Here is a 120,543-nt window from a genome sequence, read left to right as displayed (position 1 = left end):
TGTCCAAGGGCTGAAGAGACGTGTATCCAAGGGAATCATTCACCCCTCTAATCAGCCTGAAATGTCCCAGCTCGATCCTGGCAGAGTCACACCAGCCTCTGGCCCTCAGAGACCCATCACAGTTACTTTCACAGAGCGAAGGATAAGTCACACACTCCCCAGAAAGAGCTACAGCTCACACCCGCTGCTTCCTTTCGTCTAGATTTTAGAAGACTAAGAAGGGAGGAATTCAGACAATACACTTACATTTCATGGAAACTACTTAATTATATTGCTTATTTTCCAAGAGCAGATGACAACGCAAAAAAACACAAAAGGCAGCCTTTCTCTTAACCGCTTGATCTACTCTCGGGCTGAGTAGCCTCCCCTCCCAGACCCCCGTCGGGATTGGCCCAGGGGGCATTCATACCCAAGCCCAGAGCTCCTTCGTGGTGGCCCCTCGCACTGCTCTGGATGCCTTGTCCTGGACTCAGGGGCAGGAAGCAGGGCCTTCCTGAGGTTCATCCCCTACCCCAGCTCTTCCACAGCCAAGGTCACCAAGAGTGCCAGGCCAGACCCAATGCCACAGTGCCATCCCTTCGAGGGAACACACACATCACATCGTGGTCAGTGGTGCGGGGATCAGGTAGCAGGACACGGGAAAGGTGTGCAGCAGGGAGGGCAGGGGCCCTTTAGATGAGAGCCGGTGACACCCTGTGTGGGGGGGGGAGGGGCGTCCAGTGCACTGCAGGATGCTGAGTGGCATCCCCAGCTCCCACCCACTGGAGGCCAGCAGAACGTCCCCCTCCCAGTTGTGACAACGAGAAATGTTTCCAAACATCACCAAATGTCCCCTAAGGGTCAAAATCACCCCTGCCTGAGAACCACCGGATTAGACAGAAAACAGGAATCTCCAATAAGGTGGTATTGAAAGGGCAACCTGATGGGGAGGGGCCGTCCTGGCAGAGGGGACCCCGAGGAGGGGCGTGACTAGGGAGCAGCACAGAGCCCAGAGGGGCTGCAGCAGGGCAGGGAGGGTGGAAGTCAGGGGGGGTGCCTGACTCTGGGTGGGGGTCACAGGGGTTCTGGGCAGAGCAACAAGATCAGAATTTAAAAGATGATTCCAGCTGCTGTGTTGAGACCAGCCTGGGGTGAGTGCGGGGCAAGGGCAGAAGGTGGGAGACCAGTTAAGGGGCTCCTGCAATAACCCAGGGAGATGATGGTGCCTGGGAACGTGGGAAGCATCAGAAAGGGTCATCTCCCAGAAACGCTTTTTTACTACTTATTATTTTAAACTTCAGTAACAGGGACTTCCATGGCAGTCCAGTGGTTAAGACTTCACACTTCCACTACAGGGGGCATAGGTTTGATCCCTAATCAGGGAATTAAGATCCCACATGCTGCACAGCATGGCCAAAAAGAAAAAAAAAATTAAATTGCAGTAACATACATAATAAGATAAAATCTGCATTTTAACCACTTTTCTTTTTTTTTTTTTTTTGCGGTACGTGGGCCTCTCACTGTTGTGGCCTCTCCCGTTGCGGAGCACAGGCTCCGGACGTGCAGGCTCAGCGGCCATGGCTCACGGGCCCAGCCGCTCCGCGGCATGTGGGATCTTCCCGGACTGGGGCATCAACCCGCATCCCCTGCATCGGCAGGCGGACTCTCAACCACTGCGCCACCAGGGAAGCCCGCCCTTAGCTACTTTTAAGCGTACAGTTCTGTGGCATCAAGTACATTCACAATCTTATACAGCCATCACCACCATCCACCTCTAGGACTTTTTTCTTGCAAAACTGAAACTCTGTCCCCATCACACAGTAACTCTCCATCCCCTCTCCTCCCTACCCCTGGCAACCACCCTTCTCCTTTCTGTCTCAAGGAATTAGGCCGCTCTCAGCACCTCATGTAAGTGGAATCATACAGTATTTGTCCTTTTGTGTTGGGCTGATGTCACTCAGCACATTGTCCTCAAGGTTCACCCATGTTGTAGCCGGTGTCAGAATTCCCTTCCTGGTGAAGGCTGAGTCATACATGTACCTACCACATCTTGCCATCCATCCATCCAGCGATGGCCACTTGGAATAACGTGGCTGTGAAATGCTGCAGGGCATGCCTACCGGGTCTGCTGCTGGCAGGGACAGATGGCGAGAAACCAGGAGAGTCAGGCCTGAGCCCCACGTGAGCAGAGATGGGAAGGATGGGGGGAGGACCGGCAGGCAGGGAGCAGCCTCATTTCCAGGAGGTGTGACGGAGGTGCTGAGTGGGCAGCAGAGTCAGGGAGGCCAACTCCCAGCAGAGATCAGGGCTGGAGATATATGTGTGAGTGAGGTTGGGCACTGAGGGCTTACAGCTGGACGCTTCACGGGTTGCCTGACACGCAAGGGGAGGAGCAGCCAGTGAGACAAGACGCAAACCAGGAGAGCAGGGTCCTACACGCCGGGGGAGAAGTGCTAGGGAGGTGAGGACAGCAGCAGTCTACAGGTTCTCAGTGGTCGGAGTCAGGTCTTCTGCTGGACCTTATGCAGGAAGGGCGGTGACCCAACTGGTGTTCAGACATAGGAGAGGTCATGGCAGGGGTCACCTCTAGGGGGTGACCTAGAAGACTGGGGGAGACCAGGACAGGACAGGCCACAACCCTGAACAGGCAAAGGGGGTGACCATCCAGTGCACAAGGTGCGGGGGAGATTCAGTGTTGGGGCGGGGAGATCCAGTGTACAAGGGGAGGTGTGAGATCCAGTGTACAAGGGGGGGCGAGATCCAGTGTACAGGGGGTGGGGTGAGACCCATTGTACAAGGGTGTGTGTGAGATCCACTGTACAAGGGGGAGTGAGATCCAGTTACAAGGGGGGTGAGATCCAGTGTACAAGGTGGGGTGAGATCCAGTGTACAAGGGGGGGTGAGATCCACTCTACAAGGGGGTGTGTGAGATCCAGTGTACAAGGGGCGGTGAGATCCAGTGGGCGGGGGAGGCAGACTGCCTACAAAGATGCACCTGGACCCCCACCTCCCCTGTGGCCAGGCCTCTCCTCCCACTGAAGTGGGGTCTCTTTCCCTCCTTGGACCTGGGCTGGTCCGTGACCTGCCTAGGCTGAGGGAACGCAGCCAGCGCCCCTTGTGAGCACTCAGGGCTCTCCTGCACCATGTCCCTCTCTTGGACCACTGGCCCTGGCATAGACGGAAGCCCAGCGCCGGTGCTGAAAGGTGGATGGCCCCATGGAGACAGAGGCCTGGCGATCCCAGCACAGGGAACTCAGAGACCGTCCCCAGATGACCCTGCCTCCCTTACGGGGGGAGTGAAATCACTCAACAACTGTAACGTCAACCCCCGCCCCCCCAGCCAAGAGAGAAGACCACAGACCTGGCAGCTTAAATACAGACATTTATTTCTCACAGTCTGGAAGCTGGACGTCCAGGGTCAAGGTGCCCGGGTGGCCATTCCCGCAAGGCCTCCCCCTCACCATGTGCTTCCCACAGAGACGGTGCTCCTCAAGCAGGAGTCAGACGGGATCAGGGCCCCTCCCTATGACCGCATTTATCCTTCATTACCTCCTAATCTCCAAACACAGTCACGCTGGGGTCAGGGCTTCATGTGAGTTCAGGGGACACATTCAGTCCATGGCACACCCGACCATGGTCCCACCGCTGAACGGACATTCTAGAAGCTCGTTTTGTTCCGCTTTGTAAGTCCCCACAAACTCCTATGGCAGGGTCAGGGGCCCTCGTGGTCATCCTTAGTTAAACACCCTTTTTTTTTTTTAATAGAAAGTTTAAACTGATCTATAATGACAGCAAGCAGACCAGCATCAGCCTGGGGGTGGAGGCGGACGGGATGCAGAGGGGCCAGGGAGCATCTGGGGGGATAGTTATGCCCGCTGTCTTCATTGTGGTGACGGTTTCACAGGTGTCAAATCCTAACCTGTCCACTTGAAATATGTGCCGTTTATTGTACATCAATTATACCTCAATGAATTTGTTGAAAGGTTATTTTTATTAAATGTTTTACTTTTAGGTAGTTGTAGATTTACATGCAGTCGTAAGAAACAGCACAGAGGGGTCCTGTGCACCTTCGCCCGCTCGTTCCCCTTGACGGTGACATCTGGCAAAACTGCAGAACCGTATTGTAACCAGGACATTGACAGAGGCAGGAGCCGCCCATCTCAGCCAACCTCCCGTCTGCTCCGCGCACCGCACTGTGTGTATGATGAGTGCCGTGCAACCGTATCCCACGGGCAGGTCCCTGGATCCACACCACAACCAAGACACAGAACTGCTCCATCGCCCCATCAGCATTTTAAAAAAATACTAATTGTGGTAAAATGCACATAACATAAAATTTACCATCCTAACCTTTTTTAGGAGTAGAGTTTATCGGCATTAAGTGCATTGTGCCTCAATAACGCCATTTAAAAGGTTGGTTTTTTTTTTTAAAAAAGAAAGTTTTAAAAAACCTGGACTTGGTGAGCAGGCTCTGTTTCACAGGTCCTGAGTCACGGCCCCTTTTCCAGCCCCATGGGATGGAGGAGACTCCTGCTGGCTCCCATCTGTTGTGCCCTCAGTCCCTTCTGTGTCGATGACTGTCACCCCCAAGACCCCCTGCTGGTCAGCATCCCATCCAGAGAGGCAGCTTCCCAGGGTCAGTGTCCCCTGAAGAAAGACCCCGGGATGTCACACCTGCAGGGTGACTGCACAGGGTCGTGTGCAGGGGGGCGCGAGGTCCCGGCGTCTCAGACACTCCGAGTTCCACACGTGGACCCATTTGTTCCATGAAGGCCCTCAGCCCCAAGCCTCTGCAGGGCGGCTTCAGGAAGCCCATCTCCCAGACCGGAAGGCCTTGTTCTGTGCGTCCTGCAGGCCTGGGAGCCAGAAAACATGCCTGGGGGATGCTCTTGGTGATTTCCAACCTCCTGGGAGATGAAGCTGTCGTGTGGGCAAGCCAGGATCCCACAGGCTCACAGGGAGGTGTCCCTGCAGCTTTCGGGTCACTCAACTCTCCCCCCACCACACCCGTGACCATGCTGCCCTCTGAAACCGCTACTTTGGCCACTCGCTCCGGGCACCCAGCTTTATCCCCCATGAGAAAGTCCCATGTGAGGCCAGGGCCTCTGCTGCCTTGGTCTCTGCCAAAGTCCCAGCCCAGTGCCTGGAGCAAAGTACCTACCCAAGTACTGCCTGTTGAATGAATAAACGATTACCTTAACTGCCAGTCCTGAGATGAGTAGGAGGGGCTCAAGGCTTCCTTTCATCACACCACACTTACAGGGAACATCACACTTACAGGGAACAGCCACAAGGAAACCGCCCCCCTCCCTCCCTCTCTCTCCACAGTGAGACTCCACCCCACGTGCACATCTGCGTAGGGTCCTCTCCCCCTGTCCCTGGCACTGTCCCTTACCCGGAGGAGATCTCAGAGCAGGGCCAGGCAGTTGTCTGGAGCCCAACCCAGCTGGACGTGAGCCACGCCAGCTCGTGCCCACAGTCACCGGGCCACATGGAGCTGGGTTCTCCATCACGCATATCAAAGCTTCTTCAGCACAGGGCGGAGAGAAGCAGGCCAGGCCTGCACCCACTAAGACGCACCATCACCTGCATCCTCCCCAGAAAGAGCCCGAGGGAAACGCTCACCGGGCACAGCTGGGCAGGCACGCCCTGCAGCGCACAGGGCTCCACTTCGGCGCTAGTCGTCTACGCAGGGCCCTTCCCCGCGGAGGTGGCCAGAGCCTTTGGGTTTTTTGGCCACTCCACACAAGCTTGCCGGCTCCTCAGGATGGGCACGCAGCCCTGACCCTCCCTGGTTCCAGAGTTTCAGTGACATCAAGAACCTCCCAAAGGCCTCGGAGAACCACAGGTAGGGTGGACACGCTTTTTTTTAACTTGATTGCACTTCATTCATCTATGTGAAGGTCCTTGTGGCTAGTGTTTTTATGTGTTGTTGGTTCATCACAGAACATGTGGCAACATCAAATGACAGGAGATGACTTCCGTTTACATAAAACACGCACACAAAGTTAATCTCTTCGCGCTTCTCAGTTTGGCCGTTAAAGCACAGGTGTTTGAGCAGCAGTGACTCTAAGCAACCAGGTGTCCCAAACTGCCTCGGATGAGGGTCCCAGAGGTCACCAGCCACTCTGGGCTTTACGGGAGGGAGCAAGACCGGAGCAGCAGGTCAAAGCTACTCACTTCGATCGACTGATGCCCTGCTTTGTCCACAAAAGACCAGGGGTGGCTGCTGTCACACGTGGCCTGAGAACGGGGCCAAAGACAGCACAGCAAGCACAGACAGAAGTGGAAATGCCACCTCGGTAAGTAGGCCAGGCACAGCCCAGGTGTGACTCATCTGGGGAAGCAGGTATGCAGTCACACGACCCCTCCCAGCACCCCAGTGAATCCTGAGCTCCGAATTCTAAGAGGGACTTTTCACACGGGGTTTAGTGGGGAATCCCGCGAGGAACAGACAACAGGAGGTGAAGGCATTAACCACCCCCTGGGGAGCCACCACCATTGGGCAAGGCTGCAGGGGCCACGGAAGCTCTCATGGGTGTAGGCTGCATGGCCCACCCATGGCGCCAGCCGAGGGCTCAGGTGATGCTCAGCAAATGTTCCCTGAAGATGCCAGTTCAGCTCATTCAGCCCCAAACCACCTCCCCTCAGATCCTGCCTGGGTGCTCCTGGTGAGGGGTGCCAGCAGGGCTGGGGGCGGGAGCCTGTGGACCCCAGAGTTCCCAGGCTTGAGGCAGTGGGGAGGCCCGAGGCCAAAGATGCACCAAACCTCAGGGCCATGGAAGCAGCTGGAATGTGCGGGAATTCCTGACGCACAGCTGAGTCCACCAGCCCAGAGCTCGGCCACCTCTCCGGGTCGGTTCTGTGCAATCTCGCCATCAGGGTTCCGCTATTCACTCAGGCTGCCAGACCAGGTACACAGACGTAGATTCTCATAGTTCTGAGGCTCTGAGGAGACTCTGTCCCTCTCTCCCCCGCAGCTTCTGGGGGTGCTGGCAATCTTGGTGTTCTTTGGCTTGTAGAAGCATCACTCCACCTCTGCCTCTGTCTGCACATGGCCTCCTCCCTATGTGCATCTGTGCTCTAATGTCCCCTTTTCATAGGGACCCCAGTTCTGTTGGCTCGGGGCCCACCCTGACGACGATATTTTAACTAGACCCTTTCTCCGAATAAGGTCACATTGTTGGGTACAGGGGTTAGGGCTTGAACTGTCTTTTGGGGGATACAGTCCAACCTATTAACAGCTGGTCACGCAGATCCTAAAGTGTCTGGGTGGTGCCCATGTCCCCCAAACTCAGTGGACTGTAATCTTGCTCTCAGGACCAATCTGAGCTTCAAGCCTGGCCTTTCGTGCCCAAGCCTGCCAGCCGCAGTCCCCCTCCTGCCCAGGCATCCTCTCTGGCTGTCAGAACCTCCTGCCTGCCCCTGACCACACCACGCTGCCCCTGCCCAGCGTGCCCGTGGCCCCATTCTCCATCCTCCTGAGGACAGGTCACCATGTCTGGCTCCTCTTCAGAGCCCCCCACACCTGGTTTGCACGGGCACTTGTGACGGCACAGAGCTCTTTTCTAAAAGGTACATCACCCACCTGCAGCCCCGGTACCTGCACCTGCTGCAGGGCCAAAGCCTCTGCCTGAGTGGACAGCCCGTTCTGGCTGGAACCCAGATGCAGAGCGAGGACTCTGTCCCTCACCAGGGCCCAAAGTGTCCCAGTGTCCGAGAACCACCAGAGACAGCCACTGCCCGCAGCAACAGCTCAAGGGCAGCCCCACTCTCTGCTCAGCTGTGACCAGCTCCTGGGACCCAAGACAGACAAAGAACGCCACCACCCCCATCCAGGGGACCTCACCACTGCGCCCGGCGGGGGGTGTGGGGATGCTGTGTGAGAAAGGCCCAGTCATGCAGAGGAGTGTTGGCACACGCTACTTTAGTCCTCGGAGGACTCCTGGAGCATGGGCACGGCTCCCCATGGGCCTGGGGGTGTTGCAGGAGAGGGCACAGCCCATTTCGGAGGACCACCGGACTGCGATCTCAAGGAGTCTGTCTTGGTTGATGAGCACTGAGAAGTGGGGATCCCATCGGGACACCTGCTCACCAGGGTTGGGGCGGCCCAAAGGCCAGAGCACACAGGCCTGGCAGCCATCAGTCCCCCGTCTGGAAGCCTTGTGGCTCTCACAGGCCCTGCCCCCCTCCTCCACCACTCATCCTGCATTTGTCAAGAACCACAACGGGGAAAGAGTGTAGAAGTTCCTCACAGTGTTAGGCACAGACTGCTCCTGGGTACCTGCCCAGGAGAATGAAAACATACGTCTACATGAAAACCTGTACATGAAGGTTCACGGCAGCCTTACTCACAAGGGCCAAAAGGTGGAAACAGCCCAATGTCTATGGATGGATGAATGGACAGATAAAGGGCGGCCTATCCGTACAATGGAATATGACTCATCCTTACAAAGGAAAGTCCTACACGTGCTACAACGTGGATGAAACACACGTGAAGAAAGTCAGACACAAAAGGCCCCATACTGTGGGGCTCCTTTTATACAAAATGTTCAGGAGAAGCAAATCCACAGAGACAGAAAGCAGACTGGAGGTTACCGGGGCTAGGGGAGGGGAGAGTGGGGAGAAATTACATCAGGGATACAGGGCACTTCTGCGGCTGGTGGAAAAGTTTGTAAACCGGGGGAGACTGCACTGAATGCGCACTCTGACATGGTTCACTCTACGTCATGTGAATGTCACCTAGTTCTTTTAAAAAACAAGATACATAACAAAAAACAAAAAAATGACAACAGGCCTCATCAACAAGCCGGATCTGTGCCCCAAAGCACATCCTTGGGAAAGCGCTGAGGGGAGCCCCAGACAGCAGGGCACGGGTACCGGTCCACCCGCACGGGGTCTGAGTCTTTGGAGCAGAAGCCACGATTCCCCGGCCCCTCACAGGCCGTGCTGCACAGGGAAAACATGTGACGTGTCACATGTGACACTGCCATTTGCCTTTCTGGTTTTGTCCCCATGGGGAGGCAGGGCGTCCACTCAACAGTCCTTGACTCTACAATAATCTGGAGCACGTCTGCATAGACCAGTCAGACCTCCCCAGGGCCCCAGCGCCCGTTAGAGGCCACACGCCGACCATGTCCCTTGGCCCACAGTGGGGCACTGGGGGCAGAGGTGGGGAGCGGGCCAGGCACGAGGCTGTGGTCTTGGTCAGAGGGAAGGTGCCGTTGGTGCCGGGAGGGTAAGGAGGGGCAACCAGGCGGTGCCGCCACGTGACAATGGAGCCCAGCATCGTGCATTCGAGTCACCGTCACTCAAGTGGGCCCCTTGGTTCTCTCAAAGCAGTTTCCAAACACCCACCAGACAGGCTGCCAGTGATCTAGGGTTCCACCGTGATGGGCCCGCGCGGTGGGATGGGGCGCCGGGGAGGCCTCGGATGCTTGGCTGCCCCCGCACTGTCCCTTCTGGGTGTCCCCGACTGTGAAGAGCTGGTTGGTGTCCTCACGGTCCCGGAGAGCCCCAGCCTGATTGCCCCAGCTGGCCCAGCGCCGGCCAGACACGGGCACGCTGCAGGCACTCAGGTGGACGATGCCCGGGGCACCGGCGTGGCTGATGCCGAGGAAACGGCCCACCATGAGCGCCTCGTCCGGCACCTCGAGTGTCCCTGACCAGCAACATGAGCAGCGGGCGTCCGGGCGGGGTCCTCTCTGCCAGCCCTGCACTACCGGGTCCCCGGGAGCCGGGTCATGGGGCCGCGGGGTGGGCGGCCAGTCCTGGGGGCTTCCGAGGGCCTCCCGTTCGGCCAAAGCACAGAGCCCGTCAACACAGGGAGCGCATCTGTCACCCCCTCAGGTGAGGAGACCAGAGCTGAGCCGGGGTCCTGAGCCCATGTCCTGGGCTTGTGTCCACTCACCATCCATGTGAGCAAAGCCACCGCCGGGCCTGGGTGTGGGGTGGGGGACAGACGCCTCCTAACAGCCTGCAGGCTCCTGGCGCAGGGGGCGCAGGCTGCTCCTCATGCCTCTCCACATGTAGACAAGAGCCTCTCAGCCAGCAAGACACACAAGAATGCGAGAGACACCCAACGGGGTAGAAGGTCCCGGGCTGAGATGCCCTCCAAGTTCAAGGGTCCTGTCCAGGGGCAGCAGCCCCCGGGATCACGTGTGACCACCTCCTCCTCTGACACACAGGGACACCTGCGCACGACCTCAAACGCGGGGAGAAAATGGCCCTGCATGGACCTCCAGTTACACAGCGCTGGCCAGTCAACCCAACAGACACAGCCCTTCTGCATGAGGCTCTCGGTCTGACCCGGAAGAGGTAAGGGATGGAAGCGAGGAGAGGGGATGCCGCGTCCCTGACCCAGACGCACCCCAGGACTGAGGGGCCCACCCCCCAGCCCCCAGGACGGCCCTTGGCTGAGAAGGGCCCTCCCCGGGCAGCCCCATCCATCACCCGTCCAGAGTGGTGGGAAGGCCGCCCTGAAGGGCCAGCCCGTCAAGGCCCAGCCTCCTCCCCCCCCAAACCCCGTCCCTCCCAAAAGGCCTCACAACACCCCACCTGCAGGCAAATCCCCTGGAGCCTGCTTCCCTGGCTCCCGCCAACCCACTTCTCGGTGGGGTGGGTGGGTTACCTTGGCCTTGCTTACAGGGCAGGGTTAGAGACCCCTCCCCGGGGTTGCCCCTCCTTCAAGCTGCCCTGGGGCACCACCTGGCAGGCTTGCTCCATCTGCATTTCTGAGAATACCGACACATTTGCCACGATTCCTAAAGCTTTATTTCTTGCTTTTTATTTACTGTGCTTTGGCTTTGCTGCCTTCTTGCTCTCCTTTCCTGCTTCGACTGCATTGGTTACATCTTTATTCTTTTTTCCCTCTCCTGGTCTGGAACTCACCCTTCTGTAGCTATTATCCTAGGGTTCGCCTGAGTTAATTCACACACTCAGCTCAGGGTCTGAAGCCGGCCAACACCTCCGGCCTCATCCTGAACCAGCGGAGGCCGTCCCGGCGTTACAGGCGTTACCGTCCAGGGCTTCCATCCTGAACCAGTGGAGGCCATCCTTACGGGCGTTACCATCCAGGGCTTCCATCCCGGCTGTTATGGGCGTTACCGTCCAGGGCTTCCATCCCGGCTCTCGAGGCTCCTTGTCGCCAGAATCTCTGCTCCCGGGATCTGCCCCCACACTCACTTCTGACTGCTTCTCGCCTCCCACTCCCTCCTTCTGACTTTGACTTTGCTTTTGGAGAACATTGCCCAGTTCTCTTCAGCAAGGATTTGGGGGCGGTTACTTTTTTGTCTTCGTGTAAAACTGTCTTCATCTGACTCTCCTCTGCGGATGGCAGCCCAGCCCCACCGGGGACTCTGCGTGGAGCCAGGTGCCTCCTCCCAGCAAGATCCCTCGGCCCCCAGAGTCTCCAGGCCTAGCCCGGCCCACTGTCCTCCCTCGAAGTCCCGACACGCCATGCATCCAACGTGCCCATCTACTTAGTACAGTTTACTCCGTTTAGGACTTGGGCTTCACTGAACCTGAACATCCAGCAACACAACTGACAAAAGCGTCCGCTTCTCTCTGGCCTCTCATCCTGGAAGCCCTGTCAGATGCACCTTGAACCTCTCATCCTGTCCTCCATGTCCCCCCCACCCACCCCCTGACCCTCTCAGGTTGCCTTTCACCACCCTGGCCACCTGCTGGGTGATCTCCACAACCACCTTCCAGGTCAGCGACCCCCTCCAACGTTTAACCCATTCCTCGGGCTGTGTTCCAGTTTTGAGTTTTTAAACCCAGTGACTGTCTTTTTCATTCTGGGAGCTCCATTTGGCCTTTGTTTAAAAGAGGCTCAGTGTTGCCTTGTGGTTTCCTTCCCCCCCGCGTCTTGGACTGTTCTAAACGGCAGTTCCCTTAGCCTTTGCTGTTTCTGATTCCTGCTCAGGGAGAACCACTTTCTCAGGAGTTTTATAACTTTTTACTGTGAATTCCACCTCAGAGGTGCTGCAGGAGGGCCCTTCTGGGATGGTTTTGCATTTTATTCCGCCAGGCACCCAGGTGACTCTCAGCACCAAAAGTGGGGGGTGGGGAGAGTTTCTCAAGCTCCCTGCCGCTAAGGGCGGGGCTCCCAGCCGTCACTCAATGTCTGACCCAGCAGGACTCTGTCCACTCATCCCTCTTCAGGGAGCACTCGCCAGGCTGCACAACCCCACCCCTACACCACCAGGAGGGAGAGTTGGCAGCCCCTCCCCGAGATGGGGCGCTGGCCCTGTGGGAACCAGGAAGCAGCTGGGCCTCTGAACACCAAGCTCCTCAAGAGATGTGGCCCTGAGCATCTTTTCACTCAGTTGCAAAACATCTTTTCCCTTGTTTATCTCAAAAAACACTACAATTCGCAAAAAAAAAAAAAACCTCTCCAAAAATGCTGAAATTCTTTTTTTTCAATTGAAGTGAAATTCACATAATGTACAAGTAACCATTTTAAAGTGTGCAATCCAGTGCCGTTTAGTGCACTTGCAATGTTGTCCACTCTCCAGTTTTAAAACTTTCTCATTGCCCTCGCCAAAAGAAACCCCATACGTTTTTGCTATCATTCCTCATTCCACCCCCCTACCCCCGCAGCAACCACTGATCCACTTCCTGTCTCTGTGGATTTGCCTTTCCTGGACATTTCACATAAATGGAATCACACACTATTTGTCCTTTTGTGTCTGGCTTCTTTACACGTAGCATCAGGTTGTCAAGGCTCATCCACGTTGCACTAGGTACTTCATTCCTTTTCGTGGCTGAATAGTATTCCATTGTGTGTATATACCCCATTTTATCAATATTTACCTGTTCACTGTTGATGGACATTTGGGCTGTTTTCACCTGGCTATTCATGTTACTGTGAGCATGGGTGTACAATTTTTAAATGTATCTAACATCTAGGTGGTTGATTCTGCTTTTAGACTCTTTTATACCTACAATATCCCTAAAAACAATTGGAAACATTTTCAAAACCTGAAAATGCAAGAAAAGAATTACTGTTCTAAAGACATCATCCCTACAATGGGTATGCTAACCCATTTTCCCCAAGAACCCAGCCAGTGTACCCCCATGGTTGGAGGGTGGTTTGTCAAGGGGAAGGCATTAGCTGCAGCAAACCCCACCACAGCAGAGACTTACAGAGCCCCTCATGCAGAGCTCAAAGGACCCCTTCAGCCATGCAGGGAGCCCCATGTGAAGTGCCCCCAACATTCCCCTGTCCCCAGCCAGCATGAAAACAATGAGAAAATGGAAGGGCTTCAAAATACTTACTGCAAGAAGGAAAAAAACATTCCATTCATCTTAACCAACTACTCTACATAAATTACCATAACATGAAATGTTCTATTCTACTTTTGCTTAATCTATTCAGATCAGTGGGAAAAAATCCATTCATTTTTGTCTTCCTCCTTCAAACACTTGAATTGCCCATCAATATCTAAGTTTATTGCAATCCAACTGTAAAAAGTACAAAAGTAATTGTTTCACCAAATGGAACTCATGTAAAAACTGATGGCAGCGACAGTTTATTCCTGCAGGATGTGCACAGCTCAGGATGGGCTGCTTACGGATTCCAGCTGTGGGGTCAGACAGACCTGAGTTCAATCCCAATCCTGCCTCCCCCTGCCTGTGAAGGCTCCAGCAAATTCACTTCATTTGTAAGACAGGGTGCATTAGGATAATCAAAATGTTAGCAAGCACCCCCAAAGCCTCAGTGCCTTAAGCAACAGAGATCTATCCTAAGTTGTCACTCACTCCCAGCCCCTTCCCCAGCTCCTTCACTCCCCCATGGCCCTGGGGTCCTCTACTGGATCCTGAGCCTCCTGCCAAGGAACCAGGGACGCAGACCACATCCACAGGAGGACAGCTCAAGAGGTCTGGTGGTGGGCCTGACATGGTGGACCCCACTGCTGCCCACACTGGCTGAAACTCAGTCCCAGGACTTTCACTTGGGAGAGGGTACCCAGATGGTAGGCAGCCAGGACTTTCACTTGGGAGAGGGTACCCAGATGGTAGGCAGCGTCTCTGCCACCGGGGAGGGAGCAGGTAACCGGACCCCCGGGACGCCGGAGTGCCCTGAGTCAGGGTCTGCTCCCAGCAAATGAGCATGAAAAGAAGTCAGGGCGGGGGCACCCATTGAGACACTTCATTCTCACAATGACCCAGTAGGAGTAGCCGGCAGCCACGATGGCCTCTGGGACTCCAAAAAGTCCTCCACGCGCGGTTCTGTTTCAACCCCCACCTCCGACCCACCTGCACGTTCCACTCATAGTGACAGAGGTCATTTCTTGAGCCATCACTGTGACTCTTTGACAGACATGGTCCCCTCAAATTCCAGGCAACGGGTCCCCTCACCCCCGCCTGGCAGACAGGGCTGCGGGAGGGGCAGTCAGGGTTCCCGCCCAGGCCCTGCTGCCCTGTCTGTGGCTTCAACACCATCAAAACACATAAGCCCCGTGGGCCGCAAAGACTTAGGGCAATAAACACGGGAGAAATGCTGACAACCCACAACATTCTAGACATTTATTTGTCTTTGAACTGGAATCAACTCCCCTTTGTCCACCTTTGTGTGGGCACACGGCACACACTTAAGGGCTGTGGCTACTCGATGCTATCAACTCCAACAAGACTCTGCCTTCAAAACCAGCAGATGACCGTTCAGTCACTTAGGGGCTCTCAGATGTGCATTTTCACACTTATAAAACAAGCATATCTGGTGTTCTGGGAACGTCTGGCAGCCTGAAGGAGAGGCGCTAAAGCCTCTCGACATCACCCACCTCAGAATGGAGGGTCAAATGAAGTCGCCCAACACACTTCCCATTCAGAGGGGGGCAGTACACCGAGGGTTCCTTCCCCGCCACCCCACGGCCTGCTGGATGCCAAGGCCAGATATCAATTAGGCGAAGCTTAAGCCTCCCTGCCTATGACTCACCCATTTAACAGAAACCGTATCATACATTTCCCATAAATACAATGCAATGATGGTAAAGCACAGAACCCTAAGTGATGACATCAGAGTTGGCACAGAGTTGGCACAGAAATTGATGCTCTCAGCCTGTCTGCAGCTCAGCCTCTCCCCTCCCGGCCAGTGCCAGTGGCACAGGCTGGGCGTGTGCAGCCCCACAAGCTCCCGCAGCCCCAGACAGAAGTACAGCAAAGCCTGGGAAAGGAGGCAAGAGCTGCCCCTGAGTCTACCTAGCAGACCCAGCATGGGTGCTACAAGTCTCCTTGACAAGTGGACTCTCGGGCCCTCCCATCTGCCCAGGCCTGACGATGCTTGTGTGTCGTAAGGAAGGCTCTCTGGGGGAGGTGGGGTGACCAGACCCGGCAGCAGGGAGGGGGGCCCAGCGCCTTCTGAATTCAGGGACAAAAAACAGGTGCTCTAGGCCAGCCAAGCCCACTCTGACTCAGCACAGCGGAGCATCCTTCCTGGGGCTTCCGAGCCGCACTCTGGGCCAGGCACCCGCTGGCAGAGGGAGCTCGGCGCTGGCACAGCATGTGCACTAGGCGTCCACACCACTGGCTTTCCTGCAGCTCACCTTGGAGACAAACGTGCAACTCCAAGGACAGCCTCAGCCGCAGCTGGGCACTCAGAATTTATCGGCTGCAAAAGAACTAGTTAGCAGCCTGGCTAGAAATTAACACTAAAATCCCCAGACCCTGGAGCAGTGTCTGTGCCCAGCGAGGGCTGCACTCAGTGCTCTGAGGACAGCAGCTCGTTTCCCACTCGAGCGAGCGGGGAGAGTAAGGTCCGTGCTGGTGCTGTCACGTCCCAGTCACGGTCATGCTCAGGCTCCCGTGCAGAGCCCAGGGCAGCAGGACCAGGTCGTGGGAAGACCACCGTCTCACTCGCCTCCACCACGACCCCTCCCGCCATGCTCTGAATCAGGGGCTTTGCTGACCGTGTGGCTGAGTTTCTCTGGGTCCCCGTCATCCGTGTCATCCCCGCTCACCCTCGGCCACCGTGGGGGAGCCCTGTAAGGACAAGTGGCCTGCTCATCGTCTGTGTGTGCCGGGGGCCGTGCAGACACAAGCCCAGGCCTTTCCCCAGCCCTGGGGCCCGCTCATTTAACACCTGAAGGGCTCCCAACTGCCACTGCACTTCCAGGGTGTGGCCCCCTCCACCTGGTGGTCAACCTGCAGAGTGCCAGCCACCAACGGGCAGCTCCATGCCCACTGCCCACGGCCGGGTGGACCAGGACTCTGGAAACAGGGAGGGGCCCTGGGTGTGGCTCTGGATGCCCAGCTGCTGACTGAGGCTGGGTTAAATCAACAGCCACGGTGGGAAGCTCCCCCACCCCCAGCCCACAGCAGGCAGAACTTAACTCTGCAAAGATCAAAGGGCTCTTCGTTCAAGAAGTGCACACACCCAGCAGGTTATTCGGCTTCTCTTTGAGAAGGAAGGCCATTTCATCCCTAATCTGAACCCAGAATACTGACAAAGTTTCCAGATAAACATTACTTGGTATAGCACTGTATTTACAAGGAATGCTTCCCCACAAAGAAGGGAGACAAGGAAAATTAATGACCCACATCCCAGAAGTGGTTTGGGGGTGCAGACAAGAGAGTTCTTCATGAGGTGCACACAAAGCGTGGTAATTACCATAGTAATTACCATAAGCGTGGTAATCGCCATCCATCTGGACAATGCCACCTACCCGCCGATCAATTCTTCCTCAAAGATGGAAAACACAAGTTCATCCTGTACCATTACTAACATGCTCTTTGATGGTGGCCAAGAAGACCTGGTGGGGTCCGGTCTGGGTCCTCCAACCCCCGCACCAGCATTTCACCCCTTGGCACAGTCAGCAGGGATCAACGAGAAAATTATAACCCAGCATGAAACACAAGTATTGAGACTTTTGTTCCAAATGAAGACCTCGGTATTCCAAAATGTTTCCCCTTCTGAACGTTAACTCTTTTTTGGAAAGCCGTTCCCTAAACAAAAGCAAAGACACTTAGAAATCCTGAACACTTTCCATGGAAAAAAATCATAATAGTGTTTAAAAGACTGCCTTAAAGAAAATAAATGGAAATATGAGAGTCTGCAAAGAACTACTGAACACATCAGGTTGGTTGGTTAGTTACTCAACTTCGGTAGTTGTTAATGATTCAGATATCAAAAATTCTAAGTGTCATATACGAATGTTTTAAAGCATTTCCAAACGCTTTTTAGAACTACAAGAACGATGAATATTTTTGGTTTCAGAATGTTTTCCACTGCACTGTAATGAACAAGAAGCTCAGTGTTCAGTTTTAAACCAAAGCAGGGATTAAATCAAGAATTCAGTTTGAATTGTATATCTATCTAAATACAACAGTGGAAAAAATCCTAACTACAGGCAACAATCTCTCTCAGACACATCCTCCCACAGCTAACATTTAACACTTCAACTCTTCCAGGCCCGGAAACCTCCCAGAACTGACTCCTGTTCACTTGTGCCATAATGTGTTAAATTAGACAGGAAGGGGAAGCATAAAATTCAATTCATAACCTGAGGCCAAAATATGAGCTTTGATTTGAAAAATGAAAAGCTACTGGGGTGACCTAACCCACTCCAACCCTTCAAATAGTTAAGACATTTAACCCCAAAGACAGATGTCCAACAAGGAACTACCACGCTCAGACTGACCGCAGGGCAAACACAAAGATCTCAGACGGAGATGTGTCTTGAGTCCAGGGGTCAGACAGCAGGCCAAGACACCACAGTGAAGGAAAGGAGAGGACCAGATGAAACGCTATCCCCTCCCTTCTCCTAAGGCGCACAGCTCTGGGCTGAGTCGCTGGGATTGGCTGACTCACCAGCTCTCCACCTTGCCCTGGTCAGCCTGGGGGCTGGCTTTGGAAGGGCAGCTGCCTGCTGAGAGGGAAAATTAGGAACACGACTCTCAATTCTGGGGCACAGTCTCATGGGTAGTATCATTTTCCACTTTTAAAGACTTTTCCCTAAACTGAAACAGGCAGGGCCACTGAAATTATTCAGCTGTAGATGAAACAGAGATTCCACGTTGCTTTTCCGTCCCTTCCAACAACGTATTACAGTTAGGCAATCCTAGAAACAAGTCCTCTTCCACAGCCATGTCTGGAAAAAGGCATGTGGAGCCCTAGGACCCTCAGCAAATGTGTTTTCAGAGACACCAGAACGTTACTATGATACGCTTCTCTGCTGGCCCTTGCCGTTTATCACTGAAAAACTGCTGCTGCTGCTAGCCCTCACAACGGCCTTCTGACAAGTCCCCTTGGCCTTTCCTTAACTGGTGACAGAAGTCACACAAACAAAAAGCCGCCCCTTGTACACACATTGCGTGCACAGGCTGCCGCCCTCCCCTGGCACCCTACCCAGCACCAGCAGGTAGGATCAGAGCCACCTCAGGGGGACTGCAGCAAGGAGAGGGCTGGGCAGGAGGCTGCCAAGGGCAGGGAGGCCCCAAACCACAGGCAGCTCCGGGAAGCACCAGGGTCACACCAAAACACCACTAATAAGCAGCTGCTACAAAGACAGGGAGGTGCGCAGGGGGAGCAGGGCTGCGCAGCTGCACCAAGCAAGAAAGAACCAGTATCCCCTCTGGGTCAGGCCAAGGCCGAGCAAGGGGTGGTCCCAGTCACCCTAAGCCCTCGACCCAACACTGGGAGAACTCTCCGACCCCAAAGGCGATGAAGTACGAGCCCTTCCCGTCCCTGAATTCGCCCCAGGACCTCGGGTGCCCATCCTCCAAAGGACCCGCTGCAGGAGAGCACAGATTTCGGAAACACCTCCCCCCACCCCCAGCCCACCCTGGGAGATCACCCACGGTGGGAGGGGGGAGCAGAAAAGCCAGACCCAGAGAAGTGATCAGCCCTGGGCGGGGGGCGGGGCGGGGGCAGTGTTCCTTGGGTCGCTCAGGCACACTGTGGATGTCCGAGGCGCCTAGACGTGACCACTGGCCCCACCCAGGCCAAGACTCCCCCCCCCAGCCAAGACCCTAGCGCCCCAGCCCTACCAAGGTGCCAGCCCCCAGGGTCCGACCCCCGGACGCCTAGGATGCTCCCAGGACTCTGCGCCCGGCTCCTGGGCACCGCCGCACCCAGACTTGGACTAGCTCTGGCCGCAGCGGACACAAGCCCTGGGCGGGCGGCAGGGACGCAGCGCCCGCAGTGCGACTGGCGCAGCTGCCGAGGAGCAGTGCGCGCTGCCCAGACCCCGACCCCACGGCCGGGGAGGGGCGCAGCGCCGGGAGGACCGCACCTCCGACCCCGCTGAGCCTGCGGCCCCGGGCGCGCTCACCCCGCCGCCGCCGGGCAGGGGACTGCCCTGCATTTGACAGCACGCGGGGTGGGCACGGGAGAAAGATGGCACGGGACAAGGATGGGGACGCGAACTGGGCCGAGGCGCGGATCGGTCCTGGTTCGGGAAGGCAGGGCCGGGACAGTGGGATGGGGACCCGCTCTGCACACAAGGAAGAAGGGGTCCGTCCGAGACCCGGGAGAGGGACATGGGGGCCCCCTCCAGAACCTGGGGTAAGTGGGGAGAGGGTCTGTTCCGGATTGCGGAGAGGGAGGTTAGGAGGTACATTCCGGGTCCAGGATAATGGGTGGTGGTGCGGGGGCAGAAGAGGAATGGGAGAGTCATCCCTGGTGTAGGGAGGGAGGATGGAAAGGTTTTTCCGGGACCCAGGAGAAGTAGGAGGGGGTCTGCTCGGGTGACCACGAGGTGTGAGCAGGGCACCACGCAGGACCGCAATGAGAAGGGAGAGGGGCCCATCTGGCAGCGGGCAGGCGTGGGGAGGGAGTGAACCCCGGCCCGAGGGTAAGAGCAAGAGGGGCGGTTTGGGACCGGGCCGTGGGGGGGGGAACCCGTGGAAGGGGGAGGGCGACGGTGTGAGCAAGTCGCGGAGTGGAGGGTAGGGTGTCGGCGGCACCACGGAGAGGCCGGTCCCGGCCGGAAAAGGGGGTCTGCCTCGGCAGCGAGGGACGGGTCCGCTCACCTTGGGTTTGTACAGCCACTTTCGGAACCTGTTCATCATCGCCGCGCCGGCCCGGCCCGGCCCCGGCGGCCCTCACCTCCGCAGCGCTGCTCCTGGGCCCGGCTGCGGCGCGGGGCGGGCGGACGCGGGGCAGCGCCGGGCCGGGGTCCCGAGCGGACCCGGGGCGCCGGGCGGGCGGCGTCAGGTGCGCGGAGCAGGTGCGCCGCCGGGAGATGCTCGGAGAGCTGCGCGCGGTACTGACCCGCAGACCGCGGTGGGCAGGCGGACGCGCGGACTGACCAGACACGGGGGCGCCGGCTCCTCTGGGCTCACTGACACCAGGTGCCTTGGCCGGCCACCGCCGCCCGAGCCACACATGCGCCGACGCGCCGCGAGCCCCAGGCCAGCCGCAAGCCACCGAAGCTGCCCAATCCGGTCGCCGCGCCGCGCCGCGCCGCGCCCCGCCCGAGGCGCGCTCCCCCGCAGGCGACCCGGAGCGCCCGGAGGGGCCGAGAACTACAAGTCCCGACGGGCATTGCGGGGAAGGAGGGGCCCTGGATGCGGCCACCTTTCTGGGCTGCGGGCGCTGTGCATTCTGGGGGTTGTAGTCTTCCCGCGGACGGCTCCGGAGCGTACAGAGGTTGCTAGGTGACAACGCCCAAACTGCGCCCCAGCACCGCCCCTGCCCTGAGGGTTGCCGGGGTTCCGGAAGAGCAGAAGTGGAAGGGGAGATCCACTGCTATTCCCCAGTCCCCTCGCGCTTGCCAGCCCTGCAATTGCCGTGCGGCGGGCGGTGGCGAGAAGGGAGGTTCCGGAGCGCCCGCGGAGCCCACTGACAGGTACGGGGGGAAGGGAAGCAGGCGAGACCCGAAAGGGGCGAGGCGCGTCCCCTCAGCACCAGCACCACCCACGTGTAACTTCCCTAGATCTGCGGGCCAGTTCTCGTCTTTCTTGTTTCCCATCTTCTTGCTTTCGCTCACCACCTTTTTGGTCTTCTTCCCAGCTCCTTGACTAAAGTTAACGGTGCTTTTTTTTTTTTAATCGCCACAATAAACGATGCTTTTTAAAAAGATATTCTCCCGTATTCACTACTTCCCCTAGCCATGCCCTAATTTGGATCCATAAAAACAATCAACAAAATCTGAGAATCTAAGTGCTAAGCAGAAAGCTAAAAACAAGTGTGTGGTCTCACTTGAAACTCCCTCTGGCACCTGAAGGATCAGGCACAGAGAGGCTGCTGCGCTCTGGCTGGAGGAGGAGACTCTCCCCCAACCGCCTCGCGCTTTCCCCTGCCCCCACCCAGCACCACTTCGGGTACGTGCAGATTTAGGGTACACAAGAGGGAGGTAACTCTCTCTTGATAGAGAATTTATGCTCTGCTGCTCATGTTATCACTGGCCCAGCGTCCAGGTGCGCAGATGGGCTGGACTCCCTGGCCCCTCTATTCCATTAGAGTCAGTGTGAGTCTAGGCACAGGCAGAGATTTCTGAGATTTCCCTGAGTGCTGGCAGTGCTCCGTGTTCGTTTTTGAGTACCTGATTGATCCTCCCCACTCCCCTCCAGCTACCACCCAGTCACTGCTCCCCTAAAGAGCAAAACCCCTCCGGAGTTGCGTCTTATCTCCAATTCATTTCCACCTTTTCTCTCTTGATACTGCTCCAATCAGATTTTCACCCAGCCCCTCCTCCCAGGCTCTTTATCTAAGTCATACTTGACCTCCATGTTGCTAAATCCAACTATGAGAGCTCAACCCCGCCTCTTCCAGGAACAAGTGTCCCAGCTGAGTACTCCCCTCCTGGACACACTGTCCTTACTTGGCTGGAACACACCTCACTCTCTGCCTCTCCTCCTGTGGCTGCTCCTCCTCAGTCTCCTTGGCTTGCATCTCCTTGCTCCTCAACATCCTGACACTAGAGGCCCAGGACTCGGTCCTTGGAAGCCCCTCTATCCACCCTCTCCCTGGATGATTTCCTGCGGTCACATGGTTCAATAAACAACTATTTTCTCCTGACTTTCCCGAACCTGCATCTCCAGCCTGAACCTTGCCCTGGGACTTTAGACCCCTTTCCTTGTTCTTTGCCAGTTGGATGTCTACCAAATTCCCCCAAATAAAACGTGTCCACCTGCACTCCCAGTCATCCCCCATAAATCCTACTCTTCCCCCAGCCACTGTTTCCAGTCTGAGAACTTGGGTAGACACTCTGTGGGTGTGCCGTTGGCCTACTCCAAGTCTGGGACTGTTGCTGCTCAGAGCCTCCCTTCCTATGCTTCCCAGTTTGAAACTGTGCTCAGGATGAAGGCTGACCTCAGGGAAATGGGTGTATAGTTAGGATTAGATTCAGCTTTATGCAACGAAAAATTTCAACATCATAGTGACCCAAACAAGATAACTGGTGTGTCCATAAAATAGGTCCATGGAGAGGCAATCTTGGGAGATATGACACCCCCAAAAGTCATCAGGGATCTGGGCTCCTCTAGCTTGCTCTTCTGCAATCTTTGTATGTTTCCTCATGGTCCAGAATTGCTGCCTAAGTTCCTCCCATCACCTCCAGAGTCCAGGCAGCAGGATGGAAAAGAGAAGAAGTGTATGCTCCTCCCTTTCAAGGAGACTTTCCCGAAGTCTCAAACTCTTCCACTTCTTGGCATACCCAGATGTCAGGAAGGCTGTCCTCCGTGCTCTGGGGCCCTTGGCCTGCCACCTGCTGTCACCTTCCTGGAAAATCTCTGGCTTCCCAGTCCCAAGCCTGCCCCTTTCTGGGCTCCCTCTCCGGGCCGGGTGCAGGGCCCCCCCATCCACAGAGCCATCATTCTTCCTGGTTGGAGATGAGTTCCCTGAACACTGGTGCCCAGAGTTACCACCGGGGAACCCGAGGCTACCCTGCACCCCTCCTGTCCCTTCCTACACGACCTGCTTCAGGGCGCTCAGGAACCCTGTCCATCAATTCTGGGATATTCCCTTGCATTATGTCTCTCCCATTTTTCTGGAACTCCTGTTAATTGGAATTCAGATCTTTTGGAGTGGTTCCCCGATTTTCTTGGTGCTTTTCTCCTACTTCCTACATCTTCATCTTTTTCTGCTCTCTGGGAGATTTCCTCAGCTTTATCTTCTGCCTCTTCTATTTATATCTTCAGTTCTGCTGTCATATTTTAATTTCCAAGAACTCTTTCTTTTCCTGCAGATGTTTCTTGGATACCGTGTTTTTCTCCATCTCTCAGAGGTGGTATAGTTGTTTGTTTCCAGGTTTTTCCTGCTGTGTATGTTGTCTGCTTTCTCCTACTTCCTTTTTTGCTGGTTTCTGTTTCCATGTTTGGTGTCAGAGGCTCTTTGCAGTGTCTGGTGGCATTTGCCCTTCATTCTCTTTCAAGTGATGGTGGGGGGGACTTACCCAGTGGACCGTGATTGTCAGGGATTGGCCATCTCATTGGTGACCCCCAGTGTCAGTGTATGTGGCTTTTGTTTTTTCACTCAGTCGCCATCCTGGAGTGCCTTAGTCTGGGTGCTGCCATCCAGAGCCATTCCAGCTTGTTGGGTGGAGAAGAGGTGCCCCTGGTGTCCCCAGGGTGCTAGCAGCCTGGCTTTGCCAATAGCTGGGGCCCAAGAAGCCAGTGGCATGGTGACCCAGGGAAGCTACTCAATCAGCGTGGAACAAGGTGGGGATGAGAGAGGAGCTCCTGGGGGGCTTGGCCACCCTGCTCTGAGGACAATTTGGGGGTCACCTGTTAGAACCACTTCTTGGGGTCCCATTCCTACCCCAAGCGGCTTCTCCAGGGTCTGCCAAAGAAGGGCTCTGAGCAAGCCAGTCTCCTGGAGCTTGTCTGTTTCTGGAACGCTCAGGCCTGGCCATTGACTGGCTCTGCATCCCCTCTGGGTGCTGGTTACCTCATCTTTAAAATGGGGGTATTGAACGTGGTGACCCGAGGATTCTTCTTGCCCCACACTTTTGTGTTTAGGTCCCCCTCTCCCTCCGAGCAGGGCCTGCTGAGTCATCTACCACCAAACCCAAGTTGGGCTGAGGGCCGCTCAGGCTGACTCACAAGGTGCCTCCACTCTCTGGCCTGGCCTCTCCCAGGGGTCATCCCCACCCGTGCACAGCTGGAGGGCTTGGGGGCACGTGGGGCAGCCAGGGAGCCTCCAGGGGCAGGGCAGAGAGGGTTGCCGGGGCTATGGGTGAGTGGGAGCCTGTGGGCGGGCTCCCCAAGGCCTGCAGGGACACAGTCCAGGAAGTGGGCCTGGGGTTACCCCTGCTGGGGTCCCCACTTCCCTCCAACACTCCTTGCCCCACGAGGTCCCAGGCTCCCTGGTGGATCTCCTGTCAGTTTGGTGAAGATCCTTCACCACCTGCCGAGCTGACAGCCCAGGGTGCATGGAGGGCATGACCTGTCACGGTTTGCTTTTAGGGTCCCACCTGGGAAGATGGCATACTATGGAAAATGCATTGAAACTGTGATTAAGCTACTGGACCAATTTAAACCTGAGAAGGACAGTCCCGAGCAGTTCCTGGAGGCTGCGGCCACCTCCCTGCAGGTAGGGTCTGAGTGGTGGCTCAGGGCTCACAGGGAGGCCATAGCAGTGATACCTGTCAGGAGCTGGGTTTTTTTTTGTTTTTTTTTTTTAATTTATTTTACTCATTTATTTTTGGCTGCGTTGGGTTTTCGTTGCTGCGCGCGGGCTTTCTCTAGTTGCAGCGAGCGGGGGCTACTCTTTGTTGCAGTGTGTGGGCTTCTCATTGTGTGGCTTCTCTTGTTGCGGAGCACAGGCTCTAGGCACGCAGGCTTCAGTAGTCGTGGCTCGCGGGCTCTAGAGCGCAGGCTTAGTTGTTGTGGCTCACAGGCTTAGTTGCTCCGCAGCATGTGGGATCTTCCTGGATCAGGGAACGAACTTGTGTCCCCTGCATTGGCAGGAGGATTCTTAATCACTGCACCACCCGGGAAGCCCTGTCAGGAGTTTTTTAGTCTCATTCCTGACAGCCGCTTTCCTTCCTTCACGAGGAGAGGCCCAAGGCGAGATTCCCAGCTAGCCAAAGGCTTACATCAGCTCTCACTCTGAATCTTGGATGCCCTTCAGGGATGGGACCCCCTCTTTGCTTCAGGAGGCATTCCTAGCTCCCAGAATGTGCATCAGACTACTCTCGTGACAAGGGAACATGGGTGCCATAACTCGGGTTGCATCTGTGGGGTCGTCCCATCCTCAGCTGAAGGTGGACGGGAGTCAGCCTCGCAGGCACCTTGGCTCAGCACCCTCCACTGGGGGACATCTTCGTCCCCCAGGGCAGGGATGTGCGTGGGGCAGAGGGGCCACACCTGGAAGAGCTACTCGGCTCTTGTTCCCATGCCCTGGGGGTCCCTGTCCTACCACAGCCCACCCCACTTCAAGCATATGCAGAGAGACCCTGGGCTGAAGTCTCTGGGCCCAGGTCTGTCCTCGCTCTAGCACCTCGGAGGCCTCCCTGTGACTTGACCCCGCATCCGTCCGTCCATCAAGGACAGGTGCCAGGAGCAGGGGTACACGTTGCAGGGGTGCCACCTTCAGGACTCCGGGCCATGGACTCCGTTGGAAGGGGCATCCAGAGGAGACTAGTCCACCCAGGGAAGCGCTCGGGGATTACCACTCGGCCTGCTGCCCCCATCCCCCTCGCCTGCGTCCCCTGGAAGGAGGAGCAAATGGGGTCTTATGGGATGTTCCCAGTGAATCACCAGCTGCAGCCTTCCCTTACTGTGCTTAACAAGGCCTGTGAGCTGCTTTGCTGGCCCTGGGATGTGACTGTGGCCAGGCCCCACCCCCATACACCTGCAGGGGTGTGGTCTCTGCTGTTCCGAAGACAGACCCACCTTCCCTTTCTCCATCAGCCACCTTGTGGTGGAGCAGCTGGAAAACCTGGTTGGGAGGATGAGGGGTAGGGCCCCAGCAGTGCACGCAGAGCTGGGGAGTCTGGAAACCAAAGCCTCTCTCACAAGAGAAAGCTTGGGAGTGCTGCCCCAATCCCTGCTCCCCTGTGTCATTCAGCAAAGGATGTCTCTGCCAGCTGGAGCCTGGCAGTCAGCACGGACTGGGGCGTGGGCTGCACCTCCTCAAACTCTCCCCCGAGACCCTAAGCATTTTGGGGGAATGATGAAAACAGCCAAGACCAGGCCCATCCACAATCCTTCTCTTTCCCAGTCTGAGCTGGCCTTGCACAGCTCAGCACAGCCCCACCTGCAGGCCCGGCCCCTTTGGCTACTCCTTCTGTCTGTCCGGCCTCACTCCCCTCAGTGCGTCTTTCCCATCACCCACAGCTGCTATGCATTCCCTCATCCTAAAAAAAAGACCTCTCTACTCCAATTCCCTGTGTCACCCACATTTCTCACCCTCCATTTCCAACAACACTCCTCGGTGTTCTGCTCTCTGTCCCCAACCCTGGCCCCCCAGACCCTGCAGGGCATCCCTTACCACTCAGCAAAAACGGTAAAGTTAATGTCCTTATTTCTCCAGAATAATTACTGAAAGTGGGTTTGTTACAACAAATAGTTTGGGATGGGAATTCCCTGGTGGTCCAGTGGTTAGGACTCTGAGCTTCCACTGCAGGGGGCACAGGTTTGATTCCTGGTCAGGGAACTAAGATCCCACAAGCTGCGCAGCACAGCCAAAAAAAAAAAAAAAAAAAGTAGTTTGGGGATTTTTTCCCCACATCCGATGGATTATTAATAGTAAATGAGTCCTAGTTGTCACCGGTGAGCCATGGCATGATGACAGACATGTGCAAGGCCGTGGGGAGGGAGGCACCACACCAGCTCGGGCCCCAACCCAGCGGCGCCCTGAGTCTTCCATCGGGGCCATCTGCGTCTTTGAGATGTGCCTATGCTGGACGGACAGAGAAGCAGCTTCTTTTACAGATGCACCTGTCTTTTACATCCTTTCAGAAAGCCATCCTAAGTCCAAGTGGAATGGTACACTGGAAACTGGCACAGTTTGGACAACGTACCTTTACTTCCAGCTGTCAGAAAATTGGTGCAGTACACTGCTCTTGTTAGGCCAGGGCTCAAGACTGCCACCTGGCAGAGAATTACACAGCACATAGACCCACTGGCAGAGAGTCCGGGGAAGGGCAAGGCTGTGGATTCAGCTGGGTCCCCCAAAAAGAAATGTTGACGTCCTCACCCCGGTTACCTATGAATGTGACTTTATTTTGAGATACCGTCTTTGCAGATATAATTAATAATCTCAAGATAGGGAAAAGTCCAAGGATTTGCAGATTGAGGGCAAGGTGTGGTGACTCTCCCTCTCTAGACTGAAGCCTGGGAACCCGTCCCGTGACACACACACACACACACACACACACACACACACACACACACACACACACACACACACACACACACACACACACACACAGAGCAGCCTCCCAGCCCTCTGACGGGGGTTCCCTCGGGCATGGTCCCGATGGCATTTCTGCACAGAGAACATATGTCAGTGGGAGAAGATTTGGTCTAAGATCAGAAAGGGATCCATTTACCATTGAGAGAAATTTCTCCCTCAGAAGCACCGTGCACGAGGGGGGCTAAGGCGTGGGGAGCAGCCTCTCCAGATGCCAGTCTGCGGAGTGGTTGTAGAAACAGAAGTGGCCTGACGTCTGGGAACAGCACTGAAGACCCAGCTGGGGGCCTGGAGCTGGAGAAAGGACGGAGTGCAGGAGGGGGTGGCACCAGCAACAAGGCACTGCTGCCGGCCAGTGCCCGGCCCTCAGTGGGGAACAGGAAAGAGGAGGTGCTTCCCACCCTGCCTCTCCTGTCCCAGGCTTTGCCCACCCCCACTGGTTAATATCTCTTTGGAACAAGTGTCATTTCATTCGTGCACCACCTATAAGGGGGATGGAGCCTGGTGGGTGTCACTCCTCCGGGCTCCCCAGCACCACGGCTCGGGCACCAGGACCACCAGGTTGGGTGTAGGAATGTCCAGAGAACTGCCTGGGCCTGCAGGACAGAGGTGGGGTGTGATAGGCACAGCAGGCAGCTTGGGGTACCCAGAAAGCCCATGAGGTCTGAGTAGCCCTCACAGAAGGGTCTGGCTTTGAGAGAGATTCCCTGGGGGTGGGAGGAGGGGGGGAGAAGGAGATCCGGCCACTCAGCAAACAGTGGGCAAGAGGGCAGGTGAGCTCTGAGCAGGGGAACGAAAGGCTCAGCCCTGGGCTGGCAGGAGAGGTGCCCGGCAGCTGGTCAGTCAGACAGTCTGGGGGTGAGGCAGTGGGGGGAAAATGCCGGTTTGTCAGCCCGCGGGAAAGGGGTGGGGGGGAGGGTGGGCGGGGAAACCGGAATGGGCTTGTGCAAGAGGTTGGGGGAAAAGCAGGAGTGGGTGGAACCTGACAACACCAGCCCAGGTCCCTGCGGGAAGGCCCAGGGTGGCAGCGTGGCAGGGTGGCAGTGGCCAAGTCCCAGAAAGCCTTGTTTCACTTTCTAGTCCGTAGTGTCAGAGAAAACCTGGGCTCAGGAAATATTTTTTATTTTAATAATTTTTTAAAATACTTGATACATTGACATCAAAGATCCAAAACCCAAAAGGTTCAAAATGATATCCAGCAGGGGTCTCACTCCCACACCGGCCCTCCCAGGAGACCAGTGACCTGTGGTTCCTTCCAGAGACGGTCCAGGCCTGTCTTGCATAGATAATAGATCTGGAAAAATTTTGTTTAAACTCTAAATTTTATGTTTAAAAGTTATATATAATTATATATGTATTTTTAAAATCTTTTTCAAAACGGTAGTGCATTGTAACATGGTCCTGCCTTTGCTTTTTTCACTTAACGAGATATCCTGGGGACTGTTCCACGTTCTTATCGTGAAGCCATAAGCATCCTTCTGTCTGGCTGTGCCAGAGCCATCGCAGCTGTCCCCCATGGACGGGATCATGGCTGTTTCCAGACCTTTACTGTTACAAATCGCCGTGGGACTGACTGGCCCACTTGTCCCGCTGCACCTGGCCAGATGTGCCCAGGGTCAAGTCCCAGAAAACACACATGCGAGAGTATTGGCCCTCATGATTTCAAAAGATCTTTCCAGTTGACCCTCCACAGAGACCTCCATGTTGACACTCTACCTGGCAAGTGGGGAGTGCTTGTTCCCCCATAGCTTGCTTATGTAGCGTGCTAGCAAATGTTATCTTTGCCAACTAAATAGGTGGCAAAAGGCAGTTGGTATAGTTATAATCAGCATTTTTCCTGTTTTATATATATATATATATATATATATATATATATATATATATATATATATATAAAAGACAAAACCCATACTTTTATTACAGTTTATTTATTTATTTATTTAATTTATTTATTTTTGGCTGCGTTGGGTCTTCATTGCTGCATGCAGGTTTTCTCTAGTTGGGTCAAGTGGGGGCTACTCTTTGTTGCGGTGCGCGGGCTTCTCATTGCGGTGGCTTCTCTTGTTGCGGAGCACGGGCTGTAGGCGCATGGGCTTCAGTAGCTGTGGTTTGCGGGCTTCAGTAGTTGTGACTTGCAGGCTCTAGAGCACAGGCTCAGTAGTTGTGGCACATGGGCTTAGCTGCTCCGCGGCATGTGGGATCTTCCCGGACCAGGGCTCAAACCCGTGTCGCCTGCATTGGCAGGCGATTCTTAACCACTGCGCCATGAGGGTAGTCCCTCTCCTGTTATATTTTCATGAGTATTTCTTTTTCTGAACTATCGCTTGGACCTGTGTCTGTTAGGAAACAGTGTTTGGCTATAACAACACCAGGAAAGCAGTGGCTTAAAGAAATTAGAGGTATCTTTGCTCACATAAGAAGCAGTCTGCACATAGGCAGTCCAGGATGGGTTCAGCAGCTCTGTGGTGCCATTAGGAACTCATTCTCCTTCCTGTCTGCTTATCCATCCTTAGAATGTACCCTTTGCCTTGTAGTCACAAAATGGCTGCCCTACTCCAGCATTGCATCCATATCCCAGAGAGAAGAGGAGAAAGGCAAACAGTATAAGGCAGGCACCAGCTGAATCTCCCTAACTTTCAAGGAGCTTTCTTGGAGGCCACACCTAGCAATTTGCCATCAGATCTCATTGACTGGAGCCATGTGCCACATCAGCTAGGGTCCTGGAAAAGTTTTAGCTGGGCACACTGCCTCTCCCAACAAGACAGCTTTCTCCTGTTAGGCAGGAAGAAAGGGAGAAGGGCTTGTGTGGGCATCCGGCAGCCTCAATTTCCACTGCCTACTTTTCTGACTTCGGTCTTTGCATCACTGATTAGCAGGAGGCCCTGTGTATTGGTGATATGAATTTCAAACCCTGGGTTGCAGTAAAAGCGGCGTCCTGGCCCCAGCCCCTGATCTAGCTCTGTCCTTTCCCTGTGGCTCCAGCAGACAAGCTGGGCCTGTAAACTCTGAGGATCTCTTGTAGGAGGCACTACAGATTGTGAAGAGCCGGCAGGCTGTGGGACTCTGCTTTCCCTGCCCACAGCCCAGCCCCTCCCCAGGACTGCCCATGAGACACTTGTCGGAGCACTTGCCGCTCTCCCTGGAACCTGCCCTGGTCCCCAGACTCAGGAGCGCTGAACTTGACCAAGGCCCAAGAGTGTATCAGGAACTCAGATGCCCTTGGGTGGTAGCCCTCTGGCCTCAGTGACTAAGGCTGGCCCAGGATTCGGGGCCGGCTCCGTACTGGGGCCTTCTCAGTGGGGTCCAGGCCTCACCCTGCCTTCTGTGCTAGCCTGGCCAGGAGGACCTGGTCTAGGGCTCAGTGCCTTCTGACCTGCGTGTCACCTCTGGGCCTCAGTCTCCTCTCTGTGACCTGCTGGCCTGACCTTCCTGGCGGAGAAGACCTGGCCTATGGGCCAGAGTGTCAGGTCCTGCCTGGCTCCTCACCTTCCCAGACCCCTGGGCCAATGCAGACCTGCCTGACCCCCTCACCGTGGGCAGGTGGCATCCTGTAGCCGCAGGCTCAAGGCTCTGGCCTTATTAAAAATACACATTCACACCCCCAAACACAGACGTTCAAGTGAACTAGAAGTGGAGCTGCTGTTGTCTGAGCCTGGGAGGCCGGGGAGGCTGTAGGCAGGCATCCCACAATGTCATGCAGCCTCAGCACGGGCAGCGCTGACTCAGGGCATCCTCCGTGCCAGCCCTGCTGACGCACTGCTTTCCGAGCTGCCTGTTCCGTGCCCCCCTGACTTCCTTTGACCAGTGCAGTAAGTTAAAAGCGGGGACTGGGGCCCAGCTGGGGCTCGTGCCCTCTGGTGTGGGCACAGCCCAGGGGTTAGAGGAGCCTGAGAGGGAAAATGAGGCAGGATCCTGGTTGCTGAGACCAGAGCTGACCCCGAGGCAAGAGCCCCCCATCTCCCCCTCCTAGTTGTGCTCCGTGGGGAGGAGCCTTCACTCTGTGCCCGACCTGCACTGGGACATCACGGGGTCCCCACAGCCTCCCACGGAGGCAGGGTGCTCCACTCCCTCCCTTTGAGCGCCCAGATGACATTCCAGCAGGGAAGGGGCAATAAACCTGGTGTGCACTGCCAGCTGAGGGAGCCAGGCTGTGTCTGACCCTGAGGGTTGGTTAGGGATGCCTCCCAGGTCAGGTGACATCTGAGCAAAGACCTGATGGGAGTTGGGGAGCAAGTGTGCAGGGAAGAGCACTGCAGGCAGAGGGAACAACCAGTGCGGAGGCCCTGAGGAGACATCCCGCGTGTTGGAGAAAAAGAGGGCAGCCAGTGTGGCTGGAGTGGAGCCAGGATGGGGCGGAGGTGGGGGGGTGGGGGGACTCAGAGGGAGCTGGGCCTTGCTGGCCCTTTTAAGGACACTTTCTGGAGGGTTCTCAGGAAGGACAGACACAATCTGACTTTCATTTTACAAAGAATTGCTTGGTGGCTGGCGGGTTGAAAATACACTGAGGAGGAGAAGTGGGAGAGCAGCTGGGACCCCATAGCCGGAGCTGATGCATGGGATGGTGGGGTGGGTATCAAGGGCTTGGTCTGAACGGTGGAGCAAGGCATTGTGTTTACAGAGCCTGGAAGGCGGGGGAGGGCAGGTCTGAGCAAAGCCCATGGGGTCAGACACCCAAGCAGGGAGGTGGAACGGGAGCAGAGAGCACTTTCCGAAGTCCAGGGAGAGCCGGCCAGGCTGGCGCACATTTGAAATCAGCACGTGTCAACCTTGACAGCCGGTGAGTTCACCCAGGGGACAAGTACAGATAATGGAGAAGAGAAAGAGGAGCCCAGGAGTGGAGGTCAGAGGTCGGAGGTCAGGTCATAGGAGGACGTCATTACCCCGGATCAGATGGGGTCCCCGCAGGAGCCCAGAAGCCACTCGGGGCACTGGAAGGGCGGCTGAGTCAATGTCGGGGCCCGGCCCCTGCCAAGGGAGGAGGGGAAAGTCACCCCGCTCGCCTCCCATCTCTCCTGCAAGTACGTCTCACCAGCAGAACCCAGCTGTGCCCAGAACCCCCCCCAGAAGCGGCTGGAGAAGGCGGCTCTCAGACCTTCAGCCCCTGAGGTGTGGAGACCGGGAGGGAGTGAGAATGATGCCGTCTGCCCACCGTCTGCATCCAGCCACCCAGCTCACACGCGTGGGGTCCGGGGCTCCCTGAGGTCCTGGGCTCGTCCAAGACCCCTCAGGTGATCTCATTACTCTGTTGTTTTCTTAGCGTAAAGACAAGGGAAGAAATCACAGAGGAAAAGGTAGATTTGACCTCAAAACAAAGTAAAAACGGGACTTCCCTGGTGGTCCAGTGGTTAAGACTCTGTGCTCCCAATACAGAGGGCACAGGTTTGACCCCTGGTTGGGGAACTAAAATCCCACATGCCACATGGCGCAGCCCAAAAGAAAGAAAACAAAGTAAAAACCTCTACGCTCTACATGCTAAAAAATGTTTTATGCAAAGTTAAAAGGAAAATTACAAGCTTATGACAAATAACTATCACACTAATGACCATGTTAATTCCCTCAATATGCAAAGAGCTCCTAAAAAATATTATCCAGGGCTTCCCTGGTGGCGCAGTGGTTGAGAGTCTGCCTGCTGATGCAGGGGACACGGGTTCGTGCCCCGGTCCGGGAAGATCCCACATACTGCGGAGCAGCTGAGCCCGTGAGCCATGGCCGCTGAGCCTGCGCGTCCGGAGCCTGTGCTCCGCAACGGGAGAGGCCACAGCAGTGAGAGGCCCGCGTACCACACAAAAAAAAAAATTATCCAAATAAAAAAGGTTAGGCAAGGATATAAATTGATAATTCACAGAAGAGAAATACAAATAAATGTCCAGTAAATGTATGAAAATTTCATTGATAATAAAAAATTCAAAATAAAGCAAGGGAATGCCAAAATTTATCTAATAGGTTGTCCCAAAAAATGTGGGGGGAGGAGGGGGAATGATACTGCTAGCGAGGGTTTATTTTGATGTGTTTTACATCTGTTGGGATCCTGGTCTACATTTTCAGTTTTACACGGTATTAAGTATTTTGTCATCTTACTATAAGTTTTCCAGAAACATCATTGTAATGGCTGCGTCCTACTCACCCACAACATGGAGAGATCGTATCTGATTCCCTGTGTTGACATTTAGGCTGTTAATAGTTTCAACCACTGCATGTACCGTTGCCCTGAGCTGCTTGTACATGGATATTTTCTGCTTTTTGTCTGGTTTCCTTAGATTCCCAGAAGTGTGGTTACTGGATTAAAGTGTATGGAAAATACAAGGCTCTTAAAACATATTTCCAGATTGCTTTCCGGAAAGACTCACCAGCACCATCCCACCAGCCCTTCTCGTTGCTGCATTGGCAACATTAGACGTTCTTTTTTTCTTATTGTCAAAAACTTAACTGGTTTTTTGAATAGGTAACACGTGACACACACAGGTCACAAACCCCACAATATTCCAAAGAGTAAGTGGAAAAAAGTCAGTCTCTGCAAACACTGATTGCCTCCCCCAGAGATTTTCCTTGCTTGTTTTTTTTTTTTTATTGTGGTAAAATACACATGACATAAAATTTACCATCTTGACTGTTCTTAAGTGTGCAATTCAATGGCATTAAGTACATTCACGGGTGACCATCACCACCGTGCGTCTCCAGAACCTTCTCACCTTCACAAGCTGAAACTCTGTCCACATTAAACAACAGCTCCCCACTCTCTCCCCCTCCCCCCGGCGCCCCCCCTTCTACTTTCTGTCCTGGGAATTTGAATCCTCTAGGGGCCTCACGTGACCAGAGTCACACAGGACTTTTCCTTCGGGGTCATTTTCCTTGTTTATTTCCGTCTTTGCCCCACCGCACTGTCACCGCCCAGGAGAGCCGGCGGGACCGAGTCCTGGGGGAGGACCTGCAGGGTCCGAGGGTCAGTGTTCCTGGCGGCTGGGGTGCTGCCCACTGCTCCGGGGGGGCACTGGGGACCCCCACATCGGGAGGCGGCTGCCCTCTCCCCTGGCTTGGCCGGCAGCCCCCTCCCGAGCTGTTTCTCCTCCAGACCCTGAGCCCCCAGGAGCAGGCGTTCATCATGGAAGTTCTGTCCGGGTGCCTCGAGTACCGGAAGCTGCTGACTATCGTGGTAGACGCCTTCTATGTGCGGGACGGCCGGCTCTGCCTGTGGGCCGATTACAGCCTCTTTGAGGGTAGGTCCCCGTGGCCAGCCACGGTGGGGGGCCCATGGGTCCCTGCAGGCCAGGCCCTGGTCTCCTTGTTGGCCGCAGGCCCTCGACGGCGACGGCGCACCACCCCCCACCCCCGTATGAGACGACGTCATTTGTACTGTTGTATCAGGTTATCATTTTCACGTGGGCCCAGATGGCACGCTTGCCTCTGGTCACACGCCCTGCTGGAGGCAGGCACCTTCAGCTCAGTTCGCTGCACCTGCAGTGCACCTGTTGGGCCCTTAGCCTCTGGCTGACTCCCCCAGGGTCAAACGCTGGGGGCCCAGGGCGGGGACCCCCATGTGCTCCTCCCCGCTCTTGTACCCTCTCTCCTTAGTGATCTGCTACCTGGCCACTTTCCAGCTGGAGGAGCTCGGCTTTCAGCTCTTCTGTAGCATCGTGAAGTCCCAACCCATCCACAAGGTGTGCAAGGTGAGCCCCACCTGCCCCAAGTTCTATTCTTAAACCCAAGGTCAAAGGTCTGCCCCATCTGGCGCTGACCTCTTACCTTTCTGGCTCACTTTAATGAAAGAAACTGCTGGGTTTGTTCTGTGTTTAAAATGAACCCATACCCTCTCTTTGCTGCGAACGTGCTCTTTTTGTGCCTGGGGAATTTGGTTTCCGTTCCTCATGGTCTGGTGGGTGGTAGCTGCTGGACGCTAGCTGTTAGTCACGACACGGAGTCCTTGCCTGTTCGGTCCGGGCCTCTGGAACCTTCTCGGGCTCCTCTGACTTGTGACCAAGCTCCAGGCCCAGGGCAGCCTCTCCTTCCTCCAAGAGGGGCTGTGCGGCTTTGCAGGGCCGAGGGAGCATTCCTGAGCGGGTCTGAGGATTGGTACCCTTCGAGAGGGAGCCTGCAGGAGCCCACCCCCCTGTCCTGCTCGGGACCACTCCTGTGGCTGCCTGTTTCCTGTGCAGAAAGCCTGGGACTCCTGGGCCTTGGGGCCAGCAGGACCACGAATGAACCTGAGGGTCCTGCCCTCTGCCGGCTACTCCCACAAAGCATTTGCTGTGGGCCCGGCTTCCTCCACAAGCAGCTCTTGCTTCACCCTCACAATGACCGGGTAAGGTCACTCCTACAGGCACTCATCCCACAGTTGAAGGAACTGAGGCACAGAGAGGTTCGGTAACTTGCCCAAGATCACACAGCACATGAGTGGCAGAGCCAGTTCTTGGACCAGGCTTTCAACTGTTGGCTTGCTCCTCCTTACTTAGCTTGGTTGTGGGGGGGGGGGGGGGGGCGGACACACACACACAGTCACCAGACCAGGACAGGGACTTCCTGGAGAAGAGTGGGGAGAGCTCAGGCCCCAGGAGTGCTTTGGGGCCTCTCTGGAAGGAGGCTGCAAGCTCTGCAGGGGCAGCTCAGGCAGGGTGGGGTAGAAGCCTTCCCACTGCCCCCGCCTGGGGAAGGGGAGACCTGGAGCAGTGACACTTGCCAGGACCACAGGCCCCAGAGATCTGTACCCTCCCCCAGCAGGTAACCTGAGGCAGCATGTTATTTTTAATGACTCGTTTTCCTATCTACACATAAAGATAAGCAATTCACAGTGGGTAAATATTTGCATAGTTATCTTAAGCAAGGGCTTCATTTTTTGTTTTTTATAAATTTATTTATTTATGTATGTACTTATTTATTTTTGTCTGCCTTGGATCTTCTTTGCTGCACGCAGGCTTTCTCTAGTTGCTGCGAGCAGAGCAGGAGCTACTCTTCGTTGCTGTGTGCAGTCTTCTCATTGTGGTGGCTTCTCTTGTTGAGGAGCACGCGCTCTAGGCGCATGGGCTTCAGTAGTTGTGGCACTCGGGCTCAATAGTCGTGGCACGTGGGCTCTAGAGTGCAGGCTCAGTAGTTGTGGCGCACGGGCTTAGCTGCTCCATGGCATGTGGGATCTTCCCGGACCAGGGCTCGAACCCGTGTCCCCTGCATTGGCAGGCGGATTCTTAACCACTGTGCCACCAGGGAAGTCCCAAGGGCTTTATTTTTATGACAGCACTTTCTGAGAGATCTTTGGAGACTGCCCAGGGCCAGCGTACTGGCTGGAGCGCCTGCACTTGGTTCATGCTGTGCTGTCAGAGTTTTGAAATTCTTAATAACTGTTGAGCAAGGGGCCCACGTATCAATTTGCAGTGGTGGAGCCAGCCCTGCCCCACCTTGGCCTGCAGAGCCTGCAGAGCCTGCAGAGCCTGGAGAGCCCATGGAGAGCAGCTCTTGGCCAGCGCAGCGCCTCTGGTGCAGGTTCCTGGGCATTTATCTCCCTGGAGAGTTTCTGGGGGAAGATTCATGGAAACGGCCCATTCACACTCCCAAAGAGCTGGGAGCTGCAGGAGGTGGTGTGGCGCCCCATCAGGGCCCTCTTCCTCGGCCCACACCTCATGCCCCAATCCCCACAATGCCAGTCCCGTTAGGGTCCACCCGCCTTGGGTTCAAAGACAGGGAGCAAGCTGTTGGGGACAGGACGGCTGCCCAGGGAACCCCCCAGACCACACCCGGGTGCTGTCACCACTGTGGTCAGATGAGCTGGTGCTTGGGCAGCCTTGGCCGTGGTCTCCTTGGGAGACAGTACTGTATGTGGGCATTCTAGGGGGACTGGCCCTGGGACGACACCTGGAGGGGTGCTGGCAATCCTGCTCCCTCCAAGGACGCTCACACTCACATGCTGGAATCCTCTGGACGGCCAGGGAACCCACCCGGCAGCCCACCCCATTCCAGCCCGTTCCCTGGGGGGGCTGCCTCCACCGCACCCCCAGAGAGAAGGAGGCCCCCTTTAGGAGGGCCCTAGCTCCAGGGCGGGAGGCAGTAAGTATGTCCCCAGGTGGGGGTCAACAGACCAGCTGCACTGTGTGGGAGGAGGGGGCTTGGGAATGGAGGAGTGGGCTGGGAGGGGGAGTGCAGAGACCCCAGGGCACAGCTACCGGGGGCTGACTGCCTCCTTCTGACAGGAAGTGGGAGCAGGGCTGAAAGATTGGGTGGGAGAGAGGCGGGGGGACTGAGCCGGGTAGGGCAGGGAAGCTGAGGAGAGGCCCCTGGGGTGGGGTGGGGTGAGCAGGGGCCAGGCTGCCAAGTGGGAAGCTGTGGAAGGCTCTAGAAGGACACCTGGCTGCTGCTCTGTGAAGAAGGGCGGGGAGGCCTGAGGGGAGGTAGGAGGTGAGCACGTGGCTTCGGGGCAGCGGCCGCCCTGGGGAGGCAGCCGTGGGGACCAGAGACCCTGCCCTTGCCCACCGCTACCCACTGGCTCAGCCGCTCGAGTTCACCATGGCTGCAGGGGCGCCTGCTCAGCCCATTGGGCCCCACGTGTGGCCTTTACTGCCCCAGCAGCCGCTCAACCAGAGAGGAGAGGACAGGCTTCTCCAGCCCTCCGGGAGTCGGCCCAGGTCCACAGAGGGTGCAAGGGGTTGGAGCCTGGGGGCCCACGGCAGGCAGGGACCCACTGGCTCAGGCGGGAGCCCCGGCGAGTGAGGGGCAGCTCCCCCAGCCCAGCAGGAGGGGGCGAGCGGGATGGGGCGCCCTGCCTGCTGTGGGCCGCGGTCCCCTCGTGGGGCGATGGCCACACCTGTCCCCTCGGCCCCGACTCTCCCTGTGGAGGCACCTGGCCCCCACGGCTCCCTCTTCCCTCAGTTCCTTGGGTTCCTCTTCAACCCCTTGAACCTGGGCTCATGGATCAAGGATGAGTGGAGCCTCATCTACGAGACCACCCACGTGAAGGAGCACTGGATCGACCCCCTGATGAGGTGGGCAGCGCAGGGCCCCGACCCGGTGCAGGGTGGGTGGGGCGTCCACGCGGGCAGCCAGCCAATGGCCAGCAGGGCCTGACGGCCAGTGGCTTTAGGACCAGCTGGATCAGGGGGGCGGGAGCTGGCCCCTTCTGCCCTGGAGCCCACTGGCTGAGGAGGGTGCTGTGCCGATGCCACCTTGCTGCAGGGACCCTGCTGGTCCGGCCCTGGTCCGGGGATGCAGGGGCGGACGTGGGGCGGGGAGCTGAGGCAGCAACAGCCTCCGATGGGCTCTGGCCCACACCTCTTCCCCAGCTGCCCCCAGGGTGCCACTCCTGGGCCTGGCACCCCAGAGCTGCCCTCTGCCTTGCCCTGCCTCTCCCATGGCAGGCTCCGGCCCACGCTGGTTTTGCTGGTACAGGCCAGGACCCCCAGGCAGAGGGCCAGCTCAGTGGTCTCTGGGGAGAGGCCTGCTAGGGCCAGGGTGCAGCTGCCTCCTCCAGTTTTTTCCCTTCTGACGGGGCTGGTGGAGCCACCTTATCTTGCTGGGGACAGGTAGACAGAGGGTTCTGGCACAAGCAGACCCCTGAGGTGCCAGCTATGTGTGGGAGGCCCGGGGCCCCGGGAAGGTGGGAGCCCCTCGTGTGGGAGAGGAGGCCCTGGCCCTGGGCAGCGGGGTGTCCCCCAAAGCTGCCCCTTCATCAGGGAGACGTCCTTGTCTCCGCCAGGCTGGACTCGCTGCCTCTCCGCAGCACTGCCACCAGTCACCTGGGCCTGCGGGGCCCTGCGTCCCTGTCCTCCATCCCATATGCAGCCTTCCCCACTCGCTCTGTGACCAGCCCCATCACAGACCTGTCCCTTCCCCCACTGCCCCTCCCGAGACCCCACTCCCTGTTGGCCCTCAGATATACCCTTCCTCCCCTTGGTGACCTTGGTCCTCAGGCTGGGGCAGGAGCAGTTCAAACCAAGCTGTCTCCCCAGGGGAGCCCTGCAGGAGGGGACACCAGCCAGGTGGGCAATGGTGGGCTGTGCCCACCCAGGGAGTGGAGGCACAGAGGGAGCCCAGACTTTGGGGCAGCCCAGTAGGGCCCTTCCCAAACCCCTGCTCAGGGGCCCCCCACCTCGAGACTGAGACTCTCCCCCTGCCCTGTCCGCTCCCAAAGCCCAGCTCCCCCTGTCGCTGGCACAGCTCCAGGGACCTTCCTTTTGAACCACCAGCCTGCTCCCTGCTCCTGGCTTCCTCCCCCTGTGCCACGTGCTGGGGACCAGATTAGCTCCACGTCCCAGCCGCCACTGGGCGGTCCTCAGAGCCCCTGGATTCCTGCAGCGGGGACCTGCCCTGTCCCCATCCTCCCGCCCCCCACCCCCACCTAGGACGAGGATGCTGCTGGGCCTCAGTCTCCTCCTCCGTGCTAGGGGAGTGCTGGTGCGTGTGGCTCTGGGGTGTGGGGAGCTGGCACCTGTGAGTGAAGAGCGGCTACCCGCCCCCAGGCAGACCTAAGCTCCTGGAGGTCCTTCAGGTCCCGAGGGGCTGTTCCCTTGTTGGCGTGCTTAGGAAGTCACCCTAAGTTGCCGCTCCCACCTTTGCCTTCAAGATGGCAGCCGGAGGTCCAGGAGCTGATCAACCAGCTGCAGGGGGCGTTGACCCATCAACCCCCTCTTCCAAAGACCAAGGCCAAGGTCACAGAGCCCAAGGAGTTCAACCTGACGGCCCCCAGGCCCCGCGCCATCCCAGTGCCTGAGCCAGTCCCCGTGGTGGCCAAGACCAGACCAGTAAGTGTGGCTGATCGCAGGGGGCTTAGGGTGTCCAGGCAGGGAGAGTGGATCATGTGGGCCAGTGGGGCTGGGCTTTTCCAGGGCTGAGGGTGCCTGGACCAGACCAGGAGCATTTGATCACCCTCCCCAGCCCCATCTCACCCCACAGAGAGGGAAGCCCAGCTGACCCAGAGCCTGCCCAGTGGAGTGGGTTCCTGTGCTCCATCTACTGAGGTCTGGTCAGTAGGCGTGGAGTGGAGCTGTTGGCTGTGGGGCACAGGCCCATCTGCACTTGGCATTTGGAGCCCACTTTTATTTAACCCTGTGGCGGTGTACCACTCCCTCCCCACTGTGTACATGCATGTGTAGCTCGCGGTCTCTACTCCTCGGGCTGCAGGGGTGACCCTATCCGCGCCTCAGGGCCTCTGCCTGTCTATCCCATCTGCCTAGGCCCTCTTCCTCTACCTCTCCCTCCCCTGCCTTGCTGACTTCTGTTGGTCAGGATGCTTTGTATTACAAGTAACAGAAAAAAGCAGCTCAGTCTGGCTTAGACAATAGAGAACCAGCTGACTCTCATGGCTGAAATAGGATAGGCTTCAGGCATAGTTTGATCAAGGTTCTAGAGCTGCTTCTCTGTGACTCTCTTCACCTAGTCCCCTCCAAGGGTCAACTTTATCTTTGGGCTAACTTCCCTCATTGTAGCAAAACATCGAGGCCTCACACCCACACTACATCATCCAGGGCATGAGAGGACATCTAGGACCCAGAATTCTGTGAAAGTATGATTAGACCAACTTAGGTTGCATGTCTACCCTTGAACTGACCACCATGACTGGGAATGTAACGTTCTGACCGGTCATGGGCTCTACGCTGAGCATCTGTGATGGACTCAGCTTCCCAGAGCCTATCTGGTTCCCCAAAAGAACTAAGCACTACATAGAGGGTAAGGGGATAGTGCTGGGAGGTCCCAAGGTCCCAGACCACTCCCACCACCTGTCAGGTCTCGTTACAATCTCTGCCCAGAGAGACCTTCCATGAACCCCTCGCCTATCAGGTCTCTCTTAATTTCCTTCTCATTGACCCAGATCCTTTTCTTCATGGCAGCAATTAGATTTTAGAGTTGTTTAGTAATTTGTGGGTCTATTTATTATCTGTCTCTTTTATCAGACCTCATCCATCTTATTTTTCCCATATTCCCAATGCCGAGCACAGTCCTGGCTCAGAGCAGACTCTTGGAAAATATCTGTCGGATGGATGGATGGATGGATGTGTGGATGGGTGGGTGGGTGGGAGAATGGATGAGTGGATGGGTGGACAAATGGATGGATGAGTGGTTGACGGACGGATGAATAGATGGATGTGTAGATTGGTTTATGGATGGACGGTGGATGGGTGGATGGTTGGGTGAGTAGGTGGGTGGATGATGGATGGATGGTGGGTAGGTGAGTGGATGGATGATCACATGGATGGACAGATGGGCAGATGGACAGAAGGATGATGGATGGGCCTTGTTGCTGAGCAACCCCACAGTCACCCAATCTGTAGGAGCCTCAGCGTTTCTGACCTCAGCTCCTCTGGTCTAAGTGTGTTTATCTCATGTCTTTTTACCACCTGCATCTCTCTCCCTCTCTGCCTGGCCCCTTCCCATCCCCTGCCCTGCTCCTTAGCTGCATGAGCTGTGAGATATTGGTGGACCATCTCCTTCCGTGGGGTCCACAGATGGCTGTGCTGGAACCATAAGCTCATTCCCTCCACACTCCCTGTCCTGCCCCATGCCCAGGACCCTCTACGCCTCCTAGGTTGAGGGCTCATTCCAGGTCACTCATTCAACAAACGTGTATAGAATGCCCAGTATGTGCCAGGCACTATGCCTTCATGGAGCATGTGTTCCAGTGAAAAAACAGGATAAGTAAATTGTAAGGTGTGTTGGTGAAAAATGCTGAGGAGAAAAAATACTTCAGGGAAAGGAGATAAGAAGTGTTGGAGGGGCTGCATGGAGTTCTGGATGGCACGGCCAGGAAAGCCCTCCTGAGAAGCACCATGGGGTAAAGAACAAGAAGTGAGCAAATGAGCCATGGGTTTGTCTGGGGGAAGAACATATCAGACAGAGCAAAGCCTGTGCAAAGGCCCTGGGGCAGTGCCATCCCTCCCCCAAGGGTCAGGGGGCAGCCAGGAAGGGAAGGAGGGGATGGGAGGGGAGGTGTTCAGGGAGGCAGAGAGACAGGATATGGGCTCACAGGGTCCCCTCTGGCTGTGGTGGCCGAGGAAGGAGGTGAGGGGTGACCTTGAAGCAGGTGGGCAGTTTTTGAGGTGGACGTGGCTGTGAGAGACCGAGAGGGGTTGAGGAGGGCATCGAGGAGGACCCCAAGGCCTCGATGTGGGCCAGGGATGGATAGCAGTCAGGGTCAGCAAGGCTTGGGGAGGGAAGGGTTTGGGGGCAGAGAGGGTTTCAGGTTTGGACATGAGTTTCCTACGAACATTAGATGTGCAGGGGAGGGTACACGGAGTTAGAAGTCTGGAGTTCAGGGGTTTCCAGCGGGCTCTGCCCACCCATGCTATGGACACTGCTCCCCTCCAGGAGCCACCCTGCTGTCTCAGTGATACTGCTGCAGCCCCTCCTGCTCACTTTTCTGGGGTCAGTGACACTCTCCCAGCCCTACCTGTCCCTCCAGCGTCTGCTAGGCCTGGGCCCTGTGCTTGGCCACCTTCCTTCCTGCTGCTGGCGTGACGTCCCCCCCTCTCCTCCGCGGGTGACCACCAGCACCCAGCGGGTCCCAGTCAGAGCTCAGTGGCTTCCCTTCCAGCCCTGCTCCTCCTGGCAGGGGCACCACCGTCCACCCTCCTGGCCCTGGCACCTTCCTTCACCCACATCTAGTGGGCACTTCTCACCCCTCCAAAGTGCCGCGGCTCACCACGGGCTCTTCCTTCCACCGCGCCACCAGGTCCCCAGGAGCACCTACCGGCCGCCCGAGGAGCAGCGGCTCCTGGAGATGACCAAGAGATACAATCGCCGCAAGGCTGAGGTGGGCCCCCTGTACCCGGAGACCCCCGTGCGGGCGTCAGGGCCAAAAGGCAGCTGGGGAGGAGGGGAGGAGCGGGTAGCTGGCCCGGGGCACCCGCGGTGGCCGGCGGGCTGGAGCGGCCTGTCTCTGTGCAGGAGCTGCTTCTGCGGGCCAGCATCGAGGAGATGCGGTGCGCGGGGCCCAGGCCCCGTGGGGAGCCCCCGGTGGAGGTAATGCCAGCACGCCCACAGCCCGGCCGGCCTTCCCAGCGACCTCCTCTCACATCATAGACACGTCCCTCCCCGTGCCACGGCAGCGGCCACACTGCGAGGGCCATAGAGGGCGGGTCTCAGCGCCGCCAGGCTGAGGGCGGCCCGAGCGGACAGGTGCATCGTCTCCTTCCCTGGGTGTCTCCAGATTTTCCATACTGAGCCCTTAGTGTTTCTGTGAGGAAAACCCCAGGGTGTGTTTGTCAATAAAGAAAGTCAGGGAGCAGGACAGGGAGGGCCCATTCTGGGTGGATGCTGAGCGATGCTCACTCGGGGAGCCGGCCCGGCCCCCCACCCCCACCCTGGACCCACCTAGGCGGCGGTGGACGGGGCCGAGGTGAGCCCCCCAAGCAGCTGGGGCAACCCAGGAGAGTGGGCACCCCACATAGTAGCAGCAGGCCCCGGGGTGTGATGGCTGAGGTCCTGTGGTGGGAGATTACCCGCTGCTCGCCCACCGTGGATGTGGTCCCCTGACACCTGAGGGTGTCTGCAGAGCAGCAGCGGCCTGGGCAGGGGGCAGCCCAGGGAAGGTCATGGGGGCCGGCTCCGGGGGCAGTGGAGGAGAAGGCCCCTGAGCCCAGGGGCTCCAGCCCCCCGACTGGGAACTGCGGTCCCCGGCCCGGCAGGCTCTGCACCTTCCCTGCCCCTGCCTGGGCGGCTAGACGGCCTTGGAGGACAGAGGTGCTGCGGGGGACCCAGTGCAGGGGGCGGGCTGGGCTGCAACGCGTGGATGGGCGGCTGGAGTTAGGACAGAGGGGAGTGGGCCAGGCCTCCCAGGGGTGCAGGGCCCCCTGATCAGCCGGGGTGTGTTTGGGGGCACCTTGTGGGCACAGGTGCCAGGCCCTGACCCCCATAGGACTCCAAGAAGAAGCTGCGGCTCCGATTTCCACCTCGAATCCTCAAGGCTCCAAAACTGACCTTCTACAGGGTGAGCAGTGCCCCTGACTGTCGTCAGGGTGGGCTCGGGGCAATGGCTCCAGGCCCCTCCCCCTGGGGACCCACCTCCTGGCCTGTTCCCCCCGAGGACAGCCCAGCCCTTGAGGCAGAAGGAAGCGCTGGGGAGGGGGCAGGTGTGGAGGGCAGGAGGGCAGAGGGGCACTTGCTGCTCTGAGGTGCCCCTCCCCTATCACAGCCGGCCCCCACTCTGTCCTGCAGCCCAACGATGATGCCCCGGTCAGGCTGAACACCGCTGCCATCCTGCGAGAAGGGGCCTTATATCAGCGGCAGGTGGAGAGGGAGCTGCAGAGGTGGGGTGGCAGCTCCTTGGCCTCCCCTCCCCTCCGGGAGCTCAAGAGGGGCTGGCGCCTGGCAGCTGCAATCCTGCAGAGGTGGCTTTGGGTTGGGGGGACCCAAGCAGGCCAGTGTCAGGGTCACAGCTGCGTCCTAGGAAGATGATCCGCCCTCAGTGAGGGAGATGGACTGGGTAGGAGGAGGCTTAGCAGAAGCCTGGCCCACCCCAAAGCCCCCTGAGGGGTCATCTTCTCCTGGGATCCCTCTCTGATGCTCCCTCCCCTACCACCAGGGTTGCAGACCCCTGCACTTACCCCAAGAGTTGGGCTGTGGGTGGGAGCTTGGGTGGCTGACCAGATGGATGAGAGGTTGGACAGACACACAGGTGGACAAGAGGGTGGCGGATGGACGGACAGGTGGGTCACACACGAGTGGATGGGGGCTGGAGATGTGGCTGGAGGGCAGACGCACAGGACCGGGACAGGTGGACAGTGCGTGGAGCGGGTGGCTGGTGTTGGTAGAGGGCGGCCCACGCCTGTGAAGGCCACTGCCCCCAGGGGAACTGTGGCCTCCTGGTGGCCCATGCAGCCCCACCACAGGAGACCCGCAGCCCTGCCTCTTGCCTTCTCTCCCCAGGGTGGATAAGCTCATGGACGGGGCCGGGGACCTCTCTGAGTTCCTCAAGTGGCAGAGGAAGATGCAGGCAAAGGACCTGGAGGAACAGCTGGCCACAGGCGAGTGCCGGAGGCTGCAGGGGAAGCTCAGCCACGAGGAGGCCATCCTGGCACGGCAGCAGGTGGTGAAGGAGAAGAAGCAGAAAGCCGACCAGAAGAAGGAGGAGGTGACGGGCAGGCCGGGGTGGCTGGGGCCTGGGCTGGCCGTGGGCCTGGCTATTCCTGTGGTTGCCGCCCCCAGGCATCTCCTCCTAAAACCCACAGAGTGGAGGTGCTTCCTCTGGCCCCATCTCACCAGGTGGGTCTTCTGGAAGCATCTGGGGTCAGCTGGCCTGCGTGGACTGTCTGGCCAGCACTTCTGGTCCAGACTGCCCCCCGCCCCCACTAGCACGGTCAGTTGGCCCGCACATCCACGTGTGAGGGAGGACCTGAGGTCTGTCTGGCAGAAACTTCCAGAAGGCCAGCATGTCTGCATAAGATACGAGAGGGTCTGTGGACACCCACGTTTCCACTTCGGATGCTCTGGACATCAGTCCTGCTCTTCCTCCTCCTAGGATGGACATCCTGGCCGGGGCCTCCCTGCCCGTGTCCCTTCCAGTGGGCCTGGCAGTGGTCCAGATGAGGCGGGAGCCTGCAGGGCCCAGAGGCCCAGCCGTAGCCCCCTCTCCTTAGACGTATGCCACTGAGGGCCGCCAGTCGGCAGATGTGCCCCAGGTTCCGGCGAATTACTTCTCCCGGCAGACGCGTCTGTATCTGCCCTTCGTGTTAGGGTTGATTTTCCTTCCTTTTTAGCTCACTTCTTAAAAATACAAAGTCAAGGGCTTCCCTGGTGGCGCAGTGGTTGAGAGTCCGCCTGCCGATGCAGGAGACACGGGTTTGTGCCCCGGCCCGGGAAGATCCCACGTGCCGCGGAGCAGCTGGGCCCGTGAGCCATGGCCGCTGAGCCTGCGCGTCCGGAGACTGTGCTCCGCAACGGGAGAGGCCACAACAGTGAGAGGCCCGCATAACACACACACACAAAAACAAAGTCAAAACAATATGACACATAACCTCAGAGAAGTCTTACTTCTTGTAAGTCTGTAACTTACAGCCCATTTCCACCTCCACCCCAAGTCCTTATTTTCATGAATTTCTGTCTTTCCTTCCAAGCAAGTATACACACTTCTTGTTTCCCCTTTTCTTAACATAAAATGTCCCAGCCTGCTTTACCGGCAATGAATAATGCTGTGCAAGTTTTTCCTCTTTGTGGAGGTGGCTTTTCGAGGTCCACTGCTAGAGGAGGGACTGCTCCGTCAGAGCAGCTGATGTGGAGGTTCTGTCTTGTTCTTGTGGCTGTTTTTGTTGAGGGTTTTGGGGTCTTATCAGAGATGCCACATCACCTTCCCTGGGCAGGAACTTCAAGGCCCCAGCACCGGGGGAAGGGGCCCAATCCCCCTGACCCACCCACAGAGGTTACTGTACTGAATTCAGGAATTTTTGCCAGTCTCAGAGGTGAGAAATAGTATCTCAGTATAGCTCTGATTTGCATTGCATCTATGAAATGTGAATTTGAGGATGTTTTCTTATAAGAGCCACTTCTGTGTCTTTTTCTGTGAACTGTCTGTTCATGTCTTTTGTCATTTTCTTTTTTTTTTCCAGTTTTATTGGGGTATCATAGACAAGTAAAATTTGTATATATTTAAAGTGTATAATATGATATTTTGATATACATATACATCATGGGATGATCACCACAATCAAGCTAATTAACACATAGTTACTCTTTTGTGCATGTGGTGAGAACACTGAGATCTACTGTCTTAGCAAATTTAAAGTGTACAAAACATCGTTAACTCTAGTCACCATGCTGTACATTAGGTCCCTAAAGCTTATTCATCTTCTAACTAAAAGTTTTTACCTTTTGACCAACATCTCCCCATTCCCCTCACCCCCAAGCCCCTGGTAACTACCATTCTACTGTTTGTTACTATGAGTTCAACGTTTTTAGATTCCCGCAGAAGTGAGATGAGACAGTATTTGTCTTTTTGCGTCTGGCTTATTTAACCCAGCATAATGTCCTCCGGGCTCATACATGTTGCCACAAATGGCATGAGTTCCTTCTTTTTTAAGGTGGAATAATATTCCATTATGTACGTGCACCACGTTTTCTTGATCCATTCATCTATCGATGGACACTTAGGTTGTTTCCGTATCTTGGCTACCATGAATAATACTGCAATGGACATAGGAATGCAGATGTCTCTTCAGCATAGTGATTTCATTTCCTTCAGATGTACCTCCAGAAGTGGGATTACTGGGTCATACGGAAGTTCCTTTTTTTTTTTTTTTTTTTTGCAGTACGCGGGCCTCTCACTGTTGTGGCCTCTCCCGTTGCGGAGCACAGGCTCTGGACGCGCAGGCTCAGCGGCCATGGCTCATGGGCCCAGTCGCTCCGCGGCATGTGGGATCTTCCCGGACCGGGGCGCGAACCCGTGTCCCCTGCATCGACAGGCGGACTCTCAACCACTGCGCCACCAGGGAAGCCCGAAGTTCCATTTTTTATGTTTTGAGGAACCTCCATACTGGTTTCCATAGTGGCTGCCCCAATTTACATTCCCACCAACAGTGCACAGGGTCCCTTTTCTCCATATCTTTGCCAACATTTGCTATCTTTTGACTTTTTATGCTGGCCATCCTAACAGGTGTGAGGTGATAGCTCATTGTCACTCTGATTTGCATTTCCCTGATGATTAGTGATGTGGAGCATCTTTTCGTATACCTTTTGGCTGTTTGTATGTCTTCTTTGGAAAAATGTTTGTTCATGTCCTTTGCCCATTTTAAAAATCAGATTATTTTTTATTTTATTTTGCTATTGAGTTGTGTGAGTACCTTATATATTTTGGACATTAACCCCTTATTGGATATATGATTTACAAATATTTTCTCTCATTCCATAGGTTGCCTTTTTATTTTGTTGATTGTTTCCTTTGCTATGCAGAAACTTTTTCATTTGTGTAGTCCCACTTGTGTATTTTTGCTTTTGTTGCTTGTGCTTTTGGTATCAAATCAAAAGTAAATAAATAATCGCCAAGACCAAGGCCAAGAAGCTCTTTTCCTATGTTTTCTTCTAGGAGTCTTATGGTCTCAGGTCTTACATTTAAGCCTTTGATCCATTTTGAGTTGATTCTTGTGTGTGGTGTAAGATAGGGGCTCAGTTTCATTCTTTTGGGTCTGTATATCTGACTCTTCCAACAACATTTATTGAAGAGACTATCCTTTCCCCATTGAGTTTTCTTGGTGCCTTGGTCAAAGATTAGTTGACCATGTCCATTTTCTGTTGAGCTTTTAACCTTCATTTCCTTGACTTTATTGTAGAGTTCGTTATATATTAGGGAAAGTAACCCTTAAACTATAGTATGTTGTTACAGATATTTTGTTCCAAGTACTCATTTGGCTGTGCTTAAATGATGTATTTTTGCCATGTAAATGTTATTTTTATGTCATCAAACTTATCAGTCTTTTCTTTCATTGTATCTGGATTTTGAATAATTAGGAAGGTTTTTCCCATACCCATGTTATAGAAGAGTTCACGTGTGTTTTCTTCCAGTATTTGTGTGGTTTCATTTTTACATCTGGATCTCTATCCACTTGAAATTTATTCTTGTACGCAGTGTGAGATCTGGATCCACTTTTATCGTTTTCAGATGGCCAGCCAGTTGAGTCTTCCAATCCATGAATGCGCTATGTCTCTGCATTTATTTAAACCTTTTATTTCCTTCATCTGGTTATTTAGGTTTCTGTATGTGAGTCCTATACAAGTTTTGTTAGATTTGCACCTAAGTATTTCTTTTATTATTTTCGAGTGGTTGTAAATGGTGCTGTATTTTTAATTTTGGTGGCCATGTGTTCAATCCTAGTATGTAAAAATGGCAATTGGTTTTGTGTGTTTTTCTTGTGTCCTGTGACCTTGCTGAACTCCCTTATTAGTTTTCTAGGACAAACAAGGAATTTTGTTGTAGATTCCTTGGGGTTTTCTCCGTAGACAATCATGTAATCTGTAAATAAGAACAGTTTTATCCTTCCTTTCTGATCTGCCTCTTTATTTCCTCTTCTGCCTATTGCACTGGCTAGAACATTTGTGCCTAGTTCACCATCTTGGCGGAAATCAGCCTTTCACCATTAAGTGTAATGTTAGATGTAGGTTTTTCTGTAGATGTGCTCTTTATTAAGTTGATGAAGTTCCCCCCATTCCTATTATTCTGAAAGTTTTTATCAGGAAATTCTGCCAAATGCTTCTCTGTATCAACTGATACGGTCATGTGATTTTTCTTCTTTAGCCTATTAATATGGTGGATTACACTGACTGAATTTCACATACTGAATCAGCTTTGCATCCCTAGAATAAACCCTACTTGCTTATGGTGTATAATTCTTTTTATATATGTTGAATTCTATTTGCTACTATTTTGATTTTGTTAAAGTTGTTCTTGCATATAGTTTCATAAGGGGTGTTAGGCTGTAGTTTTCTTTTTTGTAATGTCTTTTGTCTGGTTTTGGTATCAGGTAATTCTAGCTTCATAAAATGAATTTGGAAACATTTCCTCCTCTTATTTTCTAGGAAAGATTGTGTAGAATTGGTATTAATTCTTTGAACATTCGGTAGGATTCTCTAGTGAAATCATCTAGGCTTGGAGGTTTCTTTTTTGACTTTTCTAAATTAGAAATTCAACTTCCTTACAAGTTATAGCGTTATTCAAATGATCTGTTTCATATTGGGTAAGTTGTAGTAGTTTGTGTTTTTTGAGGAATTGGTCCATTTCACTAAGTTTCCAAATTCATGTATGTAGAGTTGTTTGTAATATTCTATTACCATCCTTTTTATTTTTTAATTTTTTAAATTAATTAATTAATTTTTAATTTATTTTTATCTACGTTGGGTTTTCGTTGCTGCACGTGGGCTTTCTCTAGTTGTGACGAGCAGGGGCTACTCTTCATTGCGGTGCACGGGCTTCTCATTGTGGAGGCTTCTCTTGTTGCGGATCACGGGCTCTAGGCGCGCAGGCTTCAGTAGTTGTGGCTCGCGGGCTTAGTTGCAACACAGAATGTGGGATCTTCCCGGACCAGGGCTCGAACCCGTGTACCCTGCATTGGCAGGTGGATTCTTAACCACTGCGCCACCAGGGAAGCCCTACCATCCTTTTTTATGTCTGTAGGGTCTAAAGTGTTTCATTCTCGAATATTGGTGATTTATGTTTTTTCATTTTTTTCTATTAGAATTGCTAGAGATTTGTCAATTTCATTGATCTTTTCAAAAAACCACCTTCTTGTTTCATTGATTTTTCTCTACTGTTTTTCAATGTTATTGGTTTCTGCTCTTTATTATTTCCTTCCTTCTGCTTGCTTTGAGTTTATTTTGTTCTTCTTTTTCTAGGTTCTTGAGATGGGATTTAGATTACTGACATGAGACTTTTCTGCTTTTCTATTGTAAGCACTCAGTGTTACACATTTCCCTTTATTTGTTGCTTTATCTGTGTCCACAAATTTTGATATGTTGTATTTCATTTTCATGCAGTTCAATGTACTTTTTCATTTCACTTGAGATTTTCTCTTTTACCCATGGATTCTTTAGAAGTACGTTGTTTAGTTTCCAAGCATTTGGAGATTTTCCTGTTACCTTTGATCATTGATTTCTAGTTGATTCCAATGTGGTTGTTGAACATACTCTGCTCTATTTATTTTAAATTTGTTGAGATTTTTTCGTAATTGCCTGTTGCATTTTTATGAGGGCTTCTTTAAAAATCATTGTCAAATCTAACATCTGTGATCTCAGTGCTAAGATCAGAGCTCAGTGCTCTACTGATTGTGTCTTCTTTCAGTTGGAGATCATCCTGGTTTTCGGTATGGTGAGTGATTTTCTATTGAAACCCGGACATTCTGGGTATTATGTTACAGGACTCTGGATCTTATTTAATTAAACCTTCTGTCTGAGCAGCCTCTCTCTGACGCCGCTCTGGCAGGGGAAGGGGGGCACCACCACATTACTGCCAGGTGGGCTTAGCAACCCACCGTCCCCACGTGGCCTCTGTTGACCCCTGAGAGGGGGCCCCTGATGATTTGTGGGTAAGGGCTCCAGCTAGACCTCCATCAATAAATACCCCCTGACTGGGAGAGGGAGGAGTACCTTATAACTGCCCCCCACGTGGCCTCCACTGTCACATGGCAAGCATGGAGGTGAAAGTCCTCACTCTGCACTAAGCCTCCTCTGACACCACCTTAGTGGGGATGGGGAGGGACCCTTGTTCCCACGGGTGGGGGTGGACACCAGGTTGCCATGAACTCTCCTCTGACACCATTGACACTCGGGGGCAGGTCCCAGCTCAGGCTCCTCTGTGCCACCTCCCCATGATCTGGGTAGGGCAGAAGTCTTGCGCTCACTCAGCCTTTGCTCAGGTTTTGCCTGTGATGTCTGGTTGGAGCACAGGTTGTGTCACACAGTTTTCTGTGTCTGTAGGTGGCTCCTTTCCTGGTCCCTTGGCAGGCTTTGGTTGGGCTTTTTTATCTGCACCTATGGCATTTCTGGGTCCTCCAGCACCCAGCCTGGGACACATGAGGTAAAAGAAGACCCAGGGACCCCCCCCACCACCGTGCCATTCTTCAAGTCCCATGGTCCCAGCCAGTCTGCCTTCTTCCCTCCACCTTTCATAGCCTTCTTCTGTGTGTTTAGTAATTTATATGCAGTGGTTTTAGTTGTGCCTAGTGGGAGGAATAGGGAAAAGCACCCCTACTCCATCTTCCCAGAAGTGGAAGTCCCAGGTGTCGATTCTGATAAAGGCTTTTGCAGCATCTGTGGAGATAATCATATTATTTTTCTCCTTAACTCTATTAATATGGTGAATTATATTAATGATTTCTTTTTTTAACATCTTTATTGGAGTATAATTGCTTTACAATGGTGTGTCAGTTTCTGCTGTATCACAAAGTGAATCAGCTATACATATATATATATATATATATATATATATATATATATATATATCCCCATATCCCCTCCCTTTTGCGTCTCCCTCCCACACTCCCTATCCCACCCCTCTATGTGGTCACAAAGCACGGAGCTGATCTCCCTGTGCTATGCGGCTGCTTCCCACTAGCTATCTATTTTACATTTGGTAGTGTATATATGTCCATGCCACTCTCTCACTTCGTCCCAGTTTACCCTTCCCCCTCCCCGTGTCCTCAAGTCCATTCTCTACGTCTGTGTCTTTATTCCTGTCCTGCCCCTAGGTTCTTCAAAACCATTTTTTTTTTAGATTCCATATGTATGTGTTAGCATACTGTATTTGTTTTTCTCTTTCTGACTTACTTCACTCTGTATGAAAGACTCTAGGTCCATCCACCTCACTACAAATAACACAATTTTGTTTCTTTTTATGGCTGCGTAACATTCCTATTAATGATTTCTTAATCTCGACCCATCCTTGCCTTCCTGCGACGAATCCCGTGTGGCTTCCCTGGAATTTGAAAGTCCTCGGACTCACATGGAAAAGTCCAGAGGCAGGAGGCAGTCCGTGGAGACCAAAGGTGGGCTGTAGTAGAGCAACCATGCACTTCCCTTGACCAGAGACCCTGAGAGGATCCTGGAAGAAGCCACCCGGAGTCACCTTAAGAGGTCCACCTGGAGGGGCAAAGACCCCATCAGAGGGGTGGGTGCTGGAGGCCAGGGCTTGGACTAGAAGCTGCGGCCTGACAAGCGGGCTTGCTGGGCAGAGGGACTGTGTTCAGGTGACCTGCCCGAGGTGCAGAAGCAGCAGCTCCGCCAGGGAGGAGAGCTGCTGGGAGGGAGGGAGGGAGGGAGGGAGGGAGGGAGGGAGGAGAGCTGCTGGAAGGAAGGGAGGGCCCTCCCGCAGGCTTTGCCCTGGGGGGCGGGAAAGGCGTTTGGAGCCGCTACCTTCTACTCCTTAGGGCTCTCTCAGTATTCCTGGCATGGGGCTGTTCTTGTGACAGCAAGGACAGAACAGCCTGCCCCTACAGCCCCTCCCCTCATCGGCCTGTCCTGACGCCAGGTCAGCAGGAGGGGCTCCAGCCCGCACAGGCCAGCACCCCCTCCCATAGCTCGATAGCGGCTTGGTGAGGTCCAGCTCTGTCCCTCCCAACCCCGGGGGTCTCGTGAGCCAGAGGCCTCCAGCCAGAAGCACAGGAGTCCCCTCCAGGGAACAGCATGGGAGAGGGCACCCTGTGAGGGCTGGCGGCCCAGCCATGACTGGGTGCTCCACCCAGGCACCCTCGGCCTCGCTTCATAGTTAGGGCAGCTCCCCGAGCCCCGAGCCGTGTTCCCCAAAGCCCGGCCGACCCTGGCTGGACCATCCTGCACAGGTCCAGAGGCTTCTCTCCCCGACCTGGAACGTCCAGGTACACGCATGTAGATGAGTGTGTTTTACGAACAAAGTAACCTGAGTAGACGGCACTAAACATTTGAAGACAAAAGGAATTGTATTGTTTTCGTGTGCCATTCATGCTGGACTGGTGACTTCTACAGCCTCCGCGTCTTTTTTTTTTTTTTTTTTAGGTTTAATTTATTTAGCTGCGCCAGGTCTTCCTTGGGGCATGCAGGATCCTATGTTGCAGTGGCGTGCATGTGGGATCTAGTTCCCAAACCAGGGATTGAACCCGGGCCCCCTGCTTTGGGAGCCTGGAGTCTTAGCCACTGGACCACCAGGGAAGTCCCCAGCCTCCGTGTCTTAATGGGACTTTGTCTCCACCGGAGGTTCCGTTGTCACAGCCTGGCCCACGGAGGGAACCCCTTCCTCACCTCTGTGCTCTCAGCATCCCTCTAGAGCCTGGAGGCATCCTTTCTTTTGAGAGGTAGGATGTTTTGGGCCCACCTGAATTTTCTCTTCTTGAGATGTAGATTCAGTTATTTCCCCCGAGGCCCTGGCCCTCACCACAGAACCCAGTGTTGATTTCCATAGCTGGGGGCTGCGTGGGGGGAGCTTTATTGGTTTTTCTGTGGTGACCAGTATTAAGGTGCCCTAGCAACAGGGCTGAAAAGGATATATTTGTAAAGTCATGAGTGTAGCTCTGACATTGTTTCATCATAAACAATTTGAATATATTTTCTTCACTTAATTTTATCTCCCTTTTTTATTTATTTTTTTGGCTGTGCTACGTGGCTTGCTGGATCTCAGTTCCTCAACCAGGGATTGAACCTGGGCCCTCAGCCGTGAAAGCTCCGAGTCCTAACCACTGGAACCCCAGGGAAGTCCCAATTTTATGCCCCTTTTAAAATAATTTGATGAACCATAGAAATTAGTAGCTATATTGGAAAAAAAATGGATAAAGTTCACATAATTCTTGCTTTTTTTTTTTTTTTTTTTCCTTTTTGCGGTACGCGGGCCTCTCACTGTTGTGGCCTCTCCCGTTGCGGAGCACAGGCTCCGGATGCGCAGGCTCAGCGGCCATGGCTCACGGGCCCAGCCGCTCCGCGGCATGTGGGATCTTCCCGCACCAGGGCACAAACCCGTGTCCCCTGCATCGACAGGCGGACTCTCAACCACTGTGCCACCAGGGAAGCCCAATTTTTCTTTTTTATTTAATCCATCATCACAGTGAAGTTAATCCGGAGTAGCAGTACCAATATTAGCACAAAATCCACTGGGTGAATAACATTTCACCCTCTGGTTGTCATGGGTGACCATTCTTAGAGTATATTTTACCGAAGTATTCAATGGATTTAGTTTGGAGGCCCTTGGAGCATTTTTCTATTTGGCTTTGTTACATCAATGCTGTCTGGTGTGTTCTGTGTTCACTTGACTTTAAAGGTGTCACCGTGCTGGTAGCTGAAAGCCCTTGCTTGGGGCGAAAGCCCTTGCTTGGGGCGAGGTCAGCCAGCAGCCCTCGTTCGGGTGATGTTAGTTGCGGGAGGGGTGGAGAGATGTGTGGAAAACCCAGCTGGGCTTCCAACGTAGGGCCCAAGGATGCATTAGGCCAGCCTGGCCCCTGAGTGGACTCTGGGCCGGACCACGGGTCCGAGGTTTATGCCAAAGCAGATAGAGCCAAGAGTCAGCCCAGGACTCCAGCCAGCCAGCTGCCCTGCGAGCCGCTCACCACCCTGGGGGCCCTCGCCCTGCTGCAGGCCTCTCCAGGGGACCACACCCCTAGCTCGCCAACACCTCTGCCTGCCCACAGATTCGGCTCTGTCACCTCCTTTCAATCTCTGAGTGCTCCGTCCTCCTCTCCGCCAAATCCTGATGCTGTGCTGACACTGATGCCATGCCTGATGGGGACGCCGTGCGGGCGTGACGGGAGGTGGCACCGCCGTCCCCACTCACCAGCAGACACACTGGAGCCAGGGACAGGGTGATTTGCCCGAGGTCACACGGGCCTGCGCCGTCTCCTGGGCTCCGTGGAATTCGCTCCGAGCCAGGAGATGTCGCCCCCCTTCCTCACTCCCAGGACCAGGCTGCCAGCTGTCTCTGTGCCTCCCCAACCAGCCGGGGGTCCGGGGACTCGGCTCAGCTGCCTCTCCTCCGAGCCCAGGTGTCTTTCCTTGCACGTAGTTTACTTACTTGGGGTACGACTCCTCCACGTTTTGGTAGCCTACTTTTTCTCACCTCCTATTTCCACACAAGCATTTCTTGAACTTATTACGTTTTCGAAAGTACTTTTTAAAATAAACGTTTTACTTTGGGACTTTTTTTAAGCAGTGACAGAAAAGTTGCAACTAGTAGGGAGGGTTCCCCTGTTGTCACCCAGCCTCCCCTGCGGGTCACATCTTACATCAGCACGTGCCTGTGGGGTTTCTTGCACTGTCACAACAAAGCATGGAAAACTGGAGGGCTTTAGCTGCCATTCTGGAGGTCGGAAGTCCGAGATCAAGGTGTTGGGTGGGCCGTGCTTGCTCTAAGCCTCTTCCGGCTCCTGGTGTCCCCAGGAATTCCTTGGTCTGTGGCAGCCTCACCCTATCTCTGTCTCCACCTTCACATGGCCATCTTCTCCATGTTTCTCTGGGTCTTCTCCTCTTCTTATATTGACACTTGTCATTGGATTTAGGACCCACCCTAAATCCAGGATGGTTTCATCCCAAGATCCTTAACTCATTACTTATTGGATCCTTAACTAGTTGGAAATAAGATCACATTCTGAGGTTCCAGGTGGACATGAATTCTGGGGGTCACCAACCCACTACACCAGGGTATATTTGTCACAATCAAGAAACCAATATGGGCACGTAACTTAACTAAACTCCACACTCTATTTCGATTTCAGCATTTTTTTCCTACTTATGTCCTTTTTCTGTCCAAGATCCCATCCAAGGATGTCCCAGACTCGTCTTGGCCATGACATTGTCTCAGGCTTTCCTTGTCCTTGGCGCCCTTGGCAGTGGTGAGGCGTGCTCGTCATGTATCCTGTAGAACGTCTGTCTGTTGAGATGCTCAGACTGGGTGTAGGAGGAAGACCACAGGGGCCATGTGCCTTTTCATCCCATCCCTTCAGGGGTGCCCGCCGTCAGCAGACTTATCACTGAGGATGTTGGACTTGATCACCTGGCTTCTCACCGCGGTCATTCCCCCTTTCCACGTTGCGCTCCTTGGAAGGGGTCTCTAAGCGGGGCCCACGCTCAAGGAGGTGGGTAGGTTATGTGGATTCTTCAGCACAGAAGACTTGTCTCTTCTCCCCCATTTACTCACTTATATATCTATATATATCAGTCCATTAATTTATATCAATGTGGACTCATGCATATTTATTTTATACTTTGTGTTATAATCCAATACGAAGTGATTTGTTTTGTTGCCAGCTTTGGCCACTGGGACCCCTTTCAGGCTGGCTCCTGTGTCCCTTCGACCTGCCCCCATGCCTCCCATCATCCTTTTGTTTTTTGAGCACTTCCTTACTTTACGGTGCCATAAAATGCTCCAGGCTCATCTTGTATCTTCCCTGCCCCAGCCCTCAAATGGCCATTTCTCCAAGAACCGGGGTTCCTTTTCTTAGAAACTGGAATGAACTTGCACAGAAAGGGATGGTCAAAAGCCATTTTTATATGTGCTAGCAAAGTGCTTTAAGAAAGGCTTCCTTCCTGCCCAGCGTGCCTGGCATCCACGCTGCCACACATGGACCCTGCACGTACCATGCAGTCGGAGATGAGCCCCCAGCTGCCAAGACCTCCAGGACTGGGAGTCCAGGGGCTCCCTGGCAGCGCTGGGCAGTGACAGGAGGTATACATCCCACCCTGTCCTTTGTAGTATCTTGAAGACTGAAAATAATATTCTGAATTGTTCACAATAGCTCCACCCTGGAAACAACCTGAATGTCTGTCAATGGTAGAATGTATCAAAGAGTTGCTATATATCCCCCGAAACAGCCACGAGAATAAGTCAACTGCAATCCTGGTGAAAACGTGGATGAGGATAGTACCCCAAGATACTGAGCAGAAGAGGGAAGCCACAGCCAGGACACGGGGCGAGTCCTGTTTGTGCGCGGTTCAAAGTGGCAACACCACGCCCCACGGTTTAGAGCCGCACATTTCTCAGGCTCCTCCAGAAAGAAGAGTGTGGGGTGACCGTCAGGACATGCCTGGGGGCGCATGTGATGGGGAGCCTGGGGCTTCCCGGGGGCTGGCGTGTCCTATGCACAGGCTTGGGCAGAATCTGGACAGCCAGCTCCACGTGGCTGCAAAGCAAGCAGTGCCCTGCTCTCTTAAATGGAGTCAGCAGTGGGTGGGCTTCAGGGCAAACCCAGTGGCTCTGACTTGGTTTCCCCAGGACTCTGTTGGCTGCACTCCTCAGCTTATTGTCAGATCGGGGGGGGGGGTGGCTGCATAGTTCTGGGCTCACACCCCCAGGACCACAGTGGAGGAAGGGAGGACGCGAGGCAGGACTTCCCCAGCAGGCCCACCTCCAGACGCTGATGAGCTTAGACCCAGGTTCCAGGGTGATTCAGGGTCAGGGACTGGGTCTGCTGTCCAGACCTCAGGCTGCTCCCGGGGCTGGGTAGGCCCAGGGTCACAGGCAGCAGCTCTGACTGTGGCCGGCGGGTTGTCCAGACAGCTGAGCTGATGCAGCAATGTGCCGAGAGGCGCCTCCAAGAGGAAAGGTCCATGAAGGAGCTGGTGGAGCAGGTGATGGAGACGCAGAAGAACGTCAAGGTGGCGCAGACAAAGCTCCTGAAGGGCCGACAGCAGATGGGTACAGCGGGGTGGGGGGTGCTCGGTACCCTCCCAGGGGAGCTACCTGTGCCCAGTGGTACTGGCCCTGCTGCTCTCTGACCCCTTCAGCACCCCCCGCTTGGCCCTTAGTTCAGGAGGTGATAGAGGAGAGCCGGGAGCTGCTACAGCGCAGTGCAGAGGCGGCCAAGGAGGAGCAGAGGCAGCGCTGTGAGCTCATCTCCCAGTTGCGAGCCCTGGAGACTCAGCCCACGCGCAAGGGCAAGCTGGTGGACCTGACCCAGGTGAGGACGTGGCCCCCGGAGCCCATGCCCATGTGACGACCTCAGGGAGCTTCCCCAGGTCTTACTGGGCCTGGCATTGCCATGAAGGATGTGTCCAGAATTCCCACCAAGGCCAAAGGCAGTCTGGACCCAGGCCGAGATCCACCTATCCGCTCATGCCCAGCTCCCCCGTGCCCGCCATGCTGGAGGCCTGGGTCTGGTCCAGATGCTCAGTCCTGCCAGGGAGGCCTCCATCACCCCTGGAGGTGAGCAAGGTAGGCTTCGTGGAGCTGCGTGTTGAGGGAGCTCCCGGAACTCACTAGGCCTGGGTGGAAAAGGCAGTGTAGGGAGAGCGCAGGTGCACGAAGGCCCAAGGCTGGGCAAGCAGGAGGCTAAGAGAAGGGCAGCAGCGCCTGGAAGCCTGTGTGAGAAACACCACGAGAGGCCAGGCTGGCACGCGGTGACGTGGGGGCAGGCCTGGTCCTGGGGGATGGGCAGAGTCCAAAGGGCTCTCTACCCAGGCCCCCAGGTCCTGGCTGGGGAGACAGTGCTGAGCTCCATTTGGGCCCTGCCACAGTGGAGGGGCCTGCAGGGCACCCAGCTGAGATGTCCCCACAGAGGTCGAGGGCTGCAGAGCAGGCCCAGGCTGGAGAAGCCGGATGGTGGACACGTCACACAGGCACCACTGAGTAGACAGGAGGAGGTCTCCTGGGCACCAGGCCAGGCCTATGGCACTCAGGAGGGCCGCTGGTACTGGTGCCAGCGCCCTGGAGATGGCCAGGCAGGCTGGGCCTGGGCCTGGTTCCCAGCCTGGGGCCTTCCCTGCCCACCCTGCAGATTCCTGGCTATGGCCTGGAAGGGGAGATGTCGGTCGTGGAGCTGCGGGAGCGGCTGGCCCTGCTCAAGGAGACCCAGAGGTGCAAGGAGGAGGAGAAGCGAGACCAGATCATCCAGGGCAAGCGTGCCAAGAGCCAGGCGCTGCAGAACACGGTGGAGCAGATCTTGCTGTGCCGCGCGGCCATGGGGAGGTCTGCAGCCTTGAGGTTAGTGCCAGTGGCCCGGGGCGGATGCCTTGGGTGGGCAAGGAGCAGGGAGCCTGCTTTTGCACCCTCCTGGGTGGCTTCTCCTCGCAGCAACCCACCACCCTCCCGCCCAGGCAGTTCCCTTGCAATCACTTGCCCCCAACTATTTTCTTAAAAAAAAAAAAAATTATTTATTTATTTACTTCTGGCTGCGTTGGGTCTTCGTCGCTGCACGCGGGCTTTCTCTAGTTGCGGAGAGCAGGGGCTACTCCTCACTGTGGTGCGGGAGCTTCTCTTGTTGTGGAGCACGGGCTCTAGGCACGCGGGCTTCAGTAGTTGTGGCTCGCGGGCTCTAGAGTGCAGGCTCAGTAGTTGTGGCGCACAGGCTTAGTTGCTCTGTGGCATGTGGGATCTTCCCGGACCAGGACTCGAACCCCTGTGCCCTACATTGGCAGGCAGATTCTTAACCACTGCGCCACCAGGGAAGTCCCTTTTTTTTTTCCTTTTTAAACCAGGACTTAGTTGGGGTTCACACATCGAATTTGGTTGTTAAACATCTCTCCTCTCTTTTAATGGAAAGCACGTGGACACACGCACCCCTCTTTGTTAGAAACACTGTGGTGACTTTTCCGGCCCCTTCTGGCCAAGTATGGAAGAGATCTGCAAAGACAGCAGAATATTAGCCGTGGCTATCTCTAGGCAAGAGTGGCAAGGGGAGGGCAAGATGAAAGGGCGTTCTCTTTTTTTATCCCCAGTACCAAGATAGTTAATACCTCTGGAATACTTTTTTTTTTTTTTTTTTTTTTGGTATGCGGGCCTCTCACTGTTGTGGCCTCTCCCGTTGCGGAGCACAGGCTCCGGACGCACAGGCTCAGCGGCCAAGGCTCACGGGCCCAGCCGCTCCGCGGCATGTGGGATCCTCCCGGACCGGGTCACGAACCCGTGTCCCCTGCATCGGCAGGCGGACTCTCAAACCACTGCGCCACCAGGGAAGCCCTCTATGGAATACTTTTTAAACTGTGAAATACAAGGAGCAAAAAGGAAGAGGCGCTGGGGGGAACCCCGCCCCGAGCGGTCCTCGGGGGGCCTCTCCCCCTGCACCTAAATCCCTGGAGTCAACCCGCGGTGGGGTTCTCCTAAGCCAGCCCCGCCGCCCGCCCAGGTGGGAGGAGAAGAAGGCGCAGTCGGCGGCCGCGGGAGCGCCCTCCCAGGACGAGCGGGTGCTGGAGCTGCAGCGCAGGATCCGGGAGAAGGCGGCCGAGCGCCGCGGGCAGGAGGCACTGCTGCACGTGCCAGCGCCGCGAGCAGCTCGCCCCAAGCAGCAGGTGAGCCCCGGGGGCGGGCGCGAGGGTGCGCAGCGCAGGCGCTGGAGGTAGCGGGGGGCGGGGCGCGGTGTGGGGGGACGGGGAAGCCGCGGTGGGGGACGGGCCTGCCCCGCGCCGACCTCCACCGCCCGCCCGCAGGCGCAGCTGGAGGCGCGGCACAGGCTGGAGCTGGAGCAGAGCCGGGAGCGCAGGCTGCGGGCGATGCAGCGGGGAGGCTCGGCACGCGGGCCCGCTCGTTGCCTGGGGGCCGTCTGAGCTGGGCGGCCCGCCCCGGGACCCCGAGACCCTCGCCCGAAAAAAGCCTGGGCGGCGGTGTGCACCTCCCCTTCCTTGGCCGCGCCCCCCGCCCCACTCCGCCCCAGGCTCCTCCCGCCCATAGCAGGGTTGCCAAATAAAATGCCAGTCATTGCGTGGGACAAGCTAATGCTAACAGAAGGATCCGCTGGAATTCAAATTTATCTGGGCGTCTTGTATCTTATGTGCTAAACATGGCCACCCTAACCCAGATTCTAGCCCTTCCTACGGCCTAGCGCTAGGCATTCCTGCCCATGCCCCCCCATCGGAGTTCCCAGAGCCTGTTCTGCTTGTGGAAAGCTGGAATCCCCATTCTCTGCCCGGAGTCGGGTGGCTTAATCCGGGAACCCCCAAGACTGAGAATGTGATTGTGCTTGTGCGAATTAGTAGAAGTCGCCAGGATCTTGAGCCGCTGGGAACTGGCCCTTCTCGGCCTTATCTCCCAAACCTCACGGCGATGGGGGGGAGCTGGCCGGGGATGTAGGAACTGTCCCCCACTCCCCGTCTGCTGATGAGGCCACTGGTGCTGAGAGGTGAAATGACCTGCCGGGAGAGCCAGGACCCAAAGCTAAGCCTGGATGCCTTTAGAGCACTGCCCAGCCTTCTCCAGCATCACTGAAGGAACGAGGTTAGAGCCACTGGGCAGGAGCTGGCCCAGGGCCTGTACAGGAATGGAGTGATTCCCCTGGGTCCTCAGACCCATCACTGGACTGGAGGTGCATGGCTCTGAGGACAGGCTGGCTGAGTGAAAGCCTGCTGGTGAATAAAGCACAGTATGCTGCAGCTCCCAGGAGAGAGAATGGGCAAGCCCATGGGGTGCAAGGCAGTAAGAGAGGGGCTGGAAACTGCCAGGTGGATAGATGTCTAGGAGAGACCCCCACACCCTACATCCTCCTTGGGTCTGCAGAGGGGGTAGGCTGGACCCCCGGGCACATTCAGACTAAGAGGGTGGACATCTCAAAGAGACAAGAACAGACTAAAGACCAGCGTTCTCCCCCAATACTCTGAACTGTGTCAGAACCCCAGGACTTCCCCACAACTGAGGTTGGTAGAAAGAGGAATTTCCCACCCCCCTGTAAAATTAGAGCTGGGAGCAGATTAAATTTCATTAAAAAAAAAACAACATGGCATTTCTTACATCCTGTGTTGTTATTCAAACCCATTTCATTTGATATCGAGGGAATACGTTGATGATGACCTGTCCCAAGAGAGGCTCTCAGGAGCTCTGAAGGCTTCAAAAGGGGAATTATTAGCTTCTATAACTGGCAATCCAAAATAGGGTAGACTTCAGGACATGCCTGATCCAAGGAGCTCTGGCTCCAATCTGGTAGCAGTTCCAACCTCACATGTCTGGAGGAAGAAGGGCCATCTCTCCCTGGTAGTTCTTGTAGGAGGAAAACCTCTCTGTCCTCCAAGCCTTGTGCTCCAGTCTCACTGGCCTGGATTGAACATGCTCTGCTGAACCAGTTCCTGTAGTGGGGGAAGGTCTGCATGGGGGCCCTTGCAGCACATGGGGGCCGAAGCAAGCACTGTAGCAGAGGGAGAGAATTACCCTTCACCTATCAGACTGGCCTCTGGAGCAGAGGGGACAGGTGATGGCCCAACAGACTCAGGGTGCTATTAGGAGTAATGCTGGTTGGCAATCCACAGGGTCCCCACCTGCCCTCCTGGACTGGGCAGCTGCTCAGAGCTGCCTTGAGAGCACCTGGGGCTTCGGCTCCATACAAACCCCAGTAGGGTCAGGTCTTGGGCCATCCCCTGAGTTTATGGGCTGAGGGCCAGCCTTGTGTGGTAAACTGATGGCAACAATGTCTCCCAGTATCCATGCTCCTTGCCTTGTGACCCCTGCCAAGGCAAGGAACAGAGTAGGAAATAGGCAGAGTCTATTTCCCCCAGTCCTTGAATCTGGGCTGACTTGCTTTGGCCAGTAAGGTTCAGCAGGGCTGGCTGGGCACCAGTTTAGAGCCTGGACCTCAGGTGGCCTCTTGTTCTCCACCTGGCCACAGTGTGGGCATGTCCAGGGTGGCCTGCTGGGGTGACCTGGTTATTCTCAGAACAAGAGAGACAAGCTGGGCTCTCTTTTCTGGTTGCCAAATCCATGCTCAAGTCCAGTTCTGAGAGCTGAACTCAAGGAACTCGCCACCAGATTCTCCAATCCCAATTCTGATATGCAGCCCCACCCAGGGCTGGCATGCACCTGTGTTCAGTGTTGAGTCCTCCCGACTCCCACCTTCCCCGAGATAGGTACTGCTATTACCTCCATGCTACAGGCCAGGGAACCGTGAGACTTGCCTGAACCATGGAGCTGGGATTCAATCTCAGGCAGGAGGGATCCAGGGCCCACACTCTCTTCTTGATTCTGGGAGTGGCACCAGATGCCCCAGAGACCTCCAGGCTTTTGCCTGGGCCATGGCCCCTTTCCCAGGACCGGGCTGGACCGGACCTGGGCGAGAAGAGTACTCCACGGGTTCAGTCCTTCCCTTCCTGACACCTGTTGTCTTCGGGATAATCCAAACTCTTAGCCTGGCATGTGGGCCCTCCAAGGTCTGACTCGTGCCTTCCCCGACCCCCACCTCTCCCAACCTCTGAACCCGTGGCGCACTGGGCAGCGTCCAGTTTTCTGGACATGCTAGCCCACCTTTCCCCATCCAGGCTCCCTCTTCCTGGAACTCTCTCCTCCATTCTAGTCCTTTCAGTTCGCAGCTCGTTTCCTCCGGAGAGCTCTCCCAGACGTCCTGGTTGAGTGCCTCCTCTGGGATCCCGAAGATGGGCCGGGCTGTGCTTCCCTCGCGTCTCCACCAACAGCCTGGCAGAGCCCGGGATCGCAGGGACCAGGCGCAGGCCCAGGGCCTGGCACGTCGGGGGGCGTGGCCGCCCGGAGGACCTGCAGATCCAGACCGATAGTAGAGACCCCAGAAAACAGGCTGGGAGAAGCGCGTCCGGCTCCGCGCCGCGAGCAGGGCAGCCGGAGCCCAGACCACGACTCCCGGGAGGCCTTGCGGGCCGAGGGGCGCCGACCGCTCTCTCGCGGGAAGGAAGGAACTTGCGCTCGCGAGCGTGGGCGGAGCCGGAAGGAGGCCCATTTCAAAGTGGTAATAGATGGTTTCTTATCCAATAAGATTGAAAATATACCTCCTCGACCGGCCGACCACGGGAGTAGGGACAGCAGTGGCCAATAGGGACGCGCGGGGGGCGGAGCCGAGGTCTCCGGAGCGGAAGTGGGTCGCTGTTGAGGCGGCGGTTTCTTGTTGAGGGCTTCTCAGCGGCTTCCAAAGGTCTTTCCTCGCTTGGGTTCGTCGACCGCCGCGTCTGCCGAGTCCCACCAGCGCCAGGCAGGGCCAGGCTTTGCGGGGAGGGGGCGGCAAGGCAGGGTCGGGCGGATTTGGGGTTCGGGCGGCTTCGCGGCCTGCGGAGGCCTCGGCGCCGCGGCCCAAGGAGCCGCCGTGGCGCGGCCGACCACGCTCGGTCCCCGATCTCCGACCGGGCCTCCCCGGGCCCGCGGGCCGGTTCCCCTGCCCTCCCACCCCGCTCTCCGCGCAAGCCCAGCTCGGCGCGGGGACGGAAGTGGGGAGGCCCCGCCGCGGGTGTCGGCCGCCTGGGCAGGCCGCGGCGCCTCGTCTTAGTGTCGCCGGGGAAACTGAGGCTGGGTGGGGAGGGACGCGCCCAAGGTCACTCGGAGGGCCGGGCGGGGCGCGGGGCGCGGGCGTGCACCAGCGTTCGGGAAGACTGGGCGAGGGTTTGGTCCCCACCGAGACCGCCGCCTTTGTGTGCTCGCGCAGCCGCTCCGCCATCGCGGGCCTGCTAGTCGGCGCGGGCGTCCGGGCGGAGTCTCCTCCGGGCTTGGACGGGGCTGGGGCGCCCGCCGGGGGCAGAGCTCAGCAGGTCCTCGGCTTCCGGGCGTTGGTTGGGCGCGTGGCCGCCGAGGCCTGCGGCCGAGACCCCCGCGGGCGCCTGGAGACAGGTGCCTGAAGCACAGGACTAAGTGGACGCCACTTTCCACCCTTTGACCCGTCGAGGGAGAAGGGGAGAGTTCAGAGCCTTGGTAGAGGTTTTTGTGAGGTTTTGGCTTTTGTGTAACTCCAGTCCCTTCCCATCGACGGTCACGGCCATACCTACCTTGTGCTTCTGCGCCACGTTCTCGGAGCCACACGTGGGGTCTCAGCTCTGCGGTCCTGCATTCGCTGAGGCTGCCTGAGTGGCCGGGGAGACCGAGGTGGTCTCCCCAAGGTCACAGCCTCGGTTCCCTGACTGCAGAGCTAGCCTTTTGAATTCAGTGACCTGGAGTTTGCTAATGAGAGGCAGAAACGTTGAAGGGAATCGTTTGGCTTTGTCTTTCTGGTGGTTTGTTTTTTGATGGATGGGGGGACATACTGGGTAGTTTTGTGTATGAGTTTGAGGTGAAATGGGAATATTCAAGTAGAAAGATGTGTAGCTGGCTTCTGTATTGCGTGAACTTGAGTTTCCAACTTTGACTCACATCTTGCTGTAATCCAATATTTATAAACCTTTTTACAACGACGACTCCGCCCCTCCCCCCTCACACCCGAGCTTTTTTACACGTTGTTTTCCTGATTGCCCACTCCAGGAAATTTTAATGCTGCTTTCACACTGTATGCCCATTTTATGTGCTATATGCATGTTATGCTTTGTACATAAAAAGAGGGGGCTTTTTTTCGCCCCCTTGAGAATGCGGACGTTAATTTTTTAAGTCATCACATTTTGAGGTCTTCTGCATGCCAGGCTTTCTGCTTTCACAAAAATAGGCATGGTACAGGCCCAGGAGCCAGAGTGGAGAGAGTGAGAGACATTCCCTGAGGTTGAAATATAAATGGTAGGAAGGTGGGACTGGAGAGGTAAGCAGGAACTAGATCACAAAAGGTCTCCGGTGTGCCTCCACAATAAGGAGTTCAGAAATTATCTTAAGGCCAGGTGGGAAATCACTAAATTGAGTGCTAAGCAGGGAAGTTAACAGGGTTAGGTTTGCGTTTTAGAAAAATCACTGTGCTATGAGAAGGATAGTTAGAAAAGTGGACAAAACTAGTGGCTTCAGGACCAGTTAGGAAGAGAGAAAAGGATAGCCTGGGGCTTCCCTGGTGGCGCAGTGGTTGAGAGTCCGCCTGCCGATGCAGGGGATGCAGGTTCGTGCCCCGGTCTGGGAAGATCCCACATGCCGCGGAGCGGCTGGGCCCGTGAGCCATGGACGCTGAGCCTGCGCGTCTGGAGCCTGTGCTCCGCAACGGGAGAGGCCATACCAGTGAGAGGCCCGCGTACAGCAAAAAAAAAAAAAAAAAAAAGGATAGCCTGGACCAGGGTAGTGACTAGTCACTGAACTTGATAACGGCGATTGCCAGTCATGGTAGTTCTTCACTGGCTCTTTACTAAAAAGCTCTTAGCAAAGTCCATATCCGGTACTTTATACCCCTGCCAATTTTTGGAAACGTTTTAGGGTACTACTCAATGAAAATATGTGCACAAGGTAATTGGTTTGTATGCTGTATAAAAATGGCTTTGTATGTTCTTGTGTATATGTTATCCATGTCTCATTTTGGAATGATTTATGTACATCTCTCACCGTCCCCAAATTAGGAATTTTTGAGGGATAAGGTGGCTCCTGTAGAATATTACAGGGTTGACTCTGTTATTGAGATCTAATTCACATATGTGCTCTTCTAACTTATCTTTCTAAATAGCTTGTTTCCCAGCAGGACTTTGGGAATTTTAGAGCGAGGCATTTCGAGGTTTCCTCTCTGAGGAGGAAGGCCCAGAGCACAGATGCTGACTTACTCAAGTGTGAGAAGACATACGGTCACAGTTCAAGTGTGAGAAAAACATGAGGTTAAGATGGAGGGTGCCACTATAGGGTTATGGAATCTACTTTGGAAGCATTTTTTTCCCCCCGGCATAAATAAGAATTGGCATGTTTATTGAATACCACATCATGCAGAGTAGGAGAGGCCTAGAAACATTTCAGAATGAGTATTATCAGTAGCCTGCTGGTGCAAAAGAGAAATTGTGACCATCAGGCCTTCCTGTATTCTTTTGAAACCACATGGTTTCCTGGTGTATCCAGTAGGGTACATTAACTGTAGAATGTACCTCCAGATAGCTGAGTAAATTAGCTTGCTATATATATATTTAGATTTACTGGACATACACAAATTTCAAATGAAAGGATGTCTGCTAAATGGCATTATTATCTGCTAATGCCTTTTTGTTTTGGAATCATAATTTCTGATTTTAGGAATGCAACTCAGTTGTCTGTAAGGGTTACTCTAGGTTTGTGATATCACGTCTACTGTTTAGTAGTCTCTACCACTTGCAAATCCACCCTGCCAGGTAGTTGTGGTTAGTTCCATTTTATGTGTCCTGAAGCACAGGAAGGGCAGAGTCACTTGCCCAAGGTCACACAGTTAGTAAGAAGAGACCTAGCATCTGGATCTCAGATTCCATTGTCTTTGTTCCTTTTGCTGGACTTTGTTATGTCTTTCACATTTTTCTGTGGTGGGAAAGCACAGGGCTGGTGTTTCTAGTAGCTTTAAATAGTGAAAATAAAACTTAAAAGTGGGCGATATTGTCTTTATTTTTATGTTTCTTTTTCAAGTAACGTTTACCCAGGAAGGGTCTGATTATAAATATTCTCAAGAAGCTGAATTTTCAGTGACTGCATTGTATTCCTGAAGACTCTAGTTATTTTTTGTGAGTCCCCCCAACCCCCAACCAAAGGAGGTGGTCTTAGGACCTGGACGTTTGTCTGTCTGCTGCACCTCACCTCTTATTTCAGCCAAACTGTTGCTAAATTCTCCTGCTTGCTATAGCAGACCGGTATAAAATTTGCTTTCTTTCTAAGCACCTTCTTGATATTTTTCAGTTCTTAACTAATATTTAAGAACTTTTTGCTCTGGCCTCTCTTTCCAAGTTGAAAATGCCATGATGATCATCTGTTTTTAAGTCTTCCTTTGTTTCCTGATGGTGACTGTATTTTTACTTGCAATGTCAGGCTCCAGTTTTCTCATCTCTGAAAGTCATCCTTTTTTCCCCCCTCTCAAAAACACTTTATGCTATCTTTTCTAAGTATCTGCCATCTCTTTCAAGCATCTAATGAGCTTGATAATTTAATTTCAATGGAAAAAATCATTATTTTTCGCCATGTTTGTGCCAAGTGGTGTGCAAAGAAGAAGGCATGCCCTGATCAGTATTTGACATAGAGTTATGTTTAGCATACTTGTACACTAGAAGAAATTTAGGGTCAGGAGTGAGAGAAATGTAAGTAACATTTCTTTGAGGTAGGCCTTGAACAATGAGGAGTTCCCCAAAGTGGAATGGGGGTAGGGGAACCTTTGCAGGCAAGGCAACAGCATGTATCAAATTATGGCACTGTGATAGGAAAGAGCATGGAGTGGATACTGACATCCAGGGTACCTGAAGTAAGGTACAGTCAGTTCTGCTTTAAACACTTGTTTGGAAGCATGGATTTGTTCCAGCGGGATTGATACTTTAGGAAACAAGTTGAATATAATGGGAATATTGAGTTTAGTGTGCATAATTTCATCTATGGGTAATAGGTAAACAGAAAATTGAACTCAGCTGAACCAAGCCACATAGACCATATACACTTCAGACCTCCACCAGCTATCTCAGTTGACTGTGTGTGCCATGAGCCACACCCTGTGCACGTCTGTTGTCACAACACTCACCCTATTTCCCATTAACTCATGAGCTGCAGACCTGGCTAAATGCCATAGTTGTTGTAGTATATATGCATTTCTTAACCATTTAATTTGTCAAACTGTGCTGTGGTTTTTGTTAGCTTCTTACTGTGTGTGTGTAAGTTTACCGTCTTAAGTTTTTGGGTGTTATACCCCTAATTCCACTTTTTCCCATAAACCCTGTGGACTTTTTGTGTCGTTTGGTGATTTTTAGGAAAACATACGTCTGTAACTACAAATGAGGCCAGACTGGTGAGTTGTTGGCTATACACGTGAAGGCAACGGGTTCGATCATTTTGGAACATTTGCAATATTCTTGGGCCTCTTGGAGACTGGCAGATTTTTTTGAGCTACCACGTGAAGCTTTTAACTTCCTCTGGCCCACTTAATGTTCTTCCTACTGCTTTCCTGCTTTTTCTCTTAGAACATTCCCAACATTCCCTTTATAATAGGTGCTTGCTGTCCTGGGAGCTGAGGACCATTGACTTAATATTTTACTTTCTAGGGAGAGAGTTGAAGAGGATCTGGATTCCACTGCCAAGATTAATGTCTTCAGAGAATTGGGTTTAGCTAGCCATTTGGTGACTGCATGCATCCATTCATTAGCCAGCGCACTTGTGCAACTGCCTGAATGGAAGGCTGTGCCTTGTGCTACGGAGCCCTGGGAGCAGTGCTGTTTGAGACCAGCTCCCCTCTTACGCAGATGAGGGAATTCCCTGTATGGGGCGCTGCTGGGCTGCCCTTCGCTGTAGGTATACCAGCATTTATAAGCTTCTCCCTCCCCGCTGCCACCACCAGTACAGTCTGCACGTCGGCTCTGTTTTGTGGCTCTTGGTTTACTCCACACACATACACCCCACCCCACCCCAGCCCATGTTCATGATTCAGTAGAAGCAGCTAAGATTCCTAGCTTTGTGCTTGTGTGCCATCCACACAGGCTCAGCATGCCTGCCTCCTGTGAGTTTTAGAGTTGGAGGTTGTTAATGGCCTCAGCACCTGAGGTCAATTTGTCCCCTTGGCCTTTGGTATCTTTTCAACCTCTGGTGGAAATCTTAGATTTCCTTCATTATATTACCCTTGCTCCTGGCCCCCAGCAATTGCCTTGTTTGTATCTCCAGCCCCCTCCAGAGCTCAGACCACTGTGACTGAAAGAAAATTAGAAGTTAGGGGTCGGAGAGGTGGAGAGGCCACTCGGCTTTGCTTCTGTGCTATGCCAGAGAAACCCTTCTGCAAAGGACCAAGTAGGCAGCTTCTGAGCTGCCAAAATTAGTTGGTTGAATTTGGTGTCTATTAATACCCCTCCCAGTTGTGAAAATCCTCCAAATCAATCACTGATACAGCCTCATCAGACGTGGCCGTGAGAGAAGTAAGGTGCCCTTCCCTCCTGCACCCCTCCACCCTCCCCGCCCAGGCTCCAGGGGTTTCATTGACAAAAGGGTCAACCTAGTATTGGGGGGGAATTTGTCATAATCCTGCATGTGAAGCTGTGGAGAAATTTCTAAGAACAGCGCCACCGGGTAAAGAATGAGCCGAGGTCCTCTGTGGCTGTGTTGGAGTCGTAGGTGTGTCCTGCAGATCCCAGGACATGGGGGAGACTGAGGGTCCCAATACAGGTGAGCTCCTTACAGGGGTTTCTGGGGCTGTACCCACTGCAGAGTGTTTCTGAATACTCGACTAAATCTTATTTAAACTATCTAGGAAAAAAGCATTAGGTGAAGTTTATTTTTAATTTTTTTGTTGTGGTAAAATATACATAACGTAAAATAGACGATTTATAACCACTTTTAGGTGTTCAGTGGCATTAAGTAAATTCACATTGTTGTGCAACCATCACCATCTACCTCCAGAACTTTTTTCATCTTCCCAGACAGAAACTCTGTATTCATTAAAGGATAACTCCCTGTTCGCCCTTCCCCTAGTCCCTGGCAATCACCATTCTACTTCTGTCTCTGAATTTGATGTCTTGGGACTTCACATGAGAGGAATTATGCGATATTTGCCCTTTTGTGTCTTATTTCACTGAGCATAATGTCTTCAGGGTTCATCCATGTTGCAGCAGGTATCAGAATTTTCTTTTTAAGGCTGAATAATATTCTTTTTACTGTGGATTTTTTTTTCATCATTTTCAAAAAGCTGAGGTTCATTCTTAATTCTGGAGCCTTGTACCTCAAGGCCTGAATTGCAAACAAAAGTAGAACATCACTATGCCCAAAGAGCTGTTCTTTTTCTCTAGTAGAAGCAAAAGGCAGTCCTTGATGTGTCCTTTGTTTGGAGAAGAGGAAAGAACTTCCCTGAGTGACAAATCACTGAGCAGGTGTGAAGTCTCCTTGGCTCTGGTGCCCCTTTCAGGCTTCTGAGACTGACTGCTTCATCAGGGTCATAAGATTAATGTGTGAAAGACCCAGTTAGTGTCTCTCAGCTTAGTCAGCTGCTTTCTGTTTTTGCCAGATCTAGTCTAGTCACTGCAAAAACCTCAGGGGAGATTGGTGGTCGAGGCTGCTGAGCCTCCTTTAGGAATAAATAACTGGGAGAGGGTTGCCCCACTGCCTCTGTGCTGGCTTGTCAGCTTCCTCTAAGCCTAAGCAGGAGTGATTAGCCACATCCTGCCAAGTCTTTTCTGGAAATGAATTAAGCCTTGCTGAGAGCCGGAAACATTTGTTGCACTTCTTCCTGGGGCTGAAAGTTTGCTTTGCTCTCATCTAGTAGCACTCACACTTGTAAGAAGAGCTATGGTTTCTGGCTTTTCTGATGTAATCCATATTTATTACTTGATTTATCGATTGTCTTTCCACTTAGAGTATATGCTCCAGGAGTGTGTCTCTCTTTTTTAAAATAAATAAATAAATAAATTTGTTTGTTTGTTTGTTTATATATTTGGCTGTGTTGGGTCTTTGTTGCTGCGCACGGGCTTTCTCTAGTTGCAGTGAGCGGGGGCTACTCTTCGTTGCGGTGCGCGGCCTTCTCATTGCAGTGGCTTCTCTTGTGGTGCACGGGCTCTAGGCGCACGGGCCTCAGTAGTTGTGACACGTGGGCTCAGTAGTTGTGGCTTGCGGGCTTAGTTGTTCCACAGCATGTGAGATCTTCGTGGACCAGGGCTTGAACCCGTGTCCCCTGCATTGACAGGCCAGTTCTTAAGCAGTGCGCTACCAGGGAAGCCCCAGGAGTGTCTCTTGTTCACCATTATATTTCTAGCCCCTGAAGTAGTGTCTGACCGGAGTAGGCACCTGTACATAGTTGCTGAATTACTCAGATGATGGGGTGCCTCCAGGGTGCTGGGAACCTACTGGGCCCTTTGATTCATCATCATGGCTGCAAGGTAAGGGATATTTTTCTGACATTGAAGATGATAAAACTGAGGCATGGAGATCAAGTATTTGTGCAGGGCTCTGGAGCTCATTTGGCCAGTCTCATCATTGCTGTCTATACCATGCACCCTCCTTTGTATAACAAGCAAGAGGTTCATATTTTTCTTAAGTACTAAGGTCTGGAAGTTGATGTGACAGTGGCATCAAAGTTCATTTAAGAAGCTTTGAAGGGAATTTCCTGGCAGTCCAGTTGTTAGGACTCCGCACTTGCACTGCCTAGGGCTGGGGTTCGATCCCTGGTTGGAGAACTAAGATCCCACAAGCCGCGAGGTGCAGCCAAAATAATAAAAAGGAGAGACATCACCTAGACTGTTGGTACTAGCCAGTGCCTAATCAGTTGCTGATAAATTGGCATCACCCTGATGAGATTCTATAGGATTTAGGCTTTTCTCTGCCTTTACCATGCCGACATGAAGGGGTTGCCCTGGCCAGTTAGTCAGACTCACTGTGCTTGTGTCTCATAATGGCCATTATGACTTCACAGTGAGATCTGCTTTATAGTTGCCACACAGAATGAGTGAGTGACCCAGTGTGTTTGAGTATCCTCTCCCAGAAGGAGCACGCGTAAAGAGCCACCTTAGAATCCAGATTGCCTGGGGCTTGTGGAAGCAGTGCTGTGGAGTTTGGTCTCAGATTTTCAGTGCGTGATTGTATCAGCCTCGGCTGCCCTGGCTTGTGTGAGGGCTCTGTGTGCCTGCCATGGGGCTGGGCCGGACAGAGCTGCTCATCCAGACATCTCCCTCGGACTAGCTGCATAGTTGCTGCTTCCTTCTGTTTCTGGTGCACCCCTCCCTCCCCCTCCCCTTTCCTGCTGACTCTTCCTTTTTTGGCTTGTGGGAAAACTGGTGGGAGATACGGTGACAGAATCCGGCTCTAGTCTAACACTGCCAAACAGTCTGTTTCTAACCATCGTGTGTGCAGACGTACACATATAATCACATCCACATAGGCGTCACACACATATATATGATTATGTGTGTCACAGTCCTAACTAGAGTTGGGGGGTATCATCTTTAGTGTCCATAATAGCTTCCTGGGGAAAAAAATCAACCTCTAACAGTAACGTCACAATTGAGTAGACCATTAAATCTGTGAGAACACTGAAGGTACTAACCTCACCAAACCCCCTCCCATCTAGTCGGTGGCCTCATGTCTTTCCACTACCTCCAAGCCACACAGCTTTCTTCTTGCTTGGGTTCCTCTAAGTCTCCATGCAGGTCTGCATTCTGACTTGTCCAGTCTCCCATTGGTCCTCGGTGCACAGGTGCCGCAGCCTCTCCAAATGCATCTCTGTCTGAAACCCTTGATGGCCCTGCCCCTGGGGTGTGGGTTAGGAGGCCTGTGGTGTTGCGTCACGCCGCTGTGTTGTCCTCAGTTCTCACTGCTGACACAGTACTTGTCTAGGGCAGATAATTCCTCTCCCCTTCGATGCCCTGCCCACCCGATTTGTTTGTTAAATAACTCCGGTCACTTTCTGGCCTCATCTTCAGTGTCACTTCCTCCGGGCAGCCCAGCTTGGCCCTCAGTAACACTTTGGGCCTCCACTTGCTAGGTCGACAATGTCCAGCTCCGTGTGGCCGGCTCACTGGCCTGATTCTAGTTCCCCTACCTGTTTACTGCTGCTTTCTCCTTGAAGTGCCAGCTTTTGTCTAACTGATATCTCTAAGTTCTCCAAGCTTTGTTTCTGGCTTTTTATTCTCTTTACAGGCTTCTTTTTTTTTACCTGACTCCCCAGATTTTAACACACACTCTAAAACCTCTACCTCTACCCTAGTTCTCTCTTCTCTGAGTTTTTCAGCTGCCTGTGGACCTTTCTACTTGGATACTCCACATGCAGCATTTCTAAAACTAGAGCTGTCTACCCTTGACACCTGTTTCTTTTTATCCTTTCTCTAGCCCCGTTTCATGGCATTACTACCATGGAATAACCAGTTAGACACCTTGGCGTGGGTTGGTCTTCTCTCACCCTCCTGTCAGAGCTTTCGAGATTCCTGACATCTGGCCTTCTTGACCATTCCCAGTGCCAAGCTCTACCCCAGGTCTTTTCTTAGTGGCAGGGACAACATTTACCACTCCTCTCTCACCTCCAAGCCATTTATTCCTTCAGTAAACATGAGCATCTGCTTTGGGCAAGAGATGAGCTAGGTACAAAGTGTCCTCTGTGGCACTTCCATCAAGTGAGGACATGCTGGGACTTCCCTGGTGGCACAGTGGTTAAGAATCCACCTGCCAAGGCAGGGGACACGGGTTCGATCCTTGCTCCCAGAAGATCCCACATGCTGCGGAGCAACTAAGCCCGTGCACCACAACTACTGAGCCCGCGTGCCACAGCTACTGAAGCCTGTGCGCCTAGAGCCCGTGCTCCGCAACAAGAGAAGCCACCACAGTGAGAAGCCACACACCGCAACAAAGAGTAGCCCCCGCTTGCTGCAACTAGAGAAAGCCCACGTGCAGCAACAGAGACCCAATGCGGCCAAAAAAAAATTTTTTTAAAGACGTGAGATATTGCTGAATGACTGCAGTTTGCTTTGGAAACCAAGGGGTGTTGGGGCCATTTGCTAAGATGGAGTGCTGGCATGTTAGAAGGAGTTTCTTTCTGGACACACTAAATTTGAGAAACCTGGAAAACATCTGTGTTCCATATTGTTTCTGGAATTAATACATCTGATTCTGGCTTAAATTTGTTTAAGGCTGGGGGGCTTCTGGCATCAGACTGCCCTGGTTTAAATCTAGGCTCTGGTGTTTACTTGGTGTGGACTTCGGGCAAGTTACTTAACCCCTGGTCATCCTTAGCTCCCTTGTGTGTGAAATGGTGATCATAATAGTACCTGCCTCCTTGTTGGGTGAGAGGAGGATTACAGGAGATGGTGCTTGGAAAATGCTTAGTGTCTTGAACGTAGAAGTGGCCTCTAAGTTTTAGCTGTTGTTAGTTTTATTGTTCTAATGACCTCTATTAACCTGCATGATCTAGAACCTTTGCAGTTGGCGAGAGCCACCTTTCCCATGACCCCTAGCCTCTCTGTTCACACACTGCACTTCCATGTCCCCAAACTGGTCTGCTGGGAATGCCCCCCACCACCACCACCCGCATCTTCCCATCTTCCCACCTCCATTCTCTGGTGAAATCCAGCCCCTTGGCAGATTTCCCTAAGGCCAGCCTTCCAACTTTTTATGTCGTCTGACCACGGACCTTTATTATCCCCTAAAGAAAAACACAGATATGGAACAAATTGCTAGTTGGCATTGGGCATGGGAGGGCGTGGCAGAACCTGGAGAATGAGGAAGCTCCGGGAAGCAGCCTCTGGGGCTCAGGAGGCTGGTTTCAGAGAGCAGGGAGGGTGTGCAAGCTGAGGAATGGGGGCCCCTCCAGATGGTTGCAGGACATGTCTTTAATGACCATATTTGAAAACCTAAAAATTAAACAAGTAGGAGGCAAGAGGCTTATGGAGCAACCAAGGTATGTGCATTAAATTATTTCCCTTTGCTCAGCGGACCTATCTCTCCCTCCTCTGTCAGTGACGTTTTTATCAGATTTTTCTCAGTTCTAAGAGACACCATTGAGATAGATAAGGTTTCCCCCAAAAGCTGAATCATGGCTGTATACTCAAACATAAGATACTTCTTGTGGTTAGCAACAGGAAGTATGGCGGATCTGGGACTATGTGTGATCTGGTCTTGTGAGTCCTAAGTGTCTGTTGAGGTGTTTAGGACACTGGCTTGAACACCTTCTGTTCAAGCCAGGTGTCCTTTCCTCATCTCGGGTGGTGTTGCTTTGGGAAGCGTTTGTGCCATTCTCGAGTTGAGAGCACCTGTGGGCCAGCCTGAGGGCTGTCAGGAGATGTTGTGCTGTAGGCCAGCCACGAGTCTCCCTGGAGAGAGTGACACGGTGAAGAGATAACTCTCTAAACCACTGAGTGGATAATGGGGGATGGGGGGCATCCACGGATGCAGACCACCATGTGCTGGAGAAAGAGGCTCAGCTGGCTGGGCAGTCCTTTTTTTTTTTTTTGCTGTACGCGGGCCTCTCACTGTTGTGGCCTCTCCCGTTGCGGAGCACAGGCTCAGCGGCCATGGCTCACGGGCCCAGCTGCTCTGAAGCATGTGGGATCCTCCTGGACCGGGGCACGAACCTGTGTCCCCTGCATCGGCAGGCGGACTCTCAACCACTGCGCCACCAGGGAAGCCCTGGGCAGTCCTTTTATCTTTATTTTTTTAATCCTTTTTTGAATTTTATTTAATCTATTTTTTTATATAGCAGATTCTTATTAGTTATCCATTCTATACGTATTAGTGTATATATGTCAATCCTAATCTCGCAATTCATGACACCACCCCCACCCCCGCCACCACTTTTCCCCCTTGGTGTTGATACTTCTTTTCTCTACTTCTGTGTCTCAGTTTCTGCCCTGCAAACCGGATCTGTACCACTTTTCTAGGTTCCACATATATGCATTAATATACGGTATTTGTTTTTCTCTTTCTGACTTACTCCACTCTGACAGTCTCTGAATTCATCCATGTCTCCACAAATGACCCAGTTTCATTCCTTTTTATGGCTGAGTAATATTCCGTCGTATATATGTACCACATCTTCTTTATCCATCTGTCTGTCAGTGGGCATTTAGGTTGCTTCCAAGACCTGGCTATTGTAAATAGTGCTGCAGTGAACATTGGGGTGTATGTGTCTTTTTGAATTATGGTTTTCTCTGGGTATATGCCCAGTAGTGGGATTGCTGAGTCATGGTAATTCTATTTTTAGTTTTTTAAGGAACCTCCATAGTGGCTGTATCAGTTTACATTCCCACCAACAGTGCAAGAGGGTTCCCTTTTCTCCACACCCTCTCCAGCATTTGTTGTTTGTGGATTTTCTGATGATGCCCATTCTAACTGGTGTGAGGTGTAGTTTTTATTTGCATTTCTCTAATAATTAGTGATGTTGAGCAGCTTTTCATGTGCTTCTTGGCCATCTATATGTCCTCTTTGGAGAAATGTCTGTTTAGGTCTTCTGCCCATTTTTGGATTGGGTTGTTTGTTTTTTTGATATTGAGCTGCATGAGCTGTTTATATATTTTGGAGATTAATCCTTTGTCCGTTGATTGATTTGCAAATATTTTCTCCCATTCTGAGGTTGTCTTTTCATCTTGTTTGTGGTTTCCTTTGCTTTGCAAAAGGTTTTAAGTTTCATTAGGTCCCATTTGTTTATTTTTGTTTTTATTTCCATTACTCGAGGAGGTGGATCAAAAACATCTTGCTGTGATTTATGTCAGAGTGTTCTTCCTATGTTTTCCTTTAAGAGTTTTATGGTGTCTGGCCTTACATTTAGGTCTTGAATCCATTTTGAGTTTTTTTTGTGTGTATGGTATTAGGGAATGTTCTCATTTCATTCTTTCACATTTAGCTGTCTGCTTTTCCTAGCACCACTTACTGAAGAGGTTGCCTTTTCTCCATTGTATATTCTTGCCTCCTTTATCAAAGATAAGATGACCATATGTGTGTGGGTTTATCTCTGGGCTTTCCATCCTGTTCCATTGATCTATCTTTCTGTTTTTGTGCCAGTACCATACTGTCTTGATTACTGTAGCTTTGTAGTATAGTCTGAAGTTAGGGAGTCTGATTCCTCCAGTTCCGTTTTATTCCCTGAAGACTGCTTTGACTATTCGGGGTCTTTTGTGTCTCCATATAAATTTTAAGATTTTTTGTTCTAGTTCTGTAAAAAAATGCCATTGGTAATTTGTTAGGGATGGCATTGAATCTGTAGATTGCTTTGGGTGGTATAGTCATTTTCACAATATTGATTCTTCCAGTCCAAGAACATGGTATATCTCTCCATCTGTTTGTATCATCTTTGATTTCTTTCATCGTTGTCTTATAGTTTTCTGCATACAGGTCTTTTGTCTCCCTAGGTAGGTTTATTCCTAGGTGTTTTATTCTTTTTGTTGCAGTGGTAAATCGGGGTGTTTCCTTAATTTCTCTTTCAGATTTTTCATCATTAGTGTATAGGAATGCAGGAGATTTCTGTGCATTAATTTTGTATCCTGGTGCTTTACCAAATTCATTGATTAGCTCTAGTAGTTTTCTGGTGGCATCTTTAGGATTCTTTATGTATAGTATCATGTCATCTGCAAACAGTGACAGTTTTACTTTTTCTTTTCCAATTTGTATTCCTTTTATTTCTTTTCCTTCTCTGATTGCTGTGGCTTGGACTTCCAAAATTAAGTTGAATAATAGTGGTGAGAGTGGACATCCTTCTCTTGTTCCTGGTCTTAGAGGAAATGCTTTCTGTTTTTCACCATTGAGAATGATGTTTGCTCTGGGTTTGTCGTATATGGCCTTTACTGTGTTGAGGTAGGTTCCCTTTATGCCCACTTTCTGGAGAGTATTTATCATAAATGGGTGTTGAATTTTGTCAGAAGCTTTTTCTGCATCTATTGAGATGATCATATAGTTTTTACCCTTCAATTTGTTAATATGGTGTATCCCATTGATTGATTTGCATATCTTGAAGAATCCTTGTATCCTTGGGATAAATCCCACTTGATCATGGTGTATGGTCCTTTTAATGTGTTGTTGGATTCTGTTTGCTAGTATTTTGTTGAGGATTTTTGCATGTATATTCATCAGTGATATTCGTCTGTAGTTTTCTTTTTTTGTAGTATCTTTGTCTGGTTTTGGTATCAGGGTGATGGTGGCATCATAGAATGAGTGTGGGAGTGTTCCTTCCTCTGCAGTTTTTTGGAAGAGTTTGAGAAGGATGGGTGTTAGCTCTTCTCTAAATGTTTGATAGAATTCACCTGTGAAGCCATCTGGTCCTGGACTTTTGTTTGTTGGAAGATTTTTAATCACAGTTTCATTAGTTGTGATCAGTCTGTTCATATTTTCTAATTCTTCCTGGTTCAACCTTTTTTTTTTTTTTTTTTTTTTTTGCGGTATGCGGGCCTCTCACTGTTGTGGCCTCTCCCATTGCGGAGCAGGCTCCGGATGCGCAGGCTCAGCGGCCATGGCTCACGGGCCTAGCCACTCTGCGGCATGTGGGATCTTCCCGGACTGGGGCACGAACCCGTGTCCCCTGCATTGGCAGGCAGACTCTGAACCACTGCGCCACCAGGGAAGCCCCCTGGTTCAATCTTGAACGTTTATACCTTTCTAAGAATTTGTCCATTTCTTCCAGGTTGTCCATTTTATTGGCATAGGGTCGCTTATAGTAGTCTCTTAAGATGCTTTGTATTTCTGCAGTGTCTGTTGTAACTTATCCTTTTTCATTTCTAATTTTATTGATTTGAGTCCTCTTCCTCTTTTTTCTTGATGAGTCTGGCTAATGGTTTATCAATTTTGTTTATCTTCTCAAAGAACCAGCTTTTAGTTTTGTTGATCTTTGCTATTGTTTTCTTTGTTTCTATTTCATTTATTTCTGCTCTGATCTTTATGATTTCTTTCCTTCTGCTAACTTTGGGTTTTGTTTGTTCTTCTTTCTCTAGTTCCTTTAGGTGTAAGGTTAGATTGTTTATTTGAGATTTTTCTTGTTTCTTGAGGTAGGCTCGTATAACTATAAACTTGCCTCTTAGAACTGCCTTTGCTGCATCCCATAGGTTTTGGATCGTCGTGTTTTCATTGTCATTTGTCTCTAGGTATTTTTTGATTTCCTCTTTGATTTCTTCAGTGATCTCTTGGTTATTTAGTAACGTACTGTTTAGCCTTCATGTGTTTGTGTTTTTTACATTTTTTCCCTGTAATTGATTTCTCATCTCATGGTGTGGTCAGAAAAGATGCTTGATGTGATTTCAGTTTTCTTAAATTTACAGAGACTTGATTTGTGATCAAGATGTGATCTATCCTGGAGATTGTTCCATGCGCACTTGAGAAGAAAGTGTAATCTGCCAGTTTCGGATGGAATGTCCTGTAAATATCAATTAAATCTATCTGGTCTATTGTGTCATTTAAAGCATGTGTTTCCTTATTAATTTCCTGTTTGGATGATCTGTCCATTGGCGTAAGTGAGGTGTTAAAGTCCCCCGCTATTGTGTTACTGTCGAATTCCTCTTTTATAGCTGTTAGCAGTTGCCTTATGTATTGAGGTGCTCCTATGTTGGGTGCGTATGTGTTTATAATTGTTACATCTTCTTGGATTGATTCCTTCATCATTATGTAGTGTAGTGTCTTTCCTTGTTCCTTGTAACATTCTTTATTTTAAAGTCTGTTTTATCTGATAGGAGTATTGCTACTCCTGCTTTGTTGTGATTTCCATTTGCATGGAATATGTTTTTCCATCCCCTCACTTTCAGTTTGTCTGTGTCCCTAGACCTGAAGTGGGTCTCTTGTAGACAGCATATATTTGGGTCTTGTTTTTGTATCCATTCAGCAAGCCTGTGTCTTTTGGTTGGAGCATTTAATCCATTCACGTTTAGGGTAATTATTGATATGTATGTTCCTATTACCATTTTCTTAATTGTTATGGGTTTGCTTTTGTAGGTCCTTTTCTTCTCTTGTATTTCCCAGTTAGAGAAGTTCCTTTAGCATTTGTTGTAGAGCTGGTTTGGTGGTACTGAATTCTCTTAGCTTTTACTTGTCTGTGAAACTTTTGATTTCTCCATCGATTCTGAATGAGATCCTTGCCTGATAGAGTAATCTTGGTTGTAGATTCTTCCCTTTCATCACTTTAAATATGTCATGCCCCTCCCTTCTGGCTTGTAGAGTTTCTGCTGAGAAATCAGCTCTTAACCTTATGGGAGTTCCCTTGTATGTTACTTGTTGTTTTTCCCTTGTTGCTTTCAATAATTTTTCTTTGTCTTTAATTTTTGTCAATTTGATTGCTATGTGTCTCGGCATGTTTTTCCTTGGGTTTATCCTGCCTGGGACTCGCTGAGCTTCCTGGACTTGGGTGGTTACTTCCTTTCCTATGTTAGGGAAGTTTTCAACTATAATCTTTTCAGGTATTTTCTTGGGTCCTTTCTCTCTTCTCCTTCTGGGACCCCTATACTGCGAATGTTGTTGTGTTTAATGTCGTCCCAGAGGTCTCTTAGGCTGTCTTCATTTCTTTTCATTCTTTTTTCTTTATTCTGTTCCACAGCAGTGAATTCCACCATTCTGTTTTCCAGGTCACTTATCCGTTCTTCTGCCTCAGTTATTCTGTGATTGGTTCCTTGTAGTGTATTTTTCATTTTAGTTATTGTATTGTTCATCTCTTGTTTATTTGTTCTTTAATTCTTATAGGTCTTTGTTAAACATTTCATGCATCTTCTCGATCTTTGCCTCCATGCTTTTTCTGAGGTCCTGGATCATCTTCACTATCTTTATTCTGAATTCTTTTTCTGGAAGGTTGCATATCTCCACTTCATTTTAGTTGTTTTTCTGGGGTTTTATCTTGTTCCTTCATCTGGTACATAGCCCTCTGCCTTTTCATCTTGTCTGTCTTTCTGTGAATGAGGTTTTTGTTCCACAGGCTGCAGGATTGTAGTTTTTGTTGCTTCTGCTGTCTGCCCTCTGGTGGATGAGGCTATCTGGGCAGTCCCAATTATGTGTCTTCTCCTGGCAAACCTCCTCTGGCCTCTCCTTGTCCTCCTGGTTTCTTTTGCACTTGGCTCATATACCCCAGTTACCACAGCTGAGCTGCCTGCCAGCAGCCACCCCCGGATAGGAGCTGGTGGCTGGATTTATTCATCGCTGTATTCCGGGGTAGGAGCCATACTGATAAGTGAATGAGGTGGGGAGATGTGCAGTCGTGGGTTCTTTTTTAAAGCTGGATTGGGTGCAGTGTTGCACGGCACTTTAGGGCTTGAGCAAAGGGGTGGAGCTGTTCAGTGGGCGGTACATTTGGAGGGACTGCAAGGCTGGTGCTGGCAGAACAAATCAGTGATACCCACCCACAGTCCTTGAGCCTTTAAAACGTGCACACTGGTCCAAGTGCTCTTTGCATTAACTCCTGTAATCCTGACACACCCATTGAGGTGGGTGCTGTCTTGTTCTATAGATAAGGAAGTAAGGCACAGAGAAGTTCAGTGTTTTGCCCGAGGTCACAAGTAGGGGTTATGGAGGCCTGACCCCTGTCCAAGCTGTCTGACTCTGGAGATTTGCTCTAACTGTAAGGCCAGCTTGCCTCCACAGGCAATGCTTAGGAGTTAGGACGTGATGGGGGACCAGGGAAAGGCTGTGGGGGTCAGCTGTATGTTTTAGAGAGATGCGTTGGCAGTAGGGTAGAAGGGTACCAGGAGATGGGCAGTCATTTGGAGGAGGTAGCAGCACTGGAGATGAGAAGAAAGATGGGTTTGAGAGTGGTCCTGCAGTAATTTCGCTCAGATACGACTAGTTCTCCCCAGCTCCGAGGCCATTGTTCTAGGCCATTGGGTTCCCATGCTGTAGCCTCTGGAGCAGAACCGTCAGAATTGCCTAGGAGTGCAGAGTTTTGAGCCCCATCCCAGACCTGCTGAATCAGAATCTAGTTTAACAAGCCCTCCAGGTGAGCCTGATGTCCAAGCCACTATCGCCCAGGCCCAGGTGACCACATAGCCTTCTCCTTGCTTTGACTCTCCTCTGGTCCCGCAGCCTTGCCCTGAGCTCAGGCCCTCCCCCACTAGAAGCCCTTCTACACGGATTACACCCTGACTCCTGGCTCCACATTTTTGCTTCTCTTTTGCTGCTTTATCCACTGCATCCCTGAACGCTGATTTATTGTGGTTAGTTGCCACCTTCCAGCGGGCCCTGAGTGAATCCGAGGGCCTCTCATTCTCCGGTAGCCTCCACATCTGCTGCCTTCTCTGCCCTTCCTGGAACCTGCTTGGCTTCCCAACCCACAGTTTCTTGGTTTTCCTCTACTCGTGTTGCCAGTGACAGAAGTCTCAGCTGGGCACACAGGGTGGATCAGGGTTGGTGGCTCTCATCTACTCCCCTAAATTATCAGCTCCTCCAGAGAGCAACAGTTCCCAGTCATTGGGAAGAGGCAGAGGCTCTGGGCTCTGTGCTGGCCTAGGAAGCTCTGTTCCTTCCTGGTTGCTAGGTGTTGGTGAGGTCACGTGTAAGCAGTTCTGATTCTCTTGTCTTTTCCCAGAAGCTAGTACAGGACTGTGCAGGTGGTTTGTTTTTTTTGTTTTTTTGTTTTTGTTGGGTGGAGGGGTTTCCATTTGTTTATTGATCTTCTCCTCATTACTCCAGAGAGGATTCAAGATGGGAGGGGGCTTCAGCATCACCCACCCTCCCACTTGGCAGGGATCCTCAGAGCATGTGCAGTAAGACACGGTCACTGTATCCTGGCAAGCTGTGAACTGAAGGCTGTGAGCTCTGGGTCCCCAGCCTCGCACAGTCAAAGTGATGGCGCAGTAGCTGCTTTCCTAAGCCTGAGTGAGGCAGCCACATCTGCACAGATTGTGCAACAGGGTTCAGGATTTCTCCTTTCATAACTGAGAGACCAGGGGTCTGTCCCCTCTGCCTGCTCCCCCAGTGGGTCACAGAACATTACCATTCTGGCCGCCTGGGTTTAACCAGAGCAAATCATGCAATGACCAGCAGCTGGCTGGGGCCCTGCCATTTGCACTGTCTGCTAACAAGCCTGGGGTGGGTGGGCACAAGCTTGGACAAAAGCCAGAGCCCATCTTTGAACTAGGCCTCACAGGGGCAAGTCCAGACAGGCAGGGAGGGGGCCATGGGCTGAGGAGAATTTGCGGGGGTTTCAATGGCCAGAAAGGAGGGCAAGAGGTGGCATAGTTTCCAGCTGCAGGCTTTGGGGTCAGGTAGTCCTGTATTTTACAAGAATGCTTACTTCCTAAGAAGAACATGGATTAAGGACATAAATTGCATAAAGTGTTCAGCAAAGCACACAGCTGACAGAAAGGACCAGTAAATGATTGAACTGAGCTTTGCTGTCAATGATGCAGGGGGCAGCATTTATCAACTTGATATCTTTGTTTTTCAGGGCTTGAAGATACTGGAAATCTATTTGGTTACAAATTCCTGTGCTAGCCAGAGGATGAGTAATGAGCAGGCGTGAGAGGTTGAGGCATTCAGCTTCCCTGCAAATCTTGGTATAAGTCACGTCCTTCTCTATAGGTTGGAACCACAGAGCACAATGAGTACGGTGAGTTTTGTAAGTTCATGAATTTTATTTTTTCAGGCTAAACAATTACTTCATTCCTTGTGTACCTTAATGAGAGTACCATAAAGGTGCTTCTAAGTAACCTTAGTTCTTAAGGGAGTGTGTACAGTATCTTCCGGTAGTTACACCAACCTGCTTGTCTTTGGTCAGAGTCCAGTGTTTTGGGTGGTGCCCTAAAGACAGAAGGCTGAGGATGGTTGAGGGTTTTGAAGTTTTATATCTCCAGAGCAGCTGTCAGTGTCCCAGAAATATTAGGGCTCTGGTTTATTTAATTATTTACAGCCCAGTTTTCCGTTTTTCCTTCTATTTCTTTTCCCTGTGTAGTTCTTGTTCCGATGTGAGCATCGGTAGCGGTAATAATCCTGGGTGAGTTTTCTTACGGTCAGTGACCAAAGTTGGTAAGTCATTGTAACTCCTGTTTAGAGCTTTTATCAGACTGCAGAGGCAGCTCTGGTTTGGTGTAACCCAGATGTCACCTGGAGCCCCTTGAGTCCGGAGAGTGCCTGAAGGTCCCCCTCCCCACTTTACTCCCTACTAACAGGGCTGCTTATATGATCTAAACTCAAAACAGCTGTTTTCTGAGATAGTGCATTCACATCAGGTGGACCAGATGTGAAACTCATACTCTTTTTCCAGGTTCCAGAAGTGCTGTGAATGGTGTTGGGTGGAGTGCAGGATAAGGCTGAAAAACCAGTTCCCAGGGTGATAGAAACTGTTAGAAATCCTGTAGACCCTGTTCACTGACCCCCACCCCCTCCCCTTGGCCCATCCCTTCTGACCACTTCTGGGCCCCCCCCCCCGCCCCCTGCTGTGTTCCAGACCCGCTGTTGACATTCTTACACAAAAGGGCCTTTGTTTCCCTGGAGCTACCTTTTTATTTTTATTTTTTTTTTTTTATTTTATTTTTTTTTTTGCGGTGCGTGGGCCTCTCACCACTGTGGCCTTTCCCGTTGCGGAGCACAGGCTCCGGACGTGCAGGCTCAGCGGCCGTGGCTCACGGGCCCAGCCGCTCCGCGGCACGTGGGATCCTCCCAGACCAGGGCACGAACCCATGTCCCCTGCATCGGCAGGCAGACTCTCAACCACTGCGCCACCAGGGAAGCCCTGGAGCTACCTTTTTAAAGGGCAGGTGACCTCCCATCTTGGTCCCATATCTGCAGGTTGCCACCACAATTCACCTGCAGGGAAACCTCCTAAGCCTGGGCACCTCACCTCTGAAGCCCACGCTCTGCCCAGGCAGGATCTGAACAGACAGAGCAGTGTAGCCTCTCATAAGAGTGTGTGAAGAATTTGATTAACGTTTCCTCAGAGTGGTGTGAATAACTTGTGTGGTGGTGATCGGATGGTCGGTTTTGACTGGAAGCAGTGAGGGCTCTGCTATTAAAAAGCAGGAGAGCGTGACAAGAATGATAGGAAGGCAGATGGGGCAAAGTGTTGTCCCATATTCCCTGGTTTCTTGAGCCTGGCCCTGTGCTAAGAGCCACCTCCTCCCTGCCCTCAGGGAGTGCAGGTGGAAGAGGAGGTGGAGTAGCGGTCCTGGAGGCTTCTGGGAGCGGGGGAGGGAAGAGGAGGAGGTCATGAGATGGTCAGCCAGAGAGCATGAGGAACATCCCCATGATGGAGCTCACAAGTGAGTAGGTTCCTGAAAGCTGTGTAAGAACTGGCTGAGTGAAGAAGGGAAGGGATGGGTGATCCAGGCTGGGAAGGGTGCCAGGTTAAGGTCAGGGAGAGGCTGAAAGAGCAGCCAGGAAAGGACTGCTGTTGGTGGGGGGTGGGGTGGGGATGAGTGTTGGCAGGACACATTACTGCAGTGACCACGACGGGGTTTTTAGGCTTCAGCACCTGGACTTTGGCCAGGACCTATGACTGCTTCTTACCTCCCTCAGTGGAAAAGCTGCACAGGTAGGGGCATGAAGGGTTCTGTTTAGCAGTGTCTGCTAAGACAGATTTGGTCCTTTTCAGAGGATGGAAGATACAAGGGCAACTTCAAAGAGAATGGGGTAGAAGTTAAGGAGCCCTAAGTAACCTGGTAGCTGCTGGGGAAACTCATATAAACACCAGGTAGTGGACTCGGGCCTGGGTGCCAGCTCCCTGGAGGGACAGAACAGCTCCTCACTGGACCGTTGGGAACAGCTGCTGTCGCTTCCCTCTGGGCCTTCCTGGGGATGCTTCCCTGTTCTTAGATCCATGGGAGTTGCTCAGCCCAGCTACATTTCCGAAACTTCTCAAGCTGCCATTTGATAAGAGAGTCAGAACACAAACGGAATCAGGCTTCTCTCTGTTGCCAGAGTTGGGCTGGGTGATGGATGTTCCTGAGTCTTGTGCAAATCTCATGGACACTTGGCTGTCCTCTAGCGTCTCCAGGGATAGGATGCTTAGCGAGATGTATGAGGAACTAGGGTAGTAATGCTATCTTCCGACAGCACTCGGTACTGTACATACAGTATGTCGCCTCATCCTTAGGAGAGCTCTGTGAGTCTGGTACTGGTGAGGAAGTTCAGACTTAGTAGTGAAGTAACTGCCCCACATCGCCCAGTGTGAAGCAGAGCAGGCCCGGTGCCAGTGAGGAGCAGGACAGGCCAGGGGAGAGAAGAAGCACCGAAACACAGGGAGCCAGGTTTGGGTGGGGCCGTACAGGGTGGGAGTGATGAGGCTGCAGGTCAGTTGGGCGGTTCTGTCTCTTGAGGAAGATGGCGGGGGCGGGTTCTCAACTCGTCTTTCAGGGCCAGCCAGGCCCCAGCTGGGCCACAAATGCTGGAGCGTATTGGTAAACCAGCTCAAGGACGTGGAAGCTGGTTCAGGGAGTCTGGGCTGCAGATAGGCTGATAACAGCTCAGACCTTCCAGAAGGCATGTCTCTCGGGCAACCCCTGGGAACAGCCTTTTAAAAACTTTGGTTCTTAGAATACCTACTGTGCAGCACAGGGAACTCTACTCAACGCTCTGTGATGATCTTTGTGGAAAAGAATCTAAAAAAAGAGTGGATATATGTATATGTGTAACTAATTCACTTTGCTGTATAGCAGAAACTGCACAACATTGTAAATCAACTATACTCCAATGAAAAAAATTTTTTTTAAGTTTTCATCACAAGAAAAAAAAATAAAACTTTGGTTCTTGGAGCTGTGGCAGGTGATTATTAGGGTGTAAACTACAACTTGATAGTATGCTAAAAGGTTAGAGGCCAGAAACCTTTCCCAAAGAAAGACCCACTTTTCACAGTGAATAGAAACTTGGAAACTGAAGGGCTTTGGGCTGAAAAACAGAAAGGGCTCAGTAAGGCCAAATACAAATCCAAGGAAAATAGGTCTGTAACTTTTGGTTAAAAGAAGGGGTTTCTGGCTAAATCCCAACCTGGACCAGAGGCTTCCATACAGTTATGTGTCATGTACTTTTGACAGACCAATAGTCTTTATAACAAAAATTTTACTTTATAGAATTTGTATTCACTGTATTTTCCGGATGATTTCTCTCTATAAACATTCAGTGTTCTAGAATCTCAAGTTTTGAAAGGACCCCGACCTCAGGTCTGCTCACTGGCCTCCTCTTCTTCTTAATGAGTTGATCTTTTTGTTCTTCTGGCTGAAATCTTACTGGTCAGGAGTTTATGTAACTGTTTCTTTTTCCCCCCGATACCCTCAGAGAAAGCGTCGTGGAGGAACACTAAATTCTAGACAAGCCCAGAAGCGAACTCGAGAGGCATCCTCCCGCCCTGAGATGGCCCTGGAGGCAGAACCCATAGAACTTGTGGAAAGCGGTAAGATTGCCAGTGACACCGGGCATGAGTGAGCACATATGCCCAACATGCCAGCCACGGGCCTTGTGCAAGTTACACAGCCTGTAACTCAGCCTTAGTTTCCTCATCTGACATGGGGGATAACGCTGTGCATACATATGCAGTAGCTGCTGCATAGAGTTGTCATAGCGCTGAAAGGAGTCAGTGACACAGAACACTTAGAACAGTGCTTGTCACATAACACTATACGAGGTTTAGGTTGTATCAGTGTATTTATAAGACTACAGTCTCAGACTCGCCTACCGTTCACAACTTTAAAAAGCTAAAGTGAGCAAGAGCTGCCCCCTTGGTTACCCTGAGACCTCCACAGGTTTAGAAACAGCCACTCAGCCGGGCTAATCGTCCAGCCTTTTGGGGCTGTGCAGCATGGAAGTGGAGACTGCTGTGGGTCCACCTCTTCTCTTTGAAACTGTGCCTCAACTTACTTGGCCTCGGGAAGTACTCAACTTTCTTCCTCTCTCCTTCATTAAGACAAAAAATTGCCCCAGCAGGCAGACTTGTTGGCAGAGCTGCGTGTGTTGGAAGGAGTTTGGTGCAGGCAGAGGCCAGATTGGCTTTTTCCCCTTCTTCCTGCCTCTTCAGGGGAGTGGCAAATGGCCTGAATCAAGTCCCTCAGCTCTGCATGTAGGAAGATTGTTTTTATAATTATGATGCCTGAAAACTGACATTTGAAGAGAAGCAAGCAACTTGTCTATAGATTTCATGGGCCCTTCAGGGGAGTGAAGTTCTCTGTATTGTCTCTGTGGTCTCTGAGCTTCACTTCTAACATAAATTCACAGCCCTGGGCTATCCTCCCCTCCACCCCAAAGCTGATGCCCTGGTGTCTGAATTCTGCCACCCTTCAGGAGAGGCTGGTGCAGGAGGCTCCTCATTTGGGACCCTGAACCCACAAGTGGAATCTCCAACCTGGCCAAGATCCACTGCTTTCCACTGCAGCACTTCTCGTCCTCAGTCAGTCTTATACCCGTGTGTGCAGGGCTGTATGCACAAGCTGCCCGTTGGAATACTGTTTTTATTTGTAGGAGCCAAAAATTGTGTCCATCAGAAAGAGAGCGGTTCTTTAAATTATGGTATATCCATATATGGACTATTCTTTAAAAAGAATGAAGTCATTTTGTATAAATTACGTTGGACATCTTTGATGTATTGTGGTTTTTATTCCTGTGAAACCTTTTAATACATGAGAACAGAACAAGTTTGAATATGTTAAATGTATTACAAGTCACTTTCCCTGAGTATTAAACATTATTTCTAAAAGTTCTTCCCTCCTACTTTTTAATGTTAATAATAATAGAAACAAACATGGTTGTTAAGTCTTGTTTCAGTTTATATAAATGGAAGTTGTACTCTGCCCTTCCTTTCTGCCTGCTGGAGGTAAGTGCTGGTGACCGTTCGGCACGTGCCTTTCCCCCCCCGTCCTGTGCTCAAGTAGACAGTGCGCTGTCCTCTAGGGCTCAAAGGCAAGTTGCAGAACAGGCTCGACCCATTTGGGTGGGTTGGGGTTCTAGGGGACCAGTAAACCCTTGCTGTCCACCCAAGTGGGAAGCACTTGAGAGCTAAATGGAGATTGAAACGTAACTGATGAAGGTGCAGAGCTAAGCACGACCGGAGGTCTGAGGGGAGCAGAGGCTTCAGACAGACCCATCCCAGAGCCCAAGCTGAGCGTGCTTGGTCCCTTCCCCAGATGTGCACCCCCCATCCCACCTCAGGTAAGTCGCTGCCTCTCCCCTGTGAATGAGCTGAGCAGGTGCGGGGCACGGAGGCCTAGCAGTGTGGCAGTGTGAGGACACGGAGAGGTGTGCGTGTGCACAGACACACACAGGATGGTGTATTTGTAAAGCCCATACCCTGTTAGAGCAAAATTCTGGAAGAGTATTCATTGCCTGTCACCCCTTTACTCCTGTACTTCAGGGATTTTAGTTTGGTATAAGACTGCGCTCTGTTTGTAATCATATTAATAATGAAACTTAGAGCAGTAGTCCTTTACTTTCCTCCTAAAGCTTGTTAAAATGCTTTATTTTGAAGCTGGAGATGAAATAGTGGACCTCACCTGTGAATCTTTAGAGCCTGTGGTCGTCGACCTGACTCACAGCGACTCTGTCGTGGTAAGTGCTAGAGCGTGAGGATTGCCCTTTCTTGGCTGTGGGCCCCTGGCCTGCACGTCTGAAGGCCTTGGTCACAGGCTACAGCTTGGGCTAAAGAAGGCATGCTTTCAGTGACTGGTGCTCAAGATGGAAAATGTTTCAGGAAAATCATTTGTTGTGACTTTATTGCTTAAATTCATCACATTAGTAAATCTGTGTGACCCTGTCCTTTACATAGCTGGCCATAAAGGCTTTTGGGGAGAACTCTGAGGCCCGATCTCTCTTTGGTCCCTAATTCTACACTTAACACTAGCTGTGTGACCTTGGGCAAGTTACTTAGCCTCATTCACCTTGTCCATAAAATGGGGATAATGCCATCCATGTCAATAGAGTATTGTGAGGATTAAAAGAGATGCTGTATTTGAGTGCCTGGCACCTAACGTGGTGCCCAGTAAAGCTGAGTAAATGTAAGTTTACACCCTCGCAGCTGGTGGGAATGGGGATATTTGCTCAGCACTGCCAGTGGGAAATCTCTCGAGTCCCAGAAGCAGCTGCCTCAGAGGATGCAGGCCCCCTGCATTGCCACCTGATGCCTTGGTTGTGTCGTGCCTCCAGGGAGGGTGGCACCTGGGAGGCTGCTTGTGCCCCCTCCCACAGGGAGCATGCCTGCCCCCTGTGCGGCCCTCAGGAGGGAGACCTGGTCTGGTCAGGGGACATGTGGAGAAGCCCTTCTGGCAGACTGGCTCCACAGGTCAGGGGTGCATAGCTGTCTGTGGGTCTGGGAGTATGGTCAGCCCACAGACCCACATCTGAGGACACACTGGCCTCTTGGGATGCTTCTGCAGTGCCTTTTGATGCAGTGTGCAGTTGTGTGGAGTGGAAGTGGTGACACCCTGGACGGTCTTGGGCCAATAGGGGGCAGGTGCTGCTGAGGGCTGCGGTTTGGTGGGGCGAGTGGGGTTGCTAGGAGCTGAGTCTTCCCCTTGGCCTTGGGGCTGTCCTGGCTGTGCTTAGAACTGTAGACTAGGGCTGCACTGAGAAGCTTCAAGACTTTAAAAGGAGAAAAGAGCGAGGACAGGGAACTGTCTTGACAAATTAAGAGATTTAGACTCTGGTCAGTCTGAAACTGCTGGGCTGTCCTGTGGTGTGTCCTTCCCTCTCATTCCTCCCCTCCCCCTATCCCAAAGGCAAGGCAGCTGCCCTTGCTGTGTCATCAGACCGTCCCCAGCAGATTTTGGATGAATGCTCAGGGGAGACCGTGGCCCCCAAACAGGAGGCAGTAATTTCCCTGGAGACTGGTCGGAACTTTCTGAGATAAGCCTGAGCAGGTTTAGCTGTAAGTGATCCCTTCCTGGGCCTGATCAGTGTGATTGCTAAGGCAGGGGTCCCCAACCCCCGGGCCGCAGACCGGTACTGGTCCGCGGCCTGTTAGGAACCAGACCACAGAGGAGGAGGAGAGCAGCCAGCGAGCAAAGCTTCACCTGGGGCCCCTCATCGCTCCCCATTGCTCGCATTACCGCCTGAACCATCCACCCGCCACCCTGCCACTGGTCCACAGAAAAATTGTCTTCCACAAAACTGGTCCCTGGTTCCAAAAAGGCTGGGACCGCTGTCCTAAGGTACACACATATTGGGTTGGCTGAAAAGTTCGTTCCGGATTTTCCGTGACATCTTATGGGAAAATACCTGAATGAACTTTTTAGCCAACCCAGTACATACAGCTCTGCTGCTGCTCCCTGCAGGCTCCCGGAGGTTCTGGAAAGGTAGCTTAATTTGGTACCTTGGCTGGAGCCTCAGCCCAGTTGCTGATTAACACTTAAAAGTGCTGCCAAGTCCTTAATTTCTCCAATACTCAGTGTCCACCTGCAGTGTGCCAGGCCCTGGGGAGATGGCCAGGATTCTGCTCACAAGACCGTATTTTCTGCCCTCAAGGAGACAATGATTGGCTTCTGTTGGGTGACAGACCCACATCATCATGTCCCCTTTTACACCTTGGTTTTGTTTTGATGGCCAGTCTGCCCTCCCTACATGGGCTTCTTTTCTGAGCTTTCCAGCCTTCTTCCTGTTTCTCTGGGTGTGGAGAGTCATTGAGAGACACCAGGATGGGAATGCTAGAGTTGGGGGAGCTGCCCTGGGAGTGGGTGGATAGCCAGGGGCAGGTGGATAGGTGAAGGGGAGGCTAACTTGAGAAGCAGGAGTCCTCGCTTCTCGTCCCAGAGGCACCGGCCAGTTTGGTCGGAGGACTTACCTTCCCATGGCCTCAGTGTCCCCAGACATAGAATAATTGTTTTGGACTTAATAGCACCCCTTATTCTAATCATCCTTCATTCTTTATTGGTGTTTAATAAATCCAAATGCCAGTTTTAAAATTTACAGTGGGAAGTATACCTGAGACTGAAATTCTCACTCTCTAAAGCAGATCTACTTGGAAAACCTAATAGTATTATTAACTTGTCAAGGGGTATCTATTAGAGGAATTACAAGTTTAGGGTTACCTCAGGCCCTGCCTACAGGAGAGTATGAAATGAATAAATATATCGTTTCCCAAACTGGGGTAATCTTACCAGTTCCGCCAGAATGCAGGGGGACAGGCTTAAGTGTACTACTTGAATCTCACCCGGGAGTAGCTCTGCATCTTTACATCCGGGATCCAGGGACAATGTTAGAACTCTTGTGAACCCTCTTAAGACTGGATGAGAAACTATGCAGGCTGTTTTTCTAACTCTAAGGAATCCTAAACCCCTGATGAATTAGGAGAAAATTTAAAAGCTGTAAGGTGCAATGAGACCTTGTACATTTCTGCTTTGATATTTTCCCTCAAATTTTAATTTATTTTTGGCATTGCATACCCAAAGAAGGCCGTCACTGCTGGGTCCTAGGGTGTGTATATCTTTGATTGTCACTAGATAGTGACAAGCTGTTTTCCAGAGAGGATGTACCAGTTTAGGCTCCCACCAGTGTTGGAGGTTCTTGTTCTTCCACATCTCACTGCCACTGTAACTTTTAGCCAGTCTGGTGTTGCCTAGAGCATCCCACGTGGTTTTAATGTGTGTTTTCCCATCACTGGTGGGGTTGGGCATCTTGTCATGTTTAGTGGTGTTTCATTTTCCTCTTTAGCGAATTGCCTGTTGCAATCTTTTTTGTTTGTTTGTTTTTGCGGTTCGCGGGCCTCTCACTGCTGTGGCCTCTCCCGTTGCGGAGCACAGGCTCTGGACGCACAGGTCCAGCGGCCATGGCTCACGGGCCCAGCCGCTCCGCGGCATGTGGGATCTTCCCGGACCGGGGCACGAACCTGTGTCCCCTGCATCGGCAGGTGGACTCTCAACCACTGCACCACCAGGGAAGCCCCCTTTTTTTTTTAAACACTGAGTCTTTTTTTCTACTCATTTTTCTGTGTGATTGTTGACCTTGTCTCATTTTTTAGGAATTCTTTATAAGTTCTAAATATGAGCCTGCCATTAGTTGTGTTTTGAATCTGCTACTCAGAGGCTTGTCTTTTCTCTTTTTGGTTTATGTACAGAGGTTTTTAATTTTAATACAGTTGAATTTATCAATTTGTTGATGAAAATCCCATACCATAAAAATATGTTCCTCTATTCCAAAAGTTTTACTGTTTTGCGTTTCACATTTAGGTCTATAATCTATATGAGTTTTGTGTATGTTTTTGGTTTTTTTTAAATTTGTTTTATTTATTTTTGGCTGCATTGGATCTTTGTTGCGGTGCGCGGGCTTCTCACTGCGGTGGCTTCTCTTGTTGCAGAGCACGGGCTGTAGGCATGCGGGCTTCAGTAGTTGTGGATCGCGGTCTCTAGAGCGCAGGCTCAGTAGTTGTGGCGTATGGGCTTAGTTGCTCCGCGGCATGTGGGATCTTCCCAGACCAGGGCTGGAACCCGTGTCCCCTGCATTGGCAGGCGGATTCTTAACCACTGAACCACCAGGAAAGCCCTTTGTGTATGGTTTGAGATAAGATTAAATACCTCTCAGTGAAGATTTATAATATTCCCTGGAGTGATTTTGCAAGTCTTTGGTTAGAAGATTTATTTCTAGGTACATAGTATTTTAGAATGCTATAAAAAAATGGTGTTTAAAATTTTCACTTTTTTGTTTTTATTATTTGCTAATATAAAGAAATGCAATTGGTTTTTCTTTTTTAGTCTAACAGTTCTTAATCTGTAAATCTATTTATTTATTTATTTATTTATTTTTATTTTTGGCTGCATTGGGTCTTTGTTGCTGTGTGCGGGCTTTCTCTAATTGCGGTGAGCCGGGGCTACTCTTTTGTTGCGGTGCACGGGCTTCTCATTGAGGCGCTTCTCTTGTTGCGGAGCACAGGCTCTAGGTGCGCGGGCTTCAGTAGTTGTGGCCCGCGGGCTCAGTAGTTGTGGCTTGCGGCCTCTAGAGCGCAGGCTCAGTAGTTGTGGTGCATGGGCTTAGTTGCTCCGCAGTATGTGGGATCTTCCCAGACCAGGGCTCGAACCCATGTCTCCTGCACTGGCAGGCGGATTTTTAACCGCTGCGCCACCAGGGAAGCCTTTAATCTGTAAATCTTCGAATTTCTTTGTACACAGAACAAGTTTTGGTTCTTCTGTATTTCCCTTTCTTCTTTTTCCTTGGCCTTAACACGCTGGCTAAAAAATTCAACACTGGCTGAATAAAAATGGTGACAGTCATGGACATTCTTGTTTCATTCTAAATCTGAAAGAGTCCTTTCAGAGTTCCACCGTTAAATGAGACTTCTGCTGGGGTAAGCTTTTTCGATTTGTTTATAACCTTTACCAGAGTGGAAAAGTTTCTCTATTTCCTGTTTGGCTATAAGTTTCATCTTGAATCAATGTCGAAATTTAACAATTTCATCTAATATTGCTTTTTCCCCTTTCATATGTTGAAGTGGAGAATTACGTTGGTTTCTAGTGTTAGACCACTTAAGCATTGTGGTCATGGCATTTTCTTTTTATGTTGCTAGATTTGGTTTGCTAATGTTTTATATATAATTTTGCCTCTATTTTTATGAGTAAGATTGGTGGTCTGTAATTTTTCCTTATAGAATTCTGGTATCAGTGAATTGGTATCTTGACGAAGTGAGTTGGGCACCTTTTTTTCCATTCCACAGAAGATTTTGTAAGATTGGACTATTTCTTCCATGAATGTTTGTTAGAACTTGACAGTGAAGTACATAACCTAGAGTTTTAATAGGTTTTGGTAATTAAATTTTTTAGGAATTTGTTGATTTCATCTAAAGTTTTCACTTTTATTTGCATAAATTTGTTCATAATGTCTTATGTTCTGTGCAATCTATAGTGATGTCTCCTTTTTCATTTCTGATACTGGTTATTTGTGTTTTCTATTTTTTTAGATTAGTATCACCAGAGCTTTATTAGATCTTTCAAAGAACCAACTTTTAGCTTTGTGGATCCTTTCTCTTGTAAGTTTTTCATTCATTGATTATTCTTTTCTTTGTTTGAGTTTATTTTGCTGTTTTTCTAATTTTCATCATTTCTTTTCCAATAAATGCATTAAAGATTATACTGTCTTTAGCTATATCTTACAAATTGTGTTACTGGTACTTTACATTTAATTCAACATGTTTATCAAATTTATATTTTTTAACTTCCAAATATATGGTGCTTTCTTTTTGTTATTGATTGCTTGCAGTTTTGGTCAGAAAATACATCTGTATGTCAGTTCTTTGATACTTACTGGGTCTTGCTTTAAGCCTGGCTTGCCCCCGATGGCTGGCCTTCACTAGATAACCTGCCCCCATGGTTCCTGCCTGGATTTTGGTTTCTCTGTGGGGCTTTCAGAAGTAGGCTTCAATTTTTAAAAAATCCTCTGTGCTTTTTTTCCCTCTGGATTACTGTATTCCCTATACTGTTGACCTAATTCTTCTCTTTATTTGATGCCTCTTTATTTAAAAATATGTGTGTTTTATCTTGTTTTTGGTTGTTTTCAGTGGAAAAATAGATGGAAATACCAGCCTGCCATTTATTGGAAGTCTCTGCTTGTTTTCCATCCTTCTGCTTTCTTTCTTTTCTTAATTAATTAATTTATTTATTTTTGGCTGCGTTGGGTCTTCGTTGCTGTGCATGGGCATTCTCTAGTTGTGGCGAGCGGGGGCTACTCTTTGTTGTGGTGCGCGGGCTTCTTATTGCGGTGGCTTCTCTTGTTGCAGAGCACAGGCTCTAGGTGCGCAGGCTTCAGTAATTCCAGCACGTGGGCTCAGTAGTTGTGGTACACGGGCTTAGTTGCTCCACGGCATGTGGGATCTTCCCGGGCCAGGGCTTGAAGCCATGTCCCTTGCATTAGCAGGTGGATTCTTAACCACTGCGCCACCAGGGAAGTTCCATCCTTCTGCTTTCTTATCTGGTTTGATAGATGAATTAAAATTTTCAGACCACTTTTCATGAGCATTTGCAGTATGCCAGTCTGTGTTCCAGCTGGAAGTCATGCAGTGATGGAAAAGAGCCTCACTCCTCTCGTTAAGAAACTGAGTCTTCCAGGGGGAAGTTATTTAAAATGGTACTTGCTTGGACTATTTTCCTTCATTGAATTTCAAAAGATTGTTTCTTTTAAAGTCAGGTTGGTTTTCCTGGAATCTTTCTTTGTTCTGTTCCCGTAGTGTACTAATGTATAGAGCTATTTGTGTTATACTCTGTACCTCACCTGGTTTGTGATTTATGAGACTGTTGAAAGGGTCTGCTTGGTGAAGGCTTCCTTGCAGGCAGGGACAGAGCCTGGTCCGTCTCTGGCTGGGAATAGTAAAGGGCATGAGAGGTACACAGTGACTGCTAGAATGAGTGAATGAACCAGTGTAATTATATATGAAGGAAAAAGAGCCCAGACATCATATCCAAGAACTGGGGAAACGAAACAGTTGTCCATGGAATCTGACATGATTGCTTACTCGACTGGGATGTTCATGTCAGCACCAGTCTTCCTGGTGCTCGTGGCGGCGCTACAGTAAAAGTACTCTGTAATTGTGTGATGCGTGCACCTGTTGGATCTGAGGAGTATCCTTTGTGGGCACAGTGGTTGCATATGGCTGTTTCTTCCAGTGGAATGATGTGCCATGCTGCCTAGGAAGGTCATTTAAAGCAAGCAGCTCTCTGAGCTCCCAGCTGGATGAGCTTTCTTAGAAATGCCAGAGGTCAGCTTGCCTACAGAGGACCCCAGTGACCCTGCTACTTGGTTCCATTCTGTTGTTTCACCCCAGCATGTTGCTGTAGCCCTAAGAATGCCAAGCGTTTTGTCCACTAGTAGAAGAAGAAAGGCTTATCCTGCCCCACTGACCAGGAGTCTGTGACACGGGTGTCAGTGTTTGCAGGTGTTCTGAGGCTCACTTGTGCTTCAGAAGCTCACAGGGGTTCTGGGTGCCTGACTTGGAGTCAGTGTGCCCAGGTGTGGAAGCCAGTGGCGCCGGTGCTCCTGTGGGCTGTTCATGCTCCACGCCTCTCCACTTGTCTCTGACACACTGCCTGTAGTTTATTCTAGAGTCAGGAAAGAGAAGCCAGGTTGAAGGTGCGGTGGAATGTGTGGGTCTGAGCTTGAGCCAGTTTGTCACAGTGTTGATTTGGCTGTACATACTAGGGGACTGGGGAATTGTTTCCGTTTGGTATTTTGTTTCTTTGAAAGGCCTCTCAGCCAGATGAGAGGCCCAAGAGCTTGTATTATTCCTATTTCCATCTGTTTACTCCTAGAGTCAACATTTCTGAAGCCCCAGTGCTTTTCCCCACCTCTGTCTCTTGTGCTAGGTAAACACTTTGTTACCTGCAGGGCTATGGCCACGGGGAAGGGACAGTCCAGAGCACCTGCAGACACCTGCAGAGTTCTTGATTTTTTTTTATTTTTATTTTTTGGCTGTGTTGGGTCTTTGTTGCTGTGCGTGGGCTTTCTCTAGTTGCGGTGAGCAGGGGCTACTCTTTGTTGTGGTGTGCGGGCTTCTCATTGCAGTGGCTTCTCGTTGCAGAGCACGGGCTCGAGGCGTGCAAGCTTCAGTAGTTGTGGCACGTGGGCTCAGTAGTTGTGGCTTGCGGGCTCTAGAGCGCAGGCTCAGTAGTGTGGCACACGGGCTTAGTTGCTCTGTGGCATGTGGGATCTTCCTGGACCAGGGCTCAAACCCGTGTCCCCTGCATTGGCAGGTGGATTCTTAACCACTGCGCCACCAGGGAAGTCCAGAGTTCTCGATTCGTTGCGATTCGGCTGCTGGGTGGAGGGAACACCAATGATAGTATCTCACCTCCATCAGCTAGGAGGTGGCTCCGGGTCACAGGAAGTCATGGAGCTGGGAGGCCAGGCTGTGGTGCCATTCTTTTCTGCCCTTTGGGCAAGAAGCCTCATCTCTGAGCTGTTCTTCCATTGAACGTGGATGGGGACAGAGTCATCACCAGTGAAGGAGGCTCTCTGGCCACTGTGTATTCATTTACCTAGTACTTAAGTATGGAGCACCTGCCTGGGCCTTGGGACTTTCCTGGGGGCTCAGTGTTCAGTTCCGGCCCCGGCTTGGCACTGCCAAGAGGCGAGCTGGGTCTGGCTCACAAGAGCCTGTGGAGACCTGGTTGCCACATTCTGGTGGCCTGGGACCCAGTGGCATCACATTTCATCCAGGTGCATCCACACCTGGTCAGTGGCCCTTCTTGGCAAAGGGCAGTAAAAGCAGTGTGGCAGTGGAGGAAAACTGGGATCTTCCCTGCCCACAGCAGAATTTCCTTCTGCTCTTGGCTAACTTCAGAGCTCCCCTTCTAGACTTCATATGGACAGCACCTTCTGCCAGCCCAAGCTTGGCATGGTCCAAGTTCCAGTTTATGGTCCTGGTGATGAAGTTGACTGTTGCCAGCTTCTTCTGGGGTGAAGGGGAAGTGTTTTCAGTGGCTTCTCATCTGCAAAATGAAGATCTTTATGCTCAGACCTTCTTCCTTCCTGCGATGGCCATTTGTATTTGTCAGCGTTGAGGTTGGAAAAACCGAATCCACTCTAGTTATTCTGGAGCAGAAATGGATTTTAATACATGGGAGGGGGACTTCCCTGGTGGCAGTGGGCAGTGGTTAAAAATCCACCTGCCAGTGCAAGGGACACGGGTTTGATCCCTGGTCCGGGAAGAATGCCACATGCCGCGGAACAACTAAGCCCGTGCGCCACAACTTCTGAGCCTGTGTGCCTAGAGCCTGTGTTCCACGACAAGAGGAGCCACCGCAATGAGAAGCGCACGCACCGCAACGAAGAGTAGCCCCTACTCGCTGCAACTAGAGAAAGCCCGCGCACAGCAATGAAGACCCAACACAGCCAAAAATAAATAAATTAATTTATTTATTTAAAAAAATACATGGGAGGAGTTGCTTCGTGGTGTTGTAAAGGCTGGAGGAGCAGGTGTCTAGGAATAACTCTGGACATCTCAGCCTTGACACACCATGGGAGCTGCTACCTCTGCTCCAAGCCAGAAGGATGGGAGGGGGCAGCTACCACCTGTACTAATCTCTTTAGGCTCAAGGAAATGCTACTGTGTCTCCTTGCTTGGGAGGACAGACCTGGGCTTTGGACATTGCAGCCTTGGCCATGACTGCCTCTTGATACCCGCATCTGTGTCCACCTACAGCAGCTGAAATATTCCTCCACCCTTCTGCCCTCCAAGTGGCATGAGTGTATCACACTGAGGGAATTTAGTTCATGTCTAGGATCCCCACTGCAAGGGAGTTGGAATAGAGTTGAGCTTCCCATCTCTGCGGGGCAGGATGGTGTGCCAGAAAGGGTCAGCCTCCGTGCCCCCTGAACACGGGGGCAGCCAAGGAGAGGTGGCAGCAGGGCTTTCAACAGCAATCCTGAGAGCTCTCCTGAAGGAGTTGATCACACGCACAAGCGAGAGGGAAAAGGGGTGCTACTGGTGATGGTGTAGACAGGCAGGTAGTAGCTCAGTGAGAGAGCTGACTTGACAGGTTTGAAACTGTTGCAGAAAAGAATCTTAACAAGTTCTGAGTACAGGCACACCTTGGAGATGGTGGGCTCAGTTCCAGACCACCGTAGTAAAGTGAGTAAAGCAAGACACAACGAACCTTTGCGTTTCTCAGTGCATGTAAAAAAGTTGTTTGTGCTATACTGCAGTCTATTAAGTGTGCAATCGCACATTATGACAATGTGCATTCCTTAATTTAAAACTACTTTATTGCCAAGTGCTGACCATCATCTGAGCCTTCAGCGGGTTGTAATCTCTTTGCAGGTGGAGGGTCTGGCCTCAGTGTTGATGCTGCTGCCTGATCAGGGTGGTGAAGGCTGGGGTGCCTGTGGGGATTTCTTAAAAGAAGACAACGATGAAGTTTGCTGTATTAATCGACTCTTCCTTTCATGAACAGTTTCTCTGTAGCAGCAATGCTGTTTGACAGCATTTTACCCAGAGTAGAATTTCTTTCAAACCCTGCTGCTGCTTTATCAACTAAGTTTACGTAGTATTCTAATTCTTTTTTGTTATTTCAACAATCTTCACAGCATCTTCACCAGGAGTAGCTTCCATCTCAAGAAACCACTTTCTCATCTGTATGAAGCAACTCCTCATTGTTCACGTTTTACTGTGAGATTACAGCAGTTCGGTCCCATCTTCAGGCTCCACTTCTAATTCTAGTTCTCTTGCTTTTTCCACCACATATGCAGTTCCTTCCTCCACTGAAGTCTTGAATCCCTCAAAGTCATCTGATACAGTTGGAATCAACTTCTTCCAAATTCCTCACCCATGAAATCACAAATGTTCTTAATGGCATCTAGAATGGTGAACCCCTTCCAGAAGGTTTTTAGTTTACTTTGCCTGGATCCATGAGAGAAATTACTGTCTATGGCAGCTATCCTTACAAAATATATTTCTTAAATTATAAGACTTGAAAGTTGAAATGACTTTCATCAAGGGATCCATGGGCTGCAGGACGGACGTTGTGTTAGCAGGCAAGAAAACAACATTCACCTCATTGTCCATCTCCATCAGAGCTCTTGGCTGACCAGGTGCATTGTCAGTGAGCAGTAATATTTTGAAAGAAATCGTTTTTTCTGAGCAGTATGTCTCAGTAGTTTAAAATATTCAGTAAACGATTTTGTAAACAGATGTGCTGTCATTCAGGCTTTGTTGTTTCATTTGTAGAGCACAGGCAGAGTAGATTTAGCACCATTCTTTTTTTTAATTAATTAATTAATTTTTGCTGTGTTGGGTCTCCGTTTCTGTGCGAGGGCTTTCTCTAGTTGTGGCAAGCGGGGGCCACTCTTCATCGCGGTGCGCGGGCCTCTCACTGTCGCGGCCTCTCTTGTTGCGGAGCACAGGCTCCAGACGCGCAGGCTCAGTAGTTGTGGCTCACAGGCCTAGTTGCTCCGGGGCATGTGTGATCCTCCCAGACCAGGGCTCGAACCCGTGTCCCCTGCATTAGCAGGCAGATTCTCAACCACTGCGCCACCAGAGAAGCCCCTAACACCATTCTTAAGGGCCCTAGGACTTTTGGAATGTTAAATGAGCACTGGCCTCAACGTAAAGTCATCAGCTAAGGAGAGAGTCAGCCTGCCCTTTGAAGCTTTAAAGCCAGGCATTGACTTCTTCTCTCTAGCTATATAAGTCCTAGATGGTATCTTCTTCCAATAGAGGCTGTTGTCTACATTGAAAGTCTGTTGTTTAGTGTAGCCACCTTCATTAATGATATTAGCTGGATCTTTTGGATAACTTGCTGCAGCTTCTACACCAGCACTTGCTGCCTTACCTTTGCAATACGATGTTATGGAGACGGCTTTTTTCCTTCAACCTCATGAGCCAACCTCTGCTAGCTTCAGACATTTCTTCTGCAGCTTCCTCACCTCTGTCAGCCTTCATAGAATTGAAGAGAGTTAGGGCCTTGCTCTGGATTAGGCTTCAGCTTAAGAGAATGTTGTGGCTGGTTTGATGTTCTATCCAGACCACTCATACTTTCTACACATCAGCAATAAGGCTGTTTCACTTTCTTATCATTGTGTGTTCACTGGAGTAGCACTTTTAATTTCCTTCAAGAGCTTTTCCTTTGCATTCCCGACTTGGCTAACTGGCGCAAAAGGGCGAGCTCTAGGCCTGTCTCAGCTTTTGACATGCCTTCCTCACTAACCGTAATCATTTCTAGGTTTTGATTTAAAGTGAGACATGTGCAGCTCTTCCTTTCATTTGAAGACATAGAGGTTATTGTAGGATATATATATTTTTAATATTTATTTATTCATTTATTTATTTGGCTGTGCTGGGTCTTAGTTGCAGCACACGGGCTGTTTTAGTTGCGGCATGCAGGCTTTAGTTCCCTGACCAGGGATCGAACCCAGGCCCCCTGCTTTGGGAGGGCAGAGTCCCAACCACTAGACCACCAGGGAAGTCCCTATTGTAGGATTATTAATTGGCCAGATTTCAATATTGTGTGTAGGGAGTAGGGAGGCTCAAAAAGAGGGAGGGAGTCATGGAAGCGTTGTTCTGTGGAGCAGTCAGAACACACATTTATCAGTTAAGTTCATCGCCTTGTGTGGGTGAGGTTCATGGTGCCCAAAACAATTACAGTAGTAACATCAGAAACCACCAATACATATCGCCATAACGAATGTAATAATGATGAACAAGTTTGACGTATTGTGAGAATTACTGAAAAGTGACACAGACACGAAGTGAGCAAATGATGTTGGGAAAATGGTACCAATAGACTTGTTTGACACAGGGTTGCCACAAACCTTTAATTTGTAAGAAATGCGGTATCTGTGAAGCGCAGTAAAGCAAAGCGCAGGTGTGCCTGTAGTCAGGCGATGGGCTTGTCAAGTTCTCACTAGCTTTTTCTGTAGGCCTCGAACACAGGGTTGGATTGATCTCAGTCCTTGGTGTATGCTACTCTCTGTAGTCCCTGCATGGCCTACTTTGGCTGTTTAATTATTTTTAATAAAGCATTAAGCACTGCAAACCCTTCTGCCAGTAAAGTCTCCGTCTCCGGCAGTAGCCAACGTGGAGTGAAGACAAGGAGAACGGGTGGAGCTGGTTGTGAGCTTCAGGCCCCTGGTGCCCTGTGGCATCGTTGTGATCTCACTTAGTTCTCACAGCAGCGAGGGGGCGCTGTGAGCACTCATGCCTCTGTTTTTCAGAAGAGGAAGTTGGCAGTTCCTGAGGGTATGGAACTTCCCCAGGTCACGCAGCTCCCAGAGACTCACTAAACACCTGCGGGCTGGGGCGCAGTGTGTCAGCTGCTGGGAGGCTTTGCTCCCGAGGATTTTGCATTTGAAACAGATGCTTCAATTTTATTGTTTAAGAGTTTAAAAGAATACAGAATATTTTATGTCAAATTAATTGTGTATTTCTCTTTTGTTTTTCTCCTTTTTCAAAGATTGTTGAAGGTGAGTGGTTTCCTCTCCTTCCTTGGGTTTGGGTAGAGGACTGACGAGGGTGTGGGGGCAGGGCCTTGGGCCTTGCCAGCTCTGTAGGTGCGGGAACATGCCCGGGATGATGCCCTGCTCACGCCTGCAGTAAGTCCCCTTCCTGCTGAGGAGACGTCCCCCTGGGCATCTGCACACAGCAGGGGTGGGGGCTTCTTCTCTTGGGAAGACGGGAGGGTGGTCTCCGTGCAGCTGGGACTGGCCTTTCCCAGTCAGAAAGGAGGGTGGGTGGTGAGGGTGGTAGGACTGGGAGGCCCTGCCCTGAACGTGGGCTCACATCTCAGAAAGGAGGCGGCCGAGGAGGAATGGCAGGAGGCTACGCCAGGAGCACGCCGACAGCTGTGTGCTGAGCAGTGATGACGAGGAGCTGTCCAGGGACAAGGACGTGTATGTGACCACCCACAACCCCAGAAACGCCCGGGAGGAGGCTGCTACCGGAGCCAGGTACCGGCGTGCCCGCTGCTCTGCTGCTGCCGTGCTGGGGACAGGCTCTCTGCCGGGAAGCTTCTGGATCCGTGGGACCCCATCGTCCCTGGAGTGAGGATCCTCTTCCTTCCTCTCCATATTTTAGTGGAGAGGTTGGGGCAGGAAGCAGGGTATTAGAGATACTGACCTTAAGCCCTGGGCTCAAGAAGGGCTCGTTGTAGTATCTGGGTGGCAGGTGGATCTGGAGCTGGGCTCAGCTGTTCCCACTGTGACTAGGGCGTGCCAGGCACTGGCTGGGTGGGTGTGAATAGCTCCAGGCTGGAGGCAAGCCTCACCACCTGGGGTGGAGAACAGACCCAGCAGCCCCCGGCCTTCTGCAATAGCAATGCTTGGAGGAAGGGGGTGCTAGGCGCAGCCCCTGCCCCAGACAGGGAGGCTGGAAGGGGGCTCTGAGGGAGCATAGGCCAGAGGTGTGGGGCGGGGACAGGGCGACTCCTGTTGCCTGCACCTTCTCTTGCCCCCATCTCTTTCCTCCCCTTTCTCATAGCCTCCCCCACCCCCATCGGCACAGCCGGCCATCTTGTAAGTGTCCCGGGTGCCTGTGCTAAGGCAGGGTCAGAGGAGGCTCTTGTAAGGGGATGTGGGCTGCTTACATGAAGCCACTTAAGAGTAATTGATGTTTGCGTTTGCTGAGGAACTGACATGAGCACTGTGATTTTAGGCCCTCTGGTACTGTCAGTTGTCCCATCTGCATGGACGGGTACTCGGAGGTAAGCAAACTTAGCTGTGTCTTCCCTGATTCTGGTTTTCAAACTGCTTCAGTGAAAGGATTAGATGAGAGAGCACTCCTCACTGGGTGGGCTTTGATGCCTCTGTTTTGTAGTCACGCTTGGGTTGGCACATGGCTTGGCACACCTCTGTGAAGGGGGAGGGTGCCATCTACTTGGACCCTACAGTCTTGAACTCTGGGCTGCCCTGTGCAAGTGCATCAGTCCTGTGTATTCCCTACCTGGCCTAATTGGAAGCTGCTAGTGTTCACTGTGGCCCCAGGCCCTAGGGCATTGCCCCACTGGGTGCCTGGGGGTACGTCAACCCCCCTTGGGCTGTCGCTGCCAGAGACTGGCTGCTGCCTCTGCTCTCGGCTTCAGAGACACCGCTCATACTTGCCTGAGCCTACGGAGCAGCATCTCTAGTTCTCCAGACCATCTCCCTGCTTTTCCTGCTGCAGCCCTTGGCCCCCCTCCTCTCATTCGGCATCTTAGAGATGGGCGGGAGTGGATTCTCTGGGGGCTCCCGCTGCTCTGGTACAAGGTCAGACGTGAAGGCTGTTCTTTTTTATGTTTTCTAGATTGTGCAGAATGGACGACTCATTGTTTCTACAGAATGTGGCCACATCTTCTGTAGCCAGTGCCTCCGTGATTCCCTTAAGAATGCTAGCACTTGCCCAACATGCAGGAAAAAGATCAGCCACAAACGGTACCACCCCATTTATATATGAAGTGTTGAGCTGCTCAGGAGAGACGGATGGACAGACAGAGCCTGGCTGGGTTCTCTACGGCCTTACATGGGCTATCTGCCGCCAGTTTCTTGAGCTCTGAAAGACTATTTCAGAATCAACGCCTGTAATGTAAACTGTTCTCTTGTTTCTAACCCCGTCTTTGATCCTTTTGTTACCTCTAGTTTGATGCTGTGGAGCTGGACCCAGGGCCCTCCCAGCCCAGGGTCTACATCTGCTCCTCTGGGTAGTCTGGTTCCAGGGTAGGAGAGAGGGAGTCAGGCACATTGGAATTGAGAATCGTGGTTCCAGCCTCTTTCCGGAACCTGCACGTTTGCCAAGAAGTTTTCCCCATTTGGAAAGTTTGCCCCAGCTTCCTACTGGCAGTGTGTCGAGGGCTGGCCCCGGTCGGAGAGCAAATAGGTCCGCCCAGCTCTCCTGGGCACGCTACCTCCTCCCAGGCATCTGCCCACCACAGTGACCAAGCCAGACAAGGTCCATCTGGCCTGAGGATCTCAGGTGCAAGCATGGCCCCGGAAAGACCAACCACTGGCCTTTTTTTTCTTCCCTTGAGTTTCAGAGGTCACCCGTGATTCCGCCTGCATTGATGTCGGGTTCCTGCAGATCACAAGGACCTCTGCGGGGCAATCCCCAGTTTTCTAAGAACGAAATGTGCAATAAAGCCTGTTCTTTGCCTACTTTTCAGCAGCCCAGGAGATGTAGCACTCTTAGTGTCCTTCAGAGGCCTCATGTCGCCTATGGAGCAGTGCCTGTCTCGCCCCGTCTGGTTCACCACCTGTTCTCAGGAACTTTACCCATGCCCGAGTTCACCTGGCACAGGCCGTGCAAGGTCAATGGGGCAGGCACGTCGTCGAGTATCCTCTCTCTTTTCTGATAAAAATCCATCCTGTGCTATCCACATGTCCTCCGGTCCTCAGTTCCCACTGCCTAATGTCTACTCAAGCATAGACCCTGGGCGGTGGTGGCAGTAATTGTGGCCTTATTAGCCGCCCGTGTCCATGCTGTTGCCCAAGTCACAGCCGACCTGCGTTTCAAAGACCTCGGCTCTCCAGACTTGAGCTGGGCGCCCCCCACCCCTGCAACTGACATTCATTTCCGAAGCTGCTCTTCTGGCCACTGGGCTTTGATCCTTTGGGCTTTGGTTGCTCTTTAGGTTTTGGTTGGCAAAGTACGGTGGCCTCTTCTCCCCAGGGGCCCAGATAACACCCTCTGCTTGACTACACGTGGGTCAAAGCCTCTGGTCTCAAGGAGGCGGAAGGTGGACCGAGCTGACCTGAGCTGCCCCCCTGCTGCACAGGGCTTGCCTCCACCTCTGTACCCCTCCTTCCTCCGAGGCCTTCAAGCCAAACCAACAGCCTTTTCGTGTGAAACATCTTTGAGGTGGAAAGGGGGCCGCCTCTGGCTTTGCTAGCAATAACTGACCTTCAGTTTCTCCTTCTGGAGGAGCAGGGACTCAGCACAGAATTCACTTTAAATGGGGCTGAAGGAGTATCCCTCCTCTATGTGAAAAGAAAATTGTTTCATTCTTCATTCTGACTTCTTAACTGTTTGGCTCACTTCCGGTTCGTTTGATGAAAGTACTACTTTCTACTTGGAGTCGAGGAGGGCAGGACGTCAGTTCTCATCTGCGTGGTGTGCAGCATGTCTGCCCTTCGAATGGACATCATTGCCATTAAGTTCCTTCTGGGCTTCATGGAATGCTCTTTTTTTATGTTCCAACAATACCCAGACTTCAGGAGCCAAGACAACCGTGCAGCCAAAATTTCTTACGTTTTATGCTTAAGGACAAATGGTTGATCATAAAAGTTGTATTCCTTCATACTAACTTAAGTTGGAAAAAAACATTTAGTTTCTACTGTTCAGAAGTTGCAAAACCGGAAAAGGTTGATAGGAAAAGTCCTTTCCCTCCCTCCGTGTACATAGTTCAAATCTTCTTTGTTGCATTTAAACTGTATCCATGTATGTCAGTCTGTTCTGGACTCTCCTCTGCTAGTGTTACAGGTGGAAATAAACCATCAGTTTGAACCAGGTGTCTCGTTTGTGCATTCATCTGCTCTTTTGGATCAATATCACCCCCCACCCTTGCCCAAGGTTTGTGATTCCTGTTTGCCTCAGGTTTGGTGTATTTTGCGATAGTATGTGTGCAAGAAAGTTGCTTGGTCATCTGCTGACCCAGAAGCCAGCAGGTAAGAGGTCATTCTTGGAGCAGAACCACAAGTCCAGGCCCTAGAATCCCCAAACGAGCAGAATCTTAACCTCAGGCCTGAAGAAGCGAGTTTGGCTGCGGGCTGTCTGCTCAGTCTGGCCAGTGCCAGCTCAGGAGAGGAGCTCTGAGCAGTGTGGACTCGGACTGACCTGGAGTCCTGGCAGTGCAGTGCAGTGCAGCAAACCTGCCCCAACCACTGTATACAGTTTGCCCTCCGTGTGGGAGTGGGGGCCCAGGAGTGCATGGTGTGCCTGATAGAGCCCCAAGCAAGCTGTGTGGGGAAAGCTGAAAAGACAGAATGGGCTTGGCTTACGTCCGCAAGAGTAAGTGATGGCAAAGCTGGCCTTTGCCTGCCTGCTCTTCTCCATTCCTATCAAATGGTCGCCAGAGATAGAACAAGCTAATGTGCTGGGCGCTTGGGGGCACAGAGGTACTAAACTTCAGACGCCTGCCTGCCTTCTGTTGGAGACCACCAGCGACAAAAATACAGTTATTCAAATGCTTATTGCACATTTGCCATGATCCTGGTACCACACTTGGCTTGGTGGGTATTGAGAAACCCAACTGCATCCCTGCCCTGCTAGGCTGTACATCATCGAGGGAGACAGTTCCCCGGGCCAATGGAAAATAAAACTGGCGAAGGTGAGGTACCGGAGTCCAAGAGAACAGGAAGGGATGCTCAGCTGTGCTCCTCAAGGTCTGAAACTTGTCTAGGTAAAAAGAGGCAAGGGTCCTTGAGTGCAGATCCCAGGCCTGGTGCCCTCCCAGTGTACAGGCCTCCCGAGACCTGAGGGTGTGATTGACCAGACACTTCCTTGGTGGCCACCCTAGACCAGCAGTGTCCTGAAGCCAGGAGCCAGGTGAGTCCTCCATCCTTGGCAAGCCCAGGAAGGAGGGGAGAGTCCTGTGAAAGGGCAGGGAGTGTGTACCAGGTGTGTACTGGCAGAGGGTGTCCCCCAAAGCTGGCTACAGAAGGGGCTTGTTTCTAGGTTTCTTAGTTTTGAAACTTAAGTGGCATCTTAACTACCTTTCTTTGTTGTTGCCATATGGAAATTTAATTGGTTTTGTAAATTAGTTGTGTAAGCATTCTTGCCAAAGTCTCATTCTAATTAAGAGTCTGGATTCTGTTAAATTCTGTACGTTCACAACCATATCATCTGCAATGAAATGTTCTTTCTAATTCTTGGAACTTTCTTTTTCTTTATGAACTTGTTAGATAACTAACAGGTAACGGACGTTCCTTTTCCAACCATGAGATAGGAGTTTGTATTTTATTTCTGTTTTATTTTGTCACAAGGGATGTATCACCTTATTGGTTCTTTTTCTACTTCTACTGAGACATAGGATTTTCCCCCTTTAGATCAGTTAATGTAGTGTATCAGTGATTTTTTTTCAGTGCACATCAGCATATTTCATGGGTAAATCTACTTTGTTCATGATGTTTTATCTTACACATTTCTTACTTTGTTTTGCCAATATTTGGTTTAGGGTTTCTAAATATCCATGTTCATGAGTTATATTGACCTATCATTTTTTTACACTGTCTTTGTCAGGTTTTGGTTTCAAAGTAAGTTCCCTACAGTGAGACTAAGGAGAATTGTCTCTATACCCTGGATTCAAATTATTTGTTCCCTGAATGTTTAGTAGAACTCAGCAATAAAATTTCTGGGCTATTATTTTTATTAAGGAAAGATTTTAAAATAGTGATTTGATTTTTTAATGTTTGTGAATTATTCACATTTAAGTCAGTTAAGTTATAGGTTTCTGGGAGTTTGTGTATTTCATCTTGTTACAAGTCTTTGGTATAAAGTTCAAAATATTCTCAAGCTAATTAATCTCTGCAGCATCTTTTTATCATTAATACTAATTTATGCTTTCTGTTTTAATCAGTTTTAGAGATTTGTCTGTTTCATATTCTATTTATGTTAATTCCAGTACCCAAAGTCTTTGTGGATCTAATTCTGAAGCCTTTTATTCCGGCTGGCTCTCACTAATGATGACTTCCTTCTTTGTGTGTTTTGTAAACTTTTTTCTCCCTTACTTTGAACCCAGGTAACTTGGTAACTATCTGAAAATTCTTTGAGACCTGAATTGAAGGTGGGTTCCTCCAGAAAGTATTTACCCTTGCCTTTTTTTTTTTTTTTACCCTTGCTTTTTTATGAGGTGTTTAAGGCCTAGTTACCAACTCAAAGCCACTGTATTTATTTATCTTTTATACTGTGAAATATACCACACAAAAAGCACACCTCACTGAATTACTTCAAAAGTACAGTTCAGGGCTTCCCTGGTGGCGCAGTGGTTGAGAGTCCGCCTGCTGATGCAGGGGACACGGATTCGTGCCCCGGTCCGGGAAGATCCCACATGCCGCGGAGCGGCTGGGCCCGTGAGCCATGGCTGCTGAGCCTGCGTGTCCGGAGCCTGTGCTCCGCAACGGGAGAGGCCACAACAGTGAGAGGCCTGCGTACAGCAAAAAAAAAAAAAAAGTACAGTGAATTACCATAAAGCGAAGGCCTGTGAAACAACCAACTGCAACAAGAAACTATTACCAACACCTTAGAAGCCCCTTCTTGTCCTCCCTCCTGGTCAGTACAGTCTATTCCTCCAAGGTAATCGCTATTCTGACTTATGAAAATCACTCCTTTAACTATAATTATAGTTTAGTTACCAAAGCATAATCCTAATCACGTACTTTACTTTTGCCTATTCTTTGCACTTTAAACAGATGAAATTGGGGACTTCCTGGTGGTCCAGTGGTTAAGACTCTGCTTCCACTGTAGGGGGCACAGGTTCAATCCCTGGTTGGGGAACTAAGATCCTGCATACTGCACGGTGTGGCCAAATTAAAAAATAGATGGAATCACTCAATGTGTATTTTGTGCAGGAGGGGGGTGGCTTCTTTTGCTCAATATTATATTTGTGAGATTCACGTTGTGTAGTTTGTTCATTTTCCATACTGCATAGTATTTCATTAGATGAATATGCTTCAGTTTATCCATTCATTAATTTATGTTTTTTGCTATTAGTACTCAAATATGAACATTCTGTGTATCTTTTGGTGCAGTTTTGCTCACGTACCTGTTGGACATATAATTAAGTGTGAAATTACTGGGTTATAGGGAATGAACATTTAGGAGAACCCACAAATATGTGGACATTAAACAACACACTTCTGAATGACCAATGGTTCAAAGAAGAAATCACAAGGGCAAGTAGAAAATACTTTGAGAAGAATGAAAATGAGAACACAGCATACCAAAACATGGGATGCAGTGAAACAAACCAGTGCTCAGGGGGATAGTCATAGCTATAAATGTCTACATTAGAAGATCAAATCAATAACTGTACGCCTTAAAGAACTGAAAAAAAAAAACAAACTAAACCCAAAGTTAGAGCACAGTTACAGTACAAATTCAGCAAAGTTGTGGGGTATAAATTCACAAATCAGTTGTATTTCTATACACTATCAACGACCTGAAAGGGAAATAAAATTCCATTTTCAAAAGCGTCAAAAAGAATAAATTACTTAGGAGTAAATTTAACCAAGTAGGTGCAAAATTTGTACACTGAGACATATACATCCCTACAAAAATTGCTGAAGGAAGCAAAGCTAAATAAATAGGCATCCCATGATTGTGGGTTGGAAGACAGTATTAAGATCACAATAGTACCCAAAGCAATATAGTATAGAATCAATGCAGTCCCTACCAAAGCCCCATGGCAATTTTAATAGAAATTTGTATGGAATTTTAAAGGACCCAGGATAGCTAAAACAATCTTGAAAAAGAAGTTAGAAGACTCACTTCCCAATTTGAAAACATTATAAAGGTACAGTAATCAAAACAATGTGGTGCTGACTTAGGGACAGACATACAGACCAGTGGAGTAGGATTGAGAGCCCAGAAATAAATCCTTACTTCTATGGCCAAATGATTTTAACAAGGGTTTCAAGACCATTCAATGGAGAAAGGTCTCTCCAACAAACGGTGCTTGAAAAACTGGATATTCACGTGCATAAGAATGAAGTTGGTGGAGCTTCCCTGGTGGCACAGAGGTTGAGAATCTGCCTGCCAATGCAGGGGACATGGGTTCGAGCCCTTGTATGGGAAGATCCCACATGCTGCGAAGCAACTAGGCCTGTGAGTCACAACTACTGAGCCTGCATGTCTGGAGGCTGTGCTCAGCAACAAGAGAAGCTGTGACAGTGAGAGACCCGCACACCGCGATGAAGAGTGGCCTCCACTTGCCGCAACTAGAGAAAGCCCTCGCACAGAAACGAAGACCCAACACCGCCAAAAATAAATTAATTAATTTAAAAAGAATTAATGAAGAAATGGATCAGAAACCTAGATTTAAAAGCTAAAACTATAAAATTCTTAGAAAAAAACATGAAGGCAAATATTCATGACTTTGGATTTGGCAGAGTTTTCTTATTATGACACCAAAAACACAGGCAACAAAAGGAAAAATTAATTTGACTTCATTACAATTAAAAACTTCCGTGCATCAAAGGATACTATCAGGAGAGTGAAAAGACAACCCACAGAATGGGAGGAAATATTTGCAAGTCATCTATTTGATAAGGGCCTAATAACCAGAATATATAAAGTGCTCCTCCAACTCAACAAGAACAAAAAATCAGCCCAATTTAAAAATTGGCAAAGGACTGAAATAAATATTTCTCCAAAGAAGACATACAAATAACCAATAAGCACATGAAAGGAACTCATCATCATTAGTCATGAGTGAAATGCATATCAAAACCACAGATACCACTTGACACCCACTGGCTATTACCAGAAACACAGAAAATAAGTGTTGGTGAGGATGTGCAGAAATTAGAACCCTTGTGCATTACTGGTAGAAATATAAAATGATGAAGCTGGTCTAGAAAACAGTTTGGTGGCTCCTCAAAAAGTTAAACATAGAATTACCATGTGTTCCAACAATTTCTCTCCCAGATAGATACCCAAAAGAATTGACTCAGATACTTGGGACTCAGGTACTTGTATACCAATGTTCATAGCAACATTATTCACAACAGCCAAAAGGTAGAAACAATCCAAATGTCCATCAACAGATGAATGGATAAAGTGTGCTATATCCACACAGTGGAATATTAGCCTCAAGAATGAAATTTTGATACATACTTACAAAATGGATGAACCATGATAACATTATGCTAAGTGAAATAAGCTAGACACAAAAGTACAAATACTGTATGATTCTACTTACATGATGTATCTAGAATAGGCAAATTCATAGAGACAGTAGGGTAGAGGTTACCAGGGCCTGGGGTTGTTATTTAATGGGTACAGAGTTTCTGTTTGGGATGGTGGAACATTCTGGAAGTGGATAATGGTGATGGTTGTACAGCATTGTGAATGTAGGTATGCCACTAAATTGTACACTTGAAAAGGATTACAATGGTAAATTTTGTATTATTTTACCATAGTTTTTTAAATGAAAAAAATACTAGCATACTATTATCATTCATATATCTATATATATAAAGTCATATATATGCATACACACACACACACACACACACACACACACACACACACACACACACACACACACACACACACACACACACACACACACACACACACACACACACACACACACACACACACACCCCATTTGTATGTCTTTGGTCTTTATTCCTCCATTTCAATCTGGAATAATTTTCCTACTGCCCATAGAATTTCCTTTAGTATTTCTTTTAGTGAATTCCTGCTGGCAATAAATTCTATTTTTGTTAATCTGAAAATGCCATTATTTTACCTTCATTCTTGCATGATATTTTTGTTTCTGAGTAAAAAATTACAGGTCGCTGTCTAATGTGGTTGCTGTGAGCCACACGTGGCTGCTGAGTACTTGAAACAATGAATCCAAGTGTAGAGAGGCTGCAAGTATAAAACACACACAGGGTTCCGAAGACTTAGTATAAAAAAAAGAGTAGTAAGATATGTTGTTAGTAATTTTATATTGGTTACATGTTTTAGTCATGATATTTTGAATATATTGTGTTAAATACATTACAATTTTTAAAAATTATAAGTTGACAGTTTTTTTTCCCCAGTTACTCTTGGTCATCCTATTGTTTCCTAGCTTCATTTCTGTTGCAGTCAGCTGTCACATACCTTTGAAGATACATGAATATTTTCTTTGGCTGAGTTTTTTCTTTGTTTTCAGCAGTTTAGTAATGATTTGCTCAGGTGTGGTTTTGCTTGTTTTTATTCTGCTTGGTGTTCACAGAGATTTTTGAAACTGGGTGAATATCTCACCAATTTTGGAGAATCTGCTTCTGTCTGTGGCATTCTCTCTTCTTGCCTTTTGGGACACCAGTTACACATATGTTAAACTTTCAACTGTGTCTCATGTATTTTTTATTCTCTTTTCTGTTTTATCAGTTGTTTTTTTTTTCTCTCTGTGCTGTTTTATATTGAATTCTAACTCATTAATCCTCTCTTGTACTGTGTCTAGTTGGCTATTAATCTATTGAAGTCAATTTCAGTTACTTTTTCAGTTCTAGTTAATTTCGTTATAGATTACAATTCTCAATTTTTTCATCTTTTTTTACACCTTTTCCTCTATTTTCTTGAACATATTAATTATAGTTATTGTATAGTCTTTGCCTACCAACTCCAATATGTGACTCACCTATGAGTTTTTGTAGTCTTTTGTCTTTTTATTTTCAGTAAAATGGCCATGTGCCTTGATATGCCTAGAAATTTTTCATTGAAAGTTGAACTTGTGCATAAGAAAAAAAAATCGGGGACTTCCCTGGTGGTCCAGTGGTTAAGAATCCACCTGCCAATGCAGGCGGGACATGGGTTCCAGCCCTTGTCCAGGAAGATCCCACATGCCGCAGAGCAACTAAGCCCATGCACCACAACTACTGAGTTTGCACTCTAGAGCCCATGAGCCACAACTACTAAGCCCACACACCTAGAGCCCGTGGTCCGCAACAAGAGAAACTACTGCAGTGAGAAGCCGTGCATGGCAAAGAAGAGTAGCCCCCACTCGCCACAACTAGAGAAAGCCCGCACGCAGCAATGAAGACCCAGTGTGGCTAAAAAAAAAAATCGTAGAGGCTGCAGATGCTATTTTCCTCTGCTAGGCAAATGGAGCAGGTGCTCCTCACCTTCATCTGGCTGTGCACTAAGCTACGTCAGGGTGGTATTGCAGTTTGGTAAGGTTCTGTTCACCACTGGCTCACTTCCACCTTTAGGATACCATTAGGGCTTCCCACTGAGCACTGGAGCACCTGTCCCTGGTTAGTCCTCATCTCAGTTAAAAGGTGGAGTAGAGATCCTTAACAGCCTTAGGCCGTATGTGAGAAATAGACCTACTGGTATTTTAGGGTTTTTTACTATGGTGCAGTCTGTTTACCTGAAAAATATAGTTTGTCCAAAATTGTTTTTTGTCTCCATACATGATTGACAGTTTGGCTGGCTATACAATTCTATTGTATATCTGATTTTCTTTCAGAATTTTGAAGGCCCTGCTCCACTATTTAGCTTCAAATGTTACTGTTAAGACATTTAGTGAGGTTCTTTTCTCCTGCCTTTTTTTTTTTTCTAATGTGACTTCTGTTTTTCTTCCTGAGCATTTTAGGCTGTGTTTTTTTTTTTTCATCTCTGGTTTTCTACAGTTAACCGTCCTCCTTGGTGGGCTCTTTCAATCTGGACATTCAACTCCTTACTTCTGGTAAATTGCATTATTTCTTTTTTAAAATTTTTATTTATTTATTTTTCACTGCATTGGGTCTTCGCTGCTGCGTGTGGGCTTTCTCTAGTTGTGGCGAGCAGGGGCTACTCTTCATTTCGGTGTGCAGGCTTCTCATTGCGTTGGCTTCTCTTGTTGCGGAGCATGATCTCTAGGCCATGGGCTTCAGTAGTTGTGGCTCACGGGCTCTAGAGCGCAGGCTCAGTAGTTGTGCTGCACGGGCTTAGTTGCTTTGCGGTATGTGGGATCTTCCCGGACCAGGGCTCAAACCTGTGTCCCCTGCATTGACAGGTGGATTCTTAATCACTGAGCCACCAAGGAAGTCCCTGTATTATTTCTTTCAAAAGTTATTTCTGGGCTTCCCTGGTGGCGCAGTGGTTGAGAGCCCGCCTGCCGATGCAGGGGACACAGGTTCGTGCCCCGGTCCGGGAAGATCTCACATGCCGCAGAGCGGCTGGGCCCGTGAACCATGGCCGCTGAGCCTGCACGTCTGGAGCCTGTGTTCCACAACGGGAGAGGCCACGACAGTGAGAGGCCCGTGTACCACAAAAAAAAAAAAAGTTATTTCCCTCCATTTTTTCCCCTAGAATTCTTATTGGAAAGTTGCTGGACCGCCTGGACTGAGATTTTAAGTCTCATTTCTCTCTGATTTTCTGTGTCTTTTGTTCTGCTTTCTGAATAATTTCCTTTATCTTGCAGCCCTTCTATTGAATTTCTTTTACAATTTTGGCTATATTTTTAATTTTCAAGACTCCTTTCTTAAACATCTCTGAGGCTATTAGCAGTTTTAGAAAAAGTTTTTGATTCCTTCCATTAACAGTTTCTTTGCCTGCCCCCCTGCACACACATTTTTTCTATCCACACTTTAGCCATTTCTTAAATGACTGGTGATCTTTCACTGTCCCTTCATGTTTACAAGTGACATGTTTAAAAGCTGATTAGAAGCTCCAGGTGGGCAGAGCTTTTGACCTGTGGGCTTCAATTCTGAGTGAGCATCAAGAACTGCCTGATTCTTTGGGGTCCCCAAACATTAATATGCCCATTGCTGCTCTTGCATTGTATAGTTTCTACAGAGAATTCCCTGTATTCTGCTTGAGGGTGGAAGCCTGCTGCCGTAGTTCTGCCTGGGGCAAGGAAATGGCTTTAGCAAAGGCGCTCAACTGTTCTTTCTGTAGACTTAATAAAGCCAGAAATTAGAATAAGGCTTTCTAGGTAATGATTCATTATTATGTAATGCTCCCTGGTTATGAATTGTGAGATAATGAACTTATCTAATTTTTCTTATAAAATTGTTTTGTGTTACTAGTACATATTCATATCTTGGTTAATATTTACTGCACATGAAAGTAATAAAACTTGACTTTTACAAAAATATCCAACATATGCCACCTTTTCCTGTAAGTGGTTCTAAGAGCCTTCCAGATCATGAGCGTGCTTTGAGTGGCCATCCCCATGCCTAAATCCTCTCCATGGTCACTGCCCACAAGTCCCTGTGACCACTGGTGCTCCTGCCAGACTGAGCTGCTTTTACTTTTAAGAGTATACTTAGACCTTTCTGGCCCTATGTCCTGCATTCTCCCTTGTAATGGTTAGTTTAGGTCAACATGACTGGGCCTTACGGTGCCCAGACATTTGGTTAAACATAATTCTGGATGTGTCTGTTGAGAGTGTTTCTCGATGAGATTAACATTTGCATTGGTAGACTGAGTAAAGCAGATTGCCCTTCTCAATGTGGGTGGGGGACTTCCCTGGTGGTCCAGAGGTTAAGATGCCATGCTTCCAATGCAGGGGGCATGGGTTCAAACCCTGGTTGGGGAGCCAAGATCCCACATGCCAGGTGGCCAAAAAAACCCACAAAAAACAGCAACAACAGAAAAAAACTGTGGGGACTTCCCTGGTGGTGCAGTGGTTAAGAATCTGCCTGCCAATGCAGGGGACACGGGTTCAAGCCCTAGTCCGGGAAGATCCCACATGCTGAGGAGCAACAAAGCCCGTGTGCTGCAACTACTGAGCCCATGTGCTGCAACTACTGAAGGCCGCGCCTGAAGCCTGTGCTCCTCAACAAGAGAAGCCACCGCAAGGAAGAGTAGCCTCCACTCGCTGCAACTAGAGAAAGCCCACGTGCAGCAATGAAGACCCAACGCAGCCAAAAATAAATTAAAAAAAACAAAAACAAAAACAAACCTGTGGGTGGGACTCATACCATCAGTTGAAGGCCTGGATAGAACAAAAAGACAAATCCTGTTGCCTGAGTGCCTCTGAGCTGGATCATTTTTTTCCCTACCTTTTGGAGTCAAACTGAAACATCAGCTCTTCCTGGGTCTCAAACCTGCTGGGTTTTGGACTAGAACAACTCCATTGGCCCTCCTGGCTCTCAGGCTTTTGGACTTGGACTTGGACTACACCATTGGCTCTCCTGGGCTTCCAGCTTGCTGACTGAAGGTCTTGGGACTTGTCAGCCTCCATCACTGTGTGAGCCAATTCCTTATTTTATATATATATATATATATATATATATATATATATATATGTGTGTGTGTGTGTGTGTGTGTGTGTGTGTGTGTGTATATGTATGTATATATGTGTATATATATATATATATATATATATCTCCTATTGGTTCTCAAGGGGGTGAAAATTGATTCTTAAGAGGAGAAACAAATCGTAGATATTACAGTGGTTTGTGGCCCTCCCAAAGCTGAACTCTACCAGATGAAATCTTATTCCTTAGTATTTTCTCCTTAGTATCTTAATTTTTCCTTAGGGGGGAGATAATGAAAAACAAAGGTTGAGAACCACTGCTTTATGCCTTTGCTTCGTAACTTCTGTCCGCCAGGAGCACCCTCTCCACCTGCTGCGCCAGCCTCCAATCTTGCTCCCCTGACATCTATTCTCAACATAACAGCCAGTTCTCTCAGAAACATACATCCTACCATGACAGTCCCTACTCAAAACCCTGCATGGCTCTCAGCTGTATTTAGAATAAAACCCAACCTTGCTTTTGTTGGTTCCTGGGACATGCTGAGCTTCCCCCTGCTTGAGTCTCGCACTGCTGAAAGTCCTTTGCTCTGACAGTGATTGGCTCTGGTTCAGCTCACCTCCTCAGAGAGGCTAGGCTGCTCCTGTCCCCAGGCGCCAGAAGGATTCTTCACTGTATCACCCTGTGCTCTGCTGGAACACAAAAGTCACACCTGAGCCACATCTGAATTGGAACCTGGGCCCTGCCTCTGACTATCTGGGTGACTTTGGGCAAATCCCTCACCATCTTTGAACTTTAGTTTCTCATCCATAATATAGGGCTAATGGTGCCTATCTCGAGAGTGGTTGTGTGGATTAGATGAGATGATATAGCAGGAGACAGAGTGGCTGGTGCATAATTGCTTGACAAACGGTCATTATTGTCATTCATTCATCCAGCAAATAGTGGATTGATGTGTGCCCAGCCCTTGCCTGGCAGGAGCTGGGGTTCAGAGGCGCAGGATGCAGACACTCCCATGCTCTCCCCGGCCCAAGACTTGACTTCTCTGGGGATACTGGTGAGCACCAAGAACCCCAATCCAGCGCAATGTGCTCTGACAGGCGAAGGCACAGGGGCTGTGCGAGTGGCGAGTGTATGACCCAGCCTGTATGGGGAAGGGGGCAACCCAAAATATTGCCCACCCAGTGGGGTGCTAAGGCAGGCACCCCACCCACCTTCTCAAACTCTACCTTCAGCAGCAGGGTCATTCAAGACACTTCAGGAGGGGTGAGGGGTCTTATTCTGCCTACATAACATGGAATCACTGAAAGGCTTTCAAGAGAGGGTTAATTTGATCACATTGGCTCATCCCGGCTGTGGTATGAAGAATGGGTCAGGGGATTAGAAGGCCGCGGCTGCAGCTGGGGCAAGGATAACAGCCAGGCAGTGAAACCTGGCAGGCCCAGAGCTAACGGTAGGGGGTCCAGGAAACAGTGCAAATGGAGGCCCTCGTACTATACAGCCTAGCACCAAGTTCCTCTGCATCTCGGTCCCGTAACCAGCCTTGGAACCAAAGAGGGGAACACATGTCTTTTGTGTCTCGGTGTTTGTGATGGGTGGGACCCAGGCGAGGGACTCCTGTGGTCCGGTCTAAGGGCAAAACTGTACCTGGGGCTTGCTGATGATGGGCATGGGGCCCGGGAAGGAGGAAGGTCCAGACGGAGCGGCCCCACTGGAAGGCCCGGGAGGGTCTGACGAGGTTCGTGGCCTGTGCGGTGGGGTGATTGCGAGGTCGTGAGACATGGCTGGACCGCCCTGGGACCGTGCAGGGTCGCAAGGCACCGGGAGGCCGGGCGACGGCTGCAGGGGACCTCAGGGAGAGGGCGAGTTCGGAAGGGTGCCTCCGGGCCAGGGGTTCTAAGCTAACGGCAAGGTCTGCCGATTCGCGGCAGCCCCAGCGTCCAGGGCGGTCCCCGACCCGACGGCGGCCCGGGACAGCGCTTTCCAGGCGCCCTCCGGAACCGCCTAGCCCACGAGGAGGGTCATTCTCGTCCCAATGAGTCACCTGGACACGGGCGAGGGGCCCGGCCCAAGATCACAGAGCCAGCCAGTGGAGGAGGTTGATTCGAACCCGGAGCCGGGCCAAGGTCACCGGGCCTTTCCTGGCGGCCCAGAGCCGAAGCTGCCCGCCCAGCGCATCCCAGGGACCGGACCGGCCTGCGGACCTGGTGGCGGGGGCGCGGGGCGCTGGGGCGTCTGGGAGCCTGTCAAAGAGGCGGAACTCCTCGCCGCCAGCCTTGTAGTTCATCCACCACGAACGACGCGGCCCTGAGCTGGCCGGACCACTCCGCCCAACTACAGGGCCCAGAAGGCCGCGCGGCGCGGGTGGTGCCGAGCAGCGCGAGCGCCGGGTGACGTCACCGCCGCATCCAGCTTCCCTGCCGCAGCCCCTCGCGGCGTCCGGGCGCTCGGTCGCGCGCAGCCTGACGGGAATCCTGGTCCCCACGCCGGACACCCCCAGCGGCAGAGCAGGCGCGCGGACTCCAGCTCCCGGCGTGCCCTGCGTGCCGGCGCAAGTTAACGGCGGGTGGGG

The 120,543-nt window shown here is 51.3% G+C and overlaps 2 protein-coding genes and 1 long non-coding RNA gene across 5 annotated transcripts; 2 read left to right on the top strand and 1 right to left on the bottom strand.

Moving 5' to 3' along the window:
* Window positions 1–24,346: 24,346 nt before the first annotated feature.
* On the top strand, window positions 24,347–61,159 carry CFAP99 (cilia and flagella associated protein 99). Its single transcript, XM_060089447.1, has 15 exons — window positions 24,347–24,457; window positions 34,353–34,497; window positions 34,853–34,947; window positions 38,132–38,244; window positions 39,822–39,999; window positions 42,924–43,004; window positions 43,139–43,213; window positions 44,109–44,180; window positions 44,408–44,499; window positions 45,119–45,323; window positions 58,175–58,316; window positions 58,427–58,578; window positions 59,395–59,600; window positions 60,742–60,904; window positions 61,043–61,159. Exons 1-15 carry the CDS (start codon window positions 24,347–24,349, stop codon window positions 61,157–61,159), a joined length of 1,947 nt encoding a protein of 648 aa, XP_059945430.1.
* A 3,241-nt stretch (window positions 61,160–64,400) lies between these two features.
* On the top strand, window positions 64,401–107,580 carry RNF4 (ring finger protein 4). The gene is made up of 8 exons (XM_060106891.1): window positions 64,401–64,473; window positions 84,169–84,330; window positions 87,990–88,104; window positions 90,169–90,248; window positions 103,562–103,571; window positions 103,895–104,054; window positions 104,758–104,806; window positions 105,385–107,580. The coding sequence occupies exons 2-8, from the start codon at window positions 84,322–84,324 to the stop codon at window positions 105,532–105,534; spliced, it is 573 nt and encodes a 190-aa protein (XP_059962874.1). The 5' UTR covers window positions 64,401–64,473; window positions 84,169–84,321; the 3' UTR covers window positions 105,535–107,580.
* Window positions 107,581–109,943: 2,363 nt separating this feature from the next.
* LOC132483753 (uncharacterized) lies at window positions 109,944–120,195 on the bottom strand. Of its 3 annotated transcripts, XR_009531109.1 has the most exons (4): window positions 119,619–120,195; window positions 118,487–118,663; window positions 113,546–113,667; window positions 109,944–110,215 (listed from the first exon to the last, which is right to left on the bottom strand). It is a non-coding gene; the product is annotated as an uncharacterized LOC132483753 (long non-coding RNA). The 3 variants fall into 3 exon arrangements; XR_009531106.1 differs by lacking the exon at window positions 109,944–110,215 and having other exon boundaries at window positions 113,338–113,667; XR_009531107.1 differs by lacking the exon at window positions 109,944–110,215 and having other exon boundaries at window positions 113,338–113,667; window positions 118,487–118,660.
* Between the last annotated feature and the right edge of the window lie 348 nt (window positions 120,196–120,543).

Source organism: Mesoplodon densirostris, chromosome 1 (genome assembly GCF_025265405.1).
Source record: "Mesoplodon densirostris isolate mMesDen1 chromosome 1, mMesDen1 primary haplotype, whole genome shotgun sequence".
NCBI lineage: Eukaryota > Metazoa > Chordata > Mammalia > Artiodactyla > Ziphiidae > Mesoplodon > Mesoplodon densirostris.
Note: the sequence above shows the minus strand (reverse complement) of the source record. Positions and strands in the feature narration are given on the sequence as shown.

Coding starts and splice junctions, on each gene's coding strand:
- CFAP99 (XM_060089447.1), top strand. CDS start 24,347: ATGGCATACTATGGAAAATGCATTGAAACTGTGATTAAGCTACTGGAC. Junction 34,498..34,852: donor CGATTACAGCCTCTTTGAGG/GTAGGTCCCCGT, acceptor CTCTCTCCTTAG/TGATCTGCTACCTGGCCACT. Junction 59,601..60,741: donor GGGAGGTCTGCAGCCTTGAG/GTTAGTGCCAGT, acceptor CCGCCCGCCCAG/GTGGGAGGAGAAGAAGGCGC.
- RNF4 (XM_060106891.1), top strand. Junction 88,105..90,168: donor CATAGAACTTGTGGAAAGCG/GTAAGATTGCCA, acceptor TTTATTTTGAAG/CTGGAGATGAAATAGTGGAC. Junction 104,807..105,384: donor GCATGGACGGGTACTCGGAG/GTAAGCAAACTT, acceptor TATGTTTTCTAG/ATTGTGCAGAATGGACGACT.